This window comes from Heloderma suspectum, chromosome 2, assembly GCF_057233095.1.
Source record: "Heloderma suspectum isolate Gila_16-S chromosome 2, 16-S_ref, whole genome shotgun sequence".
In the NCBI taxonomy this organism is placed as follows: Eukaryota; Metazoa; Chordata; class Lepidosauria; order Squamata; family Helodermatidae; genus Heloderma; species Heloderma suspectum.
In genome coordinates this window covers 24,127,072-24,271,250 of record NC_139459.1, presented here as the reverse complement: position 1 = coordinate 24,271,250, position 144,179 = coordinate 24,127,072, and the positions used below count along the sequence as shown (strand labels likewise).

Here is a 144,179-nt window from a genome sequence, read left to right as displayed (position 1 = left end):
AAAGCACAAATTCCCTAAAGCTGTAAAGCGCAATCTCAAGGCGCCAACTCTCCGTTGTTTGGTTTATTGCCTTAGGAAGTAACTACTTCACACCTTCATTATAGGGATCCTGTGCAGCATCAGATTAGAAAGGGGGCTGGTTTCCCATTCCTGTGTTCCCACCACCACCACCATCTTTCCCAGCACAAGCATATGTGTGTCTACTTGGAAGTAACTCCCATTGCACTCAATGAGGCTTGTCCCCAAAATGTGCACTCCAGGGAGTCACTGAGATTCCCATGAATCAAAATAAAGCATTTAGGAGCCTTAATGTCAAAGCTTCGATTGATCCAACATGGCATTTAGAACACTGTGTTCCTCCTCTACGGATTGTTTATTTAACAAAGTAAGTAATTACTTAACAAAGTAAGTAATGCATGGCGGGGGCGGGGGGAGTGAAGGAGCTCATTCGGCAGGAAGAACACTGTTCTTTTAATGATTGCCGCTTTAAGAAAGTATTTAATGCAGGTGTAGAGAGGGGAGAAAGAGAGAGGAGGAGTGATTTTTATGGAGACAAAAGGTGCCTCCCATTTCCCAGCACAAACATATGGCTGTCTACTCAGAAGTAACTCCCAGCGTGGTCAATGAGGCTTGCTCCTGAAATGCAGGTGTATCTGGAGCTTCAGGGGAAAGGGCAGGAGCTGGTGGGGGAGCCTCTCGTATTGGTTGAACAGCCCCTGCCAGTCAGACAACATTCACTACAACCCCCATCCGCACCAGGAAGTATGTTCTGTGAAGTGAATTTTACTGGTGCCGAGCACTCGCTTGTGGAGCCCTGCATGGACCAAAGCGCAGCAAAGCTGATTCCTTTTTTAAAAAATCCAGTAGTCCTCCATTCACTTCTCCTTCCATTGTCACGGAACACCCCCTGGTCAAAGCCTCAACCTTGACTGCCAACCTGCTGTCTCTGTCTGTTGCTCCCTTTCTTGTCAGCTAGATTCCTCTCCAGCCTTGGTCATGGGAACTCATCATGCCTCCTGTCCCCCTACTCTATTGTAGGGTGGCTTCATGTCCTACTTTACAGAGGACACTCCTCTGTTTGAAGGCATCCTTTATTTGAAGGGCTACCCAGCCCAAGTCTGGTTTAAAGATAAAGGAACATAAGGAAAGCAGTGTCCCTGGAGTTTTCTTTCTGGCTTTCTTACATTTCTATACAGTACAATAGTCAATTGCTGTCTGGGCAGTTCACAGCAATTAAAAGTGTAAAATACAGCATGATAAAATAGAATATAAATTGTTAAAAGTTCAAAACTACAGTATAAAAACAAAGTTTAAAAAAACAGAAGCAGTGTAAAGATTCTGAGATACAATAACAGATTTAAAAACAACAGAAATGGAAAGACTAAAATGTCTAACAGTTGCATCAGTAGTTAGCACCTGGAGAGCAGACTGAGGAGGCCCACAGACCACAGGTCTTCCACAATATAGTGTGATACACTGTTTTCTGTTTATATTATAGTAATTATTTCTACATGTGTTTCTATAATATATTGTATTTATCGCCCTCGCTTTCGTTGCCATAAGACATAGTGATGACCACCAATTTGGATGGCTTCAAAGGGGGACTGGAAAATTCATGGAGGAGAAGGCTGTCAATAGCTACTAGTCCTGATGGCTATATGCTGCCTCCAATATGAGAGGCGGTATGCCTGTGTACACCAGTTCCTGGGGAACATGGGTGGGAGGGTGCTGTTGCAGTCATGCCCTGCTTGTAGGTTCCTGGTCAACAGCTGGTTGGCCACTGTATGAACAGAATGCTGGACTAGGTGGACCCTGATGGTCTGATCCAGCAGGGCTCTTCTGATGTTCTCACTTGCTCTCCTGAGAGATCAGAGATAAGGGAACTGTTTAACAAGGGAAAGTCCTGGATGTTGTGTTGGGGGGTGCGTGCATGCGTGCACATGCATACGGGAGGGGGAACTCTGGTGTGTGGAGGAAATGAGTGACTGAGAGCACTCCCGTTATACCACCTTGTAATATGTGGGGAAACAAATTACCCCATGACAGATCTTGATATACAAATTTAGAAATTGTAAGTGCTGGAACACTCTGGCTTGTGCCACAGGTCAGGAGACCATTTCCTGCCTCCCAGGAAGAACACCATGGCAAAAGAAAGACCAATCTGGCCCCATCCCTCAGCCAGAGAAGGAGCTGCTGCTCCAATGTGCTCCCTTTCCCTCCCCATTCCTTTCCCCTCCCCATTCTTTTTCCTTTTGTGTCATGTTCATTAGACTGCAAGCTTGTCAGCAATCTCTGTATAATGCTTAGAACATTTTAGGTGCTTTATAAGGGTATGATTATGATTATAATTATATAATCTATTCCATATAGCACACTGGGAATATTATGGAAGACACACCAGAAAGGAGGAGGAGGAGGTGGTAGAGGAGGAGGAAGGCAGGATAACAGTGAAATGGGGGGGGGGGAGGAAATCTCTAGAATTTGTTCACCTACCTGTGCATACGAACGTTCTGAAAATTTGAGAGAGCTAAAGGTCTGTGAAACATGACGTGCAAAAAAAGAAGCTTGTAACAGCCTGAACCAACACAGAGTTAGGTGATTTCAGTGGCTTGGGCACACCTTTGACGGACTTTGTAGTGCATAGGATAAACATATGAAGCTTCTTTTATACTGAGTAAGACCATTAGTTCATCTTGCCATTGGTTCATCTAGCAGTGGGTTTCCAAGGTCTCAGGGAAAGGTCTGTCCTTGTCCTCAACTGTCTGAAGATCCTTTAACTAGAGATGCAGACGATCAAACTTAGGACTTTTTGAATACAAAACCTGTGCCCGACCACAGAGTCATGGATGATCTCTTCCCCTATAAGGGGGCAGAAAATGTATTAACTGAAATTCTTATTTTATGTATCTCTATTTCACTGCAAATATTCCTCAGGACGATTGTATAGCCCCAAATAATGTTTTTGATTACTATTGATGAATATTTTTTTTTGTTTTTGGCATCGCATTTTGGTGGCATCACCTCCTCTTGTAGATGGTCTGTATCATGGCTTGGAGAGCAGGGGAGCTTTCAGATGGAGGACTCCTAGTGCTAGCAATCAGAAGGCACTGTGCAGCAGTTCCATCTTGCCCTCCTTAATGGATTTTCTGCGGTAAGATAAAAGCAGTGGGAAAGCACAGGAGAGTGATAAGTGAAAGATGTCATCTGGACCCCCCATAAAATTCTGTAAATGAGGCAGGGCAATGGCACTATAAAAGGCTTGGCTAGAAGCATCCCTGGACCTGGTCTAGTAATTGCCCAACCTTATCCTTCAGGGGCCACTTTGAATCAAGGAAACTTTACTCCAATTTTCTCATCAATTATTTCATAAAGAAACCACAGTCACATCTTCCCTCCATGGATAAGGTACATACTGAATTAGGAGGGTGGGTATTTAGAAGGAGTTGTGTGTGACAATGTGAAGGAATCACCAGTGAGTTAAGCTGGCACACAATTATATTCTCCAATGTAGTCCAATTATATAAAATTAATTTGCTTGAGAGCCAGTGTTCTCTCTTTAAGTGCCTAGTACCATAATTAAATTATACTCTGATGAACAACGCTGCCAGTCTTTCCCTTCACTGCAATCTAGTTAAATATTTCTGAGTATGTCAGCTTTTTAATGTACTCCTCATTTTGCATTTACAAGTCTGATGTGCCTTGTGACCTGCTGATCCGTGACTCCACCTTTAGCCAATATTTGCAAAGTTGTCTCAGATGCCTATGGAACTCTACTTGACAGAAGACTACCTAGTCTAGAGCATTTTGAATCAAAATTATGCCAAGTTCTTCACAATGATAATCTCTTTAACTCTCAACAACATCTTATGAGGTAGGTTTTTTTTTTTTTAATGTTCCCATTTTCCCCAAGGATAATTGAAGCTCAGAGAGAATAAGTTACCTGAGACCATCCACTGAGTTTGAATCCTGGTTTTAGAGGTCTACATACAGGCCTTTATACACCAGACCACACTGCCAATTCTGTTATCAGCTAGGTAAAGCTATATATATTGCCTCTCCCTGCATCCTGCACATTACCAGCAGATGGAAGAAGTACCACACAGCAGGGGCAGGGAACCTCTTTTAGCCCAAGGACTGAATTCAGTTTGAGAGAAGTTCTTGGGGGCTGCATTCCAGTGATAGGCAGGGCCAAATGCAAAGGGGGTGGACCCAAAGGCAAAAGGGGTGGGCTCAAAAATACAAACAATACAAGTATATCGTAGCTTAAAGCTCTTCCTGCCAGTAACAAAGCCTTAGGAGAGGCATTTCAACCTTTTAGAACTGGGGAAAAACTGCCCCAAAGCTAGCAAACCACTAAACTATCAGCGGTTGAGGTAAATGGGGTAAGGCCAGGGAAAAGGGTCATGGCCATATAGGGAACCCTGGAGGGCCAAACTGAGGAACCCCAGGAGGACTGGATTTGGCCCCAAGGACTGTGTTTCCCAACTCTGCCATACAGGCAAGGCAAAGAAGATTCGTAGCTTTCCAGCTCTTTAAGGGAGGGACCATAGCTCAGTGGTAGAGCACCTGCTTTGCATGCAGAAGGTCCTGGGTTCAGTTCCTGGCACCTCTAGCCAGAAGGATCAGGTATCAGATAATGGGGAACAGGGCTGACTCCAGGTTTGGGGGCAACAGTGGCAGGTAACAGTAGCGCTCCAAGCAGCACTGGGTGGGTGGGGGCTGCCCTTTTAATTTCCCAGAGTGACACTATGTCGGGGGCATGATGGGAAGTTAAAATGGAGGTTAGAACCACCCACCAGGTGCTGCTTAAAGCATCAGTCCAGTGGGAGGGGAATGCAAAGGGGATGCTGGGCAGGCATTGCCTGTTGGCCCTGTCAGGGCACTGGGGACCCAGCAGATGCCCAAGGATGCCATATGCTGGTCCTGATGGAAAAGACCTCTGCCTGAGACCCTGGAGTGCCGCTGCCAGTCAGAGCAGATTGATGGACAAATACACTGAACTCACATAAAGCAGCTTCCTATGTTCCTCCGTAAACATTTACTGTCTTACAGATCAATGTCAGCAGGTCTGTTCCAGCCTTATTCTGGAGCAAATGGAGGAAGGTGCACAAACATTTCCCAGCCTGGTGCCCTCCAGATGTTTTGGATGACAACTCCGAGCATTCCTGACAATTGGCCATATTGTCTGGGGCTGTTGGGAGTCGAAGTCCAAAACCTAAGTGTAAAAGTATTGAATTTGGCCATGCATTACTGTAACATGACTAAATTAGCTGGGTTTCAAAGAGGCAGAGGAACCAGAGATCAAATCGCCAACATTCGCTGCATCATGGAGAAAGCAAGAGAATTCCAGAAAAACGTCTATTTCTGCTTCATTGACTACGCTAAAGCCTTTGATTGTGTGGATCACAACAAACTGTGGCAAATTCTTAAAGAGATGGGAGTACCAGACCACCTCACCTGTCTCCTGAGAAACCTGTGCGAGGGTCAAGAAGCAACAGTAAGAACCGGACATGGAACAACCGATTGGTTCAAAATTGGGAAAGGAGTATGACAAGGCTGTATATTGTCGCCCAGCTTATTTAATTTATATGCAGAGTACATCATGAGAAAAGCCGGGTTGGATGAATCACAGGTCGGAATTAAGATTGCCGGGAGAATTATCAACAACCTCCGATATGCAGACAATACCACCCTAATGGCAGAAAGCGAAGAGGATCTCAAGAGCCTCTTGTTGAGGGTGAAAGAGGAGAGTGCAAAAGCTGGTTTGAAACTCAACATTCAAAAAATGAAGATCATGGCATCTGGCCCCATCACTTCCTGGCATATAGAAGGGGAAGAAATGGAAGCAGTGACAGATTTTATTTTCTTGGGCTCCAAGATCACCACAGACAGTGACTGTAGCCATGAAATTAAAAGACACTTGCTCCTTGGGAGGAAAGCTATGGCAAACCTAGACAGCATAGTAAGAAGCAGACACATCACCTTGCCAACAAAGGTCCGTCTAATCAAAGCTATGGTTTTCCCAGTAGTAATGTATGGCTGTGAGAGCTGGACTATAAGGAAGGCTGAGCGCCGAAGAATTGATGCTTTCGAACTGTGGTGCTGGAGAAGACTCTTATGAGTCCCCTGGACTGCAAGGAGGTCAAAGCAGTCAATCCTAAAGGAAATCAACCCTGACTGCTCATTGGAAGGACAGATACTGAAGCTGAAGCTGAAATATTTTGGCCACCTAATGCGAAGAGAAAACTCTCTGGAAAAGACCCTGATGCTGGGAAAGACTGAAGGCAAAAGGAGAAGGGGACGGCAGAGGATGAGATGGCTAGATAGCATCACCGATGCAATGAATATGAACTTGAGCACACTCCGGGAGAGAGCGCAGGACAGGAAGGCCTGGCGTGCTATGGTCCATGGGGTCACGAAGAGTCGAACACGACTGAACGACTGAACAACAAAGAGTTGACACCCACTTCCATCTGCAGATGCATTCTAATGTAGTCATGTTAAAATAATGTATCAAATGGCCCACTTCAATACTTTTACACTTACATCTCATTCCCTCTAAAACTCTGATTTCTAACAACATCCATAACTGGTAACGTGGAAAAACCTTTAAATTCTTCTAATATGCATTCAATTTATTTTTTGCAAGCAATTAAAATTAGGAACATTTGGTTTGGTAAATTCCACCCTCACCACCCCAAATTGCTTCGACTCCAATCTAGTTATGCCTTTGAGTTCTTTGCAATTGTTCTCTCAATGATGTGGGGGTGGAAGTGGTGGTGGCATGATGAAGCTGAAAATCTGCTATTGGCCTGGAGTCATCCATTAAGTTACATCCAAGGGCCAGTTTATACAATCAGTAGCAGAAACACATGGCAAAGCTGGTTCTGGGGCCCAATGAGCCATGTCACTTCAGTGCACAGATGGTATTTGTTGGGGGATGCTGCATTTTTGAATGCTCTCTTATGGGGCGAGGGGGGGACCTCCCTACACGTCAAGCCTTTGCTCTCAACATGCTAGTTTTCTAAACACAGGGTCGGGGGGGGGGATCCCCTCCCCCATGTGAGATCATTAAGACATGTAATTCCTTTTGCAGGCTGAAGCAGCACAATCCAGGAAAAGCTTTATTCCATTATTCTGTTGATTACATAGGTTGGTTCTAAGGCCAACACTTTAGCCACTAAAAACAACAGAGCACCTTAAAGACTAACAAAATTCTTCTGGCCTAAGCTTTCATGAACAAGAGTCCGCTTCATCGGATTCGTGAAGTGTTATCCAGATCGGCTGGTATATATACACATTTTTGCAGCAACAGGCTAACACTGAAAACTTTAGCCACTGTCAATTGTCCTGAAACCTGTTGCTTGTGAGAAACCTTGTTCAGGGGGCCTCTCTTTGGGAGAGAAAAGAAATATCCCATGGGTTAACAAGTTGGAAAACAATGGCTTACGTGGGTCATTCCTCTCTCTCTCTCTCTCTCTCTCTCTCTCTCTCTCTCACACACACACACACACACACACACCCCATGTCCACCCCAAGACTGTTGCAAAACTCTCAGATGACAAATGAAGCATCTTGAGTTCAAAAATATGAATGGGGATTTTGGTCCAATGTCATTGCTTTCAGTTTCCCTCAACCTAGCTCAGCAGATCTCTCCCCTTGGACTGCAACCTTTTGTCGCCAGTGTTTTTTTCTTTGACAACTAGCTTTGTAAGTGTTTTTTTTTTATGATCAAATCATTAAATGGTCATGTACTTGTTACTTCATTTTCCATGCCTCTAACATGTTTTGCAGGCAATCATCATTCCCAGTTCATTAACTGACTGACCTCAGCATTAACACCCCCCTCCACTGATGTTGCCTAGGAAACAAAGCTTCCTGTGCATAATCCAAGATTATCTAACTCTTTATCCTACATGTGACCCTTAATTACTTGTTAAATTAGAATGGTTTTCTAAAAATCACAAGAGGAGGTTAAGATGTTCTTCCAGAGCTGGTCAAGCTAAGATGACACTAAATTCACAGGGAATTCAAAATACATGATCCCTGAAGGCGTCTCTTTCAGAGCGAAGATGAACTTTCCCAGTGAGGCCACGCACCATGAGATTGTGCCTGTCACTCACATTCCTTGTCCAGCTTCTCCAGCCCTGAGTTAATCTGCCCTAAACAAATTAACTAAGTAAATATTGGGTAAATTAATTACGGCACGGGATTCGTTGTCTGTTTGTCTTCAGCAATTAATACTGTAATGTAAATCAAGAAATCAGCCTATGTAGATATATAAGAGCACTCTAAGTCTCTGCTCTACGACCGAAGATGAACATCTTTGAGATATAGAATTTAATGTGGGGTTTATTCACATCCGTGTTCTGGAGGTTGGGAAGGAGTTGAATAGAAATCTCCAAAGCAAAGCGATTGTTTTCAAATTCTACGCAGTGGCCAGGTTTGGGCAATTAGTGGGGCAAAGAAGCCCTCACGTACACACCATTTCCCTCATTACCCTTGCCGCGGTGTGGGTTGCCGTGTCATCTGAACCCAGTGAGGTGCGCAGCGGGGGTGGCTTCCAAAGCACCCTGCAACCCATGGCTTGTTATGAAGTCACCCCCACTGTGTACTTCACTGTGTTCGGATGACACAGCAACCCATGCTGTAGCATGTGTAATTTGGGAAATAGCAGGTGCATGAGCAGCATATGCAAGGCATGGAAAAGAAGACACAATGGTTTCTGTTCCTCTGATCATCCAAACCCGGTCAGTGAAACGCACATATTGTTCTGAGAAATCTGGTGAACATCATGCGTCAGATATCCATGGAAATATCCACATATCCAAGAAAAAGATCATGTTGAGACATGCCTAAATCAGGCTTGGAGACACACACACACACACACACACACAGTCATTGTGGCAGTTAAGAAAGTCCTTCAAGTGACTGGGTTGGCAGTTTTTGTAAAACAGAAGGCAGTTTTTTCTTTTATACCTTCATTGTACCACAAAGAAATAACTCACATAGGTAGATGAGCTGATCAGGATACTTGTAGACTAAACTTCATTTATTTTTAAATATTGTACCCCACATTTTGTGCAAACAAAGCTTCAAGGTGGCATACAAAACTACTTAAACCCCCCCAAAGACAATCACAGAATAAAACAAATTAAACAGCGAATAAAAGGCTTTTTAAAAACAACAACATTTAACCAAGGGGATATATAGCTTCAGATATAAAACCAATGCTTACAAAGTAAAAATCAATCATATTAATAAGAAAAATAACCAAAAGCACAATCAAATAAGGTGCCTTAAGGATAACAAGGATGGCACCAGGCAAACATCTGTTGGGAGGGAGTTCCACAATCAGAGTGCAACTAAAGAAAAGGCCCTGTTTTGATTAGTGATCTAGAATCATAGAATAGTAGAGTTGGAAGGGACCTACAAGGCCATCAAGCCCAACCCCCTGCTCAATGCAGGAATCCAGGTCAGAGCATCCCTGACAGATGGCTGTCCAGCCTCGTCTTGAATGCCTCCAGTGTGGGAGAGCCCACTACCTCCCTAGGTAATTGGTTCCATTGTCATATTGCTCCAACAGTCAGGAAGTTTCTCCTGATGTTCAGCCAGAATCTGGCTTCCTGTAACTTGAGCCCATTATTCCGTGTCCTGCACTCTGGGATGATCGAGAAGAGATCCTGGCCTTCCTCTCTGGGACAACCTTTCAAGTACTTTAAGAGCGCTATCCTATCTCCCCTCAGTCTTCTCTTCTCAAGGCTAAAAATGCCCAGTTCTTTCAGTCTCTCCTCATAGGGCTTTGTTTCCAGTCCCCTGATTATCTTTGTTGCCCTCCTCTGAACCCTCTCCAGTTTGCCTGCATCCTTCTTAAAGTGTGGTGCCCAGAACTGGACACAGCGTCCAATTATAAATCTAATTTATAGGTAGAGATGTAAATTTAGAAATAATTACTAGGATTTGAATAGAAATAGAATACACCTCACCATAGTGGGGAAGATTATGATCAAGCGACCTATGTACCTGCTCAGTGTGCTGTCAAGAACCTACCTGGCTGGCTGGGGCATGCTGGTAATTGTAGGACTTTTTCTGTCAAAACATACATAGGATTGCGCACTAACCTTGACTTGGACTGGACAGCCCTACAAATAAAGGACACCTTCAAAGAGAGGACTGTCTTCTGATCGCCCCTCAAGTTCAGAACTGAGCAGGCATACAGGTCACATAGGCCAGATCTACACCTTGTGTGATATCATTACGCTCCCTTCATGGTAGCGCTATATTCCCCTTGCGCATTCATACCTCGTAGGACACACAATGACATTTGTTGCAGTATTTTGGGTAATGTGGAATAAAAAGCAGGAAATAATGCAAAAGCACTATATTGAATGTGTAATGTGCCCCAACAGTTATTAATGCACTGTAATACCGCAATAAAGCAGTAGTGTAGATCTAGCCCTAGTCAGAATCTTCCCCACTATAGTAACATGAACTATATTTCTATTTACATTTGATTTTGGCCCAGGATTTTCAGTAGCTAATCTCTAGAACAAAGGCAAAAGGTCAGTTAGGATCTAATGGTAGATCTCTGGGTGATTTGAAATAGGTCAGCAAGGATTTCAGGCTCTCAGTTGTTTAACAAAATTATGCCCCCTCCTGCCCAAAATTATACTGCTGAAATGAGGAAAGCTTGGGATAACCAGAAGTGGATTTTTGTGTGGCAGGGCTGTACGCTCCATCCAGTTCTGCTACTCACAACAAATTCCTGGGCTCAGATTGCTTTAATTCTAAGTATATGTCTATTGCACCAGGATCCAGTTGGTGGAGCTTGGAACTGAAGTAAAAGACAAAGTAGGTCCTAGAAGCCTGAAGTCTGCACGACCCCTGCTCTGGGATAGGTTCTTTGGATATGCTCTCACCTTGTATTAAACATAAATTCTAGAAGAGGGCTTGTGTTAAGTCTGTTGCAGCAAAACCAATAGAGTCTTGTGGTACCTTAAAGACTAATGAATGTATTGCAGGATGTGCTTTCATGTCCTGTCCTGGCTTGGTAAGTCTTTAAGCCAGGCAGATACAAGGATGAATTCAATAGGCTAGTCAGTTAAACAGGCAAATGGCTTCCGGAAGAGAGGTCTGAGGTGCAGCCAAGGTCAAAGCACAGATAAGCAGTCAGATACAATTCATAGTCCAAGCAGCAGAATCAAGCAGAAGTCCAAGGGTCAGTAGCATGGAGGTTCGATCACAAGGCAAGGTCAGGAAACAAGGCACTGGAGCTGACAGAACAATGTTGTTCCAGTACTGGCTAAGCTGAAACTGAAGGTTTATACAGCCAGAGCTTCCTGAGCCCCCACCCAGAGCTCAGCTGCATTTCATTATAGCCCTCTGGCAAAGGTCCTACTCAGGAGGAGAACCTTGCTCATGAGGAGTACTTTCCTCTTGAGTCCCCATTTCAGAGTACTCCTGCTCAAAGGAGTCTACTGGCCTGCCTCTTGAGGTGGCGATGCTCTGGGGGCAAGGAGAGACAGAGTCTCCCTCCACTTGTGGGAGTGGACCTCCCGCCATCTCCACCGAGGGCCCAGGCTTCTCTTGGTCTTCTGACATGGGCTGTTCTGGGGTGCTCTTCATCTCTGGGAGCTGAGGAGGATTCCTCCAGTGGGCACATGACATTTCATAGGCAACAGCCCATTTCATCCGATACATGTAGTATATTTATAAACTAGTGAATGGATCCTGCTTCACATGGGTAGGAAGAGCCCTTACGATGATACAGCAAAGGCTGCAAACAAACTTATGCAGCTGTCAGAGTTGAACACATTATGCCCATACTGTCTGGGTGAAGCCATGTCTGTTGACGCCCCTAGTCTGGGCCCCTGCCATGGTGTACCCCTATGGTCCCCTGAGGGAGAGGTCTTCCCACTCCCTTCCCCTGAGAGGGGGACTGTTTCACAGCAGGGGAGAGGGAGCAGGCATCTGTTCCTCAGCCTAGTAAATAGCCCTTAGTTTGATACAGCAAAGCCTTCAAGCAAACCTATTCAGCTATCAGAGAGATAGACACATTGTGCCCTAGGCAGGGCCCCTGCCAGGTAGCCCCTTAAGGGTGGACATCTGCCCACTCCATTCCACTGAGGAGGGGACGGCCCCACAGCAGGGGGCAGGCATATAACTGTGTCCCTTGGCCTACTAGTCTCCCCTGGCTTCAAACTGAATTGACTACAAGACTATGCAATGGTTAGGGAATTCTGCCCCTAGTGACTGAAAAAGTTGGGGGGGGGGTGTCTGTGCACTCCATTCCCCTGAGGACAGAGGCTGACCCACAGAAAAAGGGAGGAGGGCAGGCCTATAACTCTCTGCCTCAACCTACTAATCTCCTCTGGCTTCAAACTCTAAGGACTGCAAAGCTATGAGCTGGTTTGGGAAGTCTATCCCTAATGGCTGAATATATACTACAGGCTTCAACGACATAGACACGTTTAAATTAATTAAAATTAATGTGTTTTAAAAAACAAAATAACCCTTAGGTCCACACCCCTAGTACCCATGTCAAATTTCAGGTGTCTAGGTTTCATGGTTGTGGAGCGTAGTGGATTTGATACTGGAACAGCTGGCTAGGAGGTTTAGTAAGCTCCCACAATTGTGCCTTGTATAGTGTGTAAAACAGAGGCCTGCATAGGTGAGCACAGTGAGCAGATTTTAGCTAATCAAAAGGTAGGCTCCTGATATAAAGAGTTAAACTCTTATATAGTTTTAGCTCCATGTGTCAACAACTGGGCATATGCCTGGTTACCTCACCCTTCTGAGATGGGGAGTAGTGTCTTATCTCATCTATGAGCTGGGAGGTTCTCACTCCTAAGTTCGAATATTGAGGCCATTCTGTCTCAGGAGAGGCAATTAGTTTTCCAGGCTGGGATGCTTCGAGAACCTTCAACAATATGAGAGAGGCCTATGTAGGCCTGAGAACGCAGCTAATTTGGTCTCGCTCGAAGGGGTAATTGCACTGCCAGCCTGGAGAACTTTTGTCAGTCCTGGGAGAGTGTCTCATATATTTTGGGGACTCAAATATACAATCAGCTGCAGCAAAGGTGCCTCCTTTATCAACTAAAGGGACGTGAGCTTTCTTTGCATATTCTTTCTACCTCCTTATATCATCTTTGTGTACTTAATAAACTGTTAAACTGATCCACTTGTAATTTGTGTCACTTCAGCAAACACGAATCTGGTTTGGTTAGGACCTAAGTTAATCAGGATCTCATAAATCAAGACATGGAGTTATGGTAGAGATGGATGGACAGACGGCGAGACATACATTCTCATTTATTATAGATGCACACATAGGTCCATCTGGATGGGGACACATTATTTTCTAAAATGAGATTGAAAGATGAGTGAATGCATACTGAGATCAGAGATACCATATATGAGCTGGTCAATTAAGCATGTCATGACAAACTCTAGAAGGCCCGTTTATTTGGGCCCACTCACACTTTCCAGGGCCATTTATTTTCTCCATGCCATCCTGTACTTAGTGTGCATACCTTACATGGATAAAATGTTAACACGAAGCAGGCAAGCCAGAGACTGGTTGTAGCCATTTCCTAGATTACAGCTACAGACTTTCCAGCTTCTGCCATCATGGGGATCACTGTGGCATTTTCTGCGTACCTCCGGTTCAAACTACTGTTTCTTCTGTTCACCCCACCATGTGGAGAATAAAAGTGAGGCTTGCATGTAGAAACCACCCACTCTAGGAAAAGTTGAAAGAAACACTATCTATGGGAGGCTACGATGGCCAGACTTAGTTTGGCAATGAACCAGAAAAAACTCTGGACCCTGTACCAGTGACTGGAAAGCAGCATACTAGGGTTCAACAAAGCCATCTGTTTAAATGTACCATTATTGTATTTAATAGCATGTATTTTATTGCAAAGGGGCCGCGGTGGCTTAGTGGTTAAGACGCTGAACTGCAGACTGGAAGGTCGGCAGGTGAGCAGTTCGAGACCCGAGTGCTGCGTGACGGAGTGAGCTCCCGTCTTCAGTCCCAGCTTCTGCCAACCTAGCAGTTCGAAAGCAAGAAATTGCAAGTAGATAAATAGGTACCGCCTTGGCGGGAAAGGTAGCAGCGTTCCGTGCACCTCGGTGTTCAGTCATGCCAGCCACATGACCACGGAAGCGTCCTCGGACAGCGCTGGCTCTTCGGCTTAGAAACGGGGATGAGCACCGCACCCTAGAGTCGGACACGACTGGTTGGGGACACCTTTACCTTTACCTTTTTTATTTTATTGCATGTTTTAAGAACTAACCTAAGCTTGGAAAAAGGAATCTGTGGACAGAGCTGGAATATTGGATGCAATTTGTTTAATTTCCATATTGCTCTGCTAGAAAAATGCCAGTCCACAGACTTAAATTATTTCAAAGACACTATCAACCACCGGTGCTCTCTAAAGGAAACTAACTTAGTAAAAGCTGTCCTGAATTGTGAATAATTTCCCACCACTCAAGGAAGGGGCAGCATGAAGTACTCATAGTTGAGATCAACATGGTTTTAAAGTGAAAATGCATCTGCTTTGCCACCAAATGTTGGTGGCAATTAAGTGGCGGTGAACTGGACAGCTAGGGAGTGGGTTATGGCTTGGGGGTTTGAAATTGGCCCCTGGACCCTCTGAAATTGCACTGCTGTGCCCTGCCTTACTGGTTTCTGAATATTGCCATTTCAGATTTGTATCTGTTTATTATTATGTATAGGGGCTGTGGCCTATTTATTCTATGTAGAAGAACATTGCTCATTATCAACAATTATTATTCACTACAACAGTGAAGCAAAAGGCAAACAAGGAGAACATCAAGGATCTTAGTACAACCACAGCATAATCACAGTTATCTAATTTCATTGCTTTAATTGTTTCATGTATTATTATTAACAAATATTAATAAACATTTAAACACTTTTCAGCCCCTGTTGAAATGGTTGGTATTATGAATGAGTGGCAATCCTTCCTTCCATAGAAACAAGACTTGGGACATTCTATTTTTTTCTGTTGCTCTCAAATATTATTTTTGAAAGGTGATTAGGAGCTCACCATCCAAAAGTATCAGGCTAATCCTACAATTCAATGTTAAGAGTTAATGACTGCCAGCTTTTAATCAGGAAATTTATATTTGCCTTTGAAACTTAAAGAGCCTGCTAGTGATCTAACAACAGCAGTTAAAATATTTCCATCTGTAAGGTCCTAAATGTAGAATTGCCAGCCAAGTTTTTAATGAACAGAGGCTCCAAGAATAAATGCTGCACAACAGCTAGAATCAACATGCTTGGGGACGTTTCTCCTAGCATGGCAATGTAGTGATGTGCAAAGATTTCTGCCTGTTAGGCAGCTGTCAAAGGCAGGGAGGGAGCCTCGGTCAATAAACTTGGATGGGAATTTGAGTCCAACATCATCAGGGAGCCAAACGTTCTCTAGAGTTTGGGAGAGAGGGACAGCTAGCAGCAGTTCTAATTTGAAATTTGGACCTAGAGGTGGAGTCAACTGAGAGGTTTTAGGTGGACTAGAAGTAACGGGGGGGCGGGGCTGGTGGGGTCCCCACTGTTACTTCAAGTAACCTGTTGCAGGATCACCAGTTTTGTTGCCTGCTTTTAACATTCTGCTTTCTTCTGATAGTCTCTCCTTGTAAATGTGAAAATGAAACAGATATTAGAAAGACACCTTCGGTGATTTGCAATAGATCAGCAAGGATTTCTGACTCCCTATTGTTTAACAATGGGCAGGATCCAAGGCAATGCTACCACTAATGTAATTATGTTGCGCTAGCATAAGTGACCTCTATCGCAATGCCAATAGTGCTTGGCAGAACAACAGGTTTTCTGGAAAAAACCTGCTATCAGCAAGCGCTATTTGTGTTTTACAAGAGGTCATTTATTTACACTAGTGCAATATAATTTACATTAGCAGCAGCGTCACATTGGTTACTGCCCAAAAACAGCAAAAAAATGACCTCCCCCACACACACAACTATACTGTTGAAATGAAGAAAGCTTCGAGTAACCAGAAGTAGATGTTTGTGAGAGTTCCATTTAGTTTGGGTACTCAAAACAAATGCCTCGGACCAGAATTCTTGAATTCTAAGTGTGCATCTTTTGCACCAGGCTCTGGTTGGTGGATCTGGGGATTCTAGTAAAAACAAAGTAAATCCTGCAAGCTTGAAGTCTGCCCATTCCTGCACTATAGCAGCTTGTAACCCTTTTTAAAATCAATTCTGCAGCCTTAGTTCTCTGTGATTCCAAAAATGTCTGAAAGTACATAATGCCTCTGACCTGTGCTAGTTATTTTCTCTTTAGTTTTCTCTGCCACTTGGGGCGGGGGAGGATCTTCACGACAATGGAATGAGAAGCGCATTGGAGTGTTACCCAGATTTTCATGGAATCAGCTTTGGTCCATCAGGGACACATGAAGCAAGATAAGCGGAGTGTTCCATACCTTTAAAATCTGGTTTTCAATGCTTGAAAGGAACATACTTCTGGGTGGGGTGGGGAAAGTAGAAGGGAATGTCATCAAACTGGCAGGGGCTGCTCAGCCAATGAAAGAGGCTTGTTTCCTGCCCCTGTCCAGGCTCCCAGTTGCTACTACATCATTATAAATGGAGAAGCTGCTATTACATTATTATGAATGGAGAACAACTAATTTTCCCATGTGTGCAGATTTTCCTGAAGAAACCAAAATCCCCAGTTCTCCAGTGCAGCATCTGAAAGCTCCTGAGAGCTCCCCCATCCACCCCAATTTCTTCACATCCCAGTAATCTGCCTTATTGCTCCCACCCCATTTTTCCCTATGTGTGCACTTTTGCTTATTGCTTCCAATCCCCCCCTTTCTCTCTGCTCACAGTAAGAAGTTCCCATAAACCCGAAAGATTGTTACTGAGATAAAGTGGAGAAGGGACTTTACATAACAGAGAAACTACAGAAATTAAAGAAGCACAACATCACAACAGCGATTTGAAAGAGCATTGGAGAAGTGAAAGAGCGCTTTAGGGTGAGTTAGCCTTTAACCCTTTCACTGCGGGGGAATGAGATTTCTGACTTCTGAATAAACATGCACAGAAAGGGGGTGAAAGGAGGCTACCTAAAGTGATTGTCTCCACTACTGCAGTAATGTGAGGGGTCGCTGCTGTGCACCGGGGGATTTCTCAATGGGAATAGGAAAAACTGCTTCCATTGGGGAAACAAGAGGGAATGGGACATCCCACCCCCTTGACCACGTCACTGCCAGGTCACTGAGGCATGCTCAGGATTTAATGTGTGGCGGGGGACATGACACACTGTGGTAAAACCGCCAGGGAGCCACTTTCAGTAAAAAAAAGAAAGAGTAAAAGGAGTTTCAGAAAATGCAGCTTTTCAAGAGGGAAGTGGCTGGTTGGCAGCGGATTGGTGACAGTGTCATCTGTCACAAAGGAATTTGGACTGCTCTAACTTCACACTAAATAGCTCATGAAGACAGCCCCTTGGATATTGCTTATATTGATTTTTGGTGCTCTCTCTCTTTCTCTCTCCTGCTTTCTAGTCTTAATTTGATTAGACAACTGGAGAGTCTGAAAATAGGAAAGTTTTTTTTGGGGGGGTGGACATAATTATTATAGTTATGCAGGTTTCCTGTACAACCCAAAGTATTTGTATAGGTTTTCCTCTGTATTTCCAGACATACAAATATCCATGGACCAAATCTGTCCCTCTTAGAGGTGTTGTCTGCCCCACAACAGTTGCTAAAGCAGAGGCATATGAAAGGTCTTGGGAGAGTGACATTTGCAGTAAAGCGACCTGGGAGTAGACCATTTGGAGGGCCTGGGTTGGGCCCTTGGCCCACCCCTGTCTACTTCTTTCTCAGAGTGACCCACTCAGTTCAGGATTCCAGCCAGCCATGTCCCCTTTGAGGATACTCTATTCCATAACACCCCCCCTGTTCTCCATCCCCCTTCCAGCAGTTATTCAACAGTCCATAGCCACTAAGAATGCTCACTGGGCTGTTGGGGGGGGGGTCCCCCTTATTTTTTCCTGCAAATGTTTGGCGTTTTTCCAAACCTTGAGGTTCCTCTGAGCATGCCAATACCTTCCTCTTCTGCATTTTAGCTACATAAGAGTCCACATACTGATAATGAGTTTGTTATTAGTATATAATGATAAATGATCATAGGAACTGGGTAAAACTGAAATGAATAGCCACTTAGCCTCGTTTCTAAACAAAATTAATATTGCTACAATCTATCATACAAAACAGGTTTTTAAAAGGCTTACAAATCAGGTGAGATTACCTTGCTCATCATCATTGATCTCCTAGGCATTATCTAATTGGTGCTCATGACACTTACAGAAAAACTCTCCACTGCACCTGCTGACCCAGTGAATGTGCTAACCACTAACTATGGCAAAACTGCATTTTCCTATTGACAAAACACTGCAGTTTCAGAGCGAGAAATGCTGCATGAGAAACACTGAACTCCCCAGAGGACAGATGGGATGCTCCATAACAGCTGAGTTACATCTGTGCTTTTATTTTTCTTTCTCCCTCATAATACTAGAAATTCAGGTCACCTAATTAAATTGATTCACTAACTGGAACAGAACCAATAAAAGAAAATATTTCACATCATTCATAATTGATGTATGAATTTCACTGCCACAAGATATGTTGATGGTCACCAGGTTTTATGGTTTTAAATAAGAGCTAGACAAGTTCATGGCTGTTAGGCCTAGAAACATCTATTAATCCTGTGAGGGAACCACCAAGTCCAGAGGCAGGATTACCTCTGAATACCAGAAGCCAGAGACAAACAAAAGGAATGGGCTACTCACTTGGTGGTCACCATTCATAACGTAACACTGAAATAGATAAACCGTTGTTCTGATCCCACAGGGCTCTTTTTTTCTTTTTGTATTTAAAATTATTTCTAGGCTGCCTTTAAGGGTGGAATCCTTCCAAGGTGGCATACAATATAAAAACCATATAAAACAGGTACAATAAAATTCAATACATACGCATTCAATAAAAGTTCCATAAACAATAATTTCCAATTTTAAAAAAATCAATAAATTCATATATTATAATTAAAAACCAGCAACCTGAGACACTACAGAAAGGCAAAAGAAAGCAGATGAGTCTTCAGAACCTTCCTGAATACCTGCAAAGAAAGGGCTTGGCAAACCCCTGATGGAAGCTGATTCCAGAACAGTGGGTCACCACTGAGATTTATTTCTATATAGATGCATTAGATCTGGTTCATTTATTTATCCTTCCCTTCCTCCAGAGAGCTCAAGGTGGAATAAATAGTACCCTACCACCACCACCATTTTATACTCACAACAACTCAGTGAGGTAGGTTAGGCTGACAAATAGTGACTGCCCAGTGTCACCCACTGAGCTCCGTGGCCAAGTGGAGATTTTAATCTGGGTCTCCCCAGTCCTACCCACTTCATGGATCACTGCTTTGTTGTGGCCAAACATGAGATGGCAAGATTGAACATCGACATCTTGGGAATCAGCGAACTAAAATGGACAGGCATGGGCGAATTTAATTCAGGTGACCATCATATCTACTATTGTGGGCAAGAATCCCTTAGAAGAAATGGAGTAGCACTCATAGTCATCAAAAGGGTGGGAAAAGCAGTACTGGGGTACAATCTTAAAAATGATAGAATGATCTCAGTACGAATCCAAGGCAAACCATTCAACATCACAGTAATTCAAGTCTATGCCCCAACCACTGATGCCGAAGAAGCTGAGGTTGATCGGTTCTATGAAGACCTACAACACCTTCTAGAACTAACACCAAAAAAAGATGTCCTCTTCATCATAGGGGATTGGAATGCTAAAGTAGGAAGTCAGGAAATCACCGGGATAACAGGCAGGCATGGCCTTGGTGCACAAAATGAAGCAGGACAAAAGCTAATAGAGTTTTGCCAGGAGAACACGCTGATCATAGAAAACACTCTTTTCCAACAGCACAAGAGACGACTCTACACATGGACATCACCAGATGGTCAGTATCGAAATCAGATTGATTATGTCCTTTGCAGCCAAAGATGGAGAAGCTCTATACAGTCAGTAAAAACAAGACCTGGAGCTGACTGTGGCTCAGATCATGAGCTTCTTGTTGCAAAATTTCAGCTTAAATTGAAGAACCTAGGGAAAACCACTAAACCATTCAAGTATGACCTAAATCGTATCCCTTATGAATATACAGTGGAGGTGAGGAATAGATTTCAGGGATTAGACCTGATAGACAGAGTGCCTGAGGAACTATGGACGGAGGTCCGTAACATTGTTCAGGAGGCAGCAACTCAGTCCATCCCAAAGAAAAAGAAATGCAAGAAAGCCAAGTGGCTGTCTGATGAGGCTTTACAAGTAGCTGAAGAAAGAAGGGAAGCGAAAAGCAAGGGAGAAATGGGAAGATATATCCAATTGAATGCAGAGTTCCAGAGAATAGCAAGGAGAGACAAGAAGGCCTTCTTCAATGAACAATGCAAAGAAATCGAGGAAAACAGAATGGGAAAGACTAGAGATCTCTTCAAGAAAATTGGAGGTCTCAAGGGAACGTTTTGTGCAAAGACGGGCATGATAAAGGACAAAGAAGGCAGGGTCCTAACAAAAGCAGATGAGATTAAGAAGAGGTGGCAAGAATACACAGAAGAACTATACAGGAAAGATCTGAATGTCCCTGATAGCCATGATAGTGCGGCCACTGAACTTGAGCCGGACATCCTCGAGAGTGAAGTCAAGTGGGCCTTAGGAAGCATTACTAACAACAAAGCTAGCGGAGATGACAGTATTCCAGCTGAGCTATTTAAAATCCTAAAAGATGATGCTGTTAAAGTGCTGCATTCAATATGCCAACAAATTTGGAACACTCAGCAATGGCCGCAAGACTAGAAAAGGTCAGTTTACATTCCAATTCCAAAGAAGGGCAACGCCAAAGAGTGTTCAAACTACCATACAATTGCGCTCATTTCACATGCCAGCAAGGTGATGCTCAAAATCCTACAAGCTAGGCTTCAGCAGTATGCGACCCGAGAACTACCGGAAGTACAAGCTGGGTTTCGAAGAGGCAGAGGAACTAGAGATCAAATCGCCAACGTTCGCTGGATCCTGGAGAAAGCAAGAGAATTCCAGAAAAACGTCTATTTCTGCTTCATTGACTACGCTAAAGCCTTTGATTGTGTGGATCACAACAAACTGTGGCAAATTCTTAAAGTGATGGGAGTACCAGACCACCTTACCTGTCTCCTGAGAAACCTGTACGAGGGTCAAGAAGCAACAGTAAGAACCAGACATGGAACAAGCGAGTGGTTCAAAATTGGGAAAGGAGTACAACAAGGCTGCATATTATCACCCTGCTTATTTAACTTATATGCAGAGTACATCATGAGAAACTCCGGGTTGGATGAATCACAGGTCGGAATTAAGATTGCCGGGAGAATTATCAACAACCTCCGATATGCAGATGATACCACCCTAATGGCAGAAAGTGAAGAGGATCTCAAGAGCCCCTTGTTGAGGGTGAAAGAAGAGAGTGCAAAAGCTGGTTTGAAACTCAACATTCAAAAAACGAAGATCATGGCATCTGGTCCCATCACTTCCTGGCATATAGAAGGGGAAGAAATGGAAGCAGTGACAGATTTTACTTTCTTGGGCTCCAAGATCACCGCAGACGGTGACTGTAGCCATGAAATTAAAAGACACTTGCTCCTTGGGAGGAAAGCTATGGCAAACCTAGATAGCATAGTAAGAAGCAGACACATCACCTTGCCGACAAAGGTCCGTCTAATCAAAGCTATGGTTTTCCCAGTAGTAATGTATGGCTGTGAGAGCTGGACTATAAGGAAGGCTGAGCACCAAAGAATTGATGCCTTTGAACTGTGGTGCTGGAGAAGACTCTTACGAGTCCCCTGGACTGCAAGGGGGTCAAAGCAGTCAATCCTAAAGGAAATCAACCCTGACTGCTCATTGGAAGGACAGATACTGAAGCTGAAATATTTTGGCCACCTAATGCGAAGAGAAAACTCTCTGGAAAAGACCCTGATGCTGGGAAAGACTGAAGGCAAAAGGAGAAGGAGACGACAGAGGATGAGATGGCTAGATAGCATCACCGATGCAATGAATATGAACTTGAGCACACTCCGGGAGAGAGCGCAGGACAGGAAGGCCTGGCGTGCTATGGTCCATGGGGTCACGAAGAGTCGGACATGACTGAACGACTGAACAACAACAACCCCAGTCCTAGTCCAAACCAATAACCCAGCCTTTTCCAACCTGGTACCTTTCAGGTATGTTAGACATGCAGGAATGGCCAAAGGAAAGAATGAGATCCTTCAGGTTGGATATTGGTCTTCTGGGAAATGTAACAGTTCAGGGTATTTTATCTCATGTATCATGCTGTAGTGAAGGATCGTAATCTATTTGCTTCACTCTCTCTGGTCCTCAATATGTTTATGAATTTTCCAAGAGAATAGTATCAAAAGCATTTGGCATGTAATAAACCCTGGGACACAGTAGGAGGCTCTCATCCTCCAGCCTGTCAAATTACATTTTTGGATTTTCCCTTTTGTTGTCTGAATAAGGCAGCCCTTGATTAAAACCTATTTGATCAGGATTAAAACAATTCCTGAAAGTCTGGGATTGATTTTCTAGAATCAGAGCCAGCAGTCAGAGCTGACCTTCAGGTTCAGAAAAGGAAGTCTTTGATTTCTTTGGATGTTTCCAATCTTTCAAGAAATCTAAATTCAATAACAGATTGTGGGGTTTCCAGAAGGGTAACCATGTTAGTCTATTGCAACAAAAACAAAAAAGAATCTTGCAGCAGTTTAGAGACTAACAAATGTGTTATGGCATAAACTTCCATGGATTACAGTCCATTTCATCAGCTGTAGGAAGTGTTATCCTAAATTGACAAGTATATCTATACATGGAAGGAGTACATGGGATTATGACCAGTGAAGTTAGTGAGAAATGAAATGCAAAAAGTACAGAATGTGATAATCCTAAAGTTTAAATGCATGTGAAATTATTGCAATTATCATTCACAAAGCAAAGCTGATGATAATGCAAACATAAATTCCTGTAGTGATATAAAACCCATTACCTAGATTCAGACCACAGGTGATAGAACTGAACTTCTTGATAAATTATAATTTAGCAGTTTCATGCTGGAATCTCCCTTTGAAGTTCCTTTGTTAAAAAATTGTTCTAGGAGGTTGTAACTTAAGAACTGGTGCATGAGTTTGTTTTCCCACCATCATTTCTTTTTCCTTTTGTGTAGTGTCTTTTAGATTGTAAGCCTGTGCACTGGGACTGTCTTGTTTTTTATTTATCTGTAAACTGCTCTTGGAGCTTTTTTGGCTGAAGAGTGGGGTAGAAATGCTTTAAATAAACAAATAAACTGAATATGTGTGTGCGAGTGCATTTGAGAATGTATACGTATGTTTATATATGAGTACATACATACATATATATATATATATATATATATATATGAGAATGATAGCATTGTGGCTGGATAGACTTCATTTATATAGCATTTCGAAGTATGACAAGTTTATGGCTGCAATCCTATACCCACTTACCTGTAACTAAATGGGTCTTACTTCTGAATCGACAGATATATATAGGATTGCATTGTTAAAATAATTTGATTCCTGTTCCATTCCATCAGTGTGAGTTTCATTAACAACCATTTTAACCAAGGTTTCTTCAGACATTTCCTGAATGATTATTCCCCTAACTCAAAGGAAGATGTTCAGTGCTCTCCAAGTGTTTCAGCCTAGATGGTAAGAGTAAGATACAGGCAGCAGAATGGGATAGGAACCAGGTGACAGAGATCCTGTTGTTGTTCAGTCGTTCAGTCGTGTCCGACTCTTCGTGACCCCATGGACCATAGCACGCCAGGCCTTCCTGTCCTCCGCTCTCTCCCGGAGTGTGCTCAAGTTCATATTCATTGCATCGGTGATGCTATCTAGCCATCTCATCCTCTGCCATCCCCTTCTCCTTTTGCCTTCAGTCTTTCCCAGCATCAGGGTCTTTTCCAGAGAGTTTTCTCTTCGCATTAGGTGGCCAAAATATTTCAGCTTCAGCTTCAGTATCTGTCCTTCCAATGAGCACTCAGGGTTGATTTCCTTTAGGATTGACTGCTTTGACCTCCTTGCAGTCCAGGGGACTCGTAAGAGTCTTCTCCAGCACCACAGTTCGAAAGCATCAATTCTTTGGCGCTCAGCCTTCCTTACAGTCCAGCTCTCACAGCCATACATTACTACTGGGAAAACCATAGCTTTGATTAGACGGACCTTTGTCGGCAAGGTGATGTGTCTGCTTCTTACTATGCTGTCTAGGTTTGCCATAGCTTTCCTCCCAAGGAGCAAGTGTCTTTTAATTTCATGGCTACAGTCACCGTCTGCGGTGACCTTGGAGCCCAAGAAAGTAAAATCTGTCACTGCTTCCATTTCTTCCCCTTCTATATGCCAGGAAGTGATGGGACCAGATGCCATGATCTTCGTTTTTTGAATGTTGAGTTTCAAACCAGCTTTTGCACTCTCCACTTTCACCCTCAACAAGAGGCTCTTGAGATCCTCTTCGCTTTCTGCCATTAGGGTGGTATCGTCTGCATATCGGAGGTTGTTGATAATTCTCCCGGCAATCTTAATTCCGACCTGTGATTCATCCAACCCGGAGTTTCTCATGATGTACTCTGCATATAAGTTAAATAAACATGGTGACAATATGCAGCCTTGTCGTACTCCTTTCCCAATTTTGAACCACTCGCTTGTTCCATGTCTGGTTCTTACTGTTGCTTCTTGACCCTCGCACAGGTTTCTCAGGAGACAGGTAAGGTGGTCTGGTACTCCCATCACTTTAAGAATTTGCCACAGTTTGTTGTGATCCACACAATCAAAGGCTTTAGCGTAGTCAATGAAGCAGAAATAGACGTTTTCTTGCTTTCTCCATGATGCAGCGAATGTTGGCGATTTGATCTCTAGTTCCTCTGCCTCTTTGAAACCCAGCTTGTACTTCTGGTAGTTCTTGGTTCGCATACTGCTGAAGCCTAGCTTGTAGGATTTTGAGCATCACCTTGCTGGCATGTGAAATGAGCGCAATTGTGCGGTAGTTTGAACACTCTTTGGTGTTGCCCTTCTTTGGAATTGGAATGTAAACTGACCTTTTCCAGTCTTGCGGCCATTGCTGAATGTTCCAAATTTGTTGGCATATTGAGTGCAGCACTTTAACAGCATCATCTTTTAGGATTTTAAATAGCTCAGCTGGAATACTGTCATCTCCGCTAGCTTTGTTGTTAGTAATGCTTCCTAAGGCCCACTTGACTTCACTCTCGCGGATGTCCGGCTCAAGTTCAGTGACCGCACTATCATGGCTATCAGGGACATTCAGATCTTTCCTGTATAGTTCTTCTGTGTATTCTTGCCACCTCTTCTTAATCTCATCTGCTTCTGTTAGGTCCCTGCCTTCTTTGTCCTTTATCATGCCCGTCTTTGCACAAAACGTTCCCTTGAGATCTCCAATTTTCTTGAAGAGATCTCTAGTCTTTCCCATTCTGTTGTTTTCCTCGATTTCTTTGCATTGTTCATTGAAGAAGGCCTTCTTGTCTCTCCTTGCTATTCTCTGGAACTCTGCATTCAGTTGGATATATCTTCCCCTTTCTCCCTTGCTTTTCGCTTCCCTTCTTTCTTCAGCTACTTGTAAAGCCTCATCAGACAGCCACTTGGCTTTCTTGCATTTCTTTTTCTTTGGGATGGACTGAGTTGCTGCCTCCTGAACAATGTTACGGACCTCTGTCCATAGTTCCTCAGGCACTCTGTCTATCAGGTCTAATCCCTGAAATCTATTTCTCACCTCCACTGTATATTCATAAGGGATACGATTTAGGTCATACTTGAATGGTTTAGTGGTTTTCCCTAGGTTCTTCAATTTAAGCTGAAATTTTGCAACAAGAAGCTCATGATCTGAGCCACAGTCAGCTCCAGGTCTTGTTTTTACTGACTGTATAGAGCTTCTCCATCTTTGGCTGCAAAGGACATAATCAATCTGATTTCGATACTGACCATCTGGTGATGTCCATGTGTAGAGTCGTCTCTTGTGCTGTTGGAAAAGAGTGTTTGCTATGATCAGCATGTTCTCTTGGCAAAACTCTATTAGCTTTTGTCCTGCTTCATTTTGTACACCAAGGCCATGCCTGCCTGTTATCCCAGTGATTTCTTGACTTCCTACTTTAGCATTCCAATCCCCTATGATGAAGAGGACATTTTTTTTGGTGTTAGTTCTAGAAGGTGTTGGAGGTCTTCATAGAACCGATCAACCTCAGCTTCTTCGGCATCAGTCGTTGGGGCATAGACTTGTATTACTGTGATGTTGAATGGTTTGCCTTGGATTCGTACTGAGATCATTCTATCATTTTTAAGATTGTACCCCAGTACTGCTTTTCCCACCCTTTTGTTGACTATGAGTGCTACTCCATTTCTTCTAAGGGATTCTTGCCCACAGTAGTAGATATGATGGTCACCTGAATTAAATTCGCCCATGCCTGTCCATTTTAGTTCACTGATTCCCAAGATGTCGATGTTCAATCTTGCCATCTCATGTTTGACCACCTCCAACTTACCTTGATTCATTGATCTGACATTCCAGGTTCCTAAACAATATTGTTCTTTACAGCATCGGATTTTCTTTTCACCACCAGACACATCCACAACTGAGTGTCCTTTCAGCTTTGGCCCAGCCGCTTCACTCTTTCTGGTGCTACTTGGAAATTCCCTCTGCTCTTCCCCAGTAGTATATTGGACACCTTCCGACCTGAGGGGCTCATTTTCCAGCGTCATCTCTTTTAGGCTTGTGATACGTTCCATGGGGTTTTCTTGGCAAGAATACTGGAGTGGGTTGCCATTTCCTTCTCCAGTGGACCACATTTTGTCAGAACTCTCTGCCATGACCTGTCTGTCTTGGGTGGCCCTGCACGGCATAGCTTATGGCTTCACTGAGTTACGCAAGCCCCTTCGCCACAACAAGGCAGTGATCCATGAAGGGGAGAGATCCTGAGGGGGTAGCAAAAATTGACTTTGCAGTTGGGGGAGGCACATTCATTAAAGCTTCTCTACATAAGCCAGTAGGGTCCTAGCACAGTATGGAGAAAGACTCTAGTCCAGCCCACTTCTTGTTGCACTAGTTTTCTACTTGCAGGGAGAAGTTTTATTTTTTCAAAATACAAGAACACGAAAAACTATGATTTCCCCCACCTGCAATGATACAGCCCCACTCTATCACCTCGGAATTCTACCACCTCATTCTGTGGCATGTGTAGACCACTCAAAGTATATTTGAGCCTTTTGTATTATTTGTGCCATGTATGAATGTTATTTATTATTTATTCATAACATTTTTATCCTGCTCTTCAGTCAAAAGGATCCTTTTTGATCAATAATTAGACAGTCCCTGTCCTCAGACCTACAACCTAAAAGACACGAGACACAAGAAAATGTGTGGGAGGGAGGAGGAAAAAAAATTATGGTGGTGATAGTTAATTCAGTTTCCCAGATAGATGGGAATATACCTGTTTTGGAACCAATTGTGCTCAGGTTTGCACTGCAAAATAATGAAGTCATAATTAAAATGTTAAAACTGAGATAAAACAAATAGAATAAAAAGTCATCAATAAGAAAGAACGGCACCTATCAAATTAAAACCTATTTTAACACCAAACATCTGTCTGAATAAAAATGTCTTTGCCTAGCGGTGGAAGAACAACTGGGAGTTAGTGGCAGGACACAGGGAAAGGCCTCTGAGGATCTAAAAACCCTGGCACGCTCAAATGGGAGCATGCAGTCTTTCAAATAGCTTGGTGGTCCAATGTCATGTAGGGTTTTATAGGTTGTGCCCAAAAATGCACCAGTAGTCAATGAAGCTGTTGTAAAAAGGGAGTCACATGTTCCCTTTAACTAGTCCTTGTCAGTAGAGATTCTGGACCAGCTGAAGTTTCCACACTTTTCAAAGGCAACCCCACAGTAGTCCAAATGGGATGCAACTACCATAACCTTTAGTCAAATATGAACACCAGCTTGTATGGTGGGGCAGACCTTCCACATGTAGAGCCAGCATTTTATTCCCTACACATCACCAACCTCCAGACTCCTTTGTTACTTCTTGACAGTATTACTCCACATTTAGAGACTTCCATTAATCTTAAGCTAACTGGCACTGGTATTTATCATAATCACAAAAAGGTTGCTCTAATGGAGTATACAAATGCAATCATATACACACACTGAGTACATGAAGTCAATGGGACTTTTCTGAATAGACATGTATAGGATTGCGCTGTCAGTCTCCTCCATTATTTTTAATAACCCACATACATACAATGAAATTCAAGCAAAACCTACAATACTAGTACTAAAATTCCAAATGTAACCAATCATAGAAGCCAAAGAGTGGGGCATTTTTAATTGGGCTAAGCTAGTTTCTAAGACTAAATGAATTTGGGACTGATTTATTCATTTAGTTACATTTGTATACTGCTCCACATCTGAACATATTCTGGGGCAGTGAATAACAAGAGATAAAATTATCAAAAGATAAAAATATATTAAGATGATTCGTTAAAAAACAGAGTACCAATAAAACTAAGGCTGGTTAACAAAGGACGACTTCCTGGAAAAGTGCTGTTTTCAGGAGATACCTAAAACAACCTAGTATTGGCACCTGCCTGACCTCCAGAGGCAGGGAGTTCCACAGGACAGGAGCCACCATACCGAAGGCTCTTCTCCAGATGTACTCCAGTTGGGCCACAGAAAACCATTACTTCCAAGACTGGTTTACATTTTGAGTTTTTCTAGATTACTATTATTTGACTTTGCTTGAATTTCATTGTATGAGATACATGGATTATGTAATTTCTATATATGATAAATGGATTAATATATTGAATTTCCAAAATCCATGTTGCTGTAATATCATTATTAGGCAACCAAAAGATCACAACGCCTAAAAAAAGGTATTTTAGCAACATGGATTTTGGAAAGCTACTTTTTTTTTTTTAATGATACTAAGGGTGCAATCCTATGCATGTTTAAACAGGGAAAAGCCCTACAACTCTCAGCATTCCCCAGCCAGAGTTGTAGGACTTTTCCCTGTCTAAACATGCATAGGATTGAACCCTAAAGATAGCTTGATTTGTTCACATCATTACATTAACCTCAATTATTTGCTGTATTGAGCCTTAAGTTATATCCCTATTTTGTTAGAAAGTTTTTTTTTTTTAATCCACCTGCCCCTATCAGAGATCACTAACACGGAGCCCAGATAACAAAGACCCCACAAAAACCTGAGGGGAGAAAGAGGCGACGGTTGCTCGGCATTTAAAAGGGCGCGAGAAAACGGTGGGCGGAGCCAGTGTGGAAATTACCGCTCCGAACCTTCCCCCTCCCGTCGTGCAATCCTTTCGCCTTTATGGGACGGACTGAGTTGTGGTGAAGGGAGCGGGAACAGCGAGGTCACGCCCCCTAGAAACAAGCCGCGGCGCTCTTTGCCCTTTGGCCGGGCGCAGGCCCCTCCCCTCTGGGGGTCTCGACCAATCAGTTAGCGCCCTGTTGGCCGAGCCGGGTTGCATGCAGCGGAGACCAAGATGGCGGCGCTCTGGATGCAGCGGGGTACCCCGGCGGGAGCCGCTGGGAGGTTTTTCTTGGCCGCGTTGCTGTGTCTGGGCAGCCGCTGGCTCCCCACCTCAGATGCCACCGGCCAGGCGGAAGGCGGCGGCGCCGCTGCTCCTGCGGCGCCTCACCGACGGTTCGAGTATAAATACAGTTTCAAGGGGCCGCACTTGGTGCAGGGGGACGGGTCGGTGCCCTTCTGGGTTCACACAGGCAGTAAGTACCGGGGCGGGGGGTGGTGGGGGCGGGGAAGGGGGCAGCCACACTTAGCTCTGAAAGACAGAGCAGAGCTCTGGAGCACGTCGAGGGGAGGGAAGCGTGTCCCTAAGCATGTGCAGAGCGCAGCTATCTCGCCTTTGTGTGCCCGCAGCCCACCCCCGCGCATGTGGTATTCAGGACAGGGCTTGCAGGGCAATGAGGTACTTTCCAGGCAGTCTGTAGAAACTTGCTACCAACTCAGACAAGAGACAGGGAGGAAACTGGGAACCTCTCTGGTGTTTAGGTCCATTTCCAACCCTGTTCTCCTTATCTACAAGCCTGCCACGTAGCCCTTCTGGACTCTTTCCTCACCTCGTCAGTAGTAAACATAGGGACACTTCCGTCTAATTTTTCTGTCGCATGTATACATGCATGCATTTGCACATGTACATGTGTATTACTCAGTTCCCCCTTCTCCAGGTGCTTTTGGCTTGCCTGTGTGCTGCTGCTTCTCTATTGGCAGTATGCAAGGTGGACAGAAGGTAGATTCTGGTCCTAGTGCTGCAGTAGTTGTGAAGAATTCCGAACTAGATGGACTGCAGTTGAATCCACCAAGCCACTTATTTGCAAGAGTGCACACTCAGAACAATTAACACTTTAGGTAGCTTATACCTTACATGTTAATGAGATTCTGAGGATATGTCCTTGCTTTCAAAATGTGTTAGGTAAGCGGTAGGAGGTAGATAGCAAGTAGACCCTTGCCATATAGAATGCCAAATGGAATACAGAGATGGCATACTTGCTGCTCAGAGTGATTATTTCGTTTATGGTCTTTATGGCCTCACGTCTTCCATTATGTGAGAGGGATAAGTATGGAGGCTTACAGCCACAGCCTTCAGACCTATTACACTAAAGAGAATATTGTCTACCCTCTCACTTCATAGGTGTGCCTTTCTCTTTTTCTTCCCACATGCTGACTCCTGTTGCTGCTGCTTCCTTTACTATTTCACATTTATTTAGCATTGCCATTGTGCTGTGTGACCTATAGAAGGGACTGGGCTCCTGCTTAGAGAAATTAATAAGGTTTGGGCGGGGGATATGGCTTTACAGGCAGAGACATCCCTCTACAGCCCCAATTCTTATTGCAGATGTAGGCAACTTGTGACCCTCTGGATCTTTTGGCCAACAACTCTCATCCCTAGCCAGCATAGGCAATGCCGAGGAATGATGGGAGTCATAGGTCAAACAATATGGAAGGCACAAGTTGTCTGCCCTTGTCATAGTGAATACCTATCATGTTGCTTTATAGCAAGAGTTGGGAACTTCTGGTTTGCAGGCCAAATGTAGTCCACAGGGCCACCACATCTGGCCCACCAGCATCTTGCCAGGCTCTTCCCATGATCTCCCCCCTTCCTTGTTTTGTTAGAAAGCACCTGAGCAGTGGGGGAAAACTCCATAGCTCTGACTCCCCTTTTCCTTGCTGCTCAGCTGTTTTCCAGCCCTCAGCTTTCAGCATTTGGGCAGCAGATCAAGGGGAAGATGAACTTGTCCTTGGGCAAATGTTTCCCTCTGACTCAAAGTTCCCCATCCCTGCTTTATAGCTATGATAATTACAGGATTATAGGTGTAAGTCTCTCCCTGTTCTCCATCCCTTCCCCAAATCCTGAGTAGCCATGGTGATATATACATTTCCTATACTTAGAAGAGACTCCAAACCTTGATTTCTGGCTCTTCATTTTACTGGGATTTCATTGGCCTTTCCCTCTCTGTCATAAGAGCATATGTCGTTCAGTCGTGTCCAACTCTTCGTGACCCCATGGACCATAGCACACCAGGCCTTCCTGTCCTGCGCCCTCTCCCGGAGCATGCTCAAGTCCATATTTATTGCATCAGTGATGCTATCTAGCCATCTCATCCTCTGCCGTCCCCTTCTCCTTTTGCCTTCAGTCTTTCTCAGCATCAGGGTCTTTTCCAGAGAGTTTTCTCTTCGTATTAGGTGGCCAAAATATTTGAGCTTCAAGTTTCAGTATCTGTCCTTCCAATGAGCACTCAGGGTTGATTTCCTTTAGGATTGACTGCTTTGACCTCCTTGCAGTCCAGGGCACTCGTAAGAGTCTTCTCCAGCACCTCAGCTCGAAAGCATCAATTCTTCGGCGCTCAGCCTTCCTTATAGTCCAGCTCTCACAGCCATACATTACTACTGGGAAAACCATAGCTTTGATTAGACGAACCTTTGTCGGCAAGGTGATGTGTCTGCTTCTTACTATGCTGTCTAGGTTTGCCATAGCTTTCCTCCCAAGGAGCAAGTGTCTTTTAATTTCATGGCTACAGTCACCGTCTGCGGTGATCTTGGAGCCGAAGAAAATAAAATCTGTCACTGCGTCCATTTCTTCCCCTACCATATGCCAGGAAGTGATGGGGCCAGATGCCATGATCTTCGTTTTTTGAATGTTGAGTTTCAAACCAGCTTTTACACTCTCCACTTTCACCCTCAACAAGAGGCTCTTTAGATCCTCTTCACTTTCTGCCATTAGGGTGGTATCGTCTGCGTATCTGAGGTTGTTGATAATTCTCCCGGCCATCTTAATTCCGACCTGTGATTCATCCAACCCGGAGTTTCTCATGATGTACTCTGCATATAAGTTAAACAAGCAGGGCTACACTATGCAGCCTTGTCGTACTCCTTTCCCAATTTTGAACCAATCGATTGTTCCATGTCTGGTTCTGACTGTTGCTTCTTGACCCTCGTACAGGTTTCTCAGGAGACAGGTAAGGTGGTCTGGTACCCCCATCTCCTTCAGAATTTGCCAGAGTTTGTTGTGATCCACACAATCAAAGGCTTTAGCGTAGTCAATGAAGCAGAAATAGACATTTTTCTGGAATTCTCTTGCTTTCTCAATGATCCAGCGAAAGTTGGCGATTTGATCTCTAGTTCCTCTGCCTCTTCGAAACCCAGCTTGTACTTCCGGTAGTTCTCGGTTTGCATACTGCTGAAGCCTAGCTTGTAGGGTTTTGAGCATAACCTTGCTGGCATGTGAAATGAGCGTATAAGAGCATATAGGCACAGGTAATATTAGTGTGGTTTTTTTGCATTGTACACTTCTGAATGCTGTTGTGTACACAATCTACCTTAAGAACATTGGTGTACAGTGAAAGAGCAGCATTCTTCCCATTACAGGTCTTTGTGCTGTTTGTCCGTGCTGTATTGCTTTTCCAAGTTAGTAGCATCTTTCATTACCATGAGGTAAACTAGACCATTTGGTGCTTAAGTAAGCCATGAAGGTTTCCCAGTAATAGGTTTGTTTTTAAAATACATTCTGACAAGCAAACTGCTTTTTCTGTCCCTTGGAGTCAAGGTCACTTAATGGTTACACCCCCTTTATACTCTTGAACTATCTTGTTATAGTAAGATAGCTAAACTTCAAAGGATTTTCTCATACCATTTCAGTGTATGTCATAGGTAGAGAGGATTTTAATCCATGTTGGTGATTGTGACTAGTGATTGTAGGCTGGTAGTTTATTCCTTACTAATTATCATTGGCTAAAGGGATGTGATCCTTGAAATCTGGTGTCAGTAGCTTATCAAGCTTATGAGCTTGTGGCATATGTGAGAAATTGCTGATAAAATCAGTGCTTGCTGTAGCAACTTAATAACAAACCTTGATTTTCTGTAGCTAATGTATATTGTTCTTGAGGTTAAAGTTCTGATTTCGAAATGTGAGTGGCTCACAAGCAGGCTAACTCAAATACATGATGCAGGTACCAAAGTATGTCTTAAATTTATGCCTCAGGAATGAATATATTCTTTTCATTTAATGTGAAACTGCTTTAAGCTGAAGTATTTTATGCTGTTCTTGATATCAGTTCTTGATATTTCTCATGCAGTTGTCTGTTCTGTTAATTTTAGTTGAACCAAACTATGGAAATGACTTAATGTGAAACCATTTGCATCTTTATGGTGATGTGTCACTGTTGACAGAAATGAGAGGCCAACTTGTGCTTTCCACCAGGCCCATCAACACCTGTTTTCTCCTCCTCTTCCCATGTTAATTTTTTTGCTTAACATCCATCCTGTTGAGTTTTGATGAACTCTTTACTTGGTCCTAATACAGACATTATGCTACTACTGCTTTTGGACTGTTATTTCTAACCGACCAACACAGCTGCCTGCAATGCTATGTTGACTATTCTGTCACTGATTAAACCAGAAGTAAACAACTTCTGATATTAAATCGAATGAGGACTGGGCAGAAACTCACATTTAACACAATAAGCTTGTAAATCAAGAATTGGGGGAAATAATTAAGACAGTAATGGGGGGTGTGTGTGCGCACAGCTACTAATGAGAGCAGAAGCCGAAATGTTTAGCTTAAATATATATTTGAATACTCTGCTGTTAGTCAGTCTCCCTCTCTCCCTCTCTCTCTCTCTCTCAATCTCACACACACACACACACTCTCTCTCTCTCTCTCTGTCTTTCCCAGGCACACAGGAACATGGTTCTGCCACTAATACAAATTGGGTGTATGAGTGTATTGCCAAGTACTAATTTATATAGTGGAATATAATATTTGAGGTGGAATGTTTGTCGATCATTCTTATAGCCAGAGAGCATCATGTCCATGCTCTGCTTTATGGTTGGCCTACATGTTTTGTGATCATTTGCCTTGTAAAGTTGTCTTTTCAGCACATGATGCCCAAGATGGTTTAGTTCAGGGTCTACATGCCAATGTTCTCATTCACCATATGTGGCTAAGTTGCTAATCTATTTATTTATTTGACTTGTACATCGCCTTTCTATCAAAAATAGCACTCAAGGTGGATCAGTAGGGATTCCTGTGGTGTGTGTGACTCTGGGTTGCTACCTATATACAGGACTAAACCTGACTCTAACTGATGTGGCCCCAGAGTGAAACGAAACTGGACTGCCTGTATTTGATTGACTCCGTTTTGCTTATTTGCTCTGTGCCCATGTCTGCATGGAGAAAGGGACTTCTTTTCGTTACTCAGTGTTAGATAAAATGCTGCCTTTCTTTAGTGCTGAGCATTGAGTGGGGCGTAGGAGAGAGGTCAGAGCCTGGAATATAAGCTGGCGGGCCAGATGAGAAATTCCTGCAGGCCAGAGGTTCCTCATCCTTGACTTACACGCTTTCAGCCCTTGATGATTGATTGCCCTCGCTCAGTGTAGTAGGTGCTGTGTATGCAAAACATGTTCTCCCTTCCACAGAGCTTTCAAGGATGGGAAGGATATTTTAATATGGCTTACCCCTTGCTTTAGCTTGTTCACCACTGTGGGCATCAACTGAGTAGACAAACAGTCTGTTCTAGATGCCATAGTCCTCCACTTCAGCCTTGGACCAGTTGTTATCTCAGAAATCTACCTTACAGGGTTGTTGTGAGGAACAAGTGGGTGATGGTGGCACACCTTATGCATTGCTTGTGGGGGAGGAGTAATATTCTCAGTTCTGTAAAATAATTTCTCTAAGTGGAGACCATGTATTTTTGGAGCACACATTCTTGTGAGAGTTCTGACTTTTTAAAAATAATAATCCGCTATGAACTTTCCTTTTAGATGCTATCCCCAGTGCTGATCAAATAAGAATAACGCCATCATTAAAAAGCCAGAGGGGTTCAGTATGGACAAAAAGCACATCTGTATTTGAATACTGGGAGATTGAAGTGACCTTCAGAGTGACAGGGAGAGGACGAGTAGGAGCTGATGGATTGGTATGTAAGAATGGCTACTTTGTAAACAAATCAGTTGTTTAAACTTGAACATGTAAAATTTAGATTTGAATTTCTCTGAACAGGCAGTCTGGTTTACAGAAGGGCAAGGCTTAGATGGTCCTGTTTTTGGGGCAGCCGATAATTGGAACGGTGTTGGCATCTTCTTTGACTCATTCGACAATGATGCAAAAGTAAGTGGAAAGTACAGAATATGTACACTGGATAAAAATTTAGTGCATATAGCTCTATTTTGTATGAGGTTCTTTTGTATGATGTAATGGACATCAGGGTAGTTAAAACAGAATATGTGAATTTATAGCCAGTTTCCATGCATGCTCCATCAAAAGCAAATTCCACGGAGTTCAATTAATCTTATTCGCAAGAAAATCCATATAGGATTGCCACCTAAAATGTGCCAGTTGAATTGGTTTGAATAACACTGCACTAAGCTTTTATAGGGTGGTTGTTGAAATGAGCTGAAGTGGCACTTGGGTGCATAAGTTGTCTTTTGTTGCCAGCAGTAGGACCTTAGCAGAGGATTCTGTGACATCTGCCTCAGTACAGCAGGTCAGAGAATTAGGCTGTAAGAAATGTTTGGATTCCTGAAGATCATTTAACTATTTATGTTGTTGTCTTACCATATTCTTCAGGGTTGGTAGTGTATTTGAAAAGAGGTAGAGCATATTTCATGTTTTTGGAGGGGTAATATCAGTGTTGCTTTAAAAAAAAAATAACCTTATGTGCAGCATCCAAGTAGGAACTTGTTGAGTACCACCAGGGAAACTCTGATAGTGAGTTAGGATGTAGTTAATGTGCATATAACATCCACCAACAGCAGTTAAGAATGTACAAAATGCTTTCACAAAACCCTATATTATCCCTAACTGGGATAATATTTGAGTAGCTTTCAACACATTCATGTGCAAAGAGATTGCATTCATGCATTTCCCCCCATTAAGCTGGAACATAAGAGTAGTCCTGCTGGATCAGGCCAAAGGACCATCTCATCTGGCATTCTGCATTCCACACTGGTTAACCAGTTGCTTCTAACAGGCTTTGAAGGCAATAGCCATCTCCCACTGTTGCTCTCCAGCAACTGATATTCAGTGGTATGCGGTCTCTGAATTACAGAGGTTCCATATAACAGTCATGGGCAGTAGGACAGGCTATTATACCGAACCTCCATGAATTCCTCATCCCATTCCCTGTAGCGAGCAAGGCTGCAATAAGATTGACATTTGTGGTTTTTTAAAAGGCTCGTCATAATTCAGACCTTTAAAAACATGCTGTTGGGTGGTGAGGCAGCCTCTCTTAATCACTGAAATGCATGGCCCCCCTGTTTTCACAAAGTATAGATTGTTATGAAAATTGACTCATCTTAGAAGCTCAAGGGTCTCCATAAGCATTAGAAGCCTCTTGTGTTGATAAATCGTGGTGTAAGTACTGCCAAGCAAGTCTGACACAACGTAAAGAGCTATTTTGTAGGTAGGTTTTGTTCATCTCATAACATTTGAGTTAATTTAATTGGAGATAGTGCAATACCACTATGTCTTAAAAGTCCTTGGCTTTGATTTATCTAGCTATGTGTTAAGCTGTTAAATTTTTCTTGTGTGTTCACATATTTCTGAATAATGCCTTTTACTGTTCTCCACTTACTAGTGAGGACTAAGTACTAATGCTTCAAGGTGCCTTTGTGTATTTTCTGATAAGATATGTAACACCTACATCAAGTATTCATTAGAGTTATGACTGGTGCATGATTTAGAATCTGAACTTAAAAAGGCATAATACTTCCTAGCTACATTGGACAGTTTTTGGACATTGCTGGAAGAGTTATTTAATTCTTAAAGCTAGAAGCGTTCTAGTTTAAAGTTATTTTTAAGTCTGAGCTTTTATTTTTATTTGCATTCTCCCCCCCCAGAAAAACAACCCAGCAGTGATTGTTGTTGGAAACAATGGCAAGCTCCATTATGACCATCAAAAGTAAGTTCTATATTTGTCTGATTTACGATGATTTGCAGAGGTTTTATAAACTAGGATGGAATTATTTTAAGCAATTTCTGCCAGTTTTAATTTATTTGATTTTTATCCTTCCCAGTCCCAGCAGGTTGAAGCATGTTGTACATGAAAGACAAAAACATACAGCATCATCTGTACCTAATGGGTTTGAGAGCCCCTTCCCTGGTCCCCCAGTCCAGACATGACAGATTAGATCTTCCATTGACCTCTTTTCCCAGTCCCACCCAGCATTCCAAGCCCCAAACACTAGAGCAGCTTATATCCTCCTCTGTCACTTGCCTTCCACCTGAGAGTACCTCACATTTTCACTCACATTTCCAATCAAGTCTTTATCATACTGCAGCAGAATGAACCCTCCCATCCCCATCCTATTCCCTTGTTTGCCACCATGCTACATGCATACTCACCACAGTACTCATCATGGATTAACTAAAAGTTAGTTTCTTCTCTTGGTCTCTTGCTGCCCTTAGCGTTACACTGTACTGACCATGTGACCCCATACACCCAATACTGTCTTGCAGCTGCACATTGTGGGGGAAGGTTGGTCATCATAGGCTGGCCCTCTTACAAGAAAGTTTGTCTTTCCACTGCGGAATCCTTGAGCTTCTAAGGAATCCCTGGCTTCCTCAGTTATAGTTAGAAAACTGCTGTTTTAGCGTTGCATGTGCACTGATGCAAACCATACCTATTGTTGTTCAGTCATTCAGTCGTGTCCGACTCTTCGTGACCCCATGGACCATAGCACTCCAGGCCTTCCTGTCCTCCGCTCTCTCCCAGAGTGTGCTCAAGTTTATGTTCATTTCATCGGTGATGCTATCTAGCCATCATTGCATCCTCTGCTGTGCCCTTCTCCTTTTGCCTTCAGTCTTTCCCAGCATCAGGGTCTTTTCCAGAGAGTTTTCTCTTTGCATTAGGTGGCCAAAATATTTGAGCTTCAGCTTCAGTATCTGTCCTTCCAATGAGCAGTCAGGGTGGATTTTCTTTAGGATTGACTGCTTTGATCTCCTTGCAATCCAGGGGACTTGTAAGAGTCTTCTCCAGCACCACAGTTCGAAAGCATCAGTTCTTCGGCGCTCAGTCTTCCTTATAGTCCAGCTCTCACAGCCATACGTTACTACTGGGAAAACCATAGCTTTGATTAGACGAACCTTTGTCGGCAAGGTGATGTGTCTGCTTCTTACTATGCTGTCTAGGTTTGCCATAGCTTTCCTCCCAAGGAGCAAGCGTCTTTTAATTTCATGGCTACAGTCACTGTCTGCGGTGATCTTGGAGCCCAAGAAAATAAAATCTGTCACTGCTTCCGTTTCTTCCCCTTCTATATCCCAGGAAGTGATGGGGCCAGATGCCATGATCTTAGTTTTTTTAATGTTGCGTTTCAAACCATCTTTTGCACTCTCCACTTTCACCCTCAACGAGAAGCTCTTTAGATCCTCTTCACTTTCTGCCATTAGGGTGGTATCGTCTGTGTATCTGAGGTTGTTGATAATTCTCCCAGCCATCTTAATTCCGACCTGTGATTCATCCAACCCACCGTTTCTCATGATGTACTATGCATATAAGTTAAATAAGTAGGGCGACAATATACAGCCTTGTCGTACTCCTTTCCCAATTTTGAACCAACTGGTTGTTCCATGTCTGGTTCTTACTGTTGCTTCTTGACCCTCGTACAGGTTTCTCAGGAGACAGATAAGGTGGTCTGGTACCCCCATCTCCTTCAGAATTTGCCACAGTTTGTTGTGATCCACACAATCAAAGGCTTTAGCGTAGTCAGTGAAGCGGAAATAGATGTTTTTCTGGAATTCTCTTGCTTTCTCCATGATCCAGCGAATGTTGGTGATTTGATCTCTAGTTCCTCTGCCTCTTGGAAACCCAGCTTGTACTTCCGGTAGTTCTCGGTTCACATATTGCTGAAGGCTAGCTTCTAGGATTTTAAGCATAACCAAACTCTGTTTTAACCATGATGTGCAAACCCTTTTCAAATTCTGGCTAAGAGGGTTTTTTTCTGTGCGGTTTGTTTTAAGGTGCATGTTGTTATTTCATTTCTGGAATAGATTGCTTAAACTTTGTTCTAGTTCTGTGTTAACTTCTGAACTATGTGTGTTCTGCTGTATCTTTCTGGCTTCTTAAAACTTGTATTTCTGTGTTCTGTCTCTTAAAGTGATGGTTCTACGCAATCACTGGCTTCATGTCAAAGAGATTTTCGTAACAAGCCTTATCCTGTCAGAGCAAAGATCACATACTACCAAAAGACACTGACTGTAAGTACTCTCCAGTCTCATTATACTTTTCTACGTCCATATTCAATGCTGGCATCTCTGAGGATACATACTTTTTATGGCTCCAACAGTTGACAAAGATTGTACTCTAAAAATGAGAGGTTAAGTCTGAGCTGCATATTGTGTGCCAATGCTAGGAGGGAATGCCATGCAGAACTTTTTTTTTTTTCATCTTGAAGCGTGGCAGAGAGATTAAAAGCTGGGTTATGGTACAGCACATGAAAACATACATTAGTAGCATTTGTCTTGAGTACTGCAGTGTAACCTGAGAAAACGGCTTTCAAGTTCTTAGTTGTCATGCCTTCAGGTGTAAGATGTGGACTTTGAACCTCTGGTTCAGATTATATGTTGAAAGGTAAGATGTTAGAAGGTACCCCTAATTAATGAAGAGTTAAATGATGTTTTAAATTACAACTGTCACAGAATTTAGAGAGAGATTAAGATATAAAAACAAACCAATTTGCCATTGGTGTCAAAATGGGGGCTCTTTTATAACTGAATGGAGCATATGCTTGAGGGTGGGTTGTGAAGGACGTGTGTGTGTGTGTATTTGAAAGAGAGAGAGACATGCATACATCTGGCACAGCCTTTCACAGCCATGCTGGATGGAGATGCTGGGAGTAGCATCCAACACATCTGAAGGGCACCGGGTTGGGGAAGGCTGATCTGGAGTCTCTGCCTATACAATCTTGAGTGGCAAGGCTGGGGAAACCTTGGAATGCCACTGCCAGTTGGAGTAGATATTTCTGGATGTATATGACAACTTCATATCTCTGCATCTGTGTTTAGGTATTTATAAACAATGGCTTTACTCCAGACAAGGAAGACTATGAATTTTGTGCCAAAGTAGAAAACATGGTGCTACCTTCTCAGGGATACTTTGGGATCTCCGCAGCAACTGGTGGTCTTGCAGGTACTTTTACTACTCAAGATGTTCCTTTCCTCCATTTTGTTAAAGCAATGATTCTGCACCCCTTGGGGGTAAATTAATATGTGATAACATGTGAAATGTCTGCAGAAGTAGTAACTGGTGAAGCAGCAAGTCTGGCACTAGATGGTCAGAAGGCTGCAGAGGGAAGGAGTTAAGTGGACAGGATGTACAATTTCAAGTTGTTGCCCTTACTGTTTTCCTTCCAGTTGAATGATTGTGGTTCTTGACACTTGTGTGAGAGAAAAGTGATTCCTTTGTGAGAGCTCCTCTTCGAGATTGAGGGGCGTAGAATCAATAGCATCAGCTCCAGGAGGAAGGTATATGTATAGCACTGTGCTGTCCCTTTTCAAGCACCACCTGGCAGGGTGCTGGTCTTAACTTGTGGAAGCTCACTATGAAATGCTTTAAGATCAGTTGCTACCAAAAGCCATCCTTCTGTATAGGTTGAGATCCAAAGAGCTACTTCAAGTGTGCTCAAAGGAGTGGTTATTTTCAGCTGGATTTTTCACTTTTCCTTTGGAGAGCAGGCTTCCCTATTGCCCTAACCATATCGCAAACTGCTTTTGGAAAGTTTCAGTTTGGCACAGCACTGGGGGTTGCTGTTTGAGGAAATGTAAGCCTAATGCTCTCTTGGGCATGCAGAACTAGTTGTGCTTTGGATCCCAGCCACGGCCTTGATTATTATTCTAGTGGCTCTGCTGGTAAGAAGACCTGGGCCAGAGCTACTGGAATTAATAGTAAACACCATGGCTGGGATTCAACGCACAAAACGTTCTGCAAGCCCAAGAGAGCTTCAGGCTTGTGTTTATCTTTTAATGTGCAGTGAACTCACAGTAGCAGATTCTAAACATGTGGACAGGATCTTATCATTGTGCAGCACCTAGAAAAACTAGGCTTTAATGTGTAATTCTTTGTTAAACATCTATCATTATATGAAACTTTTCTGCCTTTTTGGTCCAATCTTTTGCCCAATGTGGCCTGGGGGCAGTTTGCATGACCAGCTTATGTAATAGATCTTTTTTTATGGCATAAACTTGCTTCCTCCCAGAGGGGCAGGGTAGCTTGCAAATGTGAAAGGCTCCAACCCCATTCTCTCTTCATACTCAGTGTTGTGGAAGCTGTGTTCTGTGCTATGATTCCGCACTACGGAGGGGATTGTGTGAGTATTCAAATGACAGGGATGCTTAGATGATAAAGTTTTGTGATTTGATCTGACCCACAAGTTGGAATATTCATCCACTCTCCCCAGTGGTATGGGACAAGCATAGAGAAACAACTTCCATGTTGCATGGTGTATTTATGAAGAGGACCTCTGTTTGAAACAGACATTTCAAATGGCAATCTTCTCTAAGTGAAAAGTATTGAATACTATTGAAGTATAGTTGAATCAATATATTCGTTTGCTTTAGGAATGGATTTTTGAGAATAATTTTCTACTCAACATTACTCATATGGGGCTCGCTGGTAGACAACGTAGATGTGTGCATGTGTGTATATGTGTATAAGTCTTAATTAGCTGGGTGAAGGTAGTAGGTAGGGGCTTATACACATACATACATATACATACATACACACACACACACATTATTATTATTATATATACACACATACATACATGTTGTTGTTGTTGTTCAGTCATTAAGTCGTGTCCAACTCTTCGTGAACCCATGGACCATAGCATGCCAGGCCTTCCTGTCCTCCGCTCTCTCCCGGAGTGTGCTCAAGTTCATATTCATTGCATCGGTGATGCTATCTAGCCATCTCATCCTCTGCCGTCCCCTTCTCCTTTTGCCTTCAATCTTTCCCAGCATCAGGGTCTTTTCCAGAGAGTTTTCTCTTCACATTAGGTGGCCAAAATATTTGAGCTTCAGTTTCAGTATCTGTCCTTCCAATGAGCAGTCAGGGTTGATTTCCTTTAGGATGGACTGATTTGACCTCCTTGCAGTCCAGGGGACTCGTAAGAGTCTTCTCCAGCACCACAGTTCGAAAGCATCAATTCTTCGGCGCTCAGCCTTCCTTATAGTCCAGCTCTCATAGCCATACGTTGCTACGGGGAAAACCATAGCTTTGATTAGACGGACCTTTGTCGGCAAGGTGATGTGTCTGCTTCTTACTATGCTGTCTAGGTTTGCCGTAGCTTTCCTCCCAAGGAGCAAGCATCTTTTAATTTCATGGCTACAGTCACCGTCTGCAGTGATCTTGGAGCCCAAGAAAATAACATCTGTCACTGCTTCCATTTCTTCCCCTTCTATATGCCAGGAAGTGATGGGGCCAGATGCCATGATCTTAGTTTTTTTAATGTTGAGTTTCAAACATACATACATACATACGGGGTATTGGCTTTTTAATCAGCAGTTTCGTCAAGCTAACTCCTGAATACATAAATCATTGGGGGTAGGGTAGAACAACTTTAAATCGGACTGCATTTCAGATCTTGGTCTAATTCTTGGTGCACCAAAGAGAAGGGTGAGATTGACACACACGAAGTAAACTGGTTTGAGAAACCTTGAAAAGTATAGTATAGATAGCTTTTTCAGTTCTGCCTTTGGGGCAGTAAATCTGGGGCCTAATAATCTATATCTAATTAGATACTCATGTTTCCAAAAGAAAACTACTTATATAACTTACAAACGGTAACTGTTTGCCCATGTTTTTGATCAGTAAGGGCAATGCTATACATTACAGTTGTTGCAGGAATACTGATCTGTCGCACTGCTGACTTTGGCAGCAAATGTGTTAAGTGTGGTAATGCTTGGTTTGAGGGGGCCCTCAGTGAATCCTCCTCCCATCACCACAAAGAGCTTACCAGAAGGGTGGTGATGCTGATGTGCCCAGCTCTACTGTCTGTCTTTTGAGGCCGGGCATTGGCTGAAGAAGTGCCGGGCAGCTGCAGCGACCCTCCACCAAATGCCTGTAGAATCCTGCCCCTAGTTTAGTTACCATTTCTGATGCTCCATTGGAGGCGGGGTTCAAAGGCATTTGGGGAAAGGAGAAGATGGTTGCTTCAGTTACCCAGTCTGCTGCTTCTCCACTCAGTGCGGGGTATCTTAATAAAAATGCAGTGTTGTCAGCATTGGCTGCAGTGGGCCTCTGGGCACCTGGAACTTGCCCCACTGTGCTATGTGCTGATCAGGGGCATTGCTAGGTTCTTAAAAGATCTGGGGCACAGGGTCATAACACAAATTTGCATATATATAATATATATATCCGAGTCTAAGCACACCTCTAACATATATGTGTGTGTATGTGCGTGTGCATGTGGTGTGTTTGCATGTGTGTATAGATTACATACATATATAAGAAGTGTGGTCTGACACACACACACACACACACACACACACACACACCTCTTCAACTCAGACCCCGATTCAGCGTTTTGGAAAACATCCCGCTTCTGCTTGGCACCAAACCTGAGTCAATGTTTGGAAAAATGAGTCTTTATGCTTCCTGTTGACTACCATGGGAAATTGGGGAAAAGGTAACTTTTTTTTTTTGGTCAGAACTGGATGATAATTTCAGGCACAGTAGTCCCTTAGAAGGGGATTGCACCTGTCCAATGTCAGAAAAATGGGTGCAGGGTTTATATTTTGATTTTCTTTTAAACAGAACTGCCATTAACATTTTTATTACTTGGAAGGATTGCATTAAAATGTCAGGATTCATTGCCCCATCACAGGAGATCATGTCTGCCAAATTTCAGAATGATAGCTACAAGGGTGGCCTTGACATTTTGAGGTCTCCAAAAGAGGACATACTTATTTCCTTATTTTCCTTGTGGACCATTGTTCTGAAAATCACAGACAGACCAGAGTTGTCCCTAAGTAAGAAACCAGCAAAGTTTCAGAAGGATAGGTGCAGCAGTTCATGTGGAAGGGGAGTTCTCCAATTTGGGGGTGGGGGTGATTTGCTTTCCCTTCACTTCACCCCTTCCCCAATAGTTTTTGGCTAAATTGTGTGCAAACGCACAGGTCATTATAGGTGTTCGCCAGGCAAGAAACCTGTAAAGTTTCTGAAGGATATGTATGAATGCAACTTTAGAATTGCTAGAATTTATTTACATTTCACCAATGTTAGCAGCAGGGTGTCAAGGGCTCCTTGGAGGGCTCTCAGTCTAATCCAGTAGCCAAGTCCAGACACAGACAAAGGGATTCTTTTCAAAGCTTTATTCTTCTTTTACAACTTAACAGCTCTACAGGTAGCAACTAGATCTGAGCAGCAGCATCCCTATGCCCTAAGTTAGAACAGTTGGTCCCCGTTTGAAAAGCAATTACTGGCAGACCACTGAATATAAGGACTAGGGAGAATCCCTCCCCTTTTCCCTTGGCTCCTCTGGGCGCAACCGTTCTTTGAGCGCCAGCCGGGCGCTTAGCCTCCTTTCCGCGCTCTCCATTTGGCGCCGCGCATCCAACCAGTCTGCTGTCGGTGCTGGGTCACTCCCTGGACTGCTTTCTAATCTAGGAATGTTGGTGGGAGGAAACTCTGTCAGCTGCGGGCCCTGGGAAAAAGGGGCGTGCTTCCCTCCCAGGAGCGACTGCTCTTCCTCCGAATCAGAACTACTCTGGGATTCTATGGGCTCAGTGTCCACCCTGACATCATCCCCGCTCCCATGAGGCCCCCCGTCTTGCTCCTCCCCTGGGGCCCCGGGCTTGTGGGGATACAGCCGGTGGAAGCGCCGCAGCAGCAACGGAGCATGCACATTTTCTGCGGGTTCCCAGGATCGCTCATCAGGCCCGTACCCCTTCCAGTCAACCAGATATTGCAAGCGGCCACGAGAAAGGTGGGAGTCCAAAATCTCCGCGATCTCAAACTCCTCCTCCCCCTCCACCCGCACTGGCGGTGGGGGGGAGCCGACTGAGCGATGAGGATCGCCAGAAACGAGGGGGGACAGCAAGGACCAGTGAAAAACAGGATGGATCTTCATGGAGGAGGGGAGAGCCAGGCGAAAAGCAACAGGGTTAATCTGGGCCGTAACCTGGAAGGCCCCATGCGGCGAGGCGCGAGCTTCCGTGCGGGCGAGTGAGAGGGGAGGTATTGGGTGGACAACCAAACCCAGTCCCCCAGTTGCAGAGACGGACCCGGCTGGCGCCACCGGTCTGCCGAGGCCTTGTAAGCTGTCTTGGCTTGCTCGAGGGAGTCCCGTAAGAAGTGGTGTACCGCTCGCAACTCCTCTAAAAAGTCCTGGGCCGCTGGCACCGAAGAGGGAGCTAGGGTGGATGGGACGGCCTTGGGGTGGTAACCAAAACTGGCAAAAAATGTAGTTTGGTGGGTGGAAGCATGGCAGGCATTGTTATAAGCAAATTCTGCAAGAGGCAGCAAGGAAACCCAGTCATCTTGCTGGTAATTGACATAACAGCGCAGATATTGCTCCAGAGTCGCATTGGTGCGCTCGGTCTGACCGTCTGTCTGTGGATGGTGGGCGGAGGAAAGACGGAGCGTCACATGGAGCAACGCCAGTAGCTCCCTCCAGAAATGGGCAGTGAATTGGGCCCCCCTATCGGAAATGAGGCCCTCGGGCCATCCGTGGAGGCGGAAAACATGCGTCACGAACAGCTCCGCCGTCTCCCTCGCTGTGGGCAACCCTGAGCAGGGGATGAAATGGGCCATCTTAGAAAACAAATCCACCACCACCAGAATAGTGGTCTTACCGTGTGAGCGAGGCAAGTCAGTGATGAAGTCAAGGGAGAGCAGCTTCCAAGGTCCAGAGGGGGTAGGCAGGGGGTGAAGCAAGCCTGTGGGCTTGCCTGAGGGGGCCTTCGCTCGCTGGCAGGGTGGGCAGGAGGCGACATAGGACTTGACATCCTGACACACACGAGGCCACCAAAAATCCCTAGTCACTCCATGCAGGGTCTTGGCGACGCCAAAATGCCCCGCTGTGGGGGAGTCATGGCACTGATGGAGGACCCTCTCGCAGAGGGGTCTAGAAGGCACATAGACCCGGCCGGAATGGTAAAGCAGGCCACCTCGCAAAGAAAAGGGGGTAGAGTGGGGGGTGGGGCAGAGGCTAGCCCCAATTCCTGCACCTTTGTGCGAACAAAATCATCCTGAGCCTGTGCAGAGTGAAGGAGCTCTTCCCAAGAGTGAGGCACCGCAGCTGCTGCCGGGCCTTGGGGGGGAAGCCAGTCAGTCTCCTTCTTGTCAAACACATGTCGAAAAGCTGCATACTTCTCTGGGAGGATGACGGTAGCTGAAGGACTGCCAGAAGCAGAGAAGGGGGGGGGGAGGGTGAAGGCCTGGGCAGGGACTGGCGCCTCCTCCATGAGGCAATGCTCCCAGCAGTAGGGAGATGCAAACTCCAAGAAATCTGAGGGTTGTGCTTAGAAAGCCAGGAAAAACCCAGCACAATTGGGTATAAGGGAACCTTGGCTAAGTGAAATTGAATCTGCTCAACGTGTGACTGGGCGCATAGAGTGATTGGAACTGTAATACGGGTCACCTCGCCCGAACAGAGAGGACGCCCACCAATGGTCTGCACTGCGAAGGGGGCAGGAAGGGGCAGGGTAGGAATCCCGTGTAAGAGGGCGAAGGTCTCATCCATGAAACTGATCGTAGCCCCCGAGTCCACTAAAGCTAGTGCCTCCACCCCACCCCGCTGTGGGGAGAGGAGGTGAACATGCAACCGAAGATGGGAGGGTAGGGGGGGGTTGGGGAAGGCACCCAGCCGGTGGGGAGCTGACCCCCACACTGGAGGCCCCCAACAAGCTTGGGGGGCAGTCTAGTCAAGCCTGGGGAAGAGGAGGAGGAGGCAGCAGAGCCGTGGATTGAACTGGGCAGGTCTTGGCGAAATGTCCCAGACTTCCACATCGAAAACATCGGCGCTCAACTCGCCAGCGCTGAAGCTCCTCTGGCGGCAGTGAGGCTTGGGTAGCCCCCAGCTGCATCGGGGTCTCCTCCACCCCCATCACCGGAGTGGGGGGTGGGGAAGGAGGCAGGAAACGTGGGGGAATGGGAGGAGGGAAATCCCGGTTCCTGGGGTCCCTCCGGGTCTGGCGGCGCCCCTCCAGTTGACTATCTATCTGAAGGCAGGTCTGGATGAGCTCCTCCAAAGTAGGCGGGCAGGGCGTGTGCGCCAACTCATCTAAGATCTCGTCGTTCAAACCATCCAAAAACTGAGCCACTAGCGCAGCATCATTCCATTGTAAATCCTGCATCAGCAAGCGAAAGGTTGTCGCATAGCTGGAAACTGAGTCCTTGCCCTGCCGGAGGTGGCAAATCTCCTGAGAAGCCGTCTGCGTGCACAGGGGGTCACCGAAAAAACGTGCCATGGCTGTCATGAAACCTTGATAGTCCCCGAGCAGGGCGTCATTAGCGAGAAGAAGTCCTGAAGCCCATTTAGCGGCCATGCCCGACAGTAGATTAACAACAGAACCCACATGAACCTGTTCCGTCTGGAAATCCTCAGGTCTAAGACGCATGTACAGCTCTGACTGGGCCCTGAAAATCTGAAAAAGTCCTCTCTCACCAGAAAACTTCTCTGGCAATGCCACCGGGCACTTGCGGCAGGGGGGAATAGGAGGTTGGGGGGGGTTGAAACGTTGCCTGTAGATTCTGCACGGCAGCCGTCCGTTGAGCCATCTGATCATGGAGCATCTGGTTTTCTTGCACCAGAGCTTGCACCGTTGGGTTCCCAGCACCCTCCATAAGGCAGTAGGAGAAAAGAGGGAGAGAGGAGAGGAAAAAAAAGAGAAACGGGGACCAAGCTGTCAAGGGCTCCTTGGAGGGCTCTCAGTCTAATCCAGTAGCCAAGTCCAGACACAGACAAAGGGATTCTTTTCAAAGCTTTATTCTTCTTTTACAACTTAACAGCTCTACAGGTAGCAACTAGATCTGAGCAGCAGCATCCCTATGCCCTAAGTTAGAACAGTTGGTCCCCATTTGAAAAGCAATTACTGGCAGACCCCTGAATATAAGGACTAGGGAGAATCCCTCCCCTTTTCCCTTGGATCCGCTGGGTGCAACCGTTCTTTGAGCGCCAACCGGGCGCTACGCCTCCTTTCCGCGCTCTCCATTTGGCGCCGCTCTCTGCGTCGGCGCCGCACATCCAACCAGTCTGCTATCGGTGCTGGGTCACTCCCTGGACTGCTTTCTAATCTAGGAATGTGGGTGGGAGGAAACTCTGTCAGCTGCGGGCCCTGGGAAAAAGGGGCGCGCTCCTCTCCCAGGAGCGATTGCTCTTCCTCCGAATCAGAACTACTCTGGAATTCTATGGGCTCAGTATCCACCCTGACACAGGGGAACATGAGTGGGAAGGTGCTATTGCACTGATGTCCTGCTTGTGGGTTTCCTGTGAGCATCTGGTTGTCCACTGTGTGAACAGAATACTGGACTAGATGGACCTTGGTCTGATGCAGCAGGGCTGTTCTGACGTTCTTAAATAGAGTGCCTCTGAGCATAAGCAGAATGCTTTTCTTTCACCACTGAGCACTTACATTCTCCCCCAACCAATTCCATTTCCTCCATGCAACCGTCTGTCCTCATCCTACCATCCTCCAGCAACCCTTCATAAAAATAGATGGCTTGTTTTGTGCAACTCCTCTCTACCTCCTCCTTGTTATGCACAAGTTCTCATTGTATCTTTCTCCCCATAACTTCATTTGTGCCAGTACATCACCAGGATTCATCCAGTGAGTCTGTTTTCAAAACTAGGGTTAAGTTATGGAGAAACTCTGAGCATGTACTAAGTCTCTTTCCCTCACCACTGAAGCTAGAGTTCATGCAAACACACATGCACGCATGCACGCACACAACAAAACATGCATAGTACTGAGCTGGGTAGTCAGTTGATTAGACAGAATTGGGTAGGCACTGTATTAAGCCTGCAGTACCATGCCCATATCTCAGGACTTATTTCTGAGTAAACATGCAGAACATCAGGGTGCAAACCTCCCTGCAAAAGTAACTTGTGCTGGAATCCTATGCATGCTTTCCTGAGGGTAAGCCTCATTAAATAATGGGGCTTCTGAGTAGGCATACATAGGTCTGTATTAATGAGCAGTATTTATCTCCCCTCCACTTAAAAAACAAACTCCAAACTCTTATTTTTATTAAAGCTTTCTGTTCATAGGAACATAGGAAGCTGCCTGATACCGAGTCAGACCCTGGGTCCATCTAAACCGGTATCGTTGACACTGACTGGCAGCAGTGGCTTTCCAGGGTTTCAGGCCAGATTCTTTCCTCGCCCTACCTGGAGATGCTGGGGATCGAACCCGGGACCTTCTGCATGCCAAGCATGTGCTCTACCACTGAGCTACAGCCCTCCCTATTGCTGGAGAATGGCAACTGACAAACAAAACAGCCCCAGATTTGTTTCTCTGCAACCATGTGAACCCACTTTTCTAAAAGAAGGAGAAAAACAAACCCTCTTGTCTGTTTGTATGAAGTCAAATACAGCTCAGAACTTCTCTTGCCCGTCAAAGAGAATTCTCTTTAAGAATTCTTCAAGATATGCTCTGGGTAGAATAAAGAAGAGAGAGAAAGAAAGAACAGGATAGGGGAAGGAAGAAGGAAAGAAGAATGGTGATTGGAAATGTGTGGGGATTGGGGGGGAGGTAGAGAGAATTCCCTAAGCCAAGTGGCTCCTTTCAGAGAGGTAGTACTTCAGAGGGATTTAGAAGGCACTGGAGGGTTTGTAAGGATTGCACATACTTAAATTAATTTTATGAGGTGTTCTGCTTTATGAGGAGAATTTGAGACCTACAGCTATTTAGGAGAAATTAAAGTGGCGGGGGAGAAAGAAGTTTGTGGAGGCTGATTGGATCCTTTGCTGTACTGAAGCTACTAAACTTCTGAAGAATCCAAAGGTTCCAGTTTGGGGCAGTAAAATCAGATGCTGTGTGAAATACCAATATTTCACACGGAGCTCTTCCTTCTCCCTCTTCAAAATTTCATTGCAAGCAAGCTCCTAACAGTGGGCATGTAACAGCAGAAAAGTAGCAGGAGAGAGGTTTTTTGCACCTCAAAAAAACCATGCACCAGAGATTAGGGATATTGACCTCCTAATGGTCACCTTAAACACCTTCTGATTGGAATCTCTAATCCCCTGTGTGGCTTGACAGTTTTTTACTTTTTGTTTTAGTCTTTCAAAAAAGGAAACTTTATGCATGGCTAGCACAAAAGCCACAGGACCTAACTGTCTGAACTTTGGCAAGCTCAGCCAGCTCCACAGGGGCTGCTAGGTCCCCAAATTCCATGCACTTATGTGGAAGCACAAAAAAAAATATAGCTGTTTGCTTTGACAGATTTTCTTGAAAATAGCTAATTTTACCTGTGACTAGCAGAAAGGCTGCTGGACCTAACTGCCTGAAATTGGGCACGTTTAATCAGATCCATGGGGGCTATCAGGTCTCCAGATTTCATGTATTTATAATACAAACTAAAAAAGTTATGGCCATTTCTGTTTTCCAATGCAAGTCAATGGGAAAATGTAAAAAAAATGGCGATTAAGACAGTTCAAAAGATCTGGGGCACAGCTCAAAAAAAGATCCGGGGCCTGTGCCCAGGTGGGCCCTTTTCTAACGGTGCCCCTGGTGCTGCTGCTGAGCCTGTCAGTACATAAACACACATGCATCCCAGCAATCGTAATGTGGAATGTTGCCCCCTGCATCATGGCCTGAAGGTGATGAATATGCAATGAGTCAGGTGAGGGGAGAGTTATATATCGATAAAGTTATTCTGCTGTATTAGAACAACTGGGACTAATAACTTGATATGTTTGGAATTTTTATCCAGATGACCATGATGTCTTGTCTTTCCTGACTTTCCAGTTGACGGAGCCTGGCAAAGTAGCGGTAGGCATCCATAGATGGTAACACTTTCTTTGAGATGTACATGCTCATAGGGACTAAGAGAGGCTTTCCCCGTTCTCTTCAGCACTGAATAATATCTCAGTCTCAGAGTGTGCAGAGCAAGTGTTCCCCATTTTGTAAGTGGAACAAGGGATGAGTATAGCTTCAGCTATTGGGCAGTATAGAAATGAGAGAGCTTCGGCCATTGGGCGGTATAGAAATGAAATAAATAAATGAAAGTATACAATGTGCACCTGGGGGGATTTTAAGAAAAATGGGATTTTGGTAGCAGTCTCCTTTCAGTGGACTTTATTTGCCTATTTGTACTTGAATTTTAACATATTACCTTAAATTTTACTCTCCATTAATGATGCTGAGCCTTGAGTTAAGGAGGATAACTTGCTGGAAAGCCACATATTTTAGTTGAAAGACAGACAATTTCATGTTGATCCTTAAGGTGGAAGCTATCAAGCCCTAGTAGTAAATTGTAAAGCAGTCCATAATTTTTAGCTTCATGTCACTGACAACAGGATTTAGATTCAACCTTCATCAATATGGTGGGTTCCAAGTAGTAGCTGGTGGCATCTTGATTCTGTAATCCTTTCCTCAAGCTTTCTAAGATTTTTGATTTGGCCTCCCCGTGCTCACACATGCGAGCCAGGAAAAAGTGGTATACTGAGGATTTGTTAGTTTATATGAAGACCTTAATCATGTGAACAAAGGCTAACTCTAGGAAGCACTTAGGTCCTTCCACAAGGGGGAGAGTGGAGCAAAACTTTGTGGCCCCACCCCCACCATGGTGTCCCCATTGCTGGCCCTACTGTGCCCCACGTGTAGGAGAAGTTCTAAAGTAGGGAGCTTGCCCACACAATTTGGAACCCTTATCACGCAGCCTTCTAAATGTGTGGGGAGCCTATATGCGCACAGCTGCCCTTTGCTTCAGACCTTTCCTGCCCCCTATGCATCTATGACATGGTGTGGGTCTGGCAGGGGACATGGGTAAGGCCCATGCGTGCAACCCCACTGTTCCCGTCACACAGTGGTAATCGTGTGAGCCCTTGATGCCTGAGTAGGGTGTCTTCAGAATGTCAGTTGTGTCCATGGGGTTGTAGTCCTGAGGGCAAAATACCAAAAATCTCAGCTGGAAATATTTTTACATTACCCGCTTAAATAATCTCTTAAAATTGGTTTTATAGCCTCCTCCTGATGCAGAAATTCCTGAAAAGGATAAAGAGAAATATCAAGAAGAGTTCGAGCATTTCCAGCAAGAGCTGGACAAAAAGAAGGAGGAGTTTCAGAAAGAGCACCCTGATGTGCAAGGGCAGCCTAGTAAGTGGCCAAGTGACAGGCTCGACGGGGGAAAGATGCATGACTTGGTTTGGTTTGAGGGTTTACTTTCCTAGTGATGCATCAGTCTTGATTTGATACTAAACGAATATGATTCTTTGCTGCATTGTCTGCGTGAGAAACAGCTAGCAATTTCTGTAGCTCCAGAGTTACCACACTTGAATCCAGATGAAATTTGAAGAGGCGTCCAATTATATTTCTTCAGTTAGCAATGCAACAAAAAGTTGGATATGTCCAGCATGTGAACTTCAGCTAGAGATCACTTCAAAGTGATCTGGATAGACTGGAGCGCTGGGCAGAAAACAACATAATGACATTTAATAGGGATAAATGCCAAGTTCTGCACCTTGAAACCAAAAAGAAACCAAATGCACAGTTACAAGATGGGGGATACGTGGCTCAACAACACTACAAGCGAGAAAGATCTTGGAATTGTTGTCGATCACAAGCTGAATATGAGCCAACAATTTGATGTGGCTGCAAAAAAGGCAAATGCTATTTGGAGCTGCATTAATAGAAGCATAGCTCCCAAATCTCGGGAAATACTAGTTCCCCTCTACTCAGCACTGGTTAGGCCTCATCTGGAGTGCTGTGTCTAGTTCTGGGCACCACATTTTAAGAAGGATGCAGACAAACTGGAGAGGGTTCAGAGGATGCAACGAAGAGGATCAGGGGAATGGAAACAAAGCCCTATGAGGGAGAGACTGGAAGAACTGGGCATGTTTAGCCTGGAGAAGAGAAGACTGAGGGAGATATGATAGCACTCTTCAAGTACTTGAAAGGTTGTCACAGAGAAGAATACCAGGATCTCTTCTCGATCATCCCAGAGTGCAGGACACGGAAGAATGGGCTGTAATAAGTGACAGGAAGCCAGATTCCGGCTGAACTTCAGGAAGAACTTCCTGACCGTTAGAGCAATACAACAATGGAACCAGTTGCCTGGGGAGGTGGTGGGCTCTCCCACACTGGAGGCGTTCAAGACGAGGCTGGACAGCCATCTGTCAGGGATGCTTTGACTTGGATTCCTGCATTGAGCAGGGGGTTGGAATCAATGGCCTTGTAGGCCCCTTCCAGCCCTATTCTATGATTCTATGTTCTTATGGCACCCCTTTCCTAATTTGTGGCTATATTCCAACATACGTAGCACTCTTTAAAAAACATTATGAATACAATATTGCCCAGTTTGTGGCTTTATTATATTATTTTGCCCAACATATATGACACTATTTGAAAACCATTATGAATATAATACAAAATTGGAAAGCTTCCTAGGTTGCCATTAAAAGTTCCCAGCAGGTGCCCCACCTTGCCTTCTAAACAGCCGTGATTTTTTTGAAGGTGGGAGGAGAAAAACTAGTATGTGATAACTGAAGAACTAGGGGCCAGCGGAGTGGATACCAGTCAGGGTAATGTCCATGGTAGAAGCCTCAGCCTGAATCCTTACATCCTTTCTTTTAGGCTGAAAACCTGTACTTACCTGCACGTAAGTCCCATTCAACTCAGTGGGACGTGCTTTCAAGTATAGGATCGCACTTTTAGCTTAGCAGCATTATGAGGAGAGTTCTTTGTCTGCAGACGTCCTGTATACTTTCTTCTAAGTTGGGCTGTGTGGTTGGAAACATCTTCCCATTGAATTAAAGACACTTCGAAACATTTAACTACAGGCTTACATGCTGTTCTGCTGTGAACAAAGTTGTCTGCACTGCCTTGTCTCCCTCACCTTTATCTGTGCACATCAATGCCAAATTAGGGCACTTGGAATTCCTTGGTGTGTAAAATACTACTGGTTGTGAGAAGAAGTTTCACAGGAATTGTACATAGTACTTATGCACTGAAATATACCATGGCAATGCCTGAAGGGGAAAGTGGTAACCATATTAGCAAATGCCCAGTTGTGACCATTTGAGAACGTACAATTAGGATGCCCTTTCTTTTTTTTAAGCTGATGATCTCTTTGAGACAGTGAGTGATCGTGAGCTGAGGCAGATCTTTGAAGGCCAAAACCGAATTCATCTTGAAATAAAGCAACTCAACAGGCAGTTGGACATGATTCTGGATGAGCAAAGAAGATACGTCTCTGCAGTGACAGAAGAAATTTCCAAAAGAGGAGCTGGTGTCCCAGGCCAGCAAGGACAGGTAGCAAAGTGTTGGTGCAGGTGCCTCAGATAGCACAATCCTCTACTCTGGCATTCTTCACTAACACTGTTGGATGTATTTGCTCATCTGTTTTTGTTTGTTTGTTTTTTACACTTAAGGTCTCCCAACAAGAACGTGACACTGTTGTGAAAACTCAAGAGGAGGTCCTGAAACAAGTCGGTGAAATGAAGTAAGAGCATGTGTGAATAAGGACGTTAACGGCCCTGGATTTTTTTTTTCTGATACGACTTTCATATTGTCTGGTGCAGATGCAGGATGTTGTTTAGGTGGGAATTATATTGATATACAGGACAAGTCCATAAAGAACTTAGGGGAGTCTTCATAGCACCATTCATTGTAACATTTACAGCACAATTCTATGCAAGTCTACTCAGAAGTCTCATTGCATTCAATGGGGCTTACTCCCAGGTAAGGGGGTATAAGATTGCAGCCTTAGTTACCTTTTGGTTATAAGAATCCCTTATAGGCTTGTTATCTTCTGCTTATATTTCAGTCATTTGTTTTCCTATCCATATTTGTTCTGTTCAGACATTCAAGTAAAACCTACTTGTAGTCTTCCCAGGGGTACTCGTCACACTAGCAGATAGATGTGGGGTTGTCTGCTGAAATAGCACATGTTCATGTAGACAGATGTCAGGTAAGTTCGTTGTGATGCAATAGGAGAGGATACCAGGTATGAGCCTGAAAAACCATCAGTCTTGCAGCAGAATTGTCAATAGCTGCAGGACAAGGCTTGTTGATGCAGGAGCAGAGCTTGGGGCAGTAGTCAGGATGAGAATCTGAGTGAGTTCTTGTGCAGAGCTACATTCAGGACTTCTAGAGCTTTAGCCATGTAGCTGGCACTCAGCCCTCCTTCCAAAAGGTGAAGTACTTAGTGTGGACATTTGCCCCTAGAGGTAGGGTGAGCACCTTCATGATCAGTTTTTTTTTATAAACTGCTACATTGTTGGGTACTTCTTATAGGGAAGAACTTAGGATCAGAATGCCTGTGAGTTTGCTGTCCCTCCCCCCCACCAATATTAAATTGTGAGTAAGGGAAGGGGATTACCTCCTCTAATACCTTGTAAGGCATTTTCTGGGGTTCTTCGCACCACATTTCTGAACCATGATGTTTATTAATAGTTCAAGGATAGCTCCTTCAATGTACCTAAGTAGGTCAGCTTTTATAGAATAAACATTATAGAATGCACTTCCATTTTCACCCATGTTATTTGGGGACAGCTTTCATTTTAATATTCTTGACAAATCTCTATACTGGAGAAGTAAATGAGATTTCATTGTTAACATCAGAAGCCTGCCCTTTTAGTGACTACTTATTAAGAAAGCTTTTGCATAACATCTTAATATTTTCAGCTTGAGATTAAAGAATGTCTTGTGGATAAAACAAAAGCATGAACATCCCTCTGTCTTCTGGGCCATGCCTAGATGGAAAAGATGTATTGCCCATGTAATTTTTTATGTCAAGATGTGTATATTTCCTAATCGCTTTGTTAGAAAAGATCTCTGGATTATGTAGACAATAGGAAAAAAAACACTCTCTCCCTTTCTCTTGAACAAAGCATTATTGAAACTAAGTTCTCTACATCAACTATTTACTGGGCCATGTTGTCCCTAAAACTTGTATTTCTGTTACCTTTATCTCAAGTGATTATATTTCAAAGTGTTGGTCTTGGTAATGGATAAGTAATTGCACTGATTTGATCTAAAACAATGTTTTCTGAAACCTGGGTATTCATTGTAAATATGTAACAAATCAGTTTTTTTCTGAACTGTATACACTGATGGCAGGTAAACATCTACCTCTGGGACAGTAGTGTCAAGTAGAGGAGGCCAGGAAAGGTATCAGTCCAGGATCATTCAGTGACCTTGTCTCAGTAAGTTTTGAATTCCAGCCCCAAAATTCAAATCCTAAACTCAATCTCCTACCCCATAGTTTGTTTGTTTATTTATTGGATTTCTTAATTGCCTATCTGGCCGGTCACCTGGCCACTCTGGGCGATGTACAGCAATACAATTTTAAAACAATAAAATTCTACTTTAAAACATCGTATTTCTAAAAATACCCTTAAAAAAAAAAAGGTAAAGGTGTCCCCAGCCAGTTGTGTCCGACTCTAGGGGGTGGTGCTCATCTCCATTTCTAAGCCAAAGAGCCAGTGCTGGCCAAAGACGCTTCCGTGGTCATGTGGCCAGCATGACTGAACACCAAGGTGCACAGAACGCTGTTACCTTTCTCGCCGAAGCGGTACCTATTTATCTTCTTGCAGTTTCTTGCTTTTGAACTGCTAGGTTGGCAGGAGCTGGGACTGAAGACGGGAGCTCACTCCGTCATGCGGCATTCGGTCTCGAACTCCTGTCCTGACGACCTTCCGGTCTGCAGTTCAGCGTCTTAACCGCTAAGCCACCGCGGTCCCTAAAATATAACAAATACCCTAACCCACCCCAAATGCCTGCCTGAACAACCATGTTTTTAATGCATGGTGGAAGTTCATTAAAGAGGGGACATGGCAGAGTTCCCTAGGGAGGGAGTTCCACAGAGTGGGGGCCACCACAGGGAGGGTCCTCTCCCTCATCCTCACCAGCCTAGCTGTCCTGGCTGATGGGACAGAGAGAAGGCCATCTGAGGCTGATCTTGTTAAGCGGCCTGTCTGGTGTTGCTGGAGGCGCTCCTTAAGGTAGGCTGGGCCGGAACCATATAGGGTTTTAAAGGTCAAACCCAACACCTTGAATTTGGCCCAGAAAACAACTGGTAACCAGTGCAGTTCCTTCAGCACCAGAGTGATGTGATCACACCGGTGGCTGCCTTTAATCAGGCGAGCCACCGCGTTCTGCACCAGCTGCAGCTTCCGAACCATCTTCAAGCATAACCCCACATAGAACACATTACAGTAGTCTAGAGGAGAGGAGACCAAGGCATGTACTACCGATGGGAGCAGATGGTCGGGAAGGTAGGGGTGCAGCCACCACATCAGATAGAGTTGGTACAGCGCTGCCTGGCTCACAGCTGATACCTGAGCCTCCATGGACAGCTGGGAGTCTGCAATGACCCCCTGGCCGCAGACCTGGTCTTTCAAGCTTTCATAGCTTGAAAAGGTTCTGAACTTAAGGTTCTGAGCTCCAGGTGGGTTCAAGAGGCAGTTCAGATAAATTTTAATATGTGTTACTCCATAAATGTATTAAAAAAACTTCCATCTGCATCAAATGAAATCTCTGAGATGGAGATGACAAATGTTCTGCAGATTTTAAGTCTTGTGCAACTGGCAATGGTTAAATGAGGAATCATTAATATCTGCAAATTTTGCATCTTAACTTCAGCTCATAGAACTAGTTAATGAAACATTATAGTGTATTTGGTTGTTTACCACAAAGTAATGATTACATTTTTTCTAATTACTTTAAAGTTGCAGTTGTGATTATTATATGACTGAATAAAGAACTTTACTAAAGACCACAGGGTAAGGTGCTAAACAAGGGGTTGCAGTAAGCCTTCTTTATCCAAGGAAATGTAAAGTTTAAGTAAATTAATAGAAACAAATTCAGTACATAGACTTTGATTATTCTGTTAACAATGAAAAGGATTATCATTCAAATAATATTTAGCTGTAGACGCTAATCCTCTTTGCAACTGGGAAGAGGCATCACAACAGAAAAAACTTATACAAACATATTGATTAAGGACCATACCTGCCTCCATTATCCAATCAGTTTAGATGTCTTATATCACCAGTTACAGCATCTGCACTTCTTATGGCTTTAATTTTCTTTTCTATAAGAGCAGAAATGAATTTATTCCCAGATAATACTATATTGCACTGATGCATACAGCAAATTAATTTTGTCATGTAAAAGGTAAATCATAAGCCACATGTTCTAAGTCTTTTGCTTATCCCTTATTTATTTATTTATTTATTCATTCATTCATTCATTCATTTCATTTCTATACCGCCCAATAGCCGAAGCTCTCTGGGTGGTTCCCTAAAGCATAGTGGGGTTTGTTTGTCATCTTGAAACAGATTTTAGCTACCTTAGAATTATGACATTATTTACAGCTTTGGAAGACTCTGATTCAAATGGGTCTTGGAAGCTTTGCAATAGCCACATGATACTTTTTGCACACAGCTGGAATCAGTGCTTGCATTGGAACATGTTGCACTCCGCATGTACATTGTCAGCTGCAGAATTTTTTAAAATAGTGGAAATTTGTGCTTAGAAGGATTAAGGCTGCAGTCTTTTACCCACTCAGTGAGACTTCTGAGTATACATGTATAGGATTGTATTGTAAGAGCTGAAATAATTTGCCATGTCAAATGGGGATTGGGGGAATGAGTGGGAAAACTGCCTCTGGGAAAACTGAAATTGACTTTTACAGCTGTGGTCCTCAAAGTGATGTGTGTCCTGCTAGAGAGATGCAATTGGCTGCTGGGCCAGCTTGAAGTCTTTCTTGATACCTATTTCAGTATGCCTTGATATGGGGCAGGTGTTTGACCAAACCTCCAGATTCAGTCAGCACAACAAGCTTCGTGTGGACTGACTTTTAACCAGGGCTGTATTTTGAATCAAACAATATTAAGTAGGTAACAAGATTTGTTGTATCCACTGGTGCACTCCCATGTGAAACAAAGCATGGGCATCCCATAATACTCGGAAACCAAGGTCATCCCATGAAGCTGAATGGTGGGAGATCCAGAACAGATAAAAAGAAGATACATCTTCACACAGCACATAAGTTAGGATTCGTTACCACAGGATATAGGGATGGCCACCAATCTGTATGGCTTTAAAATTTTAATTATTTATTTATTTTTTATTACATTTATATCCCACCTTTTTTCCTCCTTAAGGAACCCAAAGCAGCTTACACAATCCTCCTCCTCCATTTTATCCTCACAACAACAACCCTGTGAGATGGGTTGGGCTGAGAGTCTGTGACTGGTCCAAAGTCACCCAGTGAGCTTCCATGTCTTGAGTGGGGACTAGAACCCGGATCTCCCAACTCCTAGTCCAACACTCTAGCCACTACACCACACTGGCTCTTTAAAAGGGTTAGACAAATTCATGGAGGATTAGGTTATCAGTGACTACCCCCAGTATCAGAGGGAGTATGCTGATGTACACCAGTTGCTGGGGAACATGGACGGGAGGGTGCTGTTGACCTCATGTCCTGCCTGTGGGCAATGGAGCATGTGGTTGGCACTATGTGAAGAGAATGCTGGACTTGAATGCAGACCAGAATTCCTGGTCTGATCCAGCATGGTGGTTCTTATGAGTCAGCAGCTACAGAGGTCTTGGCAGAATTTTTCCTTCAGTTGCTTACTCCATTTGCTGCATCTTGGCTCGCTCATGGGAGTGGAGGGCTGAGATCCATAAGATGTCCATTCTGGCAGAATGCTTGCTGCTGTTACACTGGGGGAAGAACCCTTTGCCTGCCTTTGCTCACTCTCTTTGATCCATTGGTGAACAAAGCAAATGGTGCCAAGAAAGCTGTTAGGCTTCCAATCATAAGAAGGCCTGAGAAGCTTTTAATCTTGTCTGACGGAGGCTTACTAGAGGAGTAAGTTACTAGAGAACCTCAGTTTGGGAGGAAAAATAATTGTCACCACTGACAGTGGATTTTTGTCTCTTTCCAGAAACTCTGTGGGAGAAACATTGAGGCTTGTCAGCGGCATTCAGCATGCTGGCCCTGCTGGTGGAATCTATGAAACAACCCAGCACTTCAATGACATCAAGGAGCATCTCCATGTAGTAAAGAGGGACATCGAACATCTAGTCCAGAGGAACATGGTACTGCGATATGCGTCTAATGTCCAAGCAGTTCACTCCAGTGGGTCTTTGTGCTGCCACAGAGAGTGTGGTGATCTTGGTGTCAAGACATGCCCGTCTTTCACTTAAGCCAGTCAGAAGAAACTAGTAGCACAATTAGTATTCTTAACTTCTGTAAACTGTCCAGAGAGCTTCGGCTATGGGGCAGTATAGAAATGTTCATCATCATCATCATTATAGAACTAAGTGATGAGCTCTAGGCCCAGTGTCACAGGACACAAGTGGCTACTGAACTGAGTATGCAGTTCACTTGTGATAGTAACTGAGTGGCATCTGTAAAACTGATCATGCTCCAATATAGCTTTGTCAGGTATTGTCTGTTTGGGAAGGAGTAATGCGACCAGGGTGAATTACCATCATGTACTACAGGGCCAAACCTTGTTGTAGATCCCAGTCTTGCAAATAAGTCCACGGAAGACCCCAGCCCATGCATACCTATGTAGTTGCTAATTTGTCACACATCAATTACCTGAAAAAGGAGGGGGAACCCCTCCCAATATATCAATGTCCCTCCTGGGTCACCTAACGGCAATTAATCCCCATAGGTAAGTGGTTATTTGCAAGCCTGCCCAACCCCTTCCTGGTCCACATTCCTGATGTCAGCCAGCTTTGAACATATGTAAGCTATTTGAATGTGTCAGTTGGATATGCCTGTAAGTCTGTGGAAGGCAGTTCCTGCAGCCCTACCTATACCAGGTGTGATATATGCAAGACCCAGCTGTGAAACCATTTGCAGAGAAGCACTTGGTAGAGAAGCTTCTGTGTTTTGAAAGGAGGCAAAGATGATGCATGCAGAATACTGTTTGATCCTGCTTTTAGAGGGACTGCGCTAACATCTGGTCCCTTACCCAACCTTAGTTCTGGGATGTAACTTTAGGAGAAAATTGCTGACAAATGCTCCTGATGCAGACATGGCGAGGGGAGCAGTAGTTGCTATGACTTGACTGGTTCTTTTAGCAAAGCTACCCCTTCATGGGCCAGTTTTTCAGGCCGTTCGTAAACTGCTTCAATGTGTTTCAGTTATCTTCAGGCACTTGGATTGTGAGCCTGCACACTTGGCTGGGAGCAACTCCTCCTGGTATCACTTAGGCTTCTGAGTAAACACACTTCAGATGGTGATACCAGTCTGCTTTTTCATCTGGTACCATGTCTGATCCCTCTTACCCCTTTTGTGAATGGACCACTTGGGTGTAGCTGAATGTAACGTAGACCCTTGGCTTTATTGCTATAGTGGTCTCAAGGCATTTATTGCTTTCCTGTGGTATGCCTATGTCAAGTCATTTTGAGATCAGAGGTCCAAAATCCAAATGGCAACATTGCCGGTAAAAACATAATGGAGAAATTTCTACCCTTGAATGGTCTTGGGCCAGTTTCAGGGATTGGAATGCTGTGCATTTGCTGAGGCATACACCTCTGCAGAAGACCTGCCACCAAGAACCCTGGTCCCTACAGCTGCAGTTCCATACTGTTGTCCCCTGCTTGGCCTTTTCCTCTGTCTCAGAGAGCAAACAGTGGTGGTGATAAGGAAGGGCATCTACTCGCCTCTCAAGTCTCTTCCTGGCAAGTGACGAGGCACAGTGGTGAGGAGAAGCAGCAGCATCTGGCCTTAATTGCAATGAGGACAAGGTGGGAGGATGCCGTACCAAAACTTGTACACCTGCATGACTATATTTCTGCATTACACTTGCTGAAAAATCATTCTACCATCTTGTCTTCTAGCCATCAAATGAAAAGCCCAAATGTCCAGAGTTGCCACAGTTTCCATCATGTTTATCTACATCACATTTCTTTATATTTGTAGCAGTCCAAACAGTACTGTTCATTGGTTACATCATGTACAGGTAAGTGATTTTTTTAATTGTATTTTGCAAAATGATAGTGTGCCAGAACAGAACTGAATCAGTACTTCAGAAGTGTAAAGTAGTCCTTTCTGAGCAGACAGTAAATAGCAGGGAGGCGTAAAACATCTCATGTTTAAACCAGTTGAAAAAAAGCAAGGCTTTCCAAGTCATTGACATAGAGGGTTGATTTCCGGTGTCATCAGTGCAGGGATTTAAGTTGTGTCTTGATAACCGGCCAAAATCTGTATTTGCTCTTAGCATTTTAGGATTTCTCTGTAATACCATGCTAAGTTTTGCAGGTCCTTGTGTTTCTTGGAAGCCTCACTTATCTTTGGGAGCAAGCCTCTGTTTTCCCAATTCTGAGTTGCATAAGAGTAGGGGAAATCTCCTTGAAGTGTAATTGAGCCACAGAAAACTCTGAAAGTGAAGCATCCTACTGCTTTCCAAACCTCTCTGAGCCTTGGTGTGAGAGTCCCTGTCCTCCAGAGCCTGGAGAATGCTTGGCTTTTGCCAGATATAAAGATGGGCATTTTTGTGGACCCATGACTTTAAGAATTTTTTTAAGCACGTTTCTAGTTCTCATGGTTGCTCATAAATATCTAAGCATTCTTTTTTCTTTCTTTCTTTTTTTGCTAAAGACTTAACTGCAGTGTTGGAATCTGAGTGGGACTTCTGATAGTATGAAGTCTTCACTCTGCATATGTAAATCTCCTCCGCGGTCTTCTATTCCCAGCCCCTTTAGCACTACAAAATATTCATTCGCCCAGACTTCAGGAGTCTCAACCATTTTTTCTAGCCTGTTCCAGAAAATCTGTACCAAGAGAATTGTGCCACATCCCTTCTTAATTTGGCAGTAGGTGATAATGCTAATCAAACTATAACTGTATGCAGACATACCCAGTTTTGGAATCTGTCAGATTGAGGGAGGTGGAAATGGAAGTCTCATCAGCACCACAAGCTTGGCAGCTTCAAATAGCATACCTCTCTAGATTAAGGGTTCCCAAAATGTCAATAAGACACCTCCAAGTAAGGAAGCAATTGTTTTTTTACCTTTCCCTAGTGTCAACGTATAAGACTACCATTACCCACACTTTCCCTCACTTTAGGAGCAAGCTACCTACAGGGATAATGAGCTACTTACATGCTTTAGACTAGCACCAGTGGACAAGTTTCTAAGGGCCAAACTACATGTTGCATGGAAGTGCAATAATAGCCTTAGGGTACAATCCTATGCATGTTTAGACAGAAATAAGTTCTACAACTCCCAGTGTCACTCAGAAATAAATCCTACAACTCCCAGGGTGTGGGATGCTGGGAGATGTAGGACTTATTTCTGTCTAAACATGCATAGGATTGCATCCTTGTAGTCTCTTCTCTTTTGCAGAGTGTGTCCTTCTGAATTGGTGCTTTGCACTGGAGGAGGGAGTGCTTAAGCCTTCTCGTTCCAGCCATTTCTCTCCCCTACCTGGATTCCAAGCCATTGTTTACGAAGTTGGGAGGGACAGCTGGTGGAGAGATGTGTTTCAGAAGGATGACAGCTACAAGAAGAGTTAAACACAACCTCTCCCCGTCTCTTCTGTGCTGCAAAGTTCTTCCTTCCGAGAGTGCCTTGCAACCAAAAAGCAGCCATATGCCTATCACTGCATGCAGCTGTAATGTGACACTTACTTTGTTTCTAAAAGATCAAGGGAAGGATCCAAAGTTGTCCGGCCGCGGGTGTTAATGATGTTGTACTAGCATAAATCAACACGCACAGTGTAACTGGTTTAATGGGGAAAAGTGGCAATTTGCTGTTGGATTTCAGTGCCGTTGCTTTTTCCCATAGCACTAGTTACATTGCACAAGTGTTGGTTTATGCTAGTGCAATATAATTAGTGCTAGTGGTTGGACATACCCCAAAACATTAGTGGGAAATAAAATAGGTCAAACTGGTCGTACTTCCACCAGTCTCTTTATTTAAAACCACATGAAATAATTATGAAAACTAGGCTTGAGCTGAGCAAAGCTAGCAACTAGCCTGTAGGTCTGAAGGGTGCAGTCAACTTAATTGTTTCAGAGTGAGATGGAGATGATTCATGCTTGTCCTGCAGAGAGCTTGGTTCTAGTCTTAGCTGTAGAAGAGGAAGCTCAGGCTGGTGCCATACCACTCTGGCCAGCCTTTGAGCTCTTTCTCTGAATTCAAGAACATTCCTGGATTTGAAAGGGGTACTGCCTTATTAAAAGAGGAAAAAAGCTTTCTATGTTCAGTTTAGCTAATTGATTTCTCTTTTCTGTGTGTGCAGGAGTCAGCAAGAAGCAGCAGCTAAGAAGTTCTTTTGATGGCCAGTCTGTGTGCATTCAGTATGCGCATGCAGAGCATTATGCAAGTTGTGAATGAGGGAAATGTTAGTGTTTAAAATGCTTCAATATTTTAAATTATTGAGTTTTTTTTTACTGAGTACACTGAATTACAAATTACAATGTTGTAAAGTTGACAATAATACTGAAGCAAAAACGAGGCAAATTCGGCCCTTGATCTTCCAGGAGAAGTTGGAACATGCCCCTTACTCTACTGTGAAGAGACTTCCCAGGTAGTGTACTGGAACAGAGGTTTTGCTCACACTGATTATTACATTATCTAATTGGGGTGGGGGAGTGAGATTGGGGTGGGCAGGAAGACTTGATGTGAAATTTTTGTTACATATCTGAATTTTGTTTACAGGAGGGAATCTTAAAATTGCATTCCCCTTCTGTTTTATGGAAAGAGGTTGCAAAACTGTCAGTAATACTGTGGGTGGGCAATGTCATTCAAGTAGAGTTATAATGTTGCAGGTCTACCTTTTTTAAAAAAAGTGCAAAAAATGATCAGCAGAAGCATTTAATGAAGACAATTCTAGAGTAGCCTTGGCCAACCTGGCAGCCTCCAGATGTGTTGGACTACAATTACCATCATCCCCACATAGCATGCCCATTGGCTGAGGGTGATGGGCTTGTAGCCCAACACATCTGGAGGCTGCCAGGTTGGGGAAGACTGCTGTAGAACAGCAGCTCAGTTCTCAATGGAATTTTCTTTTGCATAAGGGGAAAAAAGTCTACAGAAAATCGTATTCCTTTCCAACATGTTTTGCTATAGTTCTTTGTACTTCTGACACTGACCATACTTTTGTAGGAGTGTTCTTTAATCTCTCTTCAGAGAAGAGATCTTACCATGCACAACTTTAAAATTTGCCTAACCTGAGAGCGTACATATAGCATAGCAGTGGTCTCCTTTAAAAACAGTCACTGAGCGTTGTTGCAAACCACACAGTTGTTACAAAGAACCCTTCTGAGTGGCACAGCTGTCTCCAAAACATTGGATAGTTTCGTCAAGGAACATTGTGTGTACACACTGACAGCATTCTTACAAATTGTCCTAATGTTTATCCTCTCATTTTTACTGGACCAGTATTGTGTGCTAAAAAAAATAAAGACTGCAAATATTCTGTCTTTATCAGCCTTTATCATGTAAACATTCTTAGAGAGATTCCCAAACAGAAAGTATTTCACTTTGCCTTATTTAAGTCTTGTAAATTGTCCTTGTATTGCTGCCATCAAGATTTGTTTTTAATGCCCATGGAAATTGTAACTGATTAGATCTCTAATATCCTTAAATTATCCTTAAATCCTCTAAACTGAAAATTTATCAAAAGGCAGCTCTAGTCTTACCATATTCAGTATTACATATGTTGAAGGCATTGACCCAGATAACTTTGAGAAATGGAACAAATCTATGCAATAGTTACTTGTCACTCGGATATAACCTTTCCTCCCATGACATTGGCAGCATTATGTGCAGAATTGTAGATGGCAACAGTTTCTCATCAGGTTTTTATTTACAGCTGCTAAAAGAATCTGCTGCTCAAAATTAACCATTCATAATTAACAAATAAGGACGAGTAAAGAGTAGCATCATTTTAACCAACTGAAATTACAGAAGAGGGCAATTTGCCCACTCAGTTTCACACCAGCAAGTATTTTTACAGGTGCCTTGGACAAATTAATACAAAAAAGATAGTGTTGTAAAAATGACCTGCTGCCCAAGGGATTGCTAGTGTTGAACTTTTGCCCTTGGCTTGCTCCCACCAGCACCAAAGAAGATGCAACTTCTACTGCAGAAAGACTTTTCAGTGCTTTTTATGCTGAAAGAACTGATTCTGTTGGGGTGTTTCTTCTCGCAGTAACTTGTGGTAAATACAAATCCACTTGTAGAGCACACCTGTATTTTGTTTTGGCATAATGTGAATCTTCCCAGCTGTGATGCATTCAGTTTGAGAATTAAAATATTGAAGCAACCAGTGGTATGGTATCTTGTGTTCGGATGGGATAAAACGAAGCTTTGAAGCCTCTTGTAGACTGGAATTCATACCACAGCACTGCTTTTCTGGAAGGCTGCAGCTTTGTGAGGGAGGAAGTCCAAACTAGGCCTGTTTAAAAAGGCAGTGTTCTTCTAAACAGATGCAGATGACTTTGTGCTAGTGAAAATGTGTAGGGGTTTGCTACCTAACCCCTTCAACTTCTGCATATATACACACCTATGTGATATACTTGGATCTAAGCCAATTTGGTCCCATTTGAAGTTCAGTAGGCATGTCCAGCACATTGACTAGTGTGTTTCAGTCATAATTATTTTCAGTATGGCATGTGGTCAGATTTAAGCATTTTATACTCCAGTCCCACACAGGTCTGCTCAGAAGTAAGTCCCAGTGCATTCAGTGGGGCTTAGTCACAGGTGCAGAAGCTTTCCCAAAGCTAGTGCCCTCCAGATGTTTGGGACTACAACTCCCAGCATTCCTGACCATTGGCCATGCTGGCTAGGGGTGGGGGGAGCTGGAGTCCAAAACATCTGGAGGGCACCAGGTTAGGGAAGGCTGGGGTATAAGATTCCAGCTGTAATGTTTTTAATCTCCAATAGGCTCCCACTTTGTTGCCTTGCCTGATGAAAATATTGGGGCCAAAATCCCCATTTTTCCTACACAGGACACGCATCCATATACCAAACATTTTACGAATGGCAAAGTCATTGGGTTTCTAACTGGTGTCTGTATGCTCTTCTTTAAACCACAACAGGTGTTAACAATTTACAATCCAGTATAAAAAACAACTGATGTCAAATTGGGTGTGTTAAATCACTGTTGCACATGGTAATGCTGATGGGGAAAGCTGAAGCAAGTAAATGTAGAATTCTCTTAAATATATGTTTGTAAAGCCACCTCCTGTAAGTGAATTCCACAGTTGTTTTGTGGAAGCACTGCTGAAGAGAATTGTATTGTCAAATCTTGTACGCTTAAAAAAAAAAAAGCTGTCCTGTTGTCTCAAAATTCAAGCATTTAAGAAAATCAAGCATATTTGAATAAATATTTTTAGCCAGTCTTGTTGAAATTTGTAATTTGGCAAACATTTATTGGTGGTGGGAAGGAGAAACCTCATCCTTAGCCTGTTCATATTCATCATGATCAAATATCATACTTGCATAACTTTTAGAATATTCTATGGATAGAAAGAAGATCCTCAACTTTTTGTTAGCCTAGTACGATGTACTCTTAAGTGCCACTATCTCCAGACAGGTTACTAGACTGCTTTTTTTTTTAAAGGAACTTATTAAGGCCCAGTTCAAGATGTTTCAATTTTATATAAAAGCAAAACCATTTTGTGACACATTTCATCCAAAATGCTATCTTATTTCAAAAAGGGAAGTTCATGCTTGCTGATTAACAAATGGTAAGCTTGGATTACCGAACATCGTGTCCTTTTTTTTTTTTTAGGAGTAGGGTGTGCTTTAATTAGAAAGGTACTAAAGTGCATTAAGAGATTAGCTAAGGCCTCTTCCCATATTTTCTGTGAAATGGTGACTGTTGCGATGCCCAGTTCACATGGAATTCAAAAGGTTATTAAAGGTATACCCAATAATTTAGTTTACTTTTTTCATATATCCCAGAAAGAGTGTGTTATAACACAGTGTCCCTGACCCAAAGAGATTCCAAGCTATGGGGAATATGTTGCAACACCTTATGGAAATCCCTATTAGTCATGCATTAAATTCTACTCAAATCATGCATATCCACCCCTTTAAATATGTATAGAATAAAAGCAGTGTTACTAGTCCTTGTAGTAAAATTCACTACTAACCTGCTTATTGAACTTCTTCCAGTGGTTTCAAAACTTGGATGCTTTTCTTCACCAATTTTCTGCCTGTATACCATTCACTTTTCTTGCATTTCTTCCGTATTATCGAAATTGATTACTTCGTAGCTTGTCGTTCTTGCCACATTTCCTTTCACATCAACCTATATTAGTCCATGAGTCCACGCCTATTGATGGCCAGAAACTGCAACCTCCTCTGGGGATGGGGACCGTGCTATTGCGTGGTAGGGTCCATCATCAGCCTACATCTGTGAGCCAAGATTACAGTAAGTGGGGGTTCTAGTTAGGAAGTAATCTTAAGTAAACTCGGTTATTTCTGGACTAGAACCAATGGTATTTACAACCTTAGCTATCACATGCACAATGGAGGGGCAAGAGAGATGGCCTGCTGTTGAACTCGGGAGTCTGTTCCTTAAAATCATAGCTTTGGAAAGGATCTTGGAATTCATTTAGTTCAACCTCCTGCTGATGCAAGAAATCCATTACTACAGAACCCATGGGTGGCCATCCAGTCTGCTTAAAAACCTAACAAATGAGAGTCCACCATCTTCTGAGGCAGTCTGTTCCACAGCAACATTTTCCCTCAAGTTTAGTCGAAAACCTTATTTGAACTTAGTGGCTTGGGTTCTACCCTCTGGACCAACAGAAAACAAATGTGTTCTATCATCTGTGGGACAGCTCTTCAAATATTAGAAGATGGCTATCGTAACATCTCAATCGTCTTTTCTCCAGGCTATACAAACCCAACTTCATCAACCTTTCCTCATAGGACTTTTGTCTCTGAGCCCCTAAACATTTTTGTTGCCATCCTCTAGACATTCCAATTTGTTGATATCCTTCTTTTGAAACTACTGCCTTCAGGGGGACATTTGGTGATGACCCAAGAGAGGGCCTTTTCAGTGGCTACTGCCAGGCTGTGGAACCCACTCCCAAGGGAGGCTAGGTTCATTCCCTCTCTGCTACCCTTCCACTGATAGGCAAAGACTGCTTTATTTAAAAAGTGGGTCTGTTGGGTTGGGTGCTGTTTTTAATGTTTTATATATAGTGTAAGAGTTAGGTTTTTATTGTATTTTAATGTATTGTTTTAATTGATTTTAATTGTGCCTGTAAGCCACCTTGAGTGCCATTTTTTGGTAGAAAGTTGAGGTACAAATCAAAGAAACACTTTCAGTACCAGGCTTGATTCCAGTCAAACCTCCTAGCCCCCTGCTTGAACCCTTGACATTGGAGTCTAAGCTCCTGGTCAAGATTAAGACTTCTTCCAACCAATGAAAATCACCACCTTTGGAGGTGAAAAGAATAAGAAAAAGAGATGTCAGCCTCTAGAGAAAACAAAAAGCTGCTTAAATCAGGTCCCTCTGGCCTGAAGCAACCATTGGGATTGGCAAGTGACCAGTGGACCCAGCAGCTGCTGGATCCAGTGTTGTTTTCTCCTCCAGTACCAGATGTTGGAGAAGTTTGCCATTGTGTTTCCTAATATTCCACCAATAGAGAAGGCATCCCCAGCTCTTTTGTTGCATGAGATGGCTAAGGGACAGTCTTACTCTGAGGGAGAGATTATTAACCTCACTATGGAGGATCCACAGATAGCAACTATTGCACCCTCTACTGGACCTTGTTGGTAACATTCTCTGAGAGTGGTTTGTCATTCTCCAACACTTTCGCACTCTTTGTGTTGATCATTGTTGGATCAATACTATGACAAGTAGAATCGATCCTGAACATACCAATCCTGATCCTGTTAACCCTCTGCTTATTAGGACTGGTTTTCCCCAATACATTTTTCTCCCAGAGTGTTGTAGGTCCCACATCCGTAGCGATAAATTCTGGGGTTATACGTACTGTTCATCCTCATCAGTATTGACGCAGGTCCCATTGTCACACTATCATGAATGTTACCTGCCTTCTGCTACAGTCTCCAAGCCAACTCTGTCTCCACCGCAGCTTTTGGAACAGAAAGGTTCTGGTCTTAGTGCTGTTCTTCTCAATTAGACATCCACTGTAGTTAACTTTGGTGGTGACTGCCCCACTCACCTCACTTCTTCCTCCTTCAGTATGAATGTCATTTATAACTGTCCCGTAGAGGCTCTGAAGGCTATGTCCTTCTTGTTGGAGCCCTCAGTGATGCTACCTTTTACTTCAGTTTCCATGCATCCTCTGCTGTCAGTTTTGACCTCAGCTGTTCATGTTGGAAGCCCTGACCCCAAAGCCAGGAACTGCCTCGGCGTTAGTTATTTTAGTACCATCCTCAGGGTAGGGGAGCTACCATTGGACTCTGAGTCCTTGTCTTTGGTCACTCCCATTTTGTTGCCATGCCTGATGAAAATATTGGGGCCGAAATCCCCATTTTTCCTACACAGGACACACATCCATATACCAAACATTTTATGAGTGACCGCTTTCTCTGTCCAATATCAGAAAGAATCAAAACTCCTTACCATGTTCTGCAACAGGATTGTGAGTTCCTCTTCCAGCATCCCATGCCCAAATTCATCTCAGTGGAGTTGATGCAGTCCAAGTCTAATTCAGCACGTATGGACAAGACGGGAAGAAGGCTCAGTGTGCTGGGTCAAAAGATTTACTACCACTCTTTTTCAGGGTAGCAAACTACCAAGCCTGCATGTCAATGTACCAACACTTTTTATGGGAGGAAGCGGCCTAATTCTTCAAGCACTTGCCAGATGACGAGCAGGTATTCGATCATAAAGCCTCCCACCTGACCAAACAGCAAATTAACACATCCCAGTGCATGGCCAACTATAGCACAAAGTTCATGGTGGCTGCCCTAACCTTGAGGAGTCATGTCTGGCTGCAGTCCACTGCTCAAACCTAGGAAGCAAAGCACCTCATACAGGATCTCCCCTTTGATTGGAGGGGGCTTTCTAGTGAGTCCACTGATGACACTTTGAGCAGAAACTTTTTTTGACTGCTTGTTACATGGGTATTATAGGACAACAAACAACCTATGGGCAGTCCATCATTGGCAGAGATCCTCTTTGGCCGAACTACATCCAGGTCCCATTCATTTCAGGGATCTTATTAGATGGGCTCGAAGGCTGTGGAGGGGGGGGGGAACTTTGACGACTAAGCCAAAGTGTTCCAACCAATGCAGGAAATTGGACTCTTCAAAATGTTTGCCTTGATTGCCCAGCCACCATCGCTCGAGGTCCACCTCCACCTGTGCTTGGGATTCACCTCAGGGATTTTGCCAGTGCATGGGAGGAGGTAGCCATAGACCAGCAGGTGCTCACCATCATCGGGGTTGGGTGTGTGATAAGAGATGTTCTCTATCACACCACCAGCTTGTCATCTCCATTAAAAGAGTAACTCCTGGCACTCCTCCAGAAGGGGGCAGTGGAGACAGTGATCATGAGGTCTCAAGCAAGGGGATCCTACTCAGTACTTCATCATACCCAAGAAGGATGCCCAGTCATGGATCTTTGTGATCTGAACACCTTCAGCAGGCCCAGGAAGTTCAGCAGTTATGGCGTTCTCCCCTCACTCTGCTGAGGAGACTGGCAAGTGACTGATCCTGAGACCTTCCACATTCAAAACATGTGCTCTACCATTGAGTTACAGTCCCTCCTCTAGATTTTTGTTTTATCCTGCGTTTATGCTATTTCCCTCTCTATGGTGATGTTGCTCTTTCGTTAAGAAATCTGGCATACCATTTTGAATGCTAACAGTCAGATTATGTGTTAAAGTGTAGATCAACCTTCTCTAACCTGGTTCCCTCCAGATGTTTTGTACTTCGACTCCCATCAGCTCCAGCTACCATAGCCAATGGTCAGGAATTCTGGGAGTTATAGTCCAAAACATCTGGAGGGCACCGGGTTGGAGAAGGCAGGTGTAGATCATGCAAATAAGGGGGAAACGATTGCCGCATACACGCACATTTGCAAGGCACACATGACTGTGACCTGCTTCTCACTGAGGTGGTAAACCTGTGTCTTGCCTGTATCACTTCAGACTAGTTTGTGGCTTACATAATCTACTCTCCCTTCTGCCACACACACACTTTATCCTCGCAACAACCCTGTGAGATAGATTAGGCTGAGAGACAGTGACTGGATCAGGACCACTTCGTGAGCTTTGTGACTGAGTGAAAATTTGAAGCTAGGTCTCTTGAGTCCAACACTCTAACCACTGCATCACTCTGCCCCTTCATCTACATATCCCCATCCTGGGTTGTATTCCATGATCATGTTAAGTATAATTGACTGTCAGGAATGTCCTGGTGGTTGTTTTAAATAGAGAGATTAGTACCTTGTTCCAATAAGTTTGGCGTAATTTTCCATTGGCCAGCCACAAACCACTGAGGAATCTGAAAGAGAAGAGTGGACTGAAAACCAGTGCCCAATGGGATAAAACAATATTAATGGATAAAAGGATTAATTCTCATTTAATGAAGAATCCTATTGCTCCCTCCACAACCACTATAAATCTCTTTGGCTCCTGTCTATCAAACATGATTTGCTGACCTGTTCCACAGTTCTCAAGTAATCATCCGGGTCCTACTATTTAAATTATGAGCAATGGGACCCATTAGATTAGATGCATTTTTTATGCTCGAACGTCTAAAAACCAAGGAAAACTTAACATTGTCTCAACATCAATTGTGTTTTTTTGTTTTAGAATTAAAATTGGCTTAAGGCATTAATATAAAAAGTAGGTAGCTGCATCTAATGTTTTTTTTTCTCTGAGTAATCTGAACCATCTGCCTCTGGATACTAAGGAGTTCACTGCCTTAATCCAGATTATGGCTGACAAACTGTTTTTGGTATACAGTTTTCAATAGCACTGTGCCCTTCAAGAGCTGTCCGGGACTGTAGAAATTTCTCATTTGCCGACTAGTTTATTCTTTTCTTTCCGGGTTGTGTTTTTCTGTTCTTGGTTTGCTTATCAATTTTTGTGGGGGGGGGGGTTCTGGGGGGTGAAGAAGAAGAAGTAGAAGAAGAAAATGGCTTTCCTAATGAAAAGTATGTTGAGCAACCAGGTGAAAAATTTGGGACTTGGTAGAGGGGCCGAAGAAAACAAGGAAGAAGCTGCACCTACTGACCCAGCCACAGCAGCAGGAATGACCCGGGAGGAATATGAGGAGTATCAAAAGCAAGTGATAGAGGAGAAGTGAGTACACATTCCCATATTGTCACCACATAACTGATTCATACTGTCTCTGTTCACAAGAGAATGAAACCAGAAGGGGGGATATAGGGTTGGGTGCAGTCTCTGTTCTGAAGAACCTCCACTGATTTTTTTTCCACCTGGCATTACGTCCATGAAAATTACACCGCTGCATTTGAATGTCCATCTTCCAGATTCCTAGGAGAGAAAAAAGAGAAACACCTTGGATGTCCCAGCTACTTCCTCCAAAATATCAACTACAAATCTGTATTTTTACTTGGTATTTCACACTGTCCCTACCCGCTCAAACATATTTTGATCAGTTAAACATTAAAAAAAAGTTTTTATATTTGCCTACATTAGTTGGTTAGTTTTTTAATTTTACTTTTGTAAACTTAATGAATGGTACAACAACAACAACAACAACGTTAGATTTATTCTAAACACACACTCACACACACACACGGTTAATGTTCAATGTTACATAAGCCTCCCTCTGAAAATACCAGAGTGTGCTTAAAATCCCTTTTCGCCTGCATGATTCATATACATATGCAAACATGGCATTGGCTATCATTTAATTCTCTTTACCTAAATGAGAGCTGATATAAAAATGATAACTGTGAACATTTTCGTTTGTCTGCCCTTTCTTCACTCACACACACACACCCCTACATCGTTGTTAAAATGAAGTCGGGTATTTGTAGAAAAGGGTTTTAAAAAACTGCTTGTCAGATATCCAATTGCCAATGATATCAGTAATCTACCTGTAAGGTCACGCAAAGCAAAACAAAATAAAAAGGTTTCATAAAAGCAGCCACAATTTCTGCTACAAAAATAATTGAATTTCAAATCTCCAGTGCATCATTTCACTAATGATCAATTATATAATGGTTGGCTAAATCCCACTTCTAAGATGATTATGGGTAAAATGTTAATGACCTATGGAATTTAAGGCAAACCAGACTATATTTAGAAGTACCCATTTTTGTGACATGGGTTTAGAAACGTATGGAATCTCAAATGCAACTTCTTTGTATTTTACACTTATTAGACATTTTCTCAAAAGTCCAACGGGGGGAGGGAGGGAGTCAATCCTGTCCATTCACCAGCACTTTCCAAACCTGGAATGAGCAAATAGTATGTGTTTAATGATACCTTTCAATAATGTTTTTGAATGAGGTTTTTTCAAGACTAAATTGTGTTTCCTCTTAGCAGAAAATGAAGTTAGCATGCTTTTCAAGACTGGAATTAAACTTTGTACCCAGGGCAAATATATAGAACGGAAAGAAGCAGCCGTTATGTAAATGGGTGATTGAGTCATCAAGGGAATTTGATAATAGATGTAACATTCCCTCCCTCCCCCCGCCCCCACTGCTGATATCTCAGTTTTATAGCTGGACAGACTGTTTCGCAGAGGTTAAATGATTTGTCAAAGGTCACCCAGTGAGTCAATGGCTCAGACTAGATTAAACCCCTTCTTACCCTCCTGTTTTCCTCCTGTTTTCCTGTACTTACTACATTATCAATGTTCAGAGCACAGTAATGCTGTCAAGCTGTCAGTAATAGATGTGTGCAAAGGACAAATGAGAGATAAAGGCTTCATATAATACATACTCAAATACTAGGAGTATACAGATACCACAGTATTATATGGCAGAGCACTGGAAAAATTTTAACTGAGTTTCAGATTCACGGATATATCTTGCTACTTCAGTTAATTAACTGCACTTCAGAGCACTTCACTCACTCTATCATATGGCAGGTTGGGTTGCCAGATAATCAGGAAAAGATGACCTGACCTGCTCTTGAGCCTTTAACAGCATCTTGATCAGCAAGGGAAGTTATTCATGGGGTGGAGCTAAAATCAGCACCTACTAACCCTTTGCATCACACTGCTGTTAAGGACACAGCTACAGTGTCTGGTTGAAATGTGGACAACCCTAATTATAGGGTGGACAGCCCTACGTGGAATCGCTAATGCATAAAGTATGGTCTGCCTGGACAGAGAAGGAAGAGCTGTGAATGAATTATCTCCACTATACACAACCTCCAGATTGAGGCGAGATAGCATTCCTTACTTCCTCTTTGCTTCCTGACAGTCATGTTTACTTTACAGGAACAAGGGACAGAGGCCTGCTTTGGAAAAGGAGGCCTAACCCTGTCTTTCACTCTACCTGAGGCGATGATGATGAATGGGAAGAAAAAATAGAGGAGTGGGGGTGGGAAGTCTGAAATTTTCCTCATACTTGTCAAACTCGACAACGCTTTAGCTCAGTGTTTTTCAAACCCAAACCCCAGCCCTTCTAAACTTATGTTATCTTCGGGCCCTCCATTCCTTCCAGGGCTAGCTGCCGGAGGCAAAGGACAAGATGTCCCTTCCACCCGTTCCATGTATAAAAACTGACTGGTCTGGCCATTTGAATTTTTCTTCAGCACTGGAAATGGAACAGTATCCTCCACCACATCTGAGAGCAGCAGGCTAGTTTAGGGGCAGAAGGCAGAGTGGCATACTCTGTCCGTGATTCAGCCCTCAGCATCTGTCACCTGAGATGCCTGTCTCACTCTGCCTAATGGTAGGGATGGCCCTGACCACCCCACACCACACCAGCAGCAAGGATATGATCCACAGGTTAGTGTGCACAGATCCTTGCACACAGTTGTGTACACATTAGTCTAGGAAAGATATGGGGGGAAAGCACTGAACGTGAGCAAAATTGTAACAGAATCATTTGAAAGTGTTTTCCACTCAGAAGTGATAGCTGATCAGCATATCAAAAAGTTGCCAAAATTGAAGCATGGAAACACCTTCAAATTTACTAATGAACACACGATGCCGTGAAGCTCTCAAGCAAACATACAGCTGCCAGAGTTAGACACATTGTGACCCCTCTAGGCATGGCCCCTGCATTGGTAAACCACTATAGCCTCCTGAATGATGGGTTTGCCCACTTCATTCCCCTGAGGGGGGCTGCCCCACATTAGGGGAGAGGGAGAAGCCATATTATTCTCCCAGCCTACTAATCTCCCCTAGCTTCAAATTGTATGAACTGCAAAACTATGTGCTGGTTAGGGAAATTTGCCACCTAGTGACTGAAGTTGTAACTGCAGGCTTCAAACAAACGTGCACATTTAAATTAATTAAAATTAATTAATGCATTTAAAAAATCAAATAACCCAGAGGTGCACACCCTTACAATACCCTTAGTATGCATGCCAAGTTTTAGGTGTCTAGGTTTAACAGTTTTGGCACTATGGCACTGACAGATACACATCCTATTTTATTATAGATATGGTTATTACGTATAATTAATGCAATACATGTTCCTGGGCTTAAATATTTCTTAGACATTTACAATTAATTACTAGTCATTAGGATATTACAACACTGAAAAACAAAAGTTTAAGGAGAAATTACACTTACCTGGAAATTAGTACATGGCTGCCATTTTGAAATGCCAATACGCAGGTGTTCCCTTGCTTCAATTTTGTCAGAGTTTGGATATGTTAACCAGCTATCATTTCTGAGTGGAAAACACTTTCAAATGCTTCTGTTACATTTTTACCCACATCAAACTGTATTTTTCCTAGAGTGCATTGCCTACTGCTCCATGGGCCAATCTGTGGATTGAGGTATTCCACACTGGCATTAGAAGAGGAACAGAGCAGGAGTTGTCTGACTCCCTCATAACACACACACATACCCTCAGAGCAAAGCAGCAGCTCTTTCTGAATTCCCTCCTTACATCTCTTCGAGATGATAATCGTGCAGAATGGATATAGTCATCCCTACATATCCAGTGTGCATCAATAAGGGTCCTCTCCCAAAGGACATTCAACTCCCATTTGCCTTGAATGGTGGATGAGGAAGGCAACCCTTGCCTCACCATCTCAACCCTCCCTTGAATTTTGTGCGATCCCCTTCTAAATGCCCATTCTCCCACTTCCCAATTCGAGAACCACTGGTTTAGCTATTAATAGTTGTTGTTCAGTCGTTCAGTCGTGTCCGACTCTTCGTGACCCCATGGACCATGACTTTATATTGTGCTTTTCCTACGTGCTCAATTTCAAAGATATTGCATATTTCTATAACCCAGCTTTTCTAAGCTGGTAGCCTCCAGATGTTTTGGACTACAACTTCAGGGGTTATCATAGAATCATAGAATAGTAGGGTTGGAAGGGGCCTACAAGGCCATCGAGTCCAACCCCCTGCTCAATGCAGGAATCCAAGTCAGAGCATCCCTGACAAATGGCTGTCCAGCCTCGTCTTAAAGGCCTCCAGTGTGGGAGAGCCCACCACCTCCCCAGGTAATTGGTTCCATTGCCGTATTGCTCTGACACTCAGGAAGTTTTTCCTGATGTTCAGCCGGAATCTGGCTTCCTGTAACTTGAGCCCATTATTCCGTGTCCTGCACTCTGGGATGATCAAGAAGAGATCCTGGCCTTCTTCTCTGTGACAACCTTTCAAGTACTTGAAGAGTGCTATCATATCTCCCCTCAGTCTTCTCTTCTCAAGGCTAAACATGCCCAGTTCTTTCAGTCTCTCTTCATAGGACTTTGTTTCCAGTCCCCTGATCATCTTTGTTGCCCTCCTTTGAACCCTCTCCAGCTTGTCTGCATCCTTCTTAAAGTGTGGTGCCCAGAACTGGACACAGTACTCCAGATGAGGCCTAACCAGTGCTGAGTAGAGGGGAACTAGTACTTCCCGGGATTTGGAAGCGATGCTTCTATTAATGCAGCCCAAAATAGCATTTGCCTTTTTTGCAGCCACATCACATTGTTGGCTCATATTCAGCTTGTGATCGACGACAATTCCAAGATCCTTCTCGCTCGTAGTGTGGTTGAGCCACGTATCCCCCATCTTGTAACTGTGCATTTGGTTTCTTTTTCCTAGGTGCAGAACTTGGCATTTGTCCCTATTAAATGCCATTCTGTTGTTTTCTGCCCAGCACTCCAGTCTATCCAGATCACTTTGAATTTTGTTTCTGTCTTCCAAAGTATTAGCTATCCCTCCCAATTTTGTGTCATCTGCAAATTTGATCAGCATTCCCTGCACCTCCTCCTCCAAGTCATTAATAAAAATGTTGAAGAGCACTGGGCCCAGGACTGAGCCCTGCGGTACCCCACTCGTTACCTCTCCCCAGCTTGAGAAGGTCCCATTGATAAGCACTCTTTGAGTCCGATTCTGTAGCCAACTGTGGATCCACATGATCGTTGTTTCATCTAGCCCACTTCGAGCAAGTTTGCTCATCAGGATATCATGGGGCACTTTGTCGAAAGCTTTGCTGAAGTCGAGGTATATGATGTCTACAGCATTCCCACGGTCTACAAGGGAGGTGACTTGATCAAAAAATGAGATCAGATTTGTCTGGCAGGACTTGTTTTTGACAAATCCATGTTGGCTTCGAGTAATCACGGCATTGTTGTCAAGGTGCTTCCAGATGGATTGCTTTATGATCTGCTCCAGAATTTTCCCAGGGATTGATGTCAGACTGACTGGTCTGTAGTTCCCAGGTTCCTCCTTTTTACCCTTTTTGAAGATAGGGACAACGTTAGCCCTCCTCCAGTCATCTGGCACTTCCCCGGTCCTCCATGATTTCTCAAAGAGAATAGACAGCGGTTCTGAGAGTTCTTCTGCCAGTTCCTTTATTACTCTAGGATGCAGTTCATCTGGCCCTGGAGATTTGAACTCATTCAAAGTAATGAGGTGTTCCTTGACCATATGCCTGTCGATCTCAAGCTGCAATCCTGCCCCTTCAGCCTGTACTTCGCCTTTGCCAGGGGGGTCATAGACCCTCTTTTGGGAGAAGACTGAGCCAAAGTAGGAATTGAGCACCTCTGCCTTTTCTTTGTCATCTGTTATCATTTTGCCATCCTTATTTAATAGCTGAACAACCATTTCTTTCCTCTGCCTTTTACTATGCACGTAGCTGAAGAAAGCCTTTTTGTTGTTTTTAGCATCCCTCGCTAACCTCACCTCGTTCTCCGCTTTAGCCTTCCTGACGCCATCCCTGCAATTCTGTGCTACCTGCCTGTACTCTTCCTTTGTTACTTGGCCTTCTTTCCACTTCTTATATGTGTCCTTTTTTGTTTTCAGGTCATCCCTAAGCTTTCTGTGAAGCCACATTGGCTTCTTCTGTTGTCTTCCACCTTTTCTTCTTGTTGGAATTGTTTGTGATTGTGCCTTGAGAATTTCCTTTTTTAAAAGTTCCCACCCATCTTGGACTCCTTTTCTCGCTAGCATTGTTTGCCATGGGACCTTACTGATCATTGTTCTGAGTTTATTAAAATCAGCTTTCCTAAAATCCAGGGTACGCGTTTGAGTACACTCGGCTTTTGCTTCCCTTAGAACCAAGAACTCAAGTACAACATGGTCGCTTTCCCCCAGAGTTCCTGTAACTGCTACTTTATCCACTAAGTCATCTCTGTTGGTTAGGATCAAGTCAAGGACAGCCGATCCTCTAGTTCCTTCCTCTACTTTCTGTAGGAGGAAGTTATCCGCCACACAAGTCAGGAATTTCCTGGAGGGGCCATGTTTTGCAGAATTTGTCTCCCAACAAATATCGGGGAAATTGAAGTCCCCCATTACTACTACATCATGCTTCCTTAAAACATTGGCTATTTGCTTTTCAAAAGTTTCATCCTTGGCTTCTCCTTGATTGGGTGGCCGGTAGTAGACTCCGACCACCAGGTTCCTTTTATTCTTTGCTCCATTTATTTCAACCCAGATGCTCTCGATGGGGCTACCAAGCTCCTCCTCCTGTATTTCTGTGCAGAGATATGTATTTTTCACATACAGTGCAACCCCGCCTCCCTTTCTGTTCCTCCTGTTCTTTTTGAACAAGTTATATCCTTCAACTGCTGTATTCCAGTCATGAGAGTCATCCCACCAAGTCTCAGTTATACCTATCAAGTCATAATTTCCCTCCTGTATTAAGAGTTCAAGTTCATTCTGTTTGTTTCCCATACTCTGGGCATTAGTATATAGACATCGAAGACCATGTGCTTCATAGTCTGGCTTTCTTCCTACATGTGTCTGAAGACTATTATTGGGCGCTATCAGCGCTGTTCTCTCCATTGCAGTGCATGCGCCTACGTCCATTGTTACCCCCAACATTACATCTCCCTTCCCCGTAGGATTCAGTTTAAAGCCCTCCTGATGAAGTTCTTCATGCTGTGTCCAAACACATTCTTCCCAGCCTTTGTGAGGTGCAACCCATCCCTAGCCAACAGCCCATCTTCCAGGAAGTATAGCCCGTGGTCCCAGAATCCAAATCTCTCTCGTCGGCACCACCTTCGTAGCCAGTCATTCACCCGGAGTATTTTTCGTTCCCTTTCTATCCCTCTTCTAACTACTGGAAGGATGGATGAGAAAACTATCTGGGCCCCAAAGTTCTTGAGTTTCCTTCCCAAAGCTTCAAAGTCTGACGTGATCTCTTCGTAGCTCCGCTTGGCGGTATCATTTGTTCCCACATGGATGAGAAGAAAGGGATACCTGTCAGTGGGCTTTATGAGTGCAGGCAACCTTTCAGTCACGTCTCTAATCCGTCCTCCCGGGAGACAACATACCTGGCGAGTCCACGGGTCTTCGCGACATACTTGGGTCTCGATCCCACGCAGCAAGGAGTCTCCCACTACTACCACTCTTCTCTTCTTCTTCTTGTAGGCCTGGGTTTCATCGCCTCTGTTTGACTGACCTTTAGCCTCTTGCTCACTCTCATGCAGGTTCCCCTGTGATTCTTCCTCTGCAGGCTGTCCTCCAGTCTCATCTGCAAGTACCTGGAATCGGTTCCACAGCTCCACCGCTTCCACTGGTGCAGAGTGGCGTCTAGTTCTTCTTCTCCTAACTGTCACCGTTTTCCAAGGAGTATCCTCTACTCCATTTTTCTTCTCCTCAGCATTTGATGCGCTCCCCCCCCCCTCAGTGTCTTCTGTGAGATCAGCTCACAGGCTGACCTCAAGGATGCTCCTGAACCTTCAATAGATCTCCCACAAGGAGATGTTTGTTATGTTTCTCCCATTCTAATTCTTCAATTACAGGGAATTTGGCCAGTCTCTCCAGTTCAGAAGGAAGAGGGTTAGAGCACATGCTTTGCAGGCAGAAGTTCCCAGTTTCAATCCCCAGCATCTCCAGTCAAAAAGACTGGGTAGCAGGTGATAGGAACAACCTCAACCTAAAGGCACATATTATTTAAAACACACTTTTAGAAAATATATGCTTTAACTGGCCTCTCCTGTTTTAATGGGAAAGTAGCCATTGAGGCCCTCAGCCAAATTATGCTCCTGCTTTGAAGTAAAGAGTACCTCGGAGGCAAATAACAGCCAGGGAAGGGAATTTACAGTACAGGGCAGTGATCCAGATTGGAACATAAGATGCAATCTGGACCTGGGACTCTAGAGAGCAGCTGTTAGAGTAAACAATACTGAGCTAGATGGACAAATAGGCAAGGTGAAAGCCCTTTGGGTGAGTGTGATTCCTGGGTCTGAGAGAAAGGCTCCTTGCCTGTTCTGGATGGGATTACCCTCCCTCTGAAAGATCAGGTTCACAGTCTCGGGGTACTCCTAGATCAATCACTGTCGCTGGAGGCCCAAGTGGCCATGATGGCTCAGAGTGCCTTTTACCACCTTTGGCTGGTTCGCCACCTCTGGCCAGTCCTTGACAGGAATAGCTTGGCCACAGTGATACAGGCAGTAGTAAGCTCAAGACTGGATTACAGCAATGCACTCTATGTGCACCCCACCACCACCACATTCCTTCTTTGAAACAGTTTTTGCTGCTGCTTTCCTGCAGTGGCAGCAATCCTCTTCCATTTCGCCCCACAGTGATCTGCAGAAGGATGCTACGCCATGGCAAAACAGTGGCAAACACTGTTTAAAGGAAGGAAGGAAGGAAGGAAGGAAGGAAGGAAGGAAGGAAGGAAGGAAGGAAGGTGGAGGGTAAAAGAAAAACATGAATTACCCATGCATTGGGAATTATTGCCCCTCACCTTCCTTTGAGGAACATCCTGTAGTCTCTCAGTCCTGTAGTCTGAAGTGGTACAGTCCATTGTACCAACTCAGGACTGTACCACTTCATTCTCTTGCATGCACAGATCCAGCTGAAACCTCAAGCAGGGAATGTGGAAGCAGCAGCTGGAGAATGAGGCTGTGTCAAGTTGTTCCTACTGCCCAATACTGAAGCAGCCATTTAGGCCCCATTCTCTCCTGAACTGGTAGGATAAGATTTTGGATGACAACGATGACGATGATGATGACGATGACGATGATGGAATCCAAGCTGGGTTATCCAGTGCTGGGCTCAGTGGGAAAGGGAATAGGGTTACTGCCAAGCAAGGGTGTGGGGGTGTGGAATGGGATTTGGGAGGATCGGGGAGTGGAGCACTCTTGGTTAAATATTCTTCAATATTCCTTCGCCCAGATTGTTACAGGTGGCAACAGATTGCACACAACTGTACCTGTACTTAGGCATCTGTCTTTGCACACCCACTAGCAAAAGCAATGCTGGCTTGATGGTTGGGGTGGGGACTGGAAGCTAGAGGAAGTTCAAAGGACATAATAATATGAAAAGGGCCCTGCCCCTGCTGGACCAGACCAAGGGCCCATCTAGTCCAGCATTCTGTTCACACAGTGGCCAACCACTGCCCACGGGAAACCCACAAGCAAGACATGGGAGCAAAAGCACCCTCCTGCCCAGGTTCCCCAGCAACATACGTATACTGGCTCTGATACTGCAGGTGGCATCTAGCCATCAGGACTGGTATCCATCAATATCCTTATCCTCCATGAATTTGTCTAACCCACTGGGGCCTTATGCTCCCAGTGCCCCAGCCACAGCCCGACCTCGTGCAAATTGGTGGCCATCACACATCACCAGGACAGCACCCCCCCCCCCGATTAAAAGCTTGGCGAGGCACTGAGCAGACCCACTGCTATTTATTGTGGCAGCAATACAGGGTGGTGAGTGTCCTAATCTATCCTCACGCCAGCCCTGTGAGGCAGGGGAGGCCACACAAAGAAAGCGACTTGCTTAAAAGTGTCCAGTGAGCTTCCTGGCCAAGGAGGGATTTGAACCAGGGCTCCTCAATCACACTTGACGCAGCAGTTGCATGTTGTCACCTACACATAAAAAACACAACGGGGAGTCTTGCACAATCCCACATGTGCAATGGATACTTGTTAGGGAGCCGTGAACGAATCACAGCTCTCCTGTGCAGAAAGGTTGAAAGAACTGGGCATGTTTAGCCTGGAGAAAAGAAGACTGAGGGGGAACATGATAGCACAACAGGCTGTCACATCGAAGAGGCCAAAGACTTGTTTGTACCCTCCAAAAAAAAGACGATTTTTGTGAACCGCCCAGAGACCTTCGGCTATTGGGCGGTATAGAAATGAAATAAATAAAATAAATAAATAAATAAATAAATAAATTGTTCCCTGCTGCCCCAGAGGGCAAGTCTACACCGAATGTAGCTTAAATTATAGGATGCAGGGCTGGATGCAGGCTTGAGGGGGCCCTGGAGGTCCTCCTCCAGCATACTAGGAGGCAGGGCCACACAGCTGTGTTCGGGAGCCACCATTACTTTCCCCACAATTTAATTTATTTATTTATTACATTTATATCCTGCCTTTTTTTCCTCCTTAAGGAACCCAAGGTGGCATACATTATCCTCCTCCTCCATTTTATCCTCACAACAACAACCCTGTGAGGTAGGTTGGGCTGAGAGTCTGTGACTGGTCCAAAGTCACCCAGTGAGCTTCCATGTCTGAGTGGGGACTAGAACCTGGATCTCCCGACTCCCAGTCCAACACTCTCGCCACTATACCACAATGCCTCTGATGTTGCATCACTTTGTGAAATAAAGATGGCAGCTCCCAGACTCTTGCACTCCTTTCAAAGGGCAGATGTGGCTGTGCGCTGATCCGGTCCTGATGGGAGAGTAGACTGAAGATTAGGAAAAATGTCTTAATGGCAAGAGACATTCGACAAGGAAACCAACTCCTGGGGATCAGGCTTTCCCTTGCTGGAAGCCTTTCAGCAGAAGCTGGACAGTCAGCAGTTGGGGAAGTTCTAGCTCTGGATTCCCTGAGTTGACCTACAAGGCAGCTCCAACTCTATGCTTCACCCTTCCCCAACCTGTTGTCCAACTCCTCTAGAGGGAAACAACTCCCATCCTGCCCGATCACCCTAGTACAACACCCTTGGAGGCACCCTTGGGTTGGCGAAGGCTGCTTCATCCCATCTTATGCTGACCCGCAGCCTTGATCATGGCAAGCACAGTACAGAAAGTCATGAGAGGGGGAAATGCCCCACTTATGATTACAGGGCCTTCCATTTCTGCTTCCAGGATAGAGAGAGATGCCGCCTTTACACAAAAGAAAGCTGAGAGAGCAGTCCTGAGGGTTCATATGAGAGAGAAATACAGACTCCCAAAGGTAAGTGTCTCCTGCCCCCCATGCAAAAATAGGTAAAAAAAAACATTTCATGTAACAGTTTTGCTATTTTTCCTCTGCCCCCTATCTCAATGCCTTAGGAATTTTAAATGAAATGTAGACATCCATGTCCCTTACTGACTTTGCAGTCAGTTCCAAGGAAAGAAGAGGTGGGGAAAGACAGAAACTTTTATGATACATTAAGGGTGCAATCCTATGGCTGCTAGACAGCCATAGGATTGGTCAGTTCCTGGAGAACCGCCTCCCCACCCCCTCCCCCACTGCCTCATACGCAGCACAGATCATCCCCGCATTCTGTGCTCATAAGAGCAGCGTGGAGTGGTGCAAAAGGGGTGTTCCCATGGGCGGGGCAGGGTGGGGCATGCAGAAGTGCCAGCACGACATTTCCTATGTGTCATCCGGCCTCCCCACCCCACACTCTGGTGTCCCATGGCTAAACAGCTGAAATTGGCTGTCTAGCCGTGAATGCAGGATGGCTGGAGAATGGAGGAGATGATCCCCTCTGCGCTCCTCCTGGATAGGCAGCCACCTATCCCCATAAGATTGCTCCCTCTGGGCGCAATCTTATCCGGATGCCTGTCAGCTTCCTAACTTGGAGGCTGATGGGCATCCTATGCAGAGCAGGAGGAGTGCAGCTCTTTGCCTCTGCGCTTCTCCTGCTCTGCATTTTTGCTAGACAGGCTGTGAAGGTTTGGAGCCTACAGAGGCAAGGTAAAAAGGTCAGGCCTAGAGGTCTAGGGTTTTTTGTTGGGAGAGGGTATCTCTGAGAGGAGTAGTTTAATTTCCCTGGTTAATTTTCATTTTCCTGAGTTAGGTTTCATTTCTTCAGGGTTGGAACAGTACTTTGGGATTGGGGGAAGGAGGGGATAAAAAGGAAGAGAGAAAGCCAGTGAGAGAGCCAGAGGAAGACCAGAGCAGGAAGAGAGAGCAGGAAGAAGCAGCCTAGAGAAGTCTAAGTGCAGCTAGGGTAGAGGAACTTGCATTTTTGCAACCTTTATTTTCTCTTAATGCCTTTCATATCACTCAGCTCTATTGAGAAAATACCTTTAGTTGTATTTTGCTTGCTTTAATTTACTAGTAAATGTCCCTGATAGCCATGATAGTGCGGTCACTGAACTTGAGCCGGACATCCTAGAGAGTGAAGTCAAGTGGGCCTTAGGAAGCATTAGGAACAACAAAGCTAGCGGAGATGACAGTATTCCAGCTGAGCTATTTAAAATCCTAAAAGATGATGCTGTTAAAGTGCTGCATTCAATATGCCAACAAATCTGAAACACTCAACAGTGGCCACAAGACTGGAAAAGGTCAGTTTACATTCCAATTCCAAAGAAGGGCAACGCCAAAGAGTGTTCAAACTACTGCACAATTGCGCTCATTTCACATGCCAGCAAGGTGATGCTCAAAATCCTACAAGCTAGGCTTCAGCAGTATGCGAACCGAGAACTACCGGAAGTACAAGCTGGGTTTCGAAGAGGCAGAGGAACTAGAGATCAAATCGCCAACATTCGCTGCATCATGGAGAAAGCAAGAGAATTCCAGAAAAACGTCTATTTCTGCTTCATTGACTACGCTAAAGCCTTTGATTGTGTGGATCACAACAAACTGTGGCAAATTCTTAAAGTGATGGGAGTACCAGACCACCTTACCTGTCTCCTGAGAAACCTGTACGAGGGTCAAGAAGCAACAGTAAGAACCGGACATGGAACAACCGATTGGTTCAAAACTGGGAAAGGAGTATGGCAAGGTTGCATATTGTCGCCCTGCTTATTTAGCTTATATGCAGAGTACATCATGAGAAATGCCGGGTTGGATGAATCAGAGGTCGGGATTAAGATTGCCGGGAGAATTATCAACAACCTCCGATATGCAGACGATACCACCCTAATGGCAGAAAGCAAAGAGGATCTCAAGAGCCTCTTGTTGAGGGTGAAAGAGGAGAGTGCAAAAGCTGGTTTGAAACTCAACATTAAAAAAACTAAGATCATGTCATCTGGCCCTATCACTTCCTGGCATATAGAAGGGGAAGAAATGGAAGCAGTGACAGATTTTACTTTCTTGGGCTCCAAGATCACCACAGACGGTGACTGTAGCCATGAAATTAAAAGACGCTTGCTCCTTGGGAGGAAAGCTATGGCAAACCTAGACAGCATAGTAAGAAGCAGAGACATCACCTTGCCGACAAAGGTCCGTCTAATCAAAGCTATGGTTTTCCCAGTAGTAATGTATGGCTGTGAGAGCTGGACTATAAGGAAGGCTGAGCGCCGAAGAATTGATGCTTTCGAACTGTGGTGCTGGAGAAGACTCTTACGAGTCCCCTGGACTGCAAGGAGGTCAAATCAGTCCATCCTAAAGGAAATCAACCCTGAGTGCTCATTGGAAGGACAGATAATGAAGCTGAAGCTCCAGTATTTTGGCCACCTAATGCGAAGAGAAAACTCCCTGGAAAAGACCCTGATGCTGGGAAAGACTGAAGGCAAAAGGAGAAGGGGACAGCAGAGGATGCAATGATGGCTAGATAGCATCACGGATGCAATGAATATGAACTTGAGCACGCTCCGGGAGAGAGCGCAGGACAGGAAGGCCTGGCGTGCTATGGTCCATGGGGTCACGAAAAGTCGGACACGACTGAACGACTGAACAACAACAACAACAATTTACTAGTAAACTGTTGTGGGATAATTGACACTCCAGACTTGGGTTTTAATCATGTCTACAGACTAAACCTCACATTATTTGGAACAGGAAGTTTAAAAGAAGGAGGGTGGGACTCTTTAAGGAGGCAAGAGATTCTTAAGGAGTTGCTCAGAGGGTCCAGGTCATAAGGGGAACCCTGACACAGGCATTCTTGCCTGTCTAGCTAATGCTCTGTGGAGGCAGAGGGAAGGAGGATGGAGAGGGCTGGGGAGAGCTCCTATCCCCTCTTCCCCAGTCCCCTCCCTTCCCCTCCCCACCCACAGAACTGCCCCTCTCCCTCCTTTCGAGGTCGCTTTTGCAACCTTGGAGAGGCTGCCAGCGTGATAAGAATGAAAAATGGTTTTAAAAGATCTGTCTTAGTCTTCTGCAAACTGGTGCTCTCCAGATGTTTTGGACTACAACTTCTATCAGGCCCAACCAGCATGGCCAATGGTCATGGATGATAGGAGTTGTAGTCCCGAACATCTGGGGGATGCCACATTGGGGACTGTTGATCCCCTTCATTTATACAAAGATTAAATGGACACAATTCTGACATCAGAAATAGCAATATTTAAAAACTGGGGGCAGGCGGAGAGACATTTCAGCCTCTCAGGACAGTGTAACCGAGCTTTAGATGGCTATTATTGAACAAAAGCACTTCAAAGGGAGACTACAATGTGAACCACTGAAATATAGTACATGAAGAGGTTCAGTTCTATCCCCAGTGGTTTTACTCAGGATAAAGGTGTGTGCATGTGTTATTGCACTAAAAGTTAAAGGTGTCCCCAACCAGTCGTGTCTGACTCTAGGGTGTGGTGCTCATCTCCATTTCTAAGCTGAAGAGCCAGCGGTGTCCGAAGACGCTTCCATGGTCATGTGGCCGGCATGACTGAACACCGAGGTGCACGGAACGCTGTTACCTTTCCCGCTGAGGCGGTACCTATTTATCTACTTGCAATTTCTTGCTTTTGAACTGCTAGGTTGGCAGGAGCTGGGACTGAAGACGGGAGCTCACTCTGTCACGCAGCACTCGGGTCTCGAACTGCTGTCCTGCCGATAGGGGTGGACGAAAGTCACTTACCTGTCCTCGAAGCTTGTTCGCGGTGGGGGGGAGGCGCTTCGTTGCTCCCCCCGCGAAGTTCAGGCTGGGGGGGGAGGCTTCCTGCCTCACCCGGCCGAAATTCAGGCCGGGGGGGAGGCTTCCCGCCTCGCCCGGCCGAAATTCAGGCTGGGGAGGAGGCTTCCCACCTCGCCCGGCCGCGAACTCAAAAGTTTTTTTTTTTTTTAAACACCCCCATGATAGGCTACGTGACGATTAACGTAGCCTATCACGGCTAGATCTGCAAAGTCAGCCGTGATAGGCTACGTTAATCATCACGTAGCCTATCACGGGTGACTTAAAAAAAAAAGCGCGTATGCGAATGGCGGCCCCCATAGGGAGCCGCCATTCGCGTTCCTTATTTGGTCGCTGTAGTCTACGTAAATCTTTACGTAGTCTACAGCGAAAATAAGGGCAACGTAAATAGCGTTGCCCTTATTTTCGCTGTAGTCTACGTAAAGATTTACGTAGACTACAGCGACCAAATAAGGAACGGGAATGGTGGCTCCCTTTGGGGGCTGCCATTATCCGTACGCGCTTTTTTTTTTTTTTTAAAGTCACCCGTGATAGGCTACGTGACGATTTACGTAGCCTATCATGGCTGACTTTGCAGATCTAGCCGTGATAGGCTACGTTAATCGTCACGTAGCCTACCACGGGGGCGTTTTTTTTTTTAATTTATTGGAATGGCGGGGGTGGCAGCTGGTCGAAAGACTGGCTGCCACTCCCGCCCCGGACGAAGACCCGCCGAACCGCCGGCTGGACCCGCCGCCGGGAGGGACATTCGCCAAAGGTAAGTCCCATCCCGGGGGGGTGCGGGGGGGTGCGGAGAATTTCTCCCCGAAACTTGTTCGGGGGGCCGAACACGTTGGCGCTCGGCCCCCCGAAGTTTCGGGGAGAAATTCTCCGCCATCCCTACCTGCTGACCTTCCGGTCTGCAGTTCAGCGTCTTAACCACTAAGCCACCACGGCCCCAGCCCCATTATTGCACTAGGTCTGTGTAAATTAACTCACCAGTGTAACTCACCAGTGTAACTCACTAATCTGTGTCATTACCTACAACTGACTACTGTTGTCAGTTGTAGATAACATAATTGTAATAATTACTGTTACTGTATTACTGTAATAATTACTGTTAACATAATTGTTACTGTCTAGTTTCTGCAGTTTTAATCTGACCTCATTTTTTACAATCCCCCCACCCACAACCGTGTGTGTGTGTGTGTGTGTGTGTGTATCTGTAACTCAAGATTATATTTCATGCATCTGATGAAGTGGTACGTAGTCCAAGAGGACTTATGACATAACAAATTTGTCAGTCTTTAAGGTGCCATGCCACAAGACTGTGTTCTTTTTATGTGGGTTTAACCTTCTGCAGCTCATTAACGAACAAAACAATAACCTGAAATATCTTAAAATGAGTGTCCTAACATTAGTGGAAACTGGAAAGAGGAATGCCAAAGCTACTTCAAGGCCTGATGACGTTTAACAGGAAGTTGCTTTATATAGGTTTAAAGCATTTTATATCACCAGGCCAGTTCGTTGCATGACAGCTGTCAGCAGCTAAATGGCATGACAGAGTAAAATCCTGGTTATTAGGTTTTAGCAGCTGGACTTAGATTCTAAGTATAGAAGGAGAGATGGTGTAACCTTCTATCTTTACTTTGTTCTTTGTTTGTCAGTATCAAAGCCAGGAGCAAATTCTTATGTACATACGCTCTTTAGGCCTCCATCAGAAAGCTACAGATGGAGATGAACAGGAACCTCGTGCGATCACACAGAGCAGGGGTGCAAGGGTGCAAGGGTGAGCAGAAGGTAGATCTGTGGGTGAACTGCAGTAGAGCTCCAAGGGTTTTTGACTCAACGTTCCTCACCTGTAAAATATGAGTATAAGTTGCTTGCCTTTGACCAGGCCTTTGTGCCACTCTGCTGCCCAGTGCTAAGAGTTTTGTGTTAGAATTCCTGATCTGCAGTAACTTAGATGTAGATTTGTACTCGTATATGCAGGCTCATGGGGGAGGGGGAGGAGTAAATAACTGGCTCCTCCCCCAAGTCACCATTTCCCATCTGGCTACCCCCCTCAGACACTATTTTGCATCTGTCTCAGTTTTTTACTAGGACCCGCAACCCAAAGTAGATCCCACAAGCCTGAAGTCTGCCTGCCCTGGTGTTGAGAACCTACTGTATACAGCTTAGGATGGCCATGTATGAATGGTCAAAAAAGAGGCAATACATTCCCCCCAAAAAGAGTGCACTTATTTGCTTCAACTTTGCATATGCTAATATATTTGTATAGATGAAAATATAGGAATAATTATTACAATTTAAATAGGAATACAGTACATCTCACCATAGTATGGAAGAGCAGGTGACCTGTGTGCCTTTCTCAGTTTGCTGTCCAGGGGCTAACTGTTGATGGGCAACTTCAAGGCCCAGCTCTTGCTTCTGATGGTTCTTTATCCTGGACTAGGCAACCATTCAAATCGAGGACACCTTCAAAATAGAGGACAGTCCTCTGACAGCCCTTTAAATAGAGGACTGCCCTCTGTAAAAGAGGACACATGGTCACCCTAATGTACATGTAGGGTCCCCTTTTCAGACATCCTGCTTAACACATGGATGTCAGGGATGGAGTCAATAGCCATAGTCCCACTCCCCCATCCACACATTTACTCTATGCATGGAGTGGAACGAGTGAAGAGGCCTATATTATCGTGAGTTTGTTGTCTGAAGAGTCTGAATGGAACTATTGCTATGGCATTGAGTCAAGGATTTGGCATAAGAATAATTATTTGGCATAAGAAGCTTCACAACTTCGAATCTTCGAAGATCATGCCTGAATTAGGAAAAAAAACATCGCAGAGAAGCCACAATTCTGTGAGGATAACGCCTTAATTTAAAAAACAAACAAACATCCGGAGCAGGGGATAGGAGGGGGTAAAACTTAATCTCATTTGAAGGGATAGAACGACCCCCTGCTCAGTGCAGGAAGCCTGATTCCTAGGCGGTCGCCCATCCAACTACTGACTGGGGCCGACCCCACTTAGCTTCCAAGATCAGACAAGTGCGCGCACATCCAGCCCTTTGCTTGTTGCTGAGGAAACGGGGGCTGCTGAGGAAGCTATGCGATCAGTAGCCGGAAGAAGACATGGGGCCATTGAGAGCTGTGATTGGAAAGGAGGGAAATACAAACACCGCCGTATATGGACAGGCGGGCGAGGGGACTACGACTGGATATGGTAGCGAAGGCAGAAAATCAGAGCACATTAAGGGGAAATATCAGGATATCAGGGTATTGAAAGCAGAAGCACAGAAGTGGGAAATTCCGGTTACAATTCAAGGCGGCTACTTCGTAGTGTGAAAGGCAGGCAGTGAAACCTCATTGGAAGCGAAAAAAGGCGGTAAGTGTAGATCTAGCCAAACACTGCGTATTTGGCACCAAATATTTGGTGTATTCTTCGCCTGTGCCAAACGGCAACTTCAGAGGGGACAGTGGTACAGGAGGCAAGAAGCCTCCCTCCCCATATGCTGCATTTCATTTTCATTTCATTTCTATACCACCCCATAGCTGAAGCTCTCTGGGCAGTGCTGCAGTGCAGATCCTGGGCCATTCACACAAATGCAAAGGACAGGGTGGCCACTTATGAATTTCCAAAAAAGAGGAAATACATCACCGAAAAAAGAGGTCAAAGGGGGGTTGTGATTTGCATAACATTTGCATATGCTATTTAGCAATGATAATTATAATTTAAATAGAACTAGAATACATCTCACCAGAGTGTGGAAGACTGTGATCAGGTGACCTGTGTGCCTGCCTGTTCAGTCTGCTGCCCAAGTGCTAACTGTGGAATTGGACAGGACAGCCTTCAATTACAGGATGGCCCTCTCTAAAAGAGGACACCATGCCACACTAGCAAGTGATGCATTTAGCATCATGTGTATTTTGGCCCTGAGTAAACAGACCGTAACACTTTCCTTTTTCTGATCAGTTTAGTAACACGGTGGCAGGAAAGCTAGTGCAGCCCAAAGGACATTTAAGACACCACCCAAAGGCAAAATAGCAGTAGTGATTTACCTGGGTAGGGATCAATAATAAAAAAAGGACTGACCCTATAAATAGGGGCTGACTCTGATAAATAGCGTCAAGGATCTGGATAATATGTCATATCCACAAACATATAGGAAATTGAATTATTCATGTCTAAAACACAGGAGCACTGCTCTCTATGCAAACATCTGTTACTTCAAATGTTTGGAATGCTCCTTCCTTCAATCCACTCAGATAAGTCAGGGTATTCCATTTAAAATGTTTGTTTTCCATTGCAAGAGTCAGTTTAATCCAATGGTAATGTAAGCAGAATTCAGATCCATCTGATGCAGGGAGACAGGGATTAAATCAAATTCATCTTCCTACTTGTGACTGAAATGAACATGTATATTAATTCATTTATTTATAAAAGCATTTTTATACCACGTTTTGATCCTAACAAGGGTCCCGAAAGTTGTTTATATAACAGAACAAAAACAAAAAAATCAGCATCAAATAGCAACAAATTAAAATGATGGCCTTAAAATCAAAAGGAGCAGGGTTAAAACCTGCAATCATATATTTAAAAAAAAAATTAAAAGCCAAGCAGAATGAGGTTTTCACAGCTCGCCTAAAGCCATCAGGGATGGAACTTGTGTAGCTCGCTTTTGGAGGGGATTCCTTAACTGAGAATTCTGTGTGCACACTAGAGACTCAGTGGCTTAAGCAACCCTGGGAATTAAAGTTCTTGGAGGATCAATAGGGAGCGGAGGACAGGAAGGCCTGGTGTGCTATGGTCCATGGGGTCACGAAGAGTCGGACATGACTTCACGACTGAACAACAACAAACCAAAACAAGTAGCACTTCACTAGATTACAAGTCCCAGAATTCTTTGGGGAAAACCAGAACACTGCAAGAGGAATAAAACTGATACATCAGTGAAGAAGATAGGGACTTCTAGATCTTTTGGCATTTTATTGCTTCAGTTATATATCCAGGTACTGATCAACTTAAGGGAGAGGGGCCATAGGCTCAGTAGCAGAACACCTGCTTTGCATGCACAGGGTCCCAAGTTCAATCCCTGGCATATCCAGGTAGAGCTGAAAAAAACCCTGCCTGGAACCTTGGACAACTGCTGCCAGTCAGTGTTGGCAATACTGGGCTAGATGGACCAATGGGCTGATTCAGCATAAGGCAGCGTCTCATAGAAATGCAACTGGGGAAGACTGTGACCAGATGACCTATGTGCTTGCTCAGGCCAGGTACTAACTGTTGATGGGCTACTCCAAGGCCACTGCTCTCCCTTCTTATGGTCCCTTCTCTTTTAACCAGACTTGGATCGGACAGCTTGGATTGCGCAGTTTTCTGACAGCCCTTCAAATGGAGCACTGTTGTTTGTAAAGTAGGGCACATGAACACCCTATGACCAAGCCTCTAAAAGTTAAGTCTAAGGGTGCAATCCTATGCATGTTTAGACATATTCTCAATAAACATTGTGGAAGGATCTTGGCCATGGCAATGGGCATGGCTGGATAATTATAGTGCAATATTCAGTGCTGTGTGTGTTGGGCACGGGGGAATAACCAGAGCTGATATTCCAAAGATTCTGCCACAGATTCTTGGCTTGTATTCAGCATTTGAGCAGAATCAAGGAATATGCACAGCTGTGCTTTCAGATTACAATGCCATGCCAGCATTTTATTTATTTATTTATTTATTAAATTTGTTAATCGCCCATCTGGCTGGTCACCCAGCCACACCCTGGGTGCTGTACAATAACAGAAACAGTTTAAAACAATAAAATTCTACATTAAAAAATCATATTTCTAAAAATACCCTAACCCACCCCAAATGCCTGCCTGAACAACCACGTTTTTAATGCGTGGCGGAAGCTCATTAAAGAGGGGGCATGGTGGACTTCCCTAGGGAGGGAGTTCCACAGAGTGGGGGCCACCACAGAGAAGGCCCTTTCCCTTGTCCTCACCAGTCTAGCTGTCCTGGCTGATGGGACAGAGAGAAGGCCATCCGAGGCTGATCTTGTTAAGCGGCCTGTCTGGTGTTGCTGGAGGCGCTCCTTAAGATAGGCTGGGCCGGAACCATATAGGATTTTAAAGGTCAAAACCGACACTTTGAATTTGACCCGGAAAACAACTGGTAACCAGTGCAACTCCTTCAGCACTGGAGTGATGTGATCTTGCCGGTGGCTGCCTCTAATCAGGTGAGCCGCCGCGTTCTGTACCACCTGCAGCTTCCGAACCGTCTTCAAGGGTAACCCCATGTAGAGCGCATTACAGTAGTCTAAATGAAAGGAGACCAGGGCATGTACTACTGATGGGAGAAGATGGTCAGGAAGGTAGGGGTGTAGCCGCCATATCAGATGGAGTTGGTACTGTGCTGTCCGGCTCACTGCTAATCCAGCTAATGCCCCCTTGTTTCTCACAACGATCAATAGGATCAAGTCAAAACCCAGCATTCTGCAGGAGAACATCCCAGGGACCATAGGATTGCTCAGAAAAACTCTTCTGAGGTTGGAGACAGCAACCCGACCTCAGAAGGGGGAGTCAGAGATCCGACTCCCCCTCCCCTGCCCACTCATAGCCAGCACAGAAAGAACTGCACCAGGTGCCCTCCAAGGTCAGAAAAGCAACCCCAAAGGAGGAGAAAAGGGGGCGTTCCAGTGCGTGGGGGGGGGGAGACCAGAGAGGCCAAGATATGAATTACCCTGAGCCTCCTCCAGTCTTCTTCCCTTCCCCTCCAAAGAGCCCTTGCTAAATGGGCTAAAAAACCGGTCTAGCAAAAATCACCAAAGCCTGAAGTCACGGAGGTGAAAATCACCTCCGCTGCTCTCCCCACCCTGCCAGCTTCAGCTCCTGCACAATCAATAGGACTGTGCCCTTAGTTAACTATTTAAACTATTTTTAGGCTGCCTTGAAGGGCAAAGAAGACCCTTTCAAGGCAGCATCCGAAATTAAATGCAGGGCAACAATAAATAATCAATGGTTTTATAATACTTCAGATCATCAGTGGAAGAGAATGACAGTAGTTTATTACTGACATTTTCCCTGCCCAGTTATTTTTAAAAAAATTGAATTAGGTATTTATCTGAAGTGATGGCCCCATTAAAGGCCTGGAGGTTTCTCTGCATTCTTTATAGTTTACATATAAATTAAGCTGCAATAATGAAATTAACTATCCACAGGGAACACGACACATTAAAAAATGTCCTCAGGTAACCAATTACTGAATCCGCAGGGTATTTCATTCATAATTGCTTAGGGTTACAATCACTGAGGCTAAGGAACAACAGGGATAAAAATGTTAACCTTAGGCCCACGGGCAAGCGCCTTATTAAGGCTCAACTTAAAGAAAAGTTATGGGACAATCTTCACGGGAGCTGTCAGGCCTCGTAACATTCATGTTGCCAAAGTGCAGGTCTGGGAACCATTTTTCTCAGGGTGCTGGGAAGGGGGTTAAGCCTTTGGCGTCATATTTGGATTGCAAACCACACGCTATAGGTTGAAATGGAGTAATGAACAAGCAGGATACAAGACATAATTGTTGCACATTTCAAACCCACTTAGGCCATGTTATCCGAAAACTGTTTTTACTTTTAGCCAAACCCGGCCTGCTTTATGAGAGGGGTGGGGAAAACTTTTTTCTGCTGAGAGCCCCATTCCCTCAAGGGCAGTCTGTCAGGGGCCATCTGCTGTCGGTGGTGGGAGGTGGCCAGAGCCAGTGGTGTGTTGGGCAAGAGCCAAAAGAGGGTAGGGACACCATCCCTCCCGCCTCCCTCAGTGAGTCTACCTTCTCACCAGCTGCTCTTGCACCTCAGCCTCTCTCTAACCATTGCTCCCACCTCCTTGCTTGACAGGCAGAGAGCCAGTGAGCAAGTAGGCAGGGGCATTTACTGCCCATCATTCTCACCACCACCACTGTCTGGGCCAGAGCGAGAGGCAGGTGAAGAAGCAGGTTGCAATGGTGAAGAGGAGGAGCAACTCCAGGGGCTCTTGTGAGCGGGCCCCTGCTGGGGTGTGGGGTCTCGGCAGGTGCCCCACCATGCCCACCCTCTTGACACTGCCCCTGCTGCATGGATCTCTCTCTTTCTCTCCATGCATACACACACCCTTCTCCCTCTCCCTCTTTTCTTCCCCACTGGGAGAGGGACAGATGGCTCTTGCCAGAGGCCAGAACTGATGGCTTGCAGATGGCTTTTGAAATTAGGCTGAGGGTCACAGGGTTCCCACCCCTGCTTTATGAGAGCAGAGCACAAACTTACAGATAATTGAGGTGGGGGGAGGGTGAGAGGTCCCTGCTTTCTTAGACATCCCTGCCTGTTCCAAATATTGTCCTGCCCTTCTCAAAGAGATGCTCATTCCCCCCACTTTTTTCCCCCTATTTTAGTATATTCTGGGAGAATGCATCATATCTGCCACTATTCTTTGGTTATTAAGCATAACCAATTCCCCTGATCTGCCCCCTCTTTTCTCCTTCAAACACTTAATCAAAATCTGCATTTGGCATAGCCTTTCGTGCAGCATCCTTCAGATGCAGCTAGATTCCGGCTCTGCAAATTCCTTGTACAGCAGGGTCGGGTGTTCAGTGGATTTAAAAGATGCTTCCGGACCAACGGCTCCTGTCACTAATAGTCAAACAGCATCATGCAGTTTTTCCAGCTTTTCCTCCTTAGTGGATCTTTTTTCTGGGAAGAAAAAAGATGGGTGGGAAAATACAGGAGGGCTACAAATTGAAGATGACATCACCTGGACCCTGTATAAAATTTCCTGGCATCTCCAAGGTTTTAAAATATCTTATTTATTTAAAATATTTATTGGCAGCCTTTCAGGACAGAAGCCCTCCCAAGGCAGTGCACACCAATAAGACACATAAAACCAATACAATATTAAGAATAATAAAAACACAATAAAAAGAGTAAGAACACAATGAAAACAGCAATGAAAACCAGCAACAAAGCCAGCAATAAATACAGCAACAAAAACAGCAATCATATCAGGAGAAGGCCAGAGTAAAATAATATGTTTCCAAGACCTTCTTAAAAGGCTGCAATGATGGAGCATGGCAGACTCACAATGGCAACTTCTTCCAGAGGCGTGGGGCCACTGCAGAGAAGGCCCTCTCACCTGTGCTCACCCACCTAACTGCTTTCACAGGTGGGCAAATTAGGAGGGCCTCTCTTGCTGATCTTAAAAGCGTGGACAGGCTGATATGGATGAAGGCAGTCCTTCACGTAATTTGGTCCCAAACCATTTAAACCTGTAAAGATCAAAAACAGCACTTTAACCTGGGCTTGGAAACATACCAGTAACCAGCACAGCTGGCACAGTATACGTATTATATGATGACTGGATTGCCTCGTCCCCACCAGCACTCAGGCAGTCGCACTCTGCACCAGCTGAAGTTCCTGAACTATCTTCAATGGCAGTCCCATGTACAGCACATTACAGTTGTCCATCCTGGACGTCCTTAGAGAATAGATAACTGAGGCAAGGTCTGTCCTCTCCAGTTAGGGCTGCAGCTGCTGTACCATCCTAAGCTGGTAAAACACACTCCTGGACACTGTGGCCAGCTGGGCTTCCACACTAAGTGCAGAGTCCAGGAGAACTTTTATGGGGAGTGCAACCCCTTCTAAGACCAGTTGTAAACCTGGTCTTAGATTATCAAGAAGCAGGTGATGAGAAATATCCTTTGGCTTAGAATTTGGAGAACAGCTGCCCATCAGACTAGGCAATACTGAGCTAGATGAACAAGTAGTCCAACATGGTCAAAGGTTCTCATGTTATTCACACAAAAAATGAAGAGGAGATCTGGATCATTTCTGGATCTGAGCCTGCTTGCTACATCCAGTCCACTGAAGTCATCAGTGCATACTGGCTTGCTATGATAGAGAGGAATTTTCTGTGAGGACCGTGATAGCAGCATTTTTAGGCTTCACTCAACAGGCAGGCATGGCCTTGGTGTACAAAATGAATCAGGACAAAGGCTAATAGATTTTGTCAAGAGAACACACTGATCATAGCAAACACTCTTTTCCAACAGCACAAGAGACGACTCTACACATGGACATCACCAGATGGTCAATATTCAAATCAGATTGATTATGTACTTTGCAGCCAAAGATGGAGAAGGTCTATACAGTCAGTAAAAACAAGACCTGGAGCTGACTGTGGCTCACATCATGAGCTGCTTCTTATCACAAAATTTCAGCTTAAATTGAAGAACGTAGGGAAAACCACTAAACCATTCAGGTATGACCTCAGTCATATCCCTTATGAATATACAGTGGAGGTGAGGAATAGATTGAAGGGATTAGACCTGATAGACAGAGTGTCTGAGGAACTATGGACGGAGGTCCGTAACATTGTTCAGGAGGCAGCAACTCAATCCATCCCAAAGAAAAAGAAATGCAAGAAAGCCTGATGAGGCTTTACAAGTAGCTGAGGAAAGAAGGGAAGCGAAAAGCAAGGGAGAAAGGGGAGGATATATCCAACTGAATGCAGAGTTCCAGAGAGTAGCAAGGAGAGACAAGAAGGCCTCCTTAAATGAACAATGCAAAGAAATGGAGGAAAACAATAGAATGGGAAAGACTAGAGATTTTTTCAAGAAAATCGGAGATCTCAAGGGAACATTTTGTGCAAAGACGGGCATGATAAAGGACAAAGAAGGCAGGGACCTAACAGAAGCAGATGAGATTAAGAAGAGGTGGAAAGAAGACACAGAAGAACTATACAGGAAAGATCTGAATGTCCCTGATAGCCATGAAAGTGCGGTCATTGAACTTGAGCCGGACATCCTCGAGAGTGAAGTCAAGTGGGCCTTAGGAAGCATTAATAACAACAAAGCTAGTGGAGATGACAGTATTCCAGCTGAGCTATTTAAAATCCTAAAAGATGATGCTGTTAAAGTGCTGCACTCAATATGCCAATACATTTGGAACACTCAACAGTGGCCACAAGACTGGAAAAGGTCAGTTTACATTCCAGTTCCAAAGAAGGGCAACGCCAAAGAGTGTTCAAACTACCATACAATTGCGCTCATTTCACATGCCAGCAAGGTGATGCTCAAAATCCTACAAGCTAGGCTTCAGCAGTATGCGAACCAAGAACTACCAGAAGTACAAGCTGGGTTTCAAAGAGGCAGAGGAACTAGAGATCAAATCGCCAACATTCGCTGGATCCTGGAGAAAGCAAGAGAAGTCCAGAAAAACGTCTATTTCTGCTTCATTGACTACGCTAAAGCCTTTGATTGTGTGGATCACAACAAACTGTGGCAAATTCTTAAAGTGATGGGAGTACCAGACCACCTTACCTGTCTCCTGAGAAACCTGTACGAGGGTCAAGAAGCAACAGTAAGAACCAGACATGGAACAACCAATTGGTTCAAAATTGGGAAAGGAGTACGACAAGGCTGCATATTGTCTCCCTGCTTATTTAACTTATATGCAGAGTACATCATAAGAAACGGTGGGTTGGATGAATCACAGGTCGGAATTAAGATTGCCGGGAGAATTATCAACAACCTCTGATACACGGATGATACCACCCTAATGGCAGAAAACGAAGAAGATCTAAAGAGCCTCTTGTTGAGGGTGAAAGAGGAGAGTGCAAAAGCTGGTTTGAAACTCAACATTAAAAAAACGAAGATCATGGCATCTGGCCCCATCACTTCCTGGCATATAGAACGGGAAGAAATGGAAGCAGTGACAGATTTTATTTTCTTGGGCTCCAAGATCACCACAGATGGTGACTGTAGTCATGAAATTAAAAGATGCTTGCTCCTTGGGAGGAAAGCTATGGCAAACCTAGACAGCATAGTAAGAAGCAGACACATCACCTTGCCGACAAAGGTCCGTCTAATCAAAGCTATGGTTTTCCCAGTAGTAATGTATGGCTGTGAGAGCTGGACTATAAGGAAGGCTGAGCACCAAAGAATCGATGCTTTCGAATTGTGGTGCTGGAGAAGACTCTTACGAGTCCCCTGGACTGCAAGGAGGTCAAATCAGTCAATCCTAAAGGAAATGAAACCTAAGTGCTCATTGGAAGGACAGATACTGAAGCTGAAGCTGAAATATTTTGGCCATCTAATGCGAAGAGAAAACTCTCTGGAAAAGACCCTGATGCTGGGAAAGACTGAAGGCAAAAGGAGAAGGGGACGGCAGAGGATGAGATGTCTAGATAGCATCACCGATGCAATGAATATGAACTTGAGCACACCCCGGGAGAGAGCAGAGGACAGGAAGGCCTGGCGTGCTATGGTCCATGGGGTCACAAAGAGTCGGACACGACTGAATGACTGAACAACAACAGACTGGCCAGGGCCCAAAGAAAGGGTGGTAGACTTACTGAAATTGGTTCTGGAACAAATCTGTGGACCCAGACTCCAGAACCTGCCACCAGAATCCAGTCAATTTCAGATACCATCAATGTCCTTAATACAGTTGATACTGAAATCAGGTGAGAATGGCCTGAGTGGACAATATGGGCAGAGTATGACTTGTCCATCAAGTCTGTGGTACAGCACATAGTATATTGAATGTGGGCCAGAGACATGGGTTCAAATCCCCACACTATCATGAAATTCTCTCAGCCTAACCTACCTCTCAGGTTGTTGTGAGGATAAAATGGAATAGCCCTCATTACACTGCTTTGGGTTTCTTAGAAAAAGGATGGGATACAAATGTAATAAATGTATTTGGCAGTCCGGTCAGAACAGATACAGTACACTCCGCTTGAAGTGGTGCCTCTTAAACACTTTAGATAGCTATCCAAAGATATACTTAAATATTTTAACATGTAAAAGGCCTCAGGTTTTGGTGCAAGACTTAAAACTCCTGGGGGTATCTGGGGCAGACTTGTATGACAAAACATGTCCTTAATGAACTGTAATCCTATTAATGGGATTGTCAGGGTAGATTTGTCATTGAAAAGATGTTTTCATCCATGAGTCATATGGCTTGTCCGTACGTGGGACTGTTTCACTGGAGTGGTAAGAGAATGGAATGGTAAATATCACTTAGTATGAGATCTGATACATGCAGTGGCTGGGTAGGCATGCCGTGTTTGCATGCTCCACAGGGCTGTTTCATAGGAGGCCATATGTTCCTCCTGTGTGCATCCGGCCTCTGCAGTCTGCAAGCATTTGTGGCTTTATCTCTCTCTAGGCCACTGCCTGTACTCACCTGTCCACACAGCAGACATTAATGAGCACAGAACCAATGTTGTGGGGAAGGATCTGCGCCTCGACCCAGAAAAAGGTGCCTGTTTGTTAAGGTAAAGGTCTTTCTTCTCTTGCTTGTAATGCAGTTTCCTACCTGCTCAAATGAATTGTGAAAGTAGGAAGCTGCCCTCTGGAGCCATCTTCTATCTAGCCCATGGGTGGGCAAATTCCAGCACACAGGGCTAATCTGGTGTGCAGAGGTTGCTCATATGATCTGTGGAAGTTTGTGCTCACTCCGGGGACCTGCTCTCCCCAAGCCCAGATTCTGGAAACTACTGGGGTTGAGGGGGAGAGGAATCCCTTTGTCATTTCTGATCTGGATTCTCCTGTGCATTATTCCCCATCACACACACTTACTTACACACACCATACAGCGTACTATCTAATTCAGTAGGATGAGCTGACAGTCGTAGAATAGTTTGTTGGCAAAGGGCACTGTAACTGTTAGCATTCGGATTTTGGCTGGAGAGACCCGACACTGTGTGAGAAAGGGAATAAGAAGCACATAACTTGTCCCCAAGCAGCACAAGATGAGCAGCTCAAGATTCTCCAGGAATTTATTTTCCCTAGTGAACAGATCAGTTCTAGCAGTTTTCATCTCCATCAGGAGCAGGTCTTTTGTAAACGGGTCTTAATTGCCCATTCAAGACCAAGCTGTCCCCAAATACTTTGTATCACAATTGGGATAACTCACAACAATATATCCTTGCTGGGAAAATCCACTGCCCACCCCCAGCTACTGTGTGGATTTCAGCTAAGCTCAGAGGGAACAAGGATAGCCAAGGGGGGTGGGGGGTGGCAGATGATACCATCCCTGTTAATCACAAAGTCTTCAAGCCTGTGAGCCCTGGTTCCACTACACCACTGGTCCCAAGGGACAGCTGTGTTTGAAGAGGAGCAGACCATAAAGATCTTTGTGGAAGAAGGCCCATTGTCAGACCCAGATCCTGACATTGGTAACACGCACCACCTGAGGAAGCAGCTCAGGCCCTCTGGGAACCAACACACCAATTCTCCAACATCTCCATTGTCCAGTATACCCCTAGCCAGAGACATGATTGACCCACCAATATAAGAAGCTGTAGAGCATCACTGGAGTGCAAAGCAGGCCAAACCGCGGCCTCTTTAAGCCTTGCTTGCTCTCTTGTTAAGCTTTGAACAATCATTGTGGCGAGGGCCAGCCCTCCCATGAGGCGGGGTGAATCCCTTGCCTTAGGCAGCAGATCAGGAAGGATGACACAGGGTGGACTGACCCACTGGAGAGTCCAGATAGCCAATCTGCTGGCTACCATTTGCTTCTGGAGTAGCTGCTGCTGCTGCCGCCACTGCCACCGCCACCCCTATGCCTCAGCTGAATAAGGCATGAGCAAGCAGCCATTCTGAGGAGCTGTGCCAGGCACTCCTTGCTGCAAAAATGGTTGCAGTAGGACAGCGCCTGACTCAGCTCTGCGCTGAACCTGCCCAGCCACCTTCTCCAAGGGAACAAGGCAAACAATGAGAAGAGCTGGCGTGGATTGGCAAGGAGGGAGAAGCAAGTAAATAGGCACTGACAGCAGTAGGAGTAATGAGGAGATAGACAGGAGTATCTTGCTAACCCCCCACCCAAGACCTGGAACTACTGCCAACAGCCACTGGAAAGCAGCTCCTGTGCCATTATGTATGTGTTGCCACCCACTATTGAAGCTGACCACCAGCTGTTGCCACCCGTTATCCACCACCAGGCATCTGGTCAAGACTTAGAGGGCCCCGGGCCAGCCCAAACCAGCCCCAGGGCTTAAATCTGTGAGGAGTTAGGCTCTTGAAGTCTACCTCATTGGAAACCCTTCATAGATGTGTGCTGGATGTGGCAGTTATTCCAAGGCAGGGAGAGGTCATTCTGCACATGCCCAGAGGCCCTTTGATTGTTTCATTTGGATATTCAATTATTATTACGCTGAATATTTTAGCCTTTGAGCAAGTAGGTCTGTTACATCCACATATGAAAGTGTGCTTTGAGGATTGCAAGTAAATGTGTGTTTGGAAGATAATATTGGAAAAAGCCTTTCCTTCAGTAATTGTGGCGTGATTATTGTATTTGCTCCCCTTGTGCAATTTGTGTAGAACGGCACAACAACATTTTCTTCTATCAGATATCAAATGGAATGCAATTTGGGAGGTCTACAGGAAAATGAAGACAACTGGAGCATGGACAGCTGTTTTTTTGCAGGCTAATGAAGGACCAGAGGATCCGTGATAACACTTGGGGTCCACTGATTTTTCTTTTGCTAAGGAACCGGCTAGGGTGGGGGGGACCAGATCTGGACCTGCTTAGGCTCTTTGCTTTGATGAAGGCTGAGTACCCTTTATATAGATCCAATCGGATTGCATTCCTTATTGAATCCATTTAATGGATCTATTAATGCCAGTCACATCACAGCGTATTAATGACACATGAGGAGTACAGCTCAGTACCCATGGTGCCACCTAGTGGTGGTGGATAGCTAATCTAGAAAAATCTTTTGCCTGAAGATAAAGGTTGAGTCCTGAAGAACAGCCACATACCTATGGATGGATAGTCTACCTATTTGCAGTATGTATAGGTTAGCTTTCAAATGCAAAATCGCTCAAGGCAATGGAATGCTTTGCTCATTTTTGTAGGTATTTATGCTGCATTTTTCTAGGCGTACATCCCTATGTGTTAAGAACTGTCTTTTGAAGATGCACTGCGGTCACACACGACAGAAAGCATTATGGACTATTAAACTGCTTAATAGTAAGAGACTAATATATGCACTGCATCACCTCTACTCATTTTTAAGTGGTGCTTGGAAAGCCGCCTTTTAAAATTGCCTCCCAAAGTTAAGATCATTTGCACTCCTTTGAGTCCTTTTTTCATTTCTTTTTCTTATTTGTCAGATTGTGAGCAGGATTTGTCCTTCTTTATTATTTGATGAGATTTGGCTCTGCCATAGATTGATAAAATAGTCTCTGGTTTTGCATTTAAATGAGACCAGTGAGAACAAAATGGTTTGATTAGTTGCTGCAGTGTAAAATCCGTTCAAAAGGGTGACAGAGAGGGCTCTGACTGCCAACAGGTAATAGTTTAAAGGCCATCTGGTGCCCTCTGGAGCCCATCAGTCCCAGCCAGCATGAGGATTGTGGGAGTTATAGTCCAAAACATCTGGGGGACATCGGTTTACCTATCTCCAGTTTAAAAGAATTCAGTAATCATATTTTGGACTCTTAAGAGACAGCTCCCATAAAAGAGTTCAAAAACTCACTCCAAATGGTGGAAGTTTTCATCTGAATCTTCAGAGGAAGAGTAATAGTGTCTTTCATTCACTGAAACCCCCATACATGCAACCCAATCCTATGCATGTCAACTCAGAAGTAAGCCCCAATAAGTTCAACAAGCTGACTCTCAAGAAATATGCGTAGTTTCCTGTTGTATTGTTTCTTATAATTCTGGTGCAAATGGGCAAGTTGTTTAGTACCTTTCGGTGAATTCTGATGGACCCAGCCTTTGCATGTACCGGATTAAAAAACAAAAACAGAACACAGTTCACACATCAAAGACAAGCATTAATGCTTCACTACATCTTCCCAACGAAGGCTGACAGCAGCTAAAGGCCAACAGGAATAAGCATCAATGCTGTCAGCAGGAAGTTTTTCAGAATGTATGACAGGATTGTAGGTCTGAATAAGCAAAAATGAATAAGTGTGTGTGTTCAGTGGATGAACAGGCCCTGTCCTTCATGAGCAGAATGTGTTGGCCAGATACTTAACTAGTTATTTGCTCACCTGTTTAACCCTTGTAGATAGTATCAATCATTGTTACTGAGTATGAACTTGCAAACTATAGTTTGGGTGAGTGAGGATGTCAGCAAGGGAATACCACAGCTGGAAAGAGGGACAGGACAGGCAACCTGGTAGCCTCCAGATGTTCCAGAATACAAGATGTATAATCTCTGACCATTGGCCATGCTGGCTGATGGGAGCTGTGTTCTGAAATATCTGGAAGGCACTAGGTTGCCTACCCATTCTGTTGGTGATCCAATGCACATGCAGATCTCTAGTGAGAACAGGCTTTCCCATTCACTTCAATGGAGAGGGCAGCTACAACCCTACATCATCTTGCACATATGCATTGAAGTGAATGGGAAAACTGTAGGCAGGGCAACTCAATTGCCTATTCCCCTCATATAATAACTGGATCAGAGAACAGGATGTTTGATGGCATGATTTAATGCCTGATAAAAGTTCCTTGGGAAAAAGAATACGGATGGGTTTTCATGCTCAGCATCTGACTGACTGCTTGATTTGGTAGGATTAGGGTGGAGACCCCACCCCGATCCTGTCCTGCTTGTGACCTTCTTTGGGGTATCTGGCTGACCACTGTGGGAAGGGGACTGTTGCCTGATCTAACAAGGCAGTCCTTACATTCTTATACTCTTGGACAACTACCATGACTAACTGTGTCTTATGAGAATATAACCTCATTTATATGGTGTGAAAATATGTTCTTATTGAGCAGGTGGCAGAACAATGAGAGCCTCAAATAACATCGAAGGTTACCTTGGCCTGGCAGCCTTAAGAGAACAGTTTCACTCTGAGCACGCAGCACAAGAAATGTAACTGAGTAAGCCAGATTTACATTTCTGTGTAATTTTATTGTTCATTATTTTACCTCTCTGGCTGTAACAAAAAGTATGTTGGCTGGTGAATATGATGTAGTGGAAAAATGAATGGGTAGTAAATGCTGACTTGGAATGAAAGGGGGGTCAGAAAAAGTGACTCATGGGGCTTTTAATTTAGGATTGGAGAACTGGTGGCCAGGGAGGACTAAGAATGGTTAAACTCAAAGACCCCCCTACAATTTTACCACCATTCTTTTTGGCCTGGAACTCCCCCACCCTCTCAAAACAAAGACATTTCATTGGAAATTAAGCTATATCCCCCCTTCTTCTACTGGCCTTTACTTGGGCTATGCAAAACACAGAGTTGAGTGCAACAGAAAAGTCCAGCTCAGTTTTACCGGTCAAACACAGATCTTCCAGAGAGAGAAGTCTGTCAGAGGAGTCCTACTCATGAGGACTCATTTCCTCTTGAGGAGTCCTCCTTTATAATCAAACACTCCTTTCTCAAAGGAATCCTGCTGGCCTGCCTCTTGAGGTGATGACGCTCCTCAGGACCAGGGGGTTGCTCAGCCTCGGCTTCAGAGGCAGAGTCCCTTGCCCCTTGCCCGGATGGACCTGCAGCTATCTCCCCCAAGGGCTCAGGCTCCTCCTGGTCTTTGGCACGAGCTGTTCTCAGGTGGTCTTGATCTCTGGGAGCTCTAGTTCCTCCTCTGAGGCGTATTCCTCCAGTGGTGGCATGACAAGAAGGGACCTTCTGTGAGAGGAAAGGCTTTGCTCACAGAAGGTCCCTTCACCCAAGTTTTGAGGATTCCCCCTTCTACACACACACACACACACACACACACACACCACAGCTCACCCCATTCAACATGATCTCCTCAGGGCCAACCCAAGACCTTTTGCTGCCCGAAGTGAAGAACAAGAGCTGTATGCATGTTTACTCAGGAGTTAGTGCTATTGAGTTCAATGGGACTTCCAGGTAAGTGTGTACATGAATCTCAAGGAAGATTATGGAACCCTGATAATTTACACAGATCATAGAACTCAAGTTTTTATTGGTGCCGAATTTTTGTTGACTAGCTGCAAGAATTTTAATTTAATTTTATCTTTTAGCGGAGCATACACACATTTCCTACCTTACCCACAGTTATAATTCTCTGCTTTGTCCCTTCTTTTTCTTTTTTCTCCTGCCTCAGAGTGAACTGGATGAGAATCAGATCCAGATGGCTGGAGATGATGTTGACTTGCCAGAAGACCTCCAGAAAATGGTGGCAGAAGATGAGGAAGAAGAAGAAGACAAAGACTCTATTCTTGGACAGCTTCAGAACATCCAGAACATGGACATGGATGCTCTCAAAGAAAAGGTTCAAGCTACTTTCACCGATATTAAGCAGGCAGCTGAACAGAAGTGTTCTTTAATGTAGTAAAGACATTTACAAGTTCTGTGTACAAACGCCCGATAGATATGGATGGCCACAGTGGTGGCAGCTCATTCACCACTCTCTCTACCCCTTTATAAGGAGTGATGCTTTGTTTTGTTTTTCCAAATAATGTAAAACTGATAAGGTATACCTGTTGTCAGATGAGGATGGAGGTAATGGGATTCCAAGATGGCAGCTAATTTACCAAGCTTGTATCTGCAGTTGTAAAGACAATTGCTTGCATTGATGTTCACCAATATCCGTCATGCTTTCCGGTTCTGAATCACATGACAAGATTCGCCTTGTTAACAGTGAATGGAAGCATTTTTAACTACTTAAAATAATTCCACTTCCCAGGATTTAAGAAGAGTATGGTAGTTGTCACCTGGGGCTGTTAGGACAAAATTAGGGGGCACCCATTACACCCCAGCAGGCAGTGTTGTTGTCATAAAGTAAAGGGACAATCCTTAATATTAAGGGACGAACTCCCAACTATACTCTCACCCTATATAAAACACAGGTTTTGTATTTATATATTTGGTCAGTTTGACAGGGTAGAATCCTCTTTTAGAAAAGGATTCAAGGTACTTTCAAAACACTGAATGTCTGATCATTGCTTTAGGGAGAACATTATATTTTACTGACAACTAGGGATGGCTGAAAGTTTTGTTTGGTTCATTTTTTATATAAGGACTTACCGAAATTCACAAATTTCTTCATAAACGGTCTGGAAAGAACGTGATATTTTAAAAAATCTGAATGTGGGAGAAGCTGAAACTGAGAGATTGCTCCATTCAGGCCCAGGAGTTTTGAGTGCTTTGGTCTTAAAAGCCTGGGTTTGAATCCCTGTGAATTCAGCTATGTATGTGGTGCTGAATCAGGGTTGCCACCTTTTCTTCTTCTTTTTCATGGGCTCCCCATCCTTAACAGCACAGCATGGTCTTCTCCATCCTGTGAAAAGCTGTATCTATTGAATTGGGCTGGTGAAAATAGGTGAGACTTTTATTTGGTTGGGGTTTTTAAAAACATATATAAGTACTTACCATAATTTGCAAGTTTCTTCATATACAAGATGGGAAGTACTTGTGATTTAAAAAAGCAGAGTGCAGGAGAATGCAAAACTGGCAGGTTTGTCCATCCCTAATCCGAAAGCATCAAAACACAAATGCTTCTGTGACACCTAAAGCTTTCAGCAGGCTGAATATAATCTCATCTGGGTTTAGGGGACTGCCTTTTTTTTCCTGGGCCTGCTCCTGTGCTTTTAATAGCAGCCTGACAGACAGAAATTTTCTGCCAGCAAGTAGGCCTGGTGAGGGGCACCAGTGGGCACTTCACCAGGGGGATCCTCAAACTGGCCCTGCTCAGAAGGGGTAATCATTTCATTTTCATTTATTCCATCTTTTACATTTCTATGCCACCTAATAGCTGAAGCTCGCTGGCCAGTTTACAAAGATTAAAAATGCACTATACATAGCATTTTTTAACATAAAACATATAAATAGACACACACAGAGAGACATGCATCTAAACACTTTTAGGGCGCAATCCTATGCAGATAGGTGGCCGCCTCTAAACTCAGAGGTGACCGCCTATCCAATTCAGGGCAGGAGAGGCACGGAGGGGATCGTTCCCTCCGCACTTCTCCTGCCCTGCATTTTCAGCTAGACAGCTGATTTCGGCTGTGTATGTGTCATCCAGCAGGGGAGGAGGCTGCTGGATGACACATAGAATGTGTTGTACCAGCATTTCCACCTTCCCCGCCCCGGAACACCCCCTGGAACACCCCGTTTTGGCTCCTTCTGCTCCTCCTTAGAGCGTGGAGTGCGGGGCTGTTCCACACTGCCTGCGAGGCAGCGCGAAAGGGGGGTAAGGTCTCCGGGAACCAACCTCAGAGCACGGTTTCTGAGGTCAGTTCCTGGAAAACCAGATATCCTATGGCCATCTAGCCACTGACTAGCAGCCATAGGATTGCTCCCTTAAACAATCAATAATAAGAAAAATTAAGGACTTGATTAAAACATCATATGCTGTCAAATGCCTGAGGAAGGAGGAAGGACTTAACTGGTGCCAAAAAATTAACAATGTTGGCGCCAGGTGGGCCTCAATGGGATATCATTCCACAATTGGGGGGCCACCACTGAGATGGCCCTCTCCCTTGTTGCTACCTTCCGAGCCTCCCTTGGAGGAGGCACCCAGAGGAGGGTCTTATATGATGAATGTAGTGTATGGGTAGGTTCTTGGCGGGAGAGGTGCTCCATCAGGTAATGATGGACCTATCAGATATCCATCAGGTATTCAAAATCAGGACTGGAACATGACCACCACTCATACCGATAGTGTTCCTTCCTTCCAGTATGTTTCTTCTGATTTTAGGTTTGTGCTGCTATAATTGGGTGGGCAGTGGTGCAGCTAGCGATGGTCCTTGCGGGCAAAGTCCAGACCCCCCTCATATGACCTCCCAGAGAGCGGCAGGTGATGAGGGCAGCAGAAGCAAACTTCATTTTATTCTTGTTGTCATGATGGTGCTATGATTTCAGTGGGTTTAAAAATCAAAACTGCACAGGCTTGGAATATTTTCTTTTAAAAAAAAGTCACGGTTGGCAAACAGTTTTCTACTTGTTCTAACGTATCAGGAATATAGAAGCAGTTATAAAGCATGGACCGGCAGTGGTGCAGGGGGAGAAGTGCAATATTAGTTTTGTGCTTCACAACTGAAATAACATGCATAGCCATCTAAGTGCACAATCCTATGCAGGTTTAGCCTGAAAAAAGCCCTACAGCTCCCAGCATTCCCCAGGCAGTAATGCTGGCTGGGGAATGCTGGGAGTTGTAGGACATTTTTCTGTCTAAACATGCATAGGATTGCACCCTCAAGGGAGACCCCATTAGACCATCAAGTCCAGGGTCTAAAACTACCTAGCTGCACCACTGAGGGTGGGTGGGGGGCATCTGAAAGTAGCCTCACCTTGAGCTACAGCTCTCCCGCTCTTTTTTCATACTCTACTTCAGGCAAAAAAAATGACTTGTTTTTAAGCTCTACCCAGGAAAAAAAAACTATGTACAATCCATGAACCTATTTTCCATACTGTATCTCTTATCCTAGAATTGTGCTGCTGATATTCAAGTATATTGAGCATGGAAGAAGGAAATGTAGCCATAATTATTATTAAACTTTCCCCCCCTAACATCTGATTTGGGGCATTTTGTTGATGTTTGCTAAAATCCATGTATACTTAAGCAGTATTGTTTTCCTAATATAACTATGCCATGTGTTACTCTCATGTAATTAGAAATGGTTTGGTCTAATGTTGCAATCCTATGCAATGTTATGCATAATCCTTTGCATCCTTGCTTCTATTCAGTACACTTCCAGGTATGTGTACTTCATATTCAGCCTGGCCCAAACTGTTTTACTGCCTGAGGTGAAGAACGAGATGCAGGGACAGCCCACCTGTGAAGCAGGGTGAGGCGCCCTCATGAGGCGGTGGAGCTGGAAGCACGGTGAATTGTGCTGCTCCCCCAGCCCCAGCCCGGAGAGCCCATCAGCACCTCCAGTGGGTGCTCTAGAGAGCCCCGCCAGCTGCTTTCCTGCTGTAGCATCTGCTGCAGCAAGAAAGCGGCCAGAGGGGCTGTTCGGAGCAGCCGCTGGCTCTCTATTGCCGCAGGCTCCAGGGCTTTCATGAGATCCAGGCATATGGCTGACACCCTGTGATATCTCAGCCATGTGCCCAGATCTCGCAAGAGCCCAGAACCACTGAGATCTCATGACAGCCCCAGCACAGCAGCAAAGGAAAGGCCGTAGGCTTGCTGAGCTGGGGCTGGGGGTAGCAGCAGCAAGAAGGGAGGATTGAGTGGCAGCAGGGAGGGAGGTGGTGTTGTGAGTTCTTCTGCTTCAGGCAGCAAAGGAGCTCACACTGGGCCTGAGAAGATGGCACCTCTCCCATTCCATGTACAAAAGCCAACTGGACTGGCAGTTGAATTTTTCTTTAACACTGGCAATGTGCTGAAGGCAGCAGGCTAGCTTAGCACTCAGCCCTCTCCTCCAACACCTTGCTGCCGCCACCCAGCATCTGCCATCTGAGGCAGCCATCTCACTTTGCCTAATGGTGGTAGTCAGAGTGTGGGGCTGGGACTCAGAAGTCCCGTCATAGCCATGAAGCTCAGTAGATGACTTACAACCTACCTCACAGGGTTGTTGTGAGGATAAAATAGAGGAGGAGGAGGATCACCTAAGCGGTCTTGGGTTCCTTGCAAGAGGAAAGAAGGCAGGGTATAAATGTAATAATCGATAAAGGATATCAATGTAATAATCAATAAAATTAATAAAAACAGTGGTAGGGCCGGCCTTGTTCAGATTGCAGCCTAATCTTGCAATGACTTCTGCATGCATCTTATATTTTGTGTGTTCTAAGTCTAAAAAAAGTTACAATATTTTATAGTGAAAACCTATGTCTGTTGTTGTTGTTGTTCAGCAGTTCAGTTGTGTCCAACTCTTCGTGATCCCATGGACCATAGCACACCAGGCCTTTCTGTCCTCCGCTCTCTCCCGGAGTGTGCTCAAGTTCATATTCATTACATTGGTGATGCTATCTAGCTATCTCATCCTCTGCCATCCCCTTCTCCTTTTGCCTTCAATCTTTCCCAGCATCAGGGTCTTTTCCAGTGACTTTTCTCTTCGCATTAGGTGGCCAAAATATTTGAGCTTCAGCTTCAGTATCTGTCCTTCCAATGAGCAGTCAGGGTTGATTTCCTTTAGGATGGACTGCTTTGACCTCCTTGCAGTCCAGGGGACTCGTAAGAGTCTTCTCCAGCACCACAGTTCGAAAGCATCGATTCTTCGGCCCTCAGCCTTCCTTATAGTCCAGCTCTCACAGCCATAGGTTACTACTGGGTAAATCCTATGTCTACTCAAAAGTAAATCCCATTGAGTTCAAAGCTGGTTACCCCCATGTAAGTGGGTATAGTATTGCAGTCTTAGTCTGGGGCAGGGTAGTTAAACTTTGTTAGAAGAAACCTAATACAATTTTCAAAGGGCCAGAAGAAGCAAGGCACTCTCAAATGCCTAAACACACACACACACACACAAATATATAAAGGACTAGTGTCATGATGGAACTGTGTGTGTGTGTGTGTGTGTATATGTGTGTGTGTGTGTATGTGTATATATATATATATATATATATATATATATATATATATATATCTCAAACAAATCCACTACAGATCAGGGATCTTTCTCTTTCAGCAGACTTTCAACCCATTCATGGCTAGGTTGGTGGAAAAAAGAATGGCTCATCTGCTCCTAAACTAGGAACGGGGAAGAATTTTGTTTGCATTTTAATGTAAACTTACCTAATTCTGCACTTTCAAACCAATGTGAGCCAAAACTTAGTTACCCTTCAAAACTGACACTTCTCTGAACTTTGCAATGGAATTCTTCCAAAAATCTGAACAAAAATGCATATGTTAGGGGAAAGTGCACACAAAACACATATATAAGTGAAAATAATGTTTAAAAATATTAGGAAAGTTGCTTGCAAGAATGTGTATGTTAGGCAGAATTGCATACAAACATGCATGGATTAGAAGAAACATGCACACAAATGTTTACACATTTTAATGAAAACTTTTAACAAATTCTCAGAGTTCAGGATGAACCAAATTTCAGAGTGGAAACTGAAAAACTGAGAAAACTGAAATTGACAAAGTGAGAAAAAACATGAAATTGACAGATTCATCCATCCCTACCAAAACACAAGAGCCCTGCTGGATCAGACCAAGGGCCTTTCAAGCCCAGCGTCCTGTTTCCTATGATATGGTCAACCAGTTGGCTCTGGGAAGCCCCCAAAGGGGGAATAAAATGTATGGTCCTTCCGCACTGTTGCATATCAACTGCCTGTAGCCATGGAGGTTCCAGACTGATCTTCCATGAATTTGTCTAATCCCCTTTCAAAGCCATCTGAGTCGGTGGCCATCACCAAGACTTGTGGCACTGAATCCCTTAGATTAATGATGCACTGTGTGAAGAATAACTTTTTGTCTGTCCCAAGTTTACAGCCAATCCATTCCATTGACATATTCCTGGGGGGCAGGGGCCAAGGGGAGGAAGAAATAAACTTCTCTTTCTCCACTTTCTTCTCGCATGCATAGCTTTATAAACTCATATCTATCCTACAGCACAATGCTATACATGTCTACTCAGAAGTATGCCCCATTGAATTCAGTGGGGCTTATACCCAGGCAACTGAGTATAGGCTTGCAACCCATGCCATCTTTTTTTTTTCTAAAGCCCCAAATGAGTCAGCCTCTGAATCATTCTGTTTACCCTTCTCAGTACCTTTTCCAACTCTGCAATATCCCTTTCTTTTTCAAAACGGACATCTTTCCCCACTCTCAAATTCTGCATTCCTGCTCCAGAATTTCTGGGCTCCCAGCGGGACCCTGCCCCACAGCCTGAGACCCCCTGTTGTAGACTCTTTGTTAACATGTACGAAGTAAGAAATAGATCTAGGTCACCCCAGTACAGTGGTGTAGTAGTAAATTTTGAAGTGCAGGCACTCATCAAGGTAGGGGTTGGGAACCTCTTTCAGCCTGAGAGCCCAATTCAGTTTCAGAAGATCTCTGGGGAGGAAAAGAGCTCTCCCATACATTTGGGTGGTGGAGTCAAAGGCAAGGGACCTGTTGGGAGGTAACAGGCAGGAAGATGTGGGCATGCAGAGCTCTGAAGGCAGGGACAAGGTGTTTCTGCTGGACGCAGAAGGAGATGGAAAGCCAGTGAAGAGTCTTGTCATCCAGACTACCATCAGGTGGTCTTGATGACAAGAGAAGTGGATGGTTTGACAGCAGAGTTCTGGAGAAATGTGATAAGAGATGGGCTGAGATGAATAGTAGCCATAGTTAATGCTGGAGATGACATCTGCATGCACAAGAATATATCCGAGGTGTGTAAACGCATGCACGCACGCACACACACACACCAAACACCACCCTGGAAAGCTTACTCCAAGTAAAGCTTTCTTTCCATCCTGCCTCCTCATTCATAGCCTCTAAGAACAAGATGCAACTCAAACCCACAACACAAATATCCTTGAAAAGCAGTTGACGCCAATAGATACCTGCCTGCATTGTTTTTTTTCTTTTGCACACAGCCAAGTAGATTTATTATAATAAGTAGCATCTTGCTATAATTATCCCCGAAACTCTGTTATTAAAGAAGCAGGACCCGCTAATCTACTGGGTGCCTAGGAGTGTTTCTGCTTATTGACTAATCCTTCGTAATCCCTTACAAATCTTATCATTCACCTCATGGCAACACTGGGCAATATTTTCCCATGAAAATCAAGTTGTTGGAGTGGGCCTTTTACAAGGGAGGAAACACAAATGAACAGCCCACACAGGAAAACCTGTTTAAAAGCACCAGAAGCATCCGGTTCTCCATCCCTTTATGCCCATTCCTAGCAGCAAAGGGCAACTACTCAGATGTCTATTCTATGGAACCATGGATGCAATGTGCCACGGAAGATTAGATGTTGGGGAGCAACAGCTGGAAGGGGCAATTCCTTCATGCCTTGCAGGTGGACTCCCCAGATACATCTGCTGGGCTGCTGTGGGAAGTGGAATTATGGACTGGATGGACCTTTGGTCTGATCGGGTAGGGCTTTTCTTAGGATTGTGCCTTTAAAGTAGAGATGCAGGACCTCTTTCAGCAATTCCATTTCAGAGAAACTCAGGGAGAGGGGGCAGATTCCAGTGGTGGGTGGGGCTGAAGGCAAACCAGCGTGAAGCCAAAAATATCAAAACCTCCAGCATATTTTAAATTAGGGCACAATTCTGTGCATGGTTAGACAGTGAAAAAAAAGTCCTGCAATTCCCAGCATGGCTGGTTGGGGAATGCTGGGACTTGTAGGACTTTTGTTCTGTCTAAATGTGCATAGAATGGTACCCTTAAAGTTCTCATTGCCAGTAACTACGCCGTAGGAGAGGCATTTCAACCTTTTAGAATCGGGACAAAAACTGCACAAAACTGGGAATCTACCAAACAATTGGTGGTTGGGAGGAAGGTGTCATCCTCCCCTCTGGGAAATGCTGGAGGGTGAGATTTGGCCACCAAGCCTGAAGTTCTGTCCCCCTTCTTTAAAGGCAAGTTGATGTGCAGAAATCAGCAAAAAGTAAAGGCAGCCATGTTGACCCTAAGAAAAATGCCAAAATTCATATTAGGGCACAATCCTATGCATGTTAAGACAGAAAAAAGCCCTACAACTCCCAACATTCTCCAGACACTTATCCTGAGAGTTTTGGGACTTTTTTCTGTCTAAACATGCATAGGATTGCGTCCTTAGTGAGCTTTAAAGTACAGGAGACCTGCCCTCCCCCTGCAAAAGCTGGCAACTCTTCAGCATAGCAGTATCTGCGCTGGGGTAAATAAAACAAGTGAAACAGCCATGCAATTAAGTGTTTAATACAATCTCTTTCAAAACATTTTGGGGTGAGGGAATCTGAATGTTGTTTTAATTTTTCAGGAGTCATCTTAAAGTCTACAAGCCCTTATTTTTAATTTACTATTTAAGAAACACAAAAGCTCCCTTTATGGCAAGAGGAAAATTAGTAAGGCCAAGTATTCTTTCCTCTGGCTTGGGAAGATGGCTCTGTAGTCTTTTACATGCACTGATTTCCACCTAGAGCTTTCCACTGCCTATAGATCTCCTTTGCAGAGCAAAGTACCTTACCTAAAAACACAGCACTAAATAAGCCTAAAGCTCTTGACCTTTGAATTAAAATGTGACAGGAACATCTTGAAAATCTTATTGAAAGCATCTGGGGGTTTAAAGGAGCTAATTAAATTCGTCAGCACATATAGGATCAGCATTTTTGTGGTTTAAGGGGTCAAAGGAGAAAGTACAATCAGAATCACCAAACTAGTGGGTAATGAGATTCCATCAAATTTAAGGGTTGATTGGAGTTAACAGGTTTGAAATATAATTATAAGGATGACGGTTGGGGGTAGGGAGATGACTGGTATATTGAGGTGCTGCTACTCAGTGTCTCATTCTTTATATATCCACAGGGCCAGGTATCTAGCCACATTGGTCCATTATCAGGAAATCCAGATGGCCATATTTCATCTATATAGCCCCTCACTCTTAGCCAATGGAGGCATGGCAGATAGGGCCATCCAAATTTCTCTTAAAGAACTGCTATTCCCTTGAAAATTGTGTGGTGGGCAGAAATTCCACCGGTGCAACTTTTTCTATTACAGATATGTGAATCTGAGCTTCAAATCTCTGATCAACCAAGAAGCTCATAGGGTGACACATCCACAACCAGACTGTAGGGAAAGGGCCATGAGGAACATCATAAATCAATGTGAAGGGTCAAGTACAAGTCATCCAAAGGCCCTACTCCTGTGACTCACTGGCAGCCTGACACACTGAAAACAAGGTAAGATGTCCTGGTGTAGTTATAAAAAGAATGGAGAATGCTTGCCCGACTTTATTTATTCATGTTCATCTGCTTTTTAAAGGAATGCTATGAGGGAGAAGCAAACCACTGAAGGATGAGTTTCCAGTTTATGGTTGCCAACTGACTGGGGGGAAAAATAGGCCTCACATGCTCTTGTGCATTTAACAACAGGTTGGTGTCTAGAAATTAGCAGGTGATTTTCACAGCATGGAAACAGACATCATCAAATGCTAACCACAGTCATAAACACGATTAGCTGCTAGGTCAGGCAGCTTGTAAAGGAACAGCTACACAGGTCTGTAGCCAGCCTAAAAGTTCGAGGGGGGGGATTTCCAAAAAAGTAGGGGGTAGTTCATCCCATTTGCAGACCTTTTAAAGACAAAATGTAAACTGTTCTTTAATTATTTGTTTGAAAAAAAAAATTAGAGGGCAGAGAAAATTTAGGGGGGCAGGCCCCCACAGCCCACTTCAGGCTACAGGCCCACAGCTGTAGTAGCCAGTTGTAAAATTATAGCTTCTCCCAGGCTCTCTCCCAGAATGCCTCTAATTTTAAACTCTATTTTATTTCTTATTTTAAGTTTATGAAGTGGCATATGTGTGGAGCAAGACAGAGAAATGATAGACTAAAGCCCGTTGTTATAAGCGCTCAGCATTTATAGAATATAAGAGGGATAGACAACAAAAAGAGGTAAACCAAAGGAAACAAAACATACTTTAGAGAATGTTGTAAGGTTGTTACGGCTAAACTAGATGCTATGGAAACACAGAACTACCACTGTGTAAATACACACCTGGAACTTCTCAGATAGAAGAACAGCTGGGGCGATCTTGGGTTGCATTCAATGTTAGTTCTACTTAGAGTGAAATGAATGGGACTTAGATTAGACTAACATTGGATACAACCCTTTAAGCTGAAAAACAGACATTGGGGAATGGGTTAAGTACGGCTCCACCATTCCTCCACTCAGAACTGTAGCACCCCAGGCTGCTTTTCATTTCTAAAAAGTCAGAGCTCCGCCCACACAATTGCATGTAACATGTATGTACCCATGGCAAACATGGCTGCAGTGCCATGTCAAGTATGCAGCAACTCTTCTGCGCAAGAAGAACTCAGAAGAAGAGGAGCTGCTTACTGGGGCCCCATCACATGGTTGCTGCTGCAGAAAGAGCAACACAACCCTGGGATTTTCATTCTTACAGCTAATAGGATCGCTGGAGCTCAGAACGGTCATCCCATCAAGATAAACGTCTCGGGTGCCCACTCCTAAGCAATCTGAATTCCATTAGGCTAATTGGAAAACACACAAAGAAGGATTGCATTCATTTAGCTTTACTGTGTGAAACTCAAAAACCTGCCCTCATGGGAGAAACAGGTGGGGAGGAGGGGAGGGACGTGAGTCCTTACCAATCCATCATGGCGGTTCATTCATGAAAAGATAGAGGTGGACACACTTGGCCCCTGTTTATTTTGTTATTGGCCCGGCTCCTGCACTTTTACCAAGAAGGCTTCTCTCCTCATTAGGGATGTCAGATAAATCCTCAAGGGATTCAGATGAATTTGGATGTCTATGAATCTAACCTGCAGTTTCCACAGAGGACCAGCTTTTTCCAGTTGCACAGATTCTGCAGTCTAGCGGACCATTTCTTTAACTTTGGCATGGGAGTTGAACAAATACACATTTGCACAAGTGCGCATTTGCAAACAAACAAAATTCTCATACAAAAATCTGATTCTGTCAATGAGTGGACGACGGAATGAAAGATGCCCGACAACCTGCAAAACACTGATGGAATGGATTTAAGAAAAACTGCACATCCCTACACCTCATGCTAGACTCCTAAGAGAGACAGCATGCTCAACAGAACCTCTCAGTTGATTGTAAGGCCTGTTGGAGCAGGACATAAAGGAATGGAAACTAACTGGTAGCCAGTGCAGCTCTTTTAAGATTTTGTGTATTACTTTGGCCAAGATTGGTTCATAGCTTGGCTGCTGTATTCTGGATCACATCGAGCTTCTGAACAGTCTTCAAAGGCAGACCCACAGAGAGTGTATGACAGTAATCTCATCTAGATGTCACCAAGGCATGAACAATGGAGGCCAGGCCTTTATATCCTAGGAGAGAGTGTTGTTGACATGTCAAGTGTCATGGGAAGAAGGTACCCTTGGCCATGGCAGGCAATGCTCAGTGCTGGCTTCAGGTTTTTGAGGGCCCTTGGGCAAGACACCTTCAAAGGGCCCCTCCCTCAGTGAGTCATTGTCAAAAGCTGCTACTGCTCCTCATCCTCTTTCTCATCATTGCTACCACTTCCTTGCTTGACAAGCACAGAGCCAGTGAGCAAATCAGCAGTGGCTGTGATGGTAAAGAGGAGGAACAAGTTCATGGGGATCTTCTCAATGGGCCCCTGCTGGGGTGTGAGCCCTTGGCAGGTGCCCAACCATGCCTACCCTTGATGGTACCACATGAGTATCAAGTAGCAATGCTGGATCAGGGAGCAACCCCCAGACAATGCAAATATGTGCATTCCTTCAGAGGAGTACAACCCTGTCTACAACACACCTACTGTCAGATCAACAGGCCCATATTTCATCCACAACTCTGTCTTATCTGAATTGAGCTTCTGTTTTTTGGCCCCATCCAGCCCACTACTTCCTCCAGACATCTGTTCAGGGGATTCTACTACCCCACCAAGATTCAAAGAAATCTTGACAGATTCAAAACAGATTCAGAATCAAGACAGATTCTTGACAGATTCAAAGACAGTCACTGTTGGGTCTCATTGGCTTATTAAGGACACCAAACTCCATACCGTTGTTCAACCTCTCCTGTCGGTTAGCCATAGATGTTAAATGCCACACTGCATGCTGGGATACTGTTGGAGTGAGGACAAAATCTGCCACCGCCTCTGATGTTGCATGGCCCAGCCTCCACTGACAGGCACCCCCCAGGGGTCCTAGGGTGGCCAGGGGTCCTCTGTTACAGAGGATAGTCCTCTATTTGACAGGTTGCCAGAGGACCATCCTCTGCTTGAAGGGCTGTCCTGTCTAATTCCAGTTTCAGCATCATGAACCATCAGAACTGTTGCCCATCAAAAGTTAGTATGTGGACAGCAGACTAAAGAGGTAGGCATGTAGGTCACCTGGTCAGTCTTCCATAGTGAGATGTACTGTATTTCTATTATAATTATTATTTGTAAATTATAGATCTACATTATCATATGCAAATGTTATGCTGTCCTCTTTTGTCATCTTTTTTGGTGATGCACTTCCTCTTTTTTGCCAATTCATATGTAGTCCTTCCAATATACAAGCCCTCCCTGTACAAATCATAACAATGGCCATTTGGCTAGTCATTGCAAAAGGGTCAGTTCACAATTCATTCTACATATAGCCTATCTTCTAACCTCTGCTGGGTACTCATGGAAAGAGAGTTGTCTGAATTGTTCATATTATGAATACTCCCCACTTGACTTAACCCAAACTAAGAAGGATTTCAAATAACTTAAAAGGCTCTCTCCTCCAATATGGGCCCACTGGAGCACCCAAATCAGCATCAGAGTCTTGTTTTATCTTTCCACACTTTTTGAAGTATGATGGTACATAAGATAGGGCCTTTTTAATTGTGGCGCCTCAACTTTGAAATGTTCTCTCAAGGGAGATCTGCTGGGCTCCATTCCTTCATGTCTTTTGATAGAGTCGGACACGACTGGTTGGGGACACCTGTGTACCTGTAATCTATTGTTTATATGGTTTTGAACTGTGGTGCTGGAGAAGACTCTTACGAGTCCCCTGGACTGCAAGGAGGTCAAATCAGTCCATCCTAAAAGAAATCAACCCTGACTGCTCATTGGAAGGACAGATACTGGAGCTGAAGCTCAAATATTTTGGCCACCTAATGCGAAGAGAAAACTCCCTGGAAAAGACCCTGATGCTGGGAAAGATTGAAGGCAAAAGGAGAAGGGGACGGTAGAGGATGAGATGGCTAGATAGCATCACTGATGCAATGAATATGGACTTGAGCACACTCCGGGAGAGAGCGCAGGACAGGAAGGCCTGGCGTGCTATGGTCCATGGGGTCACGAAGAGTCAGACACAACTGAACAACAATCTATTGTTTCACCTGTTTAGTTCTATCCTGGTATAAGGTGTAACTATTGCTCTCAAAAACTGGGTTAGCAGCATGTTAGCAACATGGGTGTAGCTCTGAACTTACGTGCTGGAACTGCATTAGCAATAGACCGAGCATGATTTTTTGCAACCTGATTGTGTCTGCAATCCTACACACTTAGTTAGGGACAGTCCTGTGGAAATGGGTAGGATTTACTTCTGCTCCAATTAAAAATGGATACGTTTGGGCTGCATATCTTGGAAGATATTCTGTATTGGATACAACAGGGCAGCTTGCTGTTGTGTTCTTTGATTTCTGGTTTATCTCTGCATTTTCTACAAGTATCTTTCTCTGTGGTTTTGCTATATGCTTTTTCTAGTTATTAGTACCAATTATGCAGTCTTGGAAAATGGCAGAAAAACCTTTATACACTACTGATCTGGGTTGTTTAGCTACTTCACTGATAAGGCTACATTTACTTACAACATTTGTATGCCACCCCATAAACACAAAATTATATGGGTAGCTTATGAAAAACAAATATAAAATCAATTCCTTCCCCTTACAAGGAAGCCTCTGAGTGTGGAGGTTTCTGGGTATCCAGTGTCCCACCGGGGTGCTCCCAGCAGGGCAGGAGGTGCAACGGAGGCAATTTTCAACTCTCCGTCCTCCTTTCACAAAATGTGCCTCTAGATGGGCCTCTGAGACAGTGCACCGTGAGGGCTGAGAGCCAGGGTTGGAGACGCCATAGGATTTCTCATATCCCAGCTTCTCCTCTCATAAGAACATCAGAAGAGCCCTGCTGGATCAGACCAAGGGTCCATCTAGTCCAGCATTCTGTTCACACAGTGACCAACCAGCTGCCCACAGGAAACCCACAAGCAGGACATGACTGCAACAGCACCCTTCTGCCCATGTTCCCCAGCAACTGGTGTATATAGGCATGCTACCTCTGATACAGGAAGCAGCATATAGCCATCAGGACTTTATCCTTCATTAATTTGTCCAATCCCCTTCTAAAGCCATCCAAATTGGTGGCCATCATGACATCCTGTGGTAGCAAGTTCCATAGTTTAACTATGTGCTGTGTGAAAAAGTCCTTCCTTTGAACTGGCCTGAACCTCCCACCAATCACTTTCATGGGATGACCCCATTTGGTTCTACTATTATGAAAGAGGGAGAAAAATATCTCCCTATCCACTTTCTCCACACCATGCATAATTTTGTACACCTCTATCATGTTGCCCATTCCACAACTTTTCTCTAAGCTGAACCATCGCAGCTGCTGTACCCTTCCCTCATAGGGAAGTCGCTGCAGCCCCTTGATCATTTTAGTTGCCCTTTTCTGCACTTTTGTCAACTTTACAATTCCTTTTTTAGATGCGGTAACCAGAACTGTACACAGTATTCTAAGTGTAGTCTCACCATAGATTTGTATAAGGGGAATATGATCTTGGCAGTTTTATTTTCAATTCCTTTCCTAAGTATGCCTAACATGGAATTTGCCTTTTTAACGGCAGCCGCACACTGGGTTGACATTTCCATTGAGCTGTCCACCACAACCCCAGGATCTCTTTCTTGGTCGGTGACTGTTGGTGATGGACTCTCCCCTCCCCTGCCCACCTCCCTGCCCCCTTTTCTCTTCTTCCGAGGTTGCATTTGCGACCTTGCTCTCCTCGGTTAAAACCAGAACATCCACATTTTTCCACTCTTAAGGCTTCCACTATGTACTATTCAAGGCTTTGGTTTTCCAGTTCTTTGCTGACTGATCCTAGCTGGAATGATTAGTATCACTGAGGTTTAAAAGAGTGACTGCTTGAAGAATGATAATGTCCTGAAAGAGATGTTCAGGTTTGCTATCTGATCGTTGCAGAGTTCATCTGTCTATATCAGGGATGTTGAACCTCAGGACTGTGGGCCGAATCTGGCCCAGCTGAGGTCCCTGATTGGCCAAATCAGGCCCATCTGAAGTCCGTGTCTGGCCCTCCACAGTTCCCCAGATAGCTGCGCTTCCTCCCCCTGGCCCCACCCTTTTCCCCAACTGCCCATCATTTGGTGCTCTCCTGGCTTTTGCATGTTTCCCCCATTCTAAAAGGTTGGGATACCTCTCTTAAGGCTTAGTTACAGGCAGTAAGAACTTTAAGCTACAGTATGCTGATATTTTTTGTACTTTCGGCCTCAGCCCTTTTACCTTCAGCTTGTCCACTACTGGAATGTGGCCCCCCGAGAGCTTTTCTGAAATTAAATTCACCCCTTGGGCTGAAAGAGGCTCAATACCCCTTCTCTACATCAAGGGTGGGCAGAAAGTAGATCGGAATCTACTGATAGATCTGTAAGGGTACAATCTTATGCATGTTTAGACAGGAAAAAAAGGCCTACAACTCCCAGCAGGCTGGCCACTGTGTTATCAAAAATGCAGAAATGCATCAGCAAAAAAGAGGATTGAGATTCACATAAAATATGCATGTGTAACAGTTTTCTTCAGGGTCTCTAAAGGGACTTACAGCAAAGGCCTTGCACAGGGACAATTAACATATATCATTTTAATTTCTTAATTAAAAACAATAGTAATGCACATGTAACAATTTTACATGCATAACCATTCACTTTTCACTAAAACAATAAAACAGAGCACAGCCCTCCCAAAGTTCTGTCTTTCAACTTGAGTCTACAACAAAAATATAAATGAAACTTCTCTTTGAAGCTTGATTTTTCTGCTGGCCGAAGAAGGAAAACAGTATCTACTCCATTCACTCCAGCTCCATAGTAATCTTCTCAAAATGGACCAGGAACAATATAAACAGCCCTTTATACAATATAAAAGAATATAAACAACAAGGAATTCATAAACAAAAAAAACATAAACAAACAAACAAACAAAAGACTCCTTAAAAAAAAATTCAAAAGGAAACCTCTTCACTAACCTGTCTCAAGGGTTCAGGGTCTTACAGGGAGGAGAACGCAAGCTTCTTCCATACTGCATTTCAGTAACTGCCTAAAATGGTGGCCACTCCCTGGCCGCGTCTATATGGCACTACTTTGACCCTCCACCCTGTTGCAACTGTGCAGCAATGCGGCTTCGAATCGCTATACCCTGCAATACACTCGCGATGTACTGCGTGCTTCCCTGTCAGACTTGCCGTGCCCTTCTCCCCCCCCATTATACTGAAATGTGCATCTGTGCAGTCCCGTGAGTGTGGGGGTGCGACACTTCAGTGGCTGTTTTGTACCTGAGGGCTCTGCTGTGTCTTTCCATCCCTTTTTAGGTAAAAAGTGGGTGTTTTGTGCTCCTTCATTTCCGCACCATCAGTTTGTCAGTTCCCCAGACTGACACTCTCGCGATGGTTTGCACTCACGAGCGTGAGCGCTACGTGCCTAGCCATCACTCCGAAATGGTGGCCAGAGTGATGTTGTTCCTTCCCAAAGACTGCTCCCCCTGGCCCTTGGGTACTGAGTCCACAACTGTTGCGAAGATACGAAGCTGCAAAACTGTGCGAAAGTGTGATTCAATAGATGAAAATGCCCCTCTGTGCCTCTGTAACTGCGCAGCTGCGAAGGGATGGGGGGAGTAAAGGGGCGTCACAGAGTGACACAGGCACTACGCACGCCTACAACACGCCCACTGCAAAATGCGAAGTCGGTTTGGGAAGGAACAGATGGCCCACAACCGCGGGGGAACCCGCAGCAAACCCAAAAAATCGCAGTAAAATGATTCCTTGGAACTCCGCATTTTCCGGGCGAAAACCACAGATGGCTGCAAAGTCGAGAGTGCCTCACCTATCACGAGGGACCTCACCTTGCACCCGCCCCAGAGTAAAAGCCCGATGTAGATGGGGCCCCTATCTCACACCTTTACTGAGCATGTACAGGAATATCCCCTCAGAATTCTTAAAGAAAACTATACCAGGGGGTTATGCATGTGCTAACTTAGATGTATAAATGCAAACTTAGAAATAATTTCTATAACATAGAGCACAATCCTATGCATGTTTAGCCAGAAAAAAGTCCTACAGCTCCTAGCATTCCCCAGTCAGCTATGCATAGGACTGCACCGTAAGTGATTTGCACAGTTGCACTGGTTCAGCCAGGGCTTCTGACTCCAAACTGTGTAACAATAGCAATAATTAAAAAGCAACTCCCCCCCACCTTTAAAAAAAGAACACATGGGGGGAATCAGGAGTAAATGTTTGTGTGAAAGGACATGTCAGCTTTGTTCTGGTACTGATCACAAATTCCTGGGCTGATCATGCACTCAGTGGCACTGTATTCCTTAATTCCCAGCATATATCCACCCCACCTGATCCACTATTTTGGACCTGATTCCAGTTGGTGGAGCTCAGGTTTCTAGTAAAAAGGAGAAGTTGATCTTGCAAACTTGACTTTTGCTCATCCCTAACCTATGTGTGATAATCTATCTCCATCAGCTCAAGAGCCTTTTCCCACTGAAGCACTTAGATGACACATTCTCTGGGCATCGTCATGAGTTCTTCTATTGAGCTCACTAAGATCATCATCAGATCCCTTAATTACACCCATTGAATAAAGCTGGTCGGATGTTAATAGCATTTATTTTATTCTGAGCTCTAAGCCCAGTTTTCAATATTTTAAGGATCTCTGCCTGTAGAAGCGGTAATACGATTATTTTGAATTGATATCATCAATCATCACATATACTAATAGCAAATTCAGTTCTCTGAGTGCTGTTCCTTATACAGCCAAAACAGCGGCAAGGGGGAGGGATCAGCATGCTCAGGAGAACTCTGAAGTCTGGAGAAGCACAAAAAAACCTTTGGGATTAAAAGAGAAAACCCTGAAGGAGCAGTGATGTTGTAGAGCCAGTGCTCAGAGGGATGCAGTGCACTTTTTTAGTAGCAGGGACACTGACATTGTTTGCCACCCCCACCACACAAACTTTCCTGTTTCCTCTGAACTTTGCTGCATGTACTTCTCTGGGGTTGGGGAGGAGGAGAGAGAGAATTTTCCCAGTAGCAATATATTGTTCCCAATTGTCACGCAAAGTATATTTATTTATTTATTTATTTATTTATAACATTTCTATCCCGCTCTACATCATTAAGCTCTCAGAGTGGCAAAGGGGACTTCCATTCGGAGCCATGCCATCTTGGTAGTGACCTGTGGAGCTTCGCAGATTGCTTATCTCAAGCAGCTATGAAAAGGTTGAGAAACCTTTTAAAATTCCCCTGGAATTAAAAGAGGAATCTTACAGTACCATCCAGTTGAAATTTTGGAAGAACAGCTGCTTTTGTGCTGCAGCAGACGGGCTGCAATCTAAGGTCAGTGGCCGGAGTATCATGCTACTGAATGCTGTTTGAAACTCCTAGCAATTAGGAGACTACAAGACTGATGAGTTCCAAAAAATATTTGTGAATTTAAACTACCAGCGATATCTGGGGACTGGCAGCTAAATCTAACTAAATGTTTGTTTTTTCTGTTTCTGCAATTATACTTGCTTGCTGTGCTTCTGGAAATGGAGGATGGCAGTATCAAAGGGAAAAACAAAAGGTCTGCGAACGCCACCTACCTCCCCAATTCCTCCCCCAGCAAATGTTTCTAGAAATGCCGGAGGTGAAGAGGAGTTGCTTGCTTTGATAAAAACTATGTCTTTTCAGCTATCAGTGCAGTCAAAGAAACTTGAAACAATCCAGGACTCAATCACTGCCCTCCAAGGGGCTGTGGATTTAATTAATATCTCTCTTCAAAAAACGGAACCGAAGGTTAATGCGCTCGAAGATTGAGTTATTGCTCAGGAAACTGCTATGCAAGCATCTCACAATACTTTGCTCAAATTTCCCAATTTCCCAACACACAGAGCGAACCCTCGTATTCTTGGTATTAAAGACTTGGCTGCTGATGTATGTTTGGCTGAATTATGGATAAACTTTTGCATGAGTTATTGGTTTTGCCATCTGATGTTCTACTGGATATTGAGCATGCATATCATGTTCCTGGCTCAATACGTGGCACTAAAGGGACTTCTGGGACTGTTGTTGTTCAGTTTTCACGAGTTTCTACAAAAAATTATCTTCTACGTCTGGCAAGAGAATGAGGTGAGCTACAGTGGGAACCAGCAAATGACAAGATTATGCTCTTTTCTGATTATGCTAAAGAAACTGCTGACAGAAGAAGGCAATTCACCAAAGCGAGAAGTTTGGCAATGCAAAATAACCTGCAATATCATATTAAATATCTTGCTACATTTTGCATTGTTTCTGAAGGCCAGACGAAAAAGTTTTTAAATCCTGATGCGGCCGAATCATTTCTCATTGGTGTTAACATTAAAACAAGGGAGCCAACTTTCTCAGCCTCCTGAGTTGGAACGTAGCCATTTTTACTGTTCCTCTGAAGTCTTGTTTGGGGTTTAGCTGATAGGATGTCTGGGAAGTTTGCCATATTAAATGTTTGCATATTTTTGTTTTCTTTCTCCTTTGTGTGTTATATTGTATGTGTGTATGTGGGCATACACATATAAATACATTTTTAGATATGATATTACTTAAAATAAATAAATGGTTTGTTTTTATTTTTTACTTTTTATTTTTTATCCTTTTAAAAAAATTCTTCTTTTTCTTCTCCTTTTAAAATTATCATTAATATTAATATTACTACCATTATTATGGGATTATGATTATGATTATTTCTTGTTGGTTGAACTTTTAATGTTTACTGATATGTGTCAATGGAATGGTAATATATGGTTAATGGAAATGGATGGTTTGCTCCCGTTTATTAGCTATAAGACTGAGGTTATAACATTGAAAGACAAGGCTCACAGTTTACGGAGCAGTGGACTGAAGATTTAATAATACCTGCAATGTTTGGAAGAGTGCTGTACAGGCATAATTTGCAATTGGACTTATATTGGATATTTGGTTTGCTTTAATTGAAGCTTAGATATAATCTTTTGGTTTTCTTTCTTTCTTTCTTTCTTTCTTTCTTTCTTTCTTTTTCTTTCCTCCTTATTTTTTTTTCTTCCCCAGAATACTGTAATGTTGGAAACTGTAAATTTTGACTATGTTGTTGGTATTGTTTATTTCACTTATAAAAAAATAAAATAAATTTAGATTAAAAAAAGAAAGAAAAAAGATCTCAGCGCGGCATACAGATAAAATCAATGCAAACAGTATAAAACAATAAATAATTTAAACACTTAAAAACATATTAAACAAGCTAAAACCAGTTAAAATCTAAAACAGTTAAAACAATATGCTAGGGAATGCATTTAGCCCTCAGAGGCTTTGGTAAAAAGCCACTTTTTTACTTGGCGCCAAAATGAGACCAATGTCTGCATCAATCGGGCTTCCAAGGGGAGGGAATTCCACAACCGGGGCGCCACAGAAGAGAAGGCCCTCTCCCATGTCCCACCATAGTGTATGTCTCATACTGGTGGGACGCAGAGGAGGGCCTTTCCAACAGATCTCAGTTCTCGGCCAGGCATAGATAGGGAGAGGCGCTCCCTCAAATATTGAGGCCCCAAGCCACTTAGGGCTTTAAATGTCATCATCAAAACCTTGAATTCCGACCGGAAGCATATTGGCAGCCAGTGCAATTCCTTTAAAACTGGTGTTATATGGTTTTTATGGGGTGTTCTGGTCAGCAGTCTAGCTACTGCATTTTGCACTAGCTGCAACTTCCGAGTCGTTTTCAAGGGCAGCCCCACGTGAAGTGCATTGCAGTAGTCTAATCAGGAAGTTACTAGCGCATGTACTACTGTGGCTAGGTTATCCACGTTAGGGATGGCGGAGAATTCCTCCATGGACTCCAGTGAGGCCGGATTCTTTAGAATCCAGCCCCCCCGGAGTCCATGGTGGAATGGAGCAATCCCCCCCGCCACCCCACGAAGTCCCTATGGACCGGATCCTACCTGCCTCTGGCGGTCTGGATCCGGCCACTGCTGGCCACTGCTCCGATGTGCGGCCACAAATGGCGTCCTGCATACAGCAGTCCCCTACACCATTTGCGTCCCCGCTTTAGCTGTGATAGGCTACGTAAGTATTTATGTAGCCTATCATGGCTACAGCAGCGACGCAAATGGCGTCCCCTATGCAGGATGGCATTTTGTGTCCGCAGCAGCCTGGCTGCGGATCGGCCCGGCTGGTGGCTCCATGGACATGCCATGGAGTGGAGCCAGCTAGGAAGGATTCCGGGGGGGAGGAACAGATCACCTCCCCCCCCCCCCCGTGGAATCCAGCGGAGCAAGGTAAGTGAGGTTTTGTATACCCCTAATCCCTGTCCAGGAAAGGCCGTAAATGGAGGATCAGCCAAAGCCAGCCCCAAGTTCTCTAGACCACGGAGTCCACCTGGGGCTCCAGTGACAGGGACGGGTCTAGGAGTACTCCCAAGCTATGCACCTGCTCCTTCAGGGGAGTGCAACCCCATCCAGGACAGGTCGCTTACCCAATTCCCGGACTTGGGAATCACCAATCCACAGAGCTTCCGTCTTGTCAGGATTTAGCTTCAGTTTATTGGCCCTCATCCAGCCCATTATAGCCTCCAGGCACTGGTCCAGCACCTTCACCACCTCAGCTGACTCTGACAACAAGGAGAAACAGAGCTGAGTATCATCAACTGGTGACACTCCACCCCAAAACTCCTAATGACCTCTCCCAACGGCTTCATGTAGATGTTGAACAGCATGGGGGATAGAATAGAACCCTGTGGCACCCCACAGTTTAATAGCCATGGGGTAGAACAGGAATCTCCCAATACCACTCTCTGGAATTGGCCCTGCAGGTAGGAGCGGAACGACTGTAGCACAGTGCCCCCAACTCCCATCCCGCAGAGCCGATCCAGTAAGGCACCATGATCAACGGTGTCAAAAGCCGCTGAGAGATCCAGGAAGATCAACAGGGTAGCACTCCCCCTGTCTTTCACCCGGAGTAGGTCGTCAGTCAGAGCAACCAAGGCCGTTTCAGTGCCATTCCCTGGCCTGAAACCAGACTGAAAATGGGTCCAGATAATCAGTGTCCTCCAAGAACACCTGAAGCTGCCCAGCCACCATACGCTCAAGCACCTTGCCCAAAAAGGGGATATTGGCAATGGGGCGATAGTTCTCACACACCTCTGGGTCCAGAAGGGCCTCTTCAAGATAGGGTGCACTACAGCCTCTTTCAAGGTGGCAGGAACCACCCCCTGACAGAACAAAGCATTTACCGCTCCCTGGACTCACCCAGCCAATCCACCCCTTCTAGATCATATAAGCCAAGATGGGCAAGGGTCAAGCTTACATGTGGTGGGCCAGACTGATTAAAGCATCTTGTCCACATCAGGCAGCAACAACTGAAACTGTTCCCAGGAAGCACAACCAGACGGAACACTGGACACCACCTCAGACTCTGTGATAACTGTGGCATCAAGTTCTGAGAGAATATGAGCCACTTTCTCCTCGAAGTGCCTAGCAAACTTATCACAGCAGATGACCGAGGGTTCCAATCCCAGTTTCTCTGAGCCAGAGCAAGATCCCAACAGGCCCTTCACCACTGGGAACAATTGTGCTGGGCGACATTTTGAAGATGAAATAATAGATGTATAGTAAGATTTTTTTTGCCATCCTCATTGCCGCATAATAGGCACAACGAAGAGTCTTTGCTAATCGTCGATCATACTCGCTCCGAGACCTGCGCCACCTGCACTATTTTGAAGTGGAAAAACTGCAAGAACTGGATTGTTCGTATGGATCAACACAGCTGCCTGCATTTTTGGATTCTCCTTGGAGGCATGGCTATGGGAACTGCCATGATCTCAAAATTTACCTGACCTCAAAATTTACCAGTACACCACTGCTAAGGAGACAAACTTTCCTGAAAACAGCACAATGAGGGGCCGATCTACATTGCGCCCACCATCACAATGAATTCAGTGTCCCGTCGGGTTAAACGCTCTCGCATCAAAACGTGATTATTCACACTCACCCATTTTCCCTGTTGCAGTGCTTCATCGAATGTGCAAGCTCGGTTAACACTCAAGCACTGTGCTATTTTTCTGCTGTTTTCCTGCTGTTGAAGCTTCACAACTTCGAATCTCCGAAGATCATGCCTGAATTAGAAAAACAAACATCCCGGAGAAGCCCTGATTCTGTGAGGATAACACCTTAATTTAAAAAAAAACACATCTGGAGTGGGGGATAGGAGGGGGTAAAACATAATCTCATTTGAAGGGATACAACAACCCCCTGCTCAGTGCAGGAAGCCTGATTCCCAGGCAGTCTCCCATCCAAGCACTGACCAGGACCAACGCTACTTAGCTTCCAAGATCAGACAAGCGCGCACATATCCAGCCCTTTGCTTGTTGCTGAGGAAATGGGGGCTGCTGAGGAAGCGATGCAATCAGTAGCCGGAAGAAGACATGGGGCCGTCAAGAGCTGTGATTGGACAGGAGGGAAATACAAACACCGCCACATATGGACAGGTGGGGGAGGGGACTACGACTGGATATAGTAGCGAAGGCAGAAAATCAGAGCACATTAAGGGGAAATACCGGGATATTAGGGTATTGAAAGCCGGAGCATGGAAGTGGGAAATTCCGGTTCCAATTCGAGGCGGCTACTTCGTAGTGTGAAAGCTGGGCAGTGAAACCTCATTGGAAGCAAAAAAAGGCAGTAAGTGTTGATCCAGCCAAGGACTGAGCAATTTGTGGGGCAGAGGAGGAATGGAAATCCAAGAGGGAGGGGGAATGGAATAGAATGGAATGGAATGGGGTATCCTGGAAGAAGGCATAGCTGCTAGGCTGAAACAATTATCAGGAGCACACCACACTGCAACATTTTGTTGCAGGCGCCACTGGTCGTAAATAATTTCTAAATTGACACTGAACAAGGGTAAAAACAAAACCCATCCCCTGTCCTCCTATAGTGGAAAACCATGCAAGTGAAAAAGGGAATGAAGAAGCAGAAAAGTAAGGGAACCAGCTGTCAATTGCTAGGTTTGCAAAATAAAAATAGGAATCGAAGATGAGAAAGTGAAGGAGAAAAGGGAATGGCTAGGGCATGCTGGGAGTTGTGGGACTTTTTTCTGTCTAAGCATGCATAGGATTGCACCCTAAGGAAATTTAAATATGGACAGTGACAATCACATTATTAACAGTAGTAATTTATGGTACAATTGCATTTGCTGTTGATAACACAAATATCCTGGCTTGAGTGACTTACCTAGTGCCAGTATGTTGGTGTTATCAGCAGCAATTGTACTGTGAATGACCACTGTTAATAATGTGATTGTCACTTTCTGCATTTAACTTTCCTCTGGCCTCACTGTTTAGAATTTTCCCCACCCTACGCACATGTGAACGCCCTATGTACTGAATATAAATGCAAATCTCTCTATAACACTCCGTGGATCTGATGAAGTGGGCTACATTCCACTTAGGCCAGAATAAATTTGTAAGGGTGCAATCCTATGCATGCTTGGACAGAAAAAGTAAGTCCTACAACTCCCAGCAGAGCTTAAAAACAAGTCATTTTTTGTGCCTGAAGTAGCAGTACGAAAAAAGAGCAGGACAGTTGTAGCTCAAGGTGAGGCTACTTTCAGATGCCCCCCACCCACCCTCAGTGGTGCAGCTAGGTAGTTTTAGACCCTGGACTCGATGGTCTAATGGGGTCTCCCTTGAGGGTGCAATCCTATGCAGGTTTAGCCTTAGCCTGAAAAAAGTCCTACAACTCCCAGCACTCCCCAGCCAGCATTGCTGCCTGGGGAATGCTGGGAGTTGTTGGGCTTTGTTTCCAGGCTAAACCCACATAAGATTGCACCCAGGCTTTAAGGTGCCACAAGACTGTTTTGTTCTTTTTGCTGCAATAGACTAACATGGCTACCCTCTGGAAATGGATACTGGGAGTTCTTCTAATCTTGTATGTGCTGGGATGGTACTGGTGAAATGCCCATAAAGAAAAAGAGCAGAACCCAAACGACGAGCCATTAGGAGCATTGCACCATCTATTCATTGCCACTACCAGAGTCCCTCGGACACATGTGAGTTTAAGGGGCACAATGCCCCCCCTGCTGATGGCTTTGAGCGCTCTGTGTTGCCTCCACAATGCTACTGACTTGCTTTTTGCAGGAGGCACAAAAGCTGCCCCTCAACATTTTCTCGTTTGGCTTTCCTTCCTTCTTCCAAAGGCTGCCAGCGCCTTTCTGTTTCTCCCTCCAGAAATGAAAATCGACTCAATGAAGGGTAACCTTGCCTGGCAGTATTAGCAAGGGCAAGGCAACCAGTGGAAAGAATCAGTGCTGGGAAACAAGGACTATAAGCCCCTTAGCAGCATGTGGGCAGAGAGCTTAGGGAAAACACTGCCAATCTTGCTTTAGGAGGATGTCTGCCTGCCACGCGCATCTAGTCTGGGGTTCAGTTTGGCCTGCCGAGCGGTCCTGCCATCAGCAACAGCATATAAGGAGAGCTTTGGCTAGTGGGTGGTATAGAAATCTAATAAATGAGAGCCCTGGTTTAAAACCAGGTAAGCAAAGAGGTCAATTAGCAGTGGAGGTTGGTGCCTCCGATGTCAGTGGGGCAGTAAATCCGCTCTGGGTTTCAGTCAGAACCAGTCAGAACTCTAAAGCAGCCATCCAAGGTACAAACCATTAGTCCATATAGCGTGGTATTCTCTACATCAGGGGTGTAGTAGAACGTCAGGCCCAGGGGCCAAATTTAACCCCCCTGGTCTCCCAGTCTGGCCCTCTGGGGTTCCCCAGATGACCACTCCCCCTTCCCCTGGCCCCATCCACTTCCGGAGAATGTGGATGGGGCCCCATCCACAACAATTGTGGAGAACCACAATTGTTGGATGGTTTCTCAACATTTGTTTGAGTTTCCCCCATTCTCAAAGGTTGAAATGCCTCTCCTAAGTCTGAGTTGCTGGCTGTAAGAGCAGGAGGGAGCAATCCCACAGACAGAGTCTGGGGGGTCATAGGATAGCTCAGATTCCTGGATCCGAAGTTGGAGAGAGTGCTCCAACTGTGGATCTAGGAATCCATGCTCCCCTCCCACTCCGCCTCCCAGATGGCATGGAGAGAACTGCACCAGCTGTCTCTCCAAGGTCACAAAGGCGACTTCAGAGAGGGGGTAAAGGGGGCGTGTCGCGGGAGGGGAGGGGACTAGGGAAGCCGGGATATGATGTATCCTGGGGCTTCTTCAGCCTCCTTCCCTCCCGTTCCGATGTGCCCCAGCTAGATGGGTGAAAAAGCCCATCCAGCCAAAATGCAGAGCAGGAGGGGGGCAGAGGCAAAGATAGCCTCCGCTGCACCTGCCACTCTGCATACGATGCTCGTAAACGTCTGAGTTCCGTGGCGGATGGGTGTCACCATAGAGTTACGCCCTTAAGCTAAAATACGCTGGCATTTTTGGTGTGTTGGCACCAACCTCTTTGCCTTGGTCCCCACCCACCATGGGGCACCAGTCCTGGAGAACTTCTCCAAAACTGGATGTGTCCCTTGAGCAGAAAGAAATTCAACACCCCTGGACTAAACCCTGCCTAAACTACCCTATTGTTTAAAATAATTTATCCCACTTTTTGATAAAATGATCTTCAAAGTGGCATGCAGTTGATTGCAGTCATATGCACATGCACCAGCAGCCTTTAGTCCTCTGGCCAATGGATGGGGCCAGAGTGTGCTTCCATTCAGTTCTGCTGCCCAATTTTGTGTCATCTGCAAATTTGATCAGCATTCCCTGCACCTCCTCCTCCAAGTCATTAATAAAAACATTGAAGAGCACTGGGCCCAGGACTGAGCCCTGCAGTACCACACTCATTACCTCTCCCCAGTTTGAGAAGATCCCATTGATAAGCACTCTTTGAGTCCGATTCTGTAGCCACCTGTGGATCCACCAGATCGTTGTTTCATCTAGCCCACTTTGAGCTAGTTTGCACATCAGGATATCATGGGGCACTTTGTCGAAAGCTTTGCTGAAGTCAAGGTATATTATGTCCACAGCATTCCCACAGTCCACAAGGGAGGTTACCTGATCCAAAAATGTGATCAGATTTGTCTGGCAGGATTTGTTCTTGACAAATCCATGTTGGCTTCGAGTAATCACTGCATTGTTTTCAAGGTGCTTACAGATGGATTGCTTTATCATCTGCTCCAGAATTTCCCCAGGGATGGATGTCAGACTGACTGGTCTGTAGTTCCCAGGTGCCTCTTTTTTGCCCTTTTGGAAGACAGGGACAACATTAGCCCTCCTCCAGTCATCTGGCACTTCACCTGTCCTCCATGATTTCTCAAAGAGAATAGACAGTGGTTCTGAGAGTTCTTCTGCCAGTTCCTTTTTACTCTAGGATGCAGCTCATCTGGCCCTGGAGATTTGAACTCATTCAAAGTAATTAGGTGTTCCTTGACCATATGCCTATTGATCTCAAGCTGCAATCCTGCCCCTGCAGCCTGTACTTCGCCTTTGCCAGGGGGGTCATAGACCCTCTTTTGTGAGAAGACTGAGCCAAAGTAGGAATTGAGCACTTCTTTGTCATCATTTTGCCATCCTTATTTAATAGTTGAACCACCATTTCTTTCCTCTGTCTTTTACTATGCACATATCTGAAGAAAGCCTTTTTTTGTTGTTGCTTTAGTATCCCTCGCTAACTTCAGCTCATTCACAGCTTTAGCCTTCCTGACACCATCCCTGCAATTCTGTGCTACCTGCCTGTACTCTTCCTTTGTAGCTTGGCCTTCCTTCCACTTCCTATATGTGTCCTTTTTTTGTTTTCAGGTCATCCCTAAGCTTTTTGTGAAGCCACATTGGCTTCTTCTGTTGTCTTCCGCTGTTGTCTTCTTTTCTTGTTGGAATTGTTTGTAATTGTGCCTTTAGAATTTCCTTTTTTAAAAGCTCCCACCCATCTTGGACTCCTTTTCTCGTTAGAGTTGCTTGCCATGGGACCTTACTGATCATTGTTCTGAGTTTATTAAAATCGGCTTTCCTAAAATCCAGGCTACAGGTTTGGCTACACTCAGCCTTTGCTTCCTTTAGAACCAAGAACTCAAGTATAACATGGTCGCTTTCCCTCAGAGTTCCCGTAACTGCTCCTTTATCCACTAAGTCATCTCTGTTGGTTAGGATCAAGTCAAGGATAGCTGATCCTCTAGTTCCTTCCTCTACTTTCTGTAGGAGGAAGTTATCCGCCACACAAGTCAGGAATTTCCTGGAGGGGCCATGTTTTGCAGAATTTGTCTCCCAACCAATATCAGGGAAATTGAAGTCCCGCATTACTACTACATCATGCTTCCTTGAATCATTGGCAGCTTGCTTTTCAGAGGTTTCGTCCCCATCTTCTCCTTGATTGGGTGGCCGGTAGTAGACTCCGACCACCACGTTCCTTTTATTCTTTGCTGCATTTACCCAGGTGCTCTTGATGGGGCTACCAAGCTCCTCCTCCTGTTGTGTCTCTTTAGATTGCAAACCTGCAGGCAAGAAGAGGCTTGTTTTGCTGACTGTACGTAATCCATTATGGGAGCCTCTTTGGCTGAGGAGCTGAATAAAAAGACATCAAATAAATAAATAAATAATGTTCTAGCTCACCTGCTGACCAGTTGCTAAGGGGTTTTGGCAGTGCCCATATGGTAAACCACCTGGGAACCATGGGATGTCTCTCATGTTCCTCTGGCCAGTGGCAGAGGCCAGAATGTGCATCTCCTCAGCTCTCCAGTTCCAGAGCAATGAGTGGCCACTGCCACATTTTGTGGCAGATAATTCCATGCGTCAGTTATGCACTGTGTGAAGTGTGCCTTTTCCTTGGGCCTGTCCTAAATCTACCTGACCACTTTTGTGGGGCAACCCCATGTTCCTAGTGTCAGGAGAGAGGGTGAAAAAGGTCTGCCTGCTCTCTCCATATAATTCATAATTTGCCCTGTCATGTCCTGCTCCCCTATACCCCCCCCCCCGCTTACAAAGCAATCCTATGGGAATAGGGGAGGGAGAATCTATGTCAGAAGAACTACCACTTCTCTGCTGGGCTGAACAGAAAGTGTGTGTGGGGGGGTTTTCCCCCGCTTTTTTTGGTTGGCCCCAGTTTTTCCATGTATTTATTTTCCATGGGAGGAAAAATAATACCAGCAGCTCCAGGGCTAGTGTGGTCCCCCCACCCCATTCTAGGGGTGTGTCCAGGGAAGGAGGCCCATGCCCCTGAATTACCCCTGACACACCCCTGGAACACTGTGTTGCCCCAGCCATGGGTGTTGAACTCAAAGGTTAGAAGTGCCAAGATAGTGATAAATCAGACTCAAAGGTTTGCTTACAAGGAGACTTTCCTGAGTAACTTACAGCACACAGGTGTACCCAATGGTTGGATCAGACAGCTTCTCTGAACCCCGAGCCATTGGGTCAAATGGGTTTTATACAATACATGTTAGCAATAAGCAGCATTTCAGCAGCACGCGCCCCCAGCGTTCATTCCCAGCATAAACTAACGGCACTTGGTTCTCAAGCACAGCCACCCGCAGCTTCAAGGTAAACCAACTCTGCTTCTCAGGCACATCAGTGATAAGACATTCTCCTCCTTAGCAAGGAATGTTCTGAGAAGGCTGTTATCAGCCCTTTGAATCATCTGCACATGCTCAGAGGCTTACTAGCAAGGGAATTGCACCGATAATGAACTTAAGCAAGCATTATGGATCTCCAGGCCCCTCTGACACTACAAATGACTTGGCTACGCTCCTGGGGCCAATACAAACACCCTCTTTTTGCCATTACCACCAGCAGACCACTGCCGGTAGGACAGCCGCAGTGGCAGAAATCTCTGCTGCCATCCAGACAGGCAGGTGGACTGACCTCTCTGCCTGCATGTGGACGTGTGTGCACGTGCGCGCAAGTGAGCACACAGAATGTCATGGTCTGGAAGATGCCCTCTGAGGGTCCATAGCTTGCACCCTTCATCATCTTCCCTCCCTAAAGTAAAACGTCCCAAATGCTTTATCTTTTCCTTAGAGATACTGTGGTCCAGTCCCTATTTATTTGTTTTGGCACCTAAAATGTCTAGGTGCTATACAATTTAATCCTCCCCACCCCTACCTCCTGCCACCACCCCCCTCCAGTGTATGCCCTGCATGCAGACTGACAGTCTTGATCATTTTGTGCTTTTCTGTCATCTTTTCCGGCCCTATATGTTGGACACCTACTGATATAGAAAGCCAGTGTGGTGCTGTGGTTAAAGCACTGGACAGGAACTCAGGAGACTCAGATTCTAGTCTCCACCCTGCCATAGAATTCACTTGGGTGTCTTTGGGCCAGTCACTGACTCTCGGCCTAGCCTAACTCACAGGGCTGTTGTGAGGATAAAATGGAGAGGAGGGGGTTCATGTAAGCCGCCCTGAGTTCCTTGCAGGAGGAAAAAAAGGTGGGATATAAAAGTAATAAATAAAATAAAATAGATACAGCTACTGCCAATGTGACATCCGCTTTAGAAGCCAGAAGAAAACGTACATTCCAGATGAATAGCCTGCTTGTACCTTTCAGACCTCCTCCCCATTTTGTTCCAAACGAGCGAGCCTCATCTTCACTTGGTGCAGCCCAACTGGATGTTGAAGTGACTCTGCTCCAAAAGCAACTGTGCAGCAGGACACGTGCCCGGGGGCCCAGGTTCAGCCCCTGGTGTCTCCATTTAAAAGGTGACCAATGATATGAAAGACTTCTTCACCTGAGACCCTGGAAAGCCACTGCCAGTGAGAAAAGGCAACACTGGGCTAGCCAGTCTAAGAACACAAAACATAAGAAGAGGCTTGCTGGATCAGACCAAGAGTCCATCTAGTTGAGCATTCTGTTCACACAGCTGCCCATGGGAAATCCCAAACTAGGACATGAGTGCAACAGCACCCTCCTACCCATGTTCCCCAGCAACTGGTGTACACAGGCATACTGCCTCTGATACTGGAGGTAGCATATAGCCATCAGGACAGCCATTGACAGCCATTGACAGCCTTATTGGACAGCCATTGGACAGCCATTGACAGCCATTGACAGCCAATGGACAGCCAATGGACAGCCATTGACAGCCTTATTCTCTACGAGTTTGTCTAGGCTTTTAAAGCCATCCAACTGGGTGGCCATCGCTACATCTTGCAGAAGTGAAGTCCATAGTTTATGCGCTGTGTGAAGAAGTCCTTCCCTTTATCTGTCCTGAATCTCCCACCAATCAGCAACATGGGATGACCCTGGGTTCTAGTATTATGAGAGAGGGAGAGAAATGTCTCCCTATCCACTTTCTTCACACCGTGCATAATTTTGTATACCTCTATTGTGTCTCCCCTTACCTTCCTTTTTTCCGAGCTAAACAATCACAGCTGTTGTAACCTTCCCTCATAGGGCAGTTGCTCCAGCCCCTTGATCATTTTAGTTGCTCTTTTCTGCACTTTTTCTAGCTCTGACCTGGTACAAGGCAGCTGTCTATGTTTCTGTCAGAAATACCACCTCTGGGGGGCCGAGAGCCAGTCACAAGCACTTTTCAAAATGCAGGTTGTATCCAATATTAGCTTAACTTAAGTCCCATTCATTTCAGTGGGTTTACTCTAAGTAGGACTGACATTAGATACAACTGATTGTGTTTAACTTTTAACATGTAGTTTAGCCATCTGATCTGGGATGGCACATTCACACATGGAATCCATCCAGTGCATGTGTGAGCTAGTCCTGATTAATGTCGACGTGAATGAGCCCTTATGCAGCTCCTCTCCTGGAAGAAGGTGACCTGATCTTGATGATTTTGACTCTGAGTAGGTGGCCTGCAAAGTCCTCTATTATTTATTATTTATTACATTTATATCCCACCTTTTTTCCTTCTTAAGGAACCCAAGGCGGCGTACATAGTCCTCCTCCTCCATTTTATCCTCACAACAACAACCCTGTGAGGTGGGTTGGGCTGAGAGTCTGTAACTGGCCCAGAGTCACCCAGTGAGCTTCCATGGCTGAGTGGGGACTAGAACCTGGATCTCCCAACTCCCAGTCCAGTACTCTAGCCACTACACCACACTGGCTCTCTAGCCCAACAGGTGTTTGCACTGGATGATGGTGGTCCAGCTCTGGCTGCCATCTCTCCTTAGAATACTGCTCATGTGTTGGAGATGATAAGATCAGATGGCAACTGATGTTGGCCTACTACAGTGACCTGCTGGTTCACAGAACAGGAGATGACCAGGACAACAGGGATAAGGATAATGCTGTCAATGTGCTGATCTGTTGTTGTTGTTAACATTTCTATACCACCCAAAGCCAAAGCTCTCTGGATGGTTTACAGAACTTAAAACATTAAATACAATATAAAAATTTTGAAAGCCAATTGTTAGTCAGGAGAAACCCTGTCTAAGGAACACACACACACACACACACACACACACACACACAGACACTGCAGAGCAGGAGTGCAGAACCTCTTTCAGCCTAAGGCCCACATTCCATTCCGGAGAAGGTCTAGGGGGGCGCATTCCAGTGGTGGGCAGGGCTGAAGGCAAAACGGGTGGGGCCAGAAACACCAGCATATTTTAGCTTAAAGCTCTTCTTTCCAGTAAGCAAGCCTTCAGAGAGGCTTTGGAATGGGGAAAAAACTGCACAAAAGCTTGGAAAGCAGCAAACCATCAGTTGCCAGGTGAAAGGAGGTGGGACCAGAAGGAGGGACGTGGCCATCTAGGAAACCCTGGAGGGCCTGATTTGCCCCCCAAGCAGGCTGGATTTACCCCCCAGAAAAGCCAGATTTGGCCCCAGGCCTGAGGCTCTGCAATCCTGCTGCAAAGGCTGCTAATTAGTGTTCCAAGTACCCCCATGGTCTACCTTCAAAATACCTTTTCTGAAAAGAAACCCATCATGTCCCTAAATCCCTTGCTTTACCTTCCATTCTTCATTCCCAAACTATAGCAGAAATCAAAGCATATATTTGGTCTCCTTACTCCCTGTGCTCTTTACCCATGCTGTGACTCCTTTTCCTATGCCTCTCTCACCCTGCCAGTGTTAAAGTTTAGAGTGTAAAAGTTGGGGGGGGGGGGTTGCATATGTACTTATGCACCATGTACATGAATTGTCCTGCAATAGCCAAGTCAAATTAACAACAACAATGCAGAAGGTCAGTGGTGCAGTTAGGTACATAAGAAGAGCCAGGCTAAATCAGATGAAGGGTCCATCTAGTCCAGCATTCTGTTCACACAGTGACCAACAGGCTGCCCACGGGAAACCCACATGCAGGACAGGAGTGTAACAACAACGCTGTCCCGCCCAAGTTCCCCAGCAACTGGTATACATAGGCACCCTGCCTCTGATACTGGAGGCAGCATATAGCCATCAGGACTTTATCCTTCATGAATTTGTCCAATCCCCTTCTAAAGCCATCCAGTTTGGTGGCCATCACTACATCCTGTGGTAGCAAATTCCACAGTTTAACTATGTGCTGGGTGAAGAAGCCCTTCCTTTGATCGGTCCTGAATCTCCCACCAATCAACTTCATGGGATGACCCTGCTTCTAGCAGTTTGAGAGAGGAAGAAAAATATCCACTTTCTCCACACCATGCATAATTTTGTACACCTCTATTATGTTGCCCATTCCACAACTTTTCTTTAAGCTGAACCATCGCAGCTGCTGTACCCTTCCCTCATAGGGGAGTCGCTCAGCCCCTTGATCATTTTAGGGCGCAATCCTACGGCCGCTAGTCAGCAGCTAGATGGCCATAGGATAGGTCGGATCCCGGAGAACAGACCCTCACCCCCTCCCGCGCCACCTCGTAGGCAGTGCATATTGGCCCCGCCCTTTGAGCTCTTAAGAGCAGTGCAGAGTGGCCAAAATGGGGCATTCCCAGGGTGGGCTGGGGATGGGAAGTCAGAAATCTGGAAAGACACATCCTATGTGTTGTTTGACCACTGCTTCCCATGCTGTGAGGCCCCGTGGCTAGACAGCCGAAATTGGCTGTCTAGCCACAAAAGCAGGACTAGGGGAGCGAGGAGGAGATCTGCTTCACCCTGCACTGGATAGCTGCCCCCTCAGGGGGGCAGAGGCTACCGTCAATCTTGATAGGATTGCTCCCTTAGTTGCCCTTTGCTGCACTTTTGCCAACTCTACAATATCCTTTTTTGGATGCAGTGACCAGGACTGTACACAGTATTCTAAGTGTAGTCTCACCATAGATTTGTATAGGGGCAGTATGATGTTGGCAGTTTTATTCTCAATCCCTTTTCTAATTATGCCTAACATGGAATTCGCCTTTTTTTTTTTTACAGCAGCCACACACTGGGTTGACATTTCCATTGAGCTGTCCACCACAACCCCAAGTTCTCTTTTTTGGTCAGTGGCTGTTAGTGACGGACTCTCCCCTCCCTGTCCACCCACCGGAATGCCCCCTTTTCTCTTCCTCCAAGGCTGCATTTGCAGCCTCGCTCTGTTCAATTCAAAACCCACAAACAGGATATGAGTGCAACAGCCGCCTCCCGCCCAATTTCCCCAGCAAATGGTGTTCATAGGCAGACTGCCTCTGATACTGGAGGTAGCGTAGAGGCATCAGGACTAGTAGCCATTGATTGCCTTCTCCTCCAGGAATTTGTCTAACCCCTTGAGAAGGTTAGAGGGGTGGCCATAACTACATTTTGTGGAAGTGAATTCTAAGGTGTATCTATGCACTGTGTAAAGAACTATGCACTCCTTTTTATCTGTTCTGAATCTCCCACTGATCAGCTTCCCAGGATGACTCTGGGTTCTAGTATTATGAGAGAGGAAGAAAAATGTTCTCATTACCCACCTTCTCCATACCAGGCGTAATTTTGTACAAGGCAATAGGTAATTTTAGATCCTAGACTTAGACTACCCCCCACCCCCAGATTATAACGTGTTTTGCTTTATTTACTTCAAAATGTAGTAAGATGTCTTTGCTGCATTTGAGGAGCCCTCTGATTCATTCTGCTGAGTGGGGCCCCGGACTTCTGCCCCCAAATCCTGCCTTGATGGTACTGCTACAGAAGGTGACCACAGCTGACAGAGACCTGATGAAAAAATAGATGTGACTCTTCCTTCAGTATTTGGTCTCCCTTCCTTTCACATGTTGAATCCTGTGAAGAAAAGTGAAACTATCCCCAAAG

At 44.6% G+C, this 144,179-nt stretch overlaps 2 protein-coding genes across 7 annotated transcripts; both read left to right on the top strand.

Moving 5' to 3' along the window:
* The first annotated feature begins 29,645 nt into the window (after nt 1-29,645).
* Nucleotides 29,646-68,176, top strand: LMAN1 (lectin, mannose binding 1). Of its 6 annotated transcripts, none has more exons than XR_014787521.1 (14): nt 29,646-29,896; nt 35,451-35,605; nt 35,689-35,796; nt 37,527-37,588; nt 39,783-39,882; nt 40,690-40,813; nt 51,557-51,615; nt 52,809-52,941; nt 54,902-55,095; nt 55,215-55,285; nt 60,741-60,894; nt 62,653-62,774; nt 65,057-65,651; nt 65,766-68,176. XR_014787521.1 is itself a non-coding variant. In XM_084833005.1 (13 exons), exons 1-13 carry the CDS (start codon nt 29,656-29,658, stop codon nt 65,091-65,093), a joined length of 1,560 nt encoding a protein of 519 aa, XP_084689131.1. In that variant the 5' UTR covers nt 29,646-29,655; the 3' UTR covers nt 65,094-68,175. The 6 variants fall into 6 exon arrangements, 1 of the variants encoding a protein (XP_084689131.1); XR_014787524.1 differs by having other exon boundaries at nt 65,057-65,344; nt 66,632-68,168; XR_014787523.1 differs by having other exon boundaries at nt 65,057-65,520; nt 65,766-68,168.
* A 5,717-nt stretch (nt 68,177-73,893) lies between these two features.
* Nucleotides 73,894-108,579, top strand: CPLX4 (complexin 4). The gene is made up of 3 exons (XM_084832037.1): nt 73,894-74,060; nt 85,400-85,487; nt 108,352-108,579. Exons 1-3 carry the CDS (start codon nt 73,894-73,896, stop codon nt 108,577-108,579), a joined length of 483 nt encoding a protein of 160 aa, XP_084688163.1.
* Nucleotides 108,580-144,179: the final 35,600 nt, after the last annotated feature.

Excerpts from the sequence above, each read along its gene's own strand:
- LMAN1 (XM_084833005.1), top strand. The coding sequence starts at position 29,656 with ATGGCGGCGCTCTGGATGCAGCGGGGTACCCCGGCGGGAGCCGCTGGG. Across the intron at positions 29,897-35,450 it reads CTTCTGGGTTCACACAGGCA|ATGCTATCCCCAGTGCTGAT; the intron begins GTAAGTACCGGG and ends CTTTCCTTTTAG. Across the intron at positions 51,616-52,808 it reads CGGAGCCTGGCAAAGTAGCG|CCTCCTCCTGATGCAGAAAT; the intron begins GTAGGCATCCAT and ends TTGGTTTTATAG.
- CPLX4 (XM_084832037.1), top strand. The coding sequence starts at position 73,894 with ATGGCTTTCCTAATGAAAAGTATGTTGAGCAACCAGGTGAAAAATTTG. Across the intron at positions 74,061-85,399 it reads AAGCAAGTGATAGAGGAGAA|GATAGAGAGAGATGCCGCCT; the intron begins GTGAGTACACAT and ends TTCTGCTTCCAG. Across the intron at positions 85,488-108,351 it reads AGAAATACAGACTCCCAAAG|AGTGAACTGGATGAGAATCA; the intron begins GTAAGTGTCTCC and ends CTCCTGCCTCAG.